The sequence below is a fragment of the Gossypium raimondii genome, chromosome 7 (genome assembly GCF_025698545.1).
Source record: "Gossypium raimondii isolate GPD5lz chromosome 7, ASM2569854v1, whole genome shotgun sequence".
NCBI lineage: Eukaryota > Viridiplantae > Streptophyta > Magnoliopsida > Malvales > Malvaceae > Gossypium > Gossypium raimondii.
In genome coordinates, this window is record NC_068571.1 from 51,806,814 (window position 1) to 51,907,820 (window position 101,007).

General features: G+C 30.8%; 8 protein-coding genes and 2 non-coding genes across 17 annotated transcripts; 6 read left to right on the plus strand and 4 right to left on the minus strand.

Annotated features, from left to right (window-relative positions):
- Positions 1-9,924: 9,924 nt before the first annotated feature.
- LOC105798683 (pectinesterase) lies at positions 9,925-12,369 on the plus strand. Its single transcript, XM_012628879.2, has 3 exons — positions 9,925-10,305; positions 10,658-11,260; positions 11,500-12,369. The coding sequence occupies exons 1-3, from the start codon at positions 9,993-9,995 to the stop codon at positions 12,186-12,188; spliced, it is 1,605 nt and encodes a 534-aa protein (XP_012484333.1). The 5' UTR covers positions 9,925-9,992; the 3' UTR covers positions 12,189-12,369.
- Positions 12,370-18,279: 5,910 nt separating this feature from the next.
- On the minus strand, positions 18,280-29,443 carry LOC105798034 (1-phosphatidylinositol-3-phosphate 5-kinase FAB1A). 3 transcript variants are annotated; one of them, XM_012628023.2, is made up of 14 exons: positions 29,333-29,443; positions 29,153-29,216; positions 28,794-28,900; positions 27,908-28,611; positions 26,838-27,575; positions 26,031-26,184; positions 25,546-25,890; positions 23,315-24,232; positions 22,897-23,228; positions 21,831-21,954; positions 21,573-21,743; positions 19,862-21,394; positions 19,372-19,638; positions 18,280-18,894 (listed from the first exon to the last, which is right to left on the minus strand). In XM_012628023.2, exons 4-14 carry the CDS (start codon positions 28,519-28,521, stop codon positions 18,562-18,564), a joined length of 5,529 nt encoding a protein of 1,842 aa, XP_012483477.1. In that variant the 5' UTR covers positions 28,522-28,611; positions 28,794-28,900; positions 29,153-29,216; positions 29,333-29,443; the 3' UTR covers positions 18,280-18,561. The 3 variants fall into 3 exon arrangements, with proteins under 3 accessions (XP_012483477.1, XP_012483401.1, XP_012483549.1); XM_012627947.2 differs by having other exon boundaries at positions 29,153-29,248; positions 29,333-29,425; XM_012628095.2 differs by lacking the exon at positions 29,153-29,216 and having other exon boundaries at positions 29,333-29,390.
- A 6,937-nt stretch (positions 29,444-36,380) lies between these two features.
- On the plus strand, positions 36,381-42,153 carry LOC105798294 (AT-rich interactive domain-containing protein 4). Of its 2 annotated transcripts, none has more exons than XM_052633372.1 (15): positions 36,381-37,241; positions 37,353-37,544; positions 37,800-37,853; positions 37,952-38,040; positions 38,231-38,504; positions 38,605-38,661; positions 38,968-38,999; positions 39,239-39,374; positions 39,464-39,637; positions 39,942-40,481; positions 40,713-40,850; positions 40,923-41,021; positions 41,251-41,351; positions 41,432-41,522; positions 41,643-42,153. In XM_052633372.1, exons 1-15 carry the CDS (start codon positions 37,086-37,088, stop codon positions 41,736-41,738), a joined length of 2,229 nt encoding a protein of 742 aa, XP_052489332.1. In that variant the 5' UTR covers positions 36,381-37,085; the 3' UTR covers positions 41,739-42,153. The 2 variants fall into 2 exon arrangements, with proteins under 2 accessions (XP_052489332.1, XP_012483805.1); XM_012628351.2 differs by having other exon boundaries at positions 36,384-37,241; positions 39,942-40,493.
- Positions 42,154-42,450: 297 nt separating this feature from the next.
- LOC105798371 (transcription factor bHLH130) lies at positions 42,451-50,789 on the minus strand. Of its 5 annotated transcripts, XM_012628444.2 has the most exons (9): positions 50,514-50,789; positions 50,215-50,358; positions 44,224-44,856; positions 44,065-44,157; positions 43,888-43,989; positions 43,724-43,789; positions 43,401-43,466; positions 43,199-43,267; positions 42,451-43,108 (listed from the first exon to the last, which is right to left on the minus strand). In XM_012628444.2, exons 3-9 carry the CDS (start codon positions 44,800-44,802, stop codon positions 42,620-42,622), a joined length of 1,464 nt encoding a protein of 487 aa, XP_012483898.1. In that variant the 5' UTR covers positions 44,803-44,856; positions 50,215-50,358; positions 50,514-50,789; the 3' UTR covers positions 42,451-42,619. The 5 variants fall into 5 exon arrangements, with proteins under 5 accessions (XP_012483898.1, XP_012483967.1, XP_012484157.1 ...); XM_012628513.2 differs by lacking the exons at positions 50,215-50,358; positions 50,514-50,789 and adding an exon at positions 45,586-45,768; XM_012628703.2 differs by lacking the exons at positions 50,215-50,358; positions 50,514-50,789 and adding an exon at positions 45,375-45,518.
- Positions 50,790-58,431: 7,642 nt separating this feature from the next.
- Positions 58,432-65,654, plus strand: LOC105797807 (phosphoinositide phosphatase SAC3). Its single transcript, XM_012627744.2, has 16 exons — positions 58,432-59,053; positions 59,267-59,471; positions 59,562-59,727; positions 59,950-60,172; positions 60,287-60,363; positions 60,494-60,681; positions 60,781-60,878; positions 61,118-61,251; positions 61,380-61,508; positions 61,817-62,177; positions 62,799-62,920; positions 63,131-63,241; positions 63,674-63,841; positions 64,145-64,321; positions 64,746-64,857; positions 65,097-65,654. Exons 1-16 carry the CDS (start codon positions 58,940-58,942, stop codon positions 65,214-65,216), a joined length of 2,505 nt encoding a protein of 834 aa, XP_012483198.1. The 5' UTR covers positions 58,432-58,939; the 3' UTR covers positions 65,217-65,654.
- Positions 65,655-66,463: 809 nt separating this feature from the next.
- TRNAP-UGG (transfer RNA proline (anticodon UGG)) lies at positions 66,464-66,535 on the minus strand. The gene has a single exon. It is a non-coding gene; the product is annotated as a tRNA-Pro (tRNA).
- Positions 66,536-68,046: 1,511 nt separating this feature from the next.
- Positions 68,047-73,068, plus strand: LOC105797719 (sucrose synthase). The gene is made up of 11 exons (XM_012627669.2): positions 68,047-68,144; positions 68,230-68,344; positions 69,048-69,199; positions 69,269-69,914; positions 69,977-70,150; positions 70,234-70,350; positions 70,433-70,599; positions 70,741-70,965; positions 71,047-71,610; positions 71,714-71,852; positions 72,796-73,068. Exons 1-11 carry the CDS (start codon positions 68,080-68,082, stop codon positions 72,826-72,828), a joined length of 2,397 nt encoding a protein of 798 aa, XP_012483123.2. The 5' UTR covers positions 68,047-68,079; the 3' UTR covers positions 72,829-73,068.
- A 3,038-nt stretch (positions 73,069-76,106) lies between these two features.
- LOC105797649 (hypothetical protein) lies at positions 76,107-76,821 on the plus strand. Its single transcript, XM_012627616.2, has one exon. The coding sequence runs from the start codon at positions 76,171-76,173 to the stop codon at positions 76,543-76,545; it is 375 nt and encodes a 124-aa protein (XP_012483070.1). The 5' UTR covers positions 76,107-76,170; the 3' UTR covers positions 76,546-76,821.
- Positions 76,822-89,320: 12,499 nt separating this feature from the next.
- Positions 89,321-90,884, minus strand: LOC105797581 (protein SMALL AUXIN UP-REGULATED RNA 10). The gene is made up of 3 exons (XM_012627546.2): positions 90,605-90,884; positions 89,670-90,200; positions 89,321-89,593 (listed from the first exon to the last, which is right to left on the minus strand). The coding sequence occupies exons 2-3, from the start codon at positions 90,126-90,128 to the stop codon at positions 89,579-89,581; spliced, it is 474 nt and encodes a 157-aa protein (XP_012483000.1). The 5' UTR covers positions 90,129-90,200; positions 90,605-90,884; the 3' UTR covers positions 89,321-89,578.
- Positions 90,885-92,963: 2,079 nt separating this feature from the next.
- TRNAA-UGC (transfer RNA alanine (anticodon UGC)) lies at positions 92,964-93,036 on the plus strand. The gene has a single exon. It is a non-coding gene; the product is annotated as a tRNA-Ala (tRNA).
- The last annotated feature ends 7,971 nt before the right edge of the window (positions 93,037-101,007 follow it).

Sequence of the window (101,007 nt, forward strand, 5' to 3'; positions counted from 1 at the left end):
CCCATAATGCTTTACCCATGAATATTTCATTTGTAGTTGTTTGTATCATATGAGAAATGTTAGGCACTTCATTGCAATTATGCTTGGAATGTTATAGAAACCAAATGCCGAACTTCACTGCCAAGGATCACTTTATTTAGTGTAAAAAAATTAAATTAAATTGTTAGATTTTTAATTTTATACATGACATAAATTTTGTTTTAACGTGTAATATTATATATAAATTTTAATATTATGTAATTTTATATATTAAATTTTGATATAATTCAATTTTCGTAATTATCCTTATAGCCATAAACTTAAAATTTAAAAAATCCTGCCATGTGCCATCTAAATTCTACAGCCCAATGTCCACTGCTCACTACCCACCATGGCCATGAGAATCAAACGGGCACCATAACCCAAAGTAAAAAAATTCAGCAGCCATCATTTTCGGTTCTTGCCAAAAATTTCAAAAAATACTTTTTCCCATGTTATAAAAATTTGTAATAAGTAAAAATATTAAGTATCAAATTGTATTTTGTTCCTTCTACTTAATAAATGAATAAATTAATCCCTGTAGTTTATGTAAAATAATAAACTGGTCATTTTATTAAAAATTCCATTTATTTCTACAGTTAAAAATTAAAATACTAACATTTAACTATCTAACTAAAATTAAAAACACATCCAATTAGAAACATTTTCCTATAAAATTCACCTACGATAAATTTTAATATATTTTTATACGATTATTTTATTAAATAAATAAAGAGCACTATTCAGTGGATATACAAAATCAGCAGGCAAAGCAAAATGCTGCAAAAACAATTCTACTGGATTAAATAACAATGGTTCAATTAACATCTATTTATCTTTTAATATTCTCAATATTTTATTAATAAAATTATTGACGTAAATTAATCACCAATTAATAAAATTGAAATAATCGAAATTCCTTTTGAAAATTATCAAATCGGACTCTGGTCGAAAAAATTTAAATGATCAACAAGTTTTATAAATGAATCATGTTATTAAGTTATGTGTTGGTATCATATTCAGTATATTTATATAATCTTTGGCATATTCAGTGGCGGAGTCAGAAAATTTTGTTGGGAGACCGGAATTAAATTATATATTTTTATGATAGTAAAAATGTAATTTCACTATTTTAATAGTCTATATCTTTATAACTTTTAAAAGATTAAATCAAATATTTATATTTTGAGGGGACAAAGTGCAATTTTATTATTACCAATTTAAAATTTTATAAATTATAAATGGTTTAAATAGAAAAATTTTTATTTTAAGGGCCGGGCCTAGGCCCCTTGACTCTGCCACCGAGCATATTAATCATTTATAGTATATTGATTTCCACGTATTATTTCATTAATTTTTATTATACTTTTTTTTTTTGTATTACGCGGTATTTCATTTTTTAAATTTAGGTTGCATTTGGTTTTAAGAAATAAGGTTGTTTTCATTTTAAAAAATAAAAAATAGTGTAGAAGACATGTTTGGTTAAAATTTTTAAATTAATTTTTGGAAAATGAAAAAAAGTGAAAATTAGAGAATAGAAAAACATATTTTATTGTTTTTAATAATATTATTTTGGAAAAATTGAAAAAATTGAAAATAAAGAATTATTTTAAGTTTCATTTTACGCATTAAATTTACCTAGCCAAATCATTTCAGAAGCAACTTTATTTTTAAAACCTTTAAATATTTTTTATTTAATTACATTTTATTTTAATATTATAATACATTTTAATAAATTATACTTTAGTTTAGTTTTTAATTATTTTTCCATTTCTATTTTGAAAATATATAAACACATTTTACTATTTTTTATTGAAAATAATTTTTATTTTCATTTACCAAAAATATTTTTCAATTTCAAGAAAAATAAAAATATTTTTGAAAATGAAATGAAAAATAAAAATAGAGAATGTTGTACACCCTTATGCATTCAATATTATCAAATAATGATGCTAAAATTTCATAAATTGGCCCGGTGTTAAGCCCAATATCAGTAATGAATGAAGATTTATTCAAGGAAGCCTATGGCTGCTAAAATGATGCCTGAACCAAGATTAGATTGAGAAAGATAAAAACAATGTCTAAAACGAGACCAAGTTGAGCTTGAATTGAAGGGATGCATATATGCATGTAGTATGTATATATGTATTTATAAAATAACATTGCTAAGAATTTTATTTAATCTAATCCGAGCTAATAAACTCATGTCGTTTTACTTTTTTCGATAAATTTATGTTCGCTTGAACCAAAAAAAACACACACACACACACGTAAAAGTTTTCCTTTGAGCTAATTGAGTTTTAGTTCAATTTACATTATTGCTATTGCAACAACTAGGACGTGAGTTTTACGCCACTAACTTCTCATTTCAATATTACTCACCAAGAGCAAGAAGTCTCATTATTGATATCATATAATATTGCATAAAATTGTGATATAGTTCCATTTTTAGCCATTTTAATAGTTTTGAACTTAGTAGTTAGCATATGTAGTTTTGACATGTTCACTCTGTGTCATTTCTTAAGTTGTATCAAGTATTATCTTAGCGTTTCGAACTAAAAATAGCATGAATGTCAAGTTTGCAATCTTATCTTCTTTAGTGATACATTGTGCTTTTGGTTTTACAATATGTGACCCATATAAGTTTGTTGTTTTAGGAGGATCTCATCCTGTTAAATAGATGGTTTTCAAGCTACCAAACATCATAATTTTATTCTAAAATGTTACATTACGATGTAAGATACAACCTACCAAACATCTACTCCGTAATATTAAAATCGAATCTTTATAGGTGTAAGTAATAAATGAGATTATATAAATAAGTGTTAAGGCTGAAGGAATTCAGATTTTAGTTTAGTTAATAAATACAATTATCTTAAATAGATAATTATGAAATAATGGAAAATTATGTTAGTTTTATATTGGTTAAATTTTGTTATTAGTCTCTATATTTTATAAAAGTTGTGAATTTAGTCTTTGTATTTTTATTTGATCAATTTTAGTATTTATATTTTTAAAATTGGTAATTTTAGTTTCGTACTTTTCCAATTTTGAAAAGTTAGTCCCAACCTAGATAATAGCAGTTAAATTCGTTTGGTTAAATTCAATTACTAATCTTATACTATGCATATTGTTATAGATTTAGTCTATTTTCTCCAATTGGATCATTCCAAGTCCCTATATTTTTAAAATTTTGAAACTTCAGCCTTACTGCAAATGACATTAAAAAATTCAATGGATTTTTAGTGAGTAATATGTGAAAATAATAAGTTGGCATGACATTACACATATGATAATACATTTGGCGCATACAGAGGCTAAAAATGACCAAATAAAAATATAGAGATTAATTCACAACTTTAGCTAAGTACAGGGACTAATAGCAAAATTTAACCTTTTACATTATATTGGATTTCTTCTCATATATAATTATCAATATTTAATATGCTGACACAGTATAAGAATTACAAACTATCACTTAAGAACAAAAATGTTATGTAAATACGAATAATTTTGTTTAGAGTTAAAAGAGGAAATTTAAAAATTAACATTACATAGCCATCATGTTATGATTAACTTATGATATACATTGTGAAAATATTAAAATAATCTAATATATATATATATATATATATATGATTATATTTGATGCATTGTCATGTATAAATTATATTATTAACGTATCACAATTCATCCATCGTTAATAAGTAAATAAGAAAAATTTAAAAAATTAATTAAACTTAATTATAATTTTTCTATTTATAATTTTTTCATCTCCTTTTGTGTATCAACTCAAAACTCGTAAAGTATATGGGTAAATTATATTAGTAAACATTCAACTATATATATATATATATTGGTCATTCAACTATTAAAAGTTATAAATGATCACTTAACTATTCAATTTTGTCTTTTTGTCACTCAATTATATTGAATTTGTTGGTGAAAAGAAAAGAGACAAAATCGAATAGTTTAATGAGCATTTTGTAATTTTCATAATTAAATGATAAAAAAATATAGTTGAATGATCTCGACAATAGATTACCTTTTGTATAAATATATTTCAAGTTTCTAATTCAATATTTGTTAATTATATACACATATGAGCAAAAATTTGAAATCTAGTTCAAAATATCATTTCCTAAAGAAACTTTTAAAATAGTCCAAATGTTGCATTTTCAGTTTCATGAAATTTCAAGTCGAAAGCTAAAAAAACATACACTACTTCGGCTAAAAAACAAGGCAGCTAAGCCAGGCGTGCAGTCTACATAAATTTAGAAACCCAAAAGTGTGTTAAAATTTCCTAGTCCCACTCAAAACAAAACAATGAAATGGCAAATTCTAATGGTTGTTTTAGCCATATCATCCCCTTGGTCGCTCACTTGTCTCTTATCAAATACATGTGCTATTGTCTCCCTTAAGAAACATAAGTTCCCATTACATGGTGTGGTGGTGCCATTTTCAGCCTCATTCTTTGCTTTGCTCACCAACAACCGCAGCAAGCTCTACAAACATCTTATCCGGCTGTTGGGGAATGCCTTTCTTTTTTTTTGGGGGGGGGGTCATTAAACCGAAATTAAAATACTATTCAATAATGATATATTTCTGCATGTCCAGAGGCAAATTCAGGGGGTTGGCAGGCCCGCCCCCTTAAAATAGAAAATTGTTGTTTTGGCCATTTAGAAAATTTTAGAACTTTAAATTAATAAAGGTAAAATTGTACTTTGACCACTCCTAAAATTATAAAAATTTAATTTAATCCTTCAAAAGTTATAAAGATATAAACTATTAAAAATTAAATTTTATTTCGGCCCTTAAAACGGAAATTTTAAATAGGTAAGAGTCCTACGTAATTAAAATAAATTCTGAATGATGAATTCATACATGGGTTGGTACGTTTTGTCTAATTAAAAGTACTTTTTGTTGGCCAAAAATTTGCTAAACAATGTGTTTTTGCCATCCAAAGTGCTTTTATAAAGTGATTTTTGAACAAAAATTTGGAAAAAGCACTTTTGAGTATATAATTACGTTTATATCCAATAAATAATCACATATTTATAGTTTATATAATATGTATAATTATATTTTATGTTTTATTTAAAATATCTTTCTTGTTATTTAGGTAAATTGCACTATTAATCACTAAATTATGGGTAAAGTTATGTTTTGGTCATTTAACTAAAAAAATTGCGATTTGATCACTTAACTATTTAAAAGTTTTCATTTAAGTTATTGGATTGTTAAAGCCGATGCTATATGGCTTTCTCTGTTTATTCCAATTGAAAGCTCTCTTTCCCTTTCTCTTATACAATTCAATTTTTTTTTCTTCAAACAACTTTGGACATCACGAATCTACGAATCAAAATTCAAACAATTTTTTTTTTCAATCTCCAACACTAACCATCAGATTGACTTATCTAAGGTATGTTCTTTTACATGTCGATGGGTATTGATCCACTATATCAATTGTCGAATTGTCACTTGGAACTCGTTGGCAAAACCTTTGTTTTTTAAAAGAAAAAACCTTAACAGCCCAGTGACTTAAATAAAAACTTTTGAATAGTTCAGTAACTTAAATGAAAACTTTCTAACAGACCATATTGTAACTTTTTTAAGTTAAGTGGCCAAAACGAAAACTTACCTATAGTTTAGTGACTAATAGTATAGCTTACCCTATTATTTAAAGTTTTGACTGAGTTGATATTATTCTCAATCAGGCCCCAACTCAATTATGAAACTACCAAGAGCTTAATATTTTTATAAAGCAACAAATATAATTTTGAGAGCATTTTTATCTTTTTTTTTTTTTTTACATACAATTTACAAAAGTACATGTGCACGATGGGATTTACACCTAATACCTTAAAATACTTTTCTCCTCAACTTTACCATTTTACCAAAAACCTCAGCTTTGACATATAATTTTTTTTACTTATATCGTAAGTGTATTATAAGTTAGTTTAACTATTATTCACTTATAATATTGTTTACGCATGTTTGGTTGAACTTGAAAATGGACCTATAGAAAAGTAAAACAAGCTTAAATACTCTCAGATTTCAATAAACAATGCCAAATTCGAAGGGATGCTCTTCGCTGCTTAAATCAATACAGGTCCTTGTAATGGAAATAACATATGTGATTAAGGAGACAAACTCGCATGAGAGGATAATGGTTAGTGAAAGGTTGCCCCTTCTTTATTCTTAGTCTGCAATAGGTTGATATAGTGGTTTCATTTTGTGTTATGTTTGGTTGCTATCATTAATGTTTGAGGATTAGCATTATCTCCTCTTGATATAATAGATATATTCATAAATTCTAAAATTATTAAAAGAAAATATTATTAAGATGAAATAATATTTAAATAACATATTTATGTATTTTATACTATTAATTTATTTAGTTATCATTATAAATAATTTAATAATCTATATATCTTTATGTTAAAAAAGTTCCACATATGATTTCTTTTCCTTACATGAAAATGTTTTACTGTTTAAATTTGATTTTTAATTTTAACCTAATTTAGTTCTTATATTTTTATAATATTATTAGTTAATTCACAATTAATATCATTAATTTTTCGATTAAAATGTTACGTGATTATATATAATTTGGATGCTTTAAAGGTCTTAGAGACCGGTTTTTTTATTTGCCTTAGCATTATAAGACAATAGTTAAATTTCATTTTGGCCCCTATACTATGCTAAAACTTAGTTTTAATCATTATATTTTAATTTTAGCATAATTTAGTCCCTTTATTTTATAATATCATTAGTTAATCTAAATAATTAATATTGCTAACTATTTTAACTACAATGTTGATGACATTTTTTAAGAGCACTATTCCAACAAAAAAATATTTTATCATGACGAGTTTGAATGAGTGCTTTTAAGTCCATATTAGTATTTTCAACGTTTTTTTATTACATCACTATCAAGGGATATTTTTTAATTTTAAAATGTCACACTAGTAAACTTAATAAAAGAATTTTAACAATGATAACAACTGAACCTGAATTTTAAATTTAAAAGTAAAGGGATTAAATTATTAAAAATAAAAATAAAAGACTAAATTTCAAATACACGAGATATATAGAAACATAGAGCATATTTTAACCTTCAAAATTTTTGTTTTATAAATTAATACAAACAAATAATTAATCTAATATAAGAAAAAATACTAGTATAATTTTAAAGATAATATATTTCTAAATATTTCATTGTCTCACCACAATTTTTTCATCACAAACCATTTTAAAGGCACTTTTTTTCATTTTCAAAATGATGTTTGTCATCAACATCAATGCATGTGAGGTCATTTACACATAATAGAAGTTGTAAGAAATTTCCCTAGACAACTTGAGTGGGAAAAAAGGGCCCATCTTACATTAATTTTTGTGCTCTAAATTGATGTGATTATTATTGGATTAGCAGATGGCAAATATGCTTTCTAAAAGCTTCCAAATCCAAATACTAGACTTCACAATTTTATGCACAAAATACCCAACAATTCATTTAAAGATGTATTAGGTACCATGGTTTTCCATTTCCTTCGGCAACGTGTGACTTTATTTTTGTTTGCGAGAGATTTGACCATGGAAGTTGCCCTTGGTTCACACTGTGATGCTATTCTTTTTCATACTAATCACAATAAATTTAAGAGAAAAATTTATATATTTACATAAAGGGTTGAATGCTTAAATTAGGTTGAATTTTTTTAGAGTTGCTCGCATAAGAGTTAAATATTTCAAAATGATCCTATAAGGGTCTAATATTTATAAAAGTACTTAAATAAAGATTTTTCACGCGTTTTAACCCAATTTGTTAAAAAAAGTAGCTGAATGTTAACATGTTTAGCATAAAAGACATAATAGTTGAATCAAATATTTTTTAAAAGAAAAGAAAATAATAAAAACATAATTTAAAACTTGATATACGATGCTTGAGAAGCCCTTATTTGAGCACATTTAAAAAATTTGGCTTTTATTTGAGCATTTTCGAAAAGGCTTAGCCCTTATTTGACTATTTTGAAAGGTTAGCTGTCCAAGCCTTAAGACCCAATCAATTTTTGGGAGGGTTTAGACAAAAATATTAGACTCAAAAAATGGACTTAGGCAAAAAAATTAGGCCCATTTAAAATATAGACTAGGCTTGGGCTCAAACATTCAAGGCCTGAACTCAGCCCAAATTATTTTCTATGTTTATAATATATTATATTATGTTATTTATATATATATATAATAATTTATAAAACATAAAAATTAAATCTATAGTAATATATAATATTATAATGTAAACACTAAAAAATGTTAAAATGCCTATTTATATAATTTTAATAAATGCCAACAAGTGTTAGGTGCAATGTTAAGGCACATTGCACTTCCAAGGAAAAAACAATGTTCGAACCTTGGAGACAACATTGTTGGGAGGGGTAACCATGAACCCCAAACATGAACCGTAAAACGGATATGAAAAGTACCAAAAGAATAAAATTTTAATAAATGAAGAAATATATAAGATTATTAAATATTAAATTTAAAATAATATAAATATTGTTAAAAATATAAAAAAAGTGGACGAGTCTAAAAATAAGCTTGAGTTAGCCATTTACAAATATAGGTGGGTTTGGGCAAAATTTTAAACCCATATTTTGGGCGGAGCCAGGTTTGAGTAAATATAAAGTATGTTAATATCATACTTAAACTCAGCTCGACCCATAAACACCTCTAGTTATAACCATATGTTTCTCACTGGCATTATTTAGAGTCAAGGTAAATATAGGGTATTAATATATGGTTTAATATATAACTTCTATATATTTAAAACATTATATTTTTATGTTATATTAAAATAATATTATATATATGTAATACATATCATATATATGGGTTAGTATTTGGTACATTGGTAGTGTATTCTTTTTATTCCACAAACAGCATTAAAAATTGTCATGTATCTTTTTAAAGAAAATATTAATTTTTTAATATTTCACTATGCTCTTGTAGGGTACTTATCAATCCTTAACCATACTTGCAAACTCTAAAAGCTCCACTAGTATCAAATACTTCCTGCATATAGATATTCTAAAAAAAGAAAAAAAATCAAAACATGATGTTTCTGTTGCTAAAAGAGATATAGATACACAATTTCTAAGGGTGAGTTTGGATGGGCGGTGTGTTTGTCTGCGGTTATTGTAAAAACAGCGGTGGCAGTGAGATTAAATACTGTAGCGATACTGTAGCGTGAGACAAAAAGTAAGCTAAACGCACCGCACCGCACCTAATCACCTATCCAAACCTACCCTAAGTTTACTACTTTCCCTTGCATATAAATTGTTGAATTACTATAGCAATGCTTAACAATATTACCCAATCAAATTAACTTCACAAAAAAAAAATTTTAAGCAATTTTATTATAGATTTTGATCATATTTATTTTTTTTACACAATGTCTAGAACTACTAATAGCCCCTATCCAACCCATAAATATATAAGAGGATAACGTGCTTCAGCTCACTCGAATCTACATTCTCTTGCATTGACAATAATATTCATGCTAATTGTGTTAAGATTCAATTAACTTCTCAATTTTCGTAAAATACAAATATCGAATTTCAACAAATTAAAGTAAAATTACTATATCACAATTTTAATAAAGTAGAGTGATGAAATACATCATTAAAACTATTAAATATATACCATGTACATATTGTTATTATATATGACTTAAGAGTGAAATTTTACGAAGTAGATAGAGACATGGACATCGATCTTAGCAACATTGCCATGTCATGTACGGTTGTAGAAAAAATAGACACTTAAACTAACACTAACATGTTGTATGCCACGAATCATTTAGGTCCAAAACCAGGCATCCCTCCCTATAAATATCGACACCCCATACCTTCTTACAACTCACAACACATTCATACAAGCTACATTACTTGTCTAAATTCGGCATAGCTGCTGCTTCTATGATAAATTTCTCGGACACGACAATGCTGGAGTTCATCACTATGTTTAGGGTAATGGGTCTTGTCCTAATGGTGACCCAAGGTTGTTTAGCCGCCAACCAAAAACATGTTGATGAGCAATGCAGGTTTACTAGATACTCTACCCTTTGTGTTGACACAATGACAGGGTTGGGGTCTGAAAATCAAAAGCCTGACATTTTGTCAGCTCTTATAAACAAAACCATCTTAGAGACCCAGCTTCCTACTTCCTACTTCACCAAATTCACCACTGCTCTCCATGTCGATGAAGCCCAACATGTCAATTCCATCACAGGTTTGCCGACAAAACTCAACACTTTTTTGGCTAATGTGTATGATGTGGTAATTTAGTATTTATATAATTTGATTGTATTATATTATATTATGTGGTAATTTAGTTTTTACTATTACAAAATTTTTAGTGTGACTTAATCAGTGACATTAATTATATTAATTTAACTAGATTGTGATACATTAGGTAAAAATTATTATATAACAAATATAAATTCATAAATTCGAGTCGATAAATACAAAGAACTTTATATCACATGTTCAATTGACATTAATTAATTAGGATTCAATCCTTGAAGAATCCTTTCTGTTTTTCCTTTCTTTTCTAGCTAAAAAGCACAACGTTTCTCATGCAGGATATTGTGAAGAGCTATTGAGCATGTCTTTAAAGCGGCTCGATCAGTCATTATTAGCTCTTAAGAATTCTCCTAACAAAAACAAACACGATATCCAGACATGGATAAGTGCTGCCTTGACATACCAACAAGCTTGTAAAGACTCTGCGGACAGTCATAATTTCTCCAATGGTGACTTGATGGGACAAATATCTCAAAAAATGGATTACTTGTCTCAATTGGGCAGCAACACTTTAGCCCTTGCCAATAGGATACCTGGTGAGTTAACCCATTTCACCAAGTCCCGCCGGCTAGCCGAGGCTGATCGGGTTTTCCCCGAATGGTTATCCGCGAAAGATCGGAAACTACTTCAAGTGCTGACAGTAAAAGCCAATGCTGTAGTGGCAAAAGATGGATCGGGAAATTATAAAACAATCTCGGAAGCTATTAATGCTGCTTCTGGGGGACGATTTGTGATTTACGTGAAAACTGGAGTTTATAAAGAAAAAATTCGTACTAATAAAGATGGTATTACTATGGTTGGAGATGGTAAATATAGTACTATCATCGTCGGTAGTGACAGTGTAAATGGTGGCTCTTCCATGCCCGGTTCCGCCACATTTAGTAAGTGTTTTTTTTATCTCTTATAATCCTGTTCTATATTTTAAGGTCTAATTGTGAATTTAGTCCCTTTATTATGTTGAAATTTGATATTTAATCTTTATAATTTAATTTAACAAAATATGATTGCTCTATTTTTATAATGTTATTAATTAGCCCAAATCAATAACATATTTAATTGTAGTCATTAAAGAATGTCATCAATTCTAATTGTTTCCTTCAACTTTTCTTGTGATTCTTAGCTGTTACCGGTGATGGATTTATGGCTCGAGATATCGGATTTCAAAATACAGCCGGTCCTCAAGGAGAACAAGCCTTAGCTCTTTACGTTGCCTCCGATCATTCGGTTTTCTATAGGTGCAGCATTGCAGGGTACCAGGACACACTGTACGCACTTTCCCTGCGTCAATTCTATAGAGAATGCGATATTTACGGCACGGTCGATTTCATATTCGGTAACGCGGCCGCAGTTTTCCAAAGTTGCACATTGGCACTTCGTCGCCCTTCCGGCTACAATGTGATCCTTGCGAGTGGACGGTCGGATCCCGGACAAAACACCGGCTTCTCGGTTCAGAATTGTCGGATCGTGCCAAGCTCGGATTTTTCTCCCGTTAAACATAGCTTTGAATCATATCTTGGTAGGCCCTGGAAGCAATATTCGCGAGCAGTAGTGATGGAATCAACAATAGACAATGCCATCGCTTCAAGAGGTTGGGTCGAATGGCCCGGAGAAGGGGGTTACTCGAAATCGTTGTATTTTGCCGAGTATGCAAATGTCGGACCCGGAGCTGGTACTGCCGGGAGGGTAACCTGGCCAGGATTCCATGTTATCGGACGTGACGAAGCTGCCAAATTTACAGTTGATAGGTTCATTGCCGGAAATTTTTGGCTGCCTTCAACTGGAGTAACTTTCATCTCAGGCCTCCAGTAATTTATGTAGAAAAATAAATATAAGGGCATGGATTAATTAATATCCCCTACATACACAAATTACATAGTTATTATTGTACAAGGTGTAAATATAAGATAAAGATATATATATACATATAAAGTGTGAATTATTATTCGGTCAATCATTATTGAAATAAATAAAAAAATTGACTCATTTTAGACTCGTTTGTATTTGTTTTTATTTTAATGAACAAAATAATTCTTCATTAAATATTATGTTATTCCATATTATAATTAAAATTTTGAGTTATTTGATATTTATAAAATTATTGAAAAGATATTAATTTATAATTTCATTAATAAAATAATATGTACAATATTTTTATTATTTATGTAAAGGTCATTTGCTTATTTAAATAATACTATAATTTTTATTTTTACATATTTATTAAATTATTAAGGAAAATTATTTTATAATAAATCCCATTACTTGAATAATAATCCAAAAGAGTTATAAAATAAAAAAAACAACCCAAAAGGGTTATACTTATCAAAAAGAAAAACCCAAATGGGGTTACAAATGTTAGTTGTATATTTATTATATGATAAATTTAATTCTTTAACTAAATAATAATTCATTGTATATTTGGTATTATAATAAAAATTAAAATATATAGTTAATTTAAATGATATTAAATAATTTTAAATTATGATATACGAAATATAAATTTTAAATAATTAATTATACATAAAATATTACAAAAAATAAATATAATGTTAACTATATTTAAATAATTCAATATAATTATATTTTTAAATAATTTAATATAATAATACATTAAATAATTAATATATTAAATAATATTTTTATAATTTAAGTAAAAATCTTTTTGACTGATTTTGACTTAAAATAATGGTTTTGGATGGATGAAGAAAGAAAGGCCATATACAGTGCTTAATTAATGTGGTAACAGTTCCATCTTGATGGACTCAACTCACATGTGCCCAATACAAGCTGTCCACCTCTATTTATTACAATTCTTTTGGGTTATATATTCATTTCAATTTTGATGTTACTGTCGGATCGGATTAGGTGATCAGATTGATTAAATTAAAAATCGATTAACATATTGATTTGAATAAATAAATTAAATCAGTCTCGAAATGAATCGTTTAGAATTGGAATTCAGAATAAAAAGCGATAGTTAAATCGATTTTAATTACTTATTTAACTATTATTGAAATAGTGATCGAATTAGTTGAATCAAGGTTATATCTCATGCTTATATTCAAATATATTTTCTACATTTGAAACACAAATATTTCAATGTATTTATGGTGTATAAATTTACACATAATGATGAATTATGTGATGTCATTGTTATTAATTTTAATTCATTATTGAAATAATAAAATTTAATTATTTATATTTTTCGAAAAATTTAACAAGATTTCCACATATAATTTATTGTGGATCTTATGTTGTGATAATGTAAAAAAGTTAAATTAAATTGTGGGTGAAAACATTTTATATAAAAATTATAAAAGTAATTGATATAAAAAATAAAATTTAATTTGATTTTGATTGAAATGATAAAATTGAGATAATTAAGATTTTGATGTTTTGAATTCAAATTTTATAATTTATAATTATATGCATATTTTTAAATTTATCAAAATATAAAAAGCATAAATACCTAGGCTATGGAGGGCTTGGTTTGCAAGTTTGAACGGGTCATTGAGAAAGCTCCTATGGAGGATGATACATCATCTATTGAGGAGGTTATGGTCGTTGAAGATGCATGCAATGATGAGGTGAATGTTTAATTTTGTGTGTTCACTTACAGCTAAACATGCTGCAATAGGAAATCTCATGCTCCAGTTGTTTGAAGCTCCGTTGGATTCGATAAAAGTTGTGTTGATTGTTGATTGTGATGGTTCTAGTTCAGTTTAATATGAACGGATTGATATAATCGCTTTATGTTGTGTTTTTATCTATAAAAAGAAAAGCATAAATACCTCCAAATTGATATTTATTATTTTATAAAATAAAAGGATATTTAATAATTTTTGAACTGAACTGAGATTCGGTTGATGAATGACACTAATTTAATCAATTTTATTGTTTTTAAAATCAAACCAACCGATTGAATCTAAAACCAATAAAATTAATAAGAAGCTAGTCCAATTAAATTAAAAATTAAAAATTCAATCGATTTGACTACGAATCCGATTTCGATAACCTTAACAAAACCTATAAGTTAAACGAAGAAGTGGATTATGATGATGAGTTTTGTTATGATAAAAGGTTGCACCTTTTGCTTTTGTGGAATACCTTTTTGTGAGAATGGGGTCATGTATGCATTCAAAATGATTGTAGCTTTTAAACAAATTCCACCCTCTTATTAGACATTAATAAATGCATGTATATATCTTGGGTGGTTAGGGATATAGATCATAATTTGGGTTTTAAATAATATTTTATTTCACATATTATGTGTGGTGTCATTTCCACTGCTATATATCTATACTATTATTCAATTCTTTTATTGAGATAGTATTACGAGTCAATCGAATATCAATTTGATTGAGAAATTATTAAACTACCCTTAAATAGCTGAAATAAGTTGTACTTTTATAAGGATATTTTTTCGTTTTACATTTAGAAAAAGGGTATAAAATTTGCATAATTTGAGTTTAGAACGCATGGCACCAGCATTTATAAAAAAAATTAACAGTAACACTTTAACCAAATCTTAATTTGGTCAATTTTAGTTCCTGTATTTTTCAAATTTTGAAAATTTAATCTTGACCCAATGATAACAGTTAAATTTGTTGCGTTAAATTAAAATACAAGTACTAAATCCACAGCTTACACAGAGGATAGGATCTAATAACGAAATTTGACATTTTTTTATTTCTATAAGAGTCTTAATAAAAGTTTGTGCGAATAAAAATTATTTCGAAATAAGATGAAGTTGATTCAAATTATACAACCTTTTATCATCAAATCAAATTAAATTTAATTTGAATTTTTAATTTCGGATTAGACTTGAAAAATATCCATTGACCATTAGAGTCTTAATGCTTGAAATCCCGTAGGCCCTAAAGTGATTAACTAGTGCCCCCAAAAATAAAAGCTAAAAAGCAAGCTCTCCTTTGCCACACAAATCATCGAAAAGGTTTTGGAGGAAAATAAATGGTTGCATCTAATGTGGTTGGAACTGAATTAATTAGACTAGGAATTTATCGGTATATAAATTCAAAAGAAAATATTGAATCGTCAATTGAGTCTTAACTCGATTGATATAGATATTATGAATAATGTAAGAAGACGTGGGTTCGAGTGCACTGAAACATGCATTACTCTCCTATTTATAAATTGGAGAAAGGTTATAGGTAGGTCTAGGCATTGTGGTAAAAAGAGAAGATATGGTCAATATCTAACACCAATGTGATATCTAAATATATGCAATACACACCACAAATTTTTATACCAATACTAAATGAGCATAAACCAAAGAAGATGGGTGGTGATTTTATTCCTGCCTCAATAAAAGTATAAATCAATTATATTGGAAAAAAATAAATAAAAAAAAATTTTGGTCGACCTTATGCACTTCCGATAAATTTTGTGAATTTCTTTGGGCTCTCATCAGAATTGGGAGACAAAAATCCTTAGCTAAAATCGAGCATAGACATCTCGGGAACAATAGTTCCACTGTTAAGGGTGAGACCGACCTCCTCTCAAAAATACCATTTTCTTTTAAAAACTACCATTACCTTTTTAAAAAAATTATCATTAATTGAAAAAAAAATTACTTTTTACAATATTATTTGAATTTTGAAATTTTATCTTTTGGCATAATTTAATCTCTACCTTTATAATATTATTAGCAAGTCCAAATTGATAACACTATCAATTGCTATCATTAAAATAATGACATGAATTTCTTTAACTTTATCTCGGTCGCATCGATCAATATCGTGAAAATCCAATCAATCATGTTCAACCAATAATAAATATTTATATACTTGTCAACCGATACTTAAGATCGTTTAAAAAAAAATCCATTTCATCAATTTAACAGTAATAACTTGTAGTGTTATTATTTTGGTCCTATTAATAACATTACAAAAATAAAGAGATCATATTATGTCATGTTAAAAGAGATGGGATCAATTCTAACTTTCATCATAGTATTGGGACAAAACCACAGTTAGACCAAAATAAAAATAATGGGAATCAAATAATATGAAACAATATATATGGGTTAAAATATTTGGGAGATCCCTGTATTGTAGGGATTGTATTAAATTAGTCTCTATATTATTAATAGATCAATTTAGCCCCTATACTATTAAAAAGAATCAAGCTGTATAAAAATATCTTGAATTTTTTTTTCAATTCTACACAAAAGACTTCATTTACAAAACCATAAAAACTTTAAAAATATGAACTTTATTAAACAGTAAATGTTGGCTCTGTCAACTTGGCCCTATTTAATGTTTTTTAATAGTACAGGGATTAAATTGATCAATTTAATAATAAAGGGACTAATTTGATACGACTTGATCTCATAGGTAGTCTCACCATATGATACAGGGATCTCATAGGTACTCTCACTCTATAAATGTTTGGTTGTTTTTGTGGTTGGAAGTCACCTCCTTTTTTTCTTCTCAAAATTTCAATTTTGCTTTTTGCTTTTTGCTTTTTGCTTTTTGGTCCACCATGGAAACATAATTTTCCATCAAATGTACAATTGTAGACCTTTTTTCGAAGGCAATTAAGTTAAATTGGAATTTAGCAATAATGGTGAGATATGGATTGCTAAGAATTGAAGGAGATTAGTCTATTTCCGACTTGGAAAAAGTGTTTCTTGAGAGGAATGCTTACCCACATTTGTTTTAATTATTTCAAGTTATTTTAAAAACGAAACATATAATTAATTTTGATTTGATCTTAGCTTATTCAACAACTAAATCCTACTTTTCACTATCTAATCACACGAGAAAGCTCTCAAATGGGATAAGGACGGCGAGATTAGTCTTTAATATCATACCAAACGTTCCAAAATAATGACAGTGGACCACCATTAGGTTAGTCTCAAAGAGGTCGATTTTCTCTTTAAAATTTTCGAAACCAATTGCTTTCTGAAATTATGACTCATATTATAAAATTTACCTTTAAATTTTAAAACATTCTAATTACATCTCAAATTTTGGAGATTATATTAATCAAGTTTTTTTATTTTTAAAACTATTTTAAAAGAGATGTGGAAGGTTTTGTCATTTTGCCTTTTTCTTTTAATTTTTTTTGTTAAGGTTTAATTTTTAATTTTAAATTATCCACATAGGATCTTACGTGTCAACGATGAAATTAACGATCTAGTTCGAAAAGACTTGATTAATATGATCAGTAAAATTTAAGGATATAATTAGAATATTTTAAAATTTAAGGACCAATTTAAAATATGAAACATAGTTGAAAACGTTTGATATAATTTACTAGAATTTAAGGGTTAGCTTTATATACAGTTAGTGAAAACTCTAATCCCACAAGTAAATTCAAATACAAACAACTATCCCATTTCTAGTAAAGAACTTATTTTCCTTTATTTTATTTCATCCAAACTGTAAGGACTAAATTAGTAAATAGAAAACCTTATAACAATGCAAAAATAATTTATGTTACAAATAACCATTCCGCCTATCTTCTATAAATATTTTAACCATGCCAACAGAACTGTGTTTTTTAAGAATAATATCACAATACCTGTACTTTGAAAATCTCCGAAAATGTCCAATACCTAAACTATCAATGCTTGTTCTATTATAATACTTGCACTTTCATAAATTGTCAAATATGGTACTCGTACATTTAAAAAAAAAAAGTGGTACTACTTTAAAAAGTCCAATATGGTACCTGAATTGTAAAAGTATATATTGATAGTTCAAATACCTCATCGAAAATTTCCAAAATATAAACACCGCATTAGACATTTTAGAAAATAAAAGTACCAAATGTAATATTATCCAAAAGGAAAACCTTATTTTATAATATATATATATACACACATACATATAATCTGTAAAACTGTAAAACTTGTTAAACACGATTATAACAAGTGTTTATGGTAAACACGAGCGTAACATGAATATTTGGATTAACTTATTTGACTGGATATGTCTCACTTGAATTAAACATCCTGCTTATAACTAAAAAATAACAGATGCATACATTGATGATGATGATACAAAGTGGCAGCCATTTAGAAATTACAATTGGATGGAAGGAAAAAAAAAAAAGAAGAGGCAAAAAATATATTTTCTTTTAAAAAATAAAAGAAGGTGAAAAGAAAGGTATTGAACTTACATATCGAGTCTTGACACACAGGCAGAAGGATTGCACATCATTGTTGAAGGAGACCACTTTGTGTACTGTTATTATTTTCTTCACAAAGGTCTGTCTGTGATCCGCTTGGAACAATCGTTGGAGGAGACCACTGATCTGGCACCATGAGAAAATAAGCTGTCATGGCTTTTCTGAATCGTTTCTTGTATTGTTGGGGTGATATCACTGTCGGTGAGGTGTTTTGCCCTCCGAGGATGCCTGAGGTCTTCACCCATGTTTCAAGGTGTTTGTCCCATGTGTATTGCCTCATGAAATCGATAATTCCAAGAATAAGCTCGTGTTTTTCCTCATCCACACCAACAAGTAATGAGTAGTCCATTACGTCGATTAACTGTGAAATGTGAATATAATCGTTAGAAAAATAAGCATGCAACTCTAAATAGCAAATGTGACCATTGGATCAATTTAATTAGCTTGTATGCCACTGGCAATGCATTGAAACCCATAATGTGTAACATCCTATGCATGGAACGCAACTACAACTTGAACTCAAGCCCTAGCACTGAACCTCCAAAAAGGGAACTGGATGAATGGAAATGGCTATCCAAAGTAGGAGGGTCTCCTACCATCATACCTGCTATGCCTAACAATGAGAGCGAGTTCCAGAAATAGAAAAAATGTGAAGAGTTTCATCGATGTTTAATTGTAAATAAAAACAGCACAAGCGAGAAAACTCAAACCTACACTTTCAGACAGCCCGCTAAAATATATGCTACACCACCGGAACAAAAATTTTCCTTACCAGGAGCTTGAAAGAACTAAAATTTTAAAATAAAAGGAAATTCTTCAAAAAGGGATTGAAACTTACTGCAAGAAAGGAAGTGTCATTCCAGACAGCCCTCTCCAACAACCGTTTTGCCTTGCTTCCAACAAAAATTGGAGAAGTCGGCATTGCTTCAATCAAATTCTGATCCAGAAGAACTTTGTTGCTGCCACTTGTATCAGGATTATACCTAGACCGAGATGATCCTTTAAGGTCATAAAGCCTTGTAACATTACGCCTGAAGAGAAGATTTTCCATCACCAACATGTCCATTTTGGACTCCCTCCCTCCTTTAAGGTGCTTTGATGAAACCTTAAAAACAATGACCACAGAAGAAAATTTAAACTCAAAAATCAAGGTATCACAAAATAAGAAAAGTGTAATATTCAGTAAAAACTAAAACAGAACAAAGCATGCAAAATTGAAAATCTTCTCGTCCTGATGCACTCAAGCTACTCCTTTCCAAGATTTCAAGTGATAACATAGCATATTTTGACACAAAAAATTACAGCAGTAATACTAAAAAAAATAATACCTGGTATATGCCCAATATCTTGGCCAGGCAAGTTGGGCTTCTTGTATTGATTGACTCAGACAAATATTTGAAATAAGCTGGTCCAAACTTAACAAATGATTCTAATTCTGTCTTTGTAACTTGTTTGATGATAAACCGATCATCTAAAGTTTTTGCAAAGAAGACATTGCTCTTGCCACCTTGGGCACCCCACTTCTTACAACGACTGAGAGACCGTACAAAATCTAGCTCAGAAGGGCAGCAAGTCCTCCTCAAGCTCTCAAACCGCTTTGCATAATAACAAGTTACGGAATACTTCACCTTCCCAAGGGGACCATCATCTGTAAAAGAAACCCTAGCATGCAGATCTTTTGTATACAAGAGAGGGTCAGAAACCAGGGAGCCTGACCCAGACAAAGACAAGATACTATCATCAAAAGATCCAAAACTTCTGTAAGCCTCAGATGATACGTCACTAAAAGAATTAAGTGAGAGTAGATTTACTGAATCAAAAAGCGACGGTGAAACTGCAGAATCTGCAGCATCTTTTGGTCTCTCCACCTCAGACATCTGTGAATGATAATCTGATGAGACAAGTGCATACGCTATAATACTAGTGGGCTCATCATCATAAACAGGCACTACTGTATCATTAACACCAAGAGGAAGCAACAACCTGGCACCACTTTGCCTTTCCAACTCCATAAATGAAGATACATAAACTGGACTATGCTCGTTGATACTGAGCTTTCGAGGATTGAATGAAGAGTTCTTGTTAAATGAGCTGTAGAAATTTGGAAATGGCATGCTTGCCCAGCTCATTGACTTCTCCAGGCTTTCAAGTTTCTTAGCAGGCAAAGCAGGCTGAGGAGAACGAGTCACCTCCCCTTCACCACGATCACTAGCAAGAACTCCCAGATCCAAATTTACTGCACCTGACACATCCACTGCAACTGAATCAGGAGCAGAGTAACCATTCTCCTTAGCATTCATGCTAGCTGGGTGACTTTTACCAGTCCATGCTGCCTCAAGGGTGTCAGATAAATTTGCCATAATTGGCAATTCTCCTTCTGACTGGGCCCTTTGTACTACTCCTCCAGATTCAGGAGAATAAGATTTCTCACTGGTATTTATACTAGAAGAAACAGAAGGTTCAGCCTCCTTCCTGTTATTAAAATCCTTGCCGCCCTTTTCTGGGTGATCTCCACCTGATTTGTCAATTACACCAGCATTGCCTCCTTGATTCATTTTTATGTTAGGCTTGGTCTCAACTAGGGCAGATTCGCAACTATTGAAGGATTTACTTGGTTTGGGACTGACATTCATCTCAAGAAGCTTTTCCATAGAATTTACAGGCTTCAACCCAAGTTTAGGGATGGGGCTGCTCATAACTTCCTGGATATTATTGTTAATTGAACCGCATACATGTATCAGTCGTTGGTCCCAAACATAAGACAGAAAGAGTATTTGCCTCCGTAACTTATTTATCTCAAGAATGTCAATAACAGGTTGGCCAGCTTTAAGCTCCTTACAAACTGCTTCCTGTAAAGATTCCTAAGGGAACAGTAAACAGATTAAAAACCAGACAGCATGTCAGACCGATTTATGCATAAAAGAAAGAGGAAATAACACAGGATTAAACTTCTGAACAGGTAACTGGTAAAATCTGACAGCAACTGCTGCTCATAAGGGAAGGGGAGAGTGGGCAAATGGTGCATATAAAAGCAACTACCTGAAGTTCTTCTCCATCCTTTTGGAGCATTGCTTCCAATTCCTCGATACAGATGCTTCTTTCAGGTGCCTTAATGCCACAATCTTGGGACCCTGGGCCTGATAGTTTCTCTGAGATCTTTCGAAGAGCCTTGTACATTTCAGTAAATAGAAATTCTGCCCTGTTACTCACCTGCAAACCAAAATTAATGGTATTGTAGGTATTATCTTATTCAAAAAAAAATTTAAGAACTTGAACAGGGATTTATGATATTCAAACCTCATTTGCTTCACATTGTATCCACTCCTGATTATCATAATTAAATTCCAGTTTTGAAGGTGGAAGATATACGGAATGAACATCAATGGAGGCATATCGAAAACAAGCAACCATTCTCCCGAAACTGCACATGGTAAAACAGTACAATAAGAGGACACTTCACTTGATCATATCAAAACATCTTTTCCATTTTTTAATTTATATTCCATACCACTAATGAAACTACCCTTTGCATCCCCTTAATGGCCAAAAACTCTCCTTATCCAGAAGGTACTAGCTGATGCAGGGAGTTTACCTTAGGACATCAAACCATTAGGCTTATCTTGAGGCAAAAACCACTAGGCCAAGTTCAGGTCACACGTGTACAAAGGTACATGCCCTTACCAGTGCTCAAACTACATAATGAACTTGTTTTCCTGATCACTTTCTGACCAATAAACTATACTGTGTAAGAACAGCATTATAGCAACAAGGAGACTCAAGAACTAATACGGGCATAAGAATGTAGCCAGACTACCTGGATGAATCCACTGATGAGTAACAAATTTCAGAAACCAACTTATGCCAACAATCTATATTCCAAACTCCCAAACAGAGCACAATCATGCAATTCAGAGTATATATTTTTTGGGGAAATAAGTCAATGCATTTTCTGTTTTGCAAAAATAAAATACATGTAGATGAACACACATCTGGAGTTGGGTGACTTGTGTTGCACTATCCCTAGGACTTTTATACTAAACATAAACCACAAGAGAATCAAATAAATCAGCCACCTTCCCCTCTGATTAAAGCATAGCTCATGCTTTTTGACCATGTGCTTCAAAAATACATAGTTAACCCGGAACCACCAAAATGACACAAATAAATAACAGTCAATCAATGGTTCACAGAGAAAGCAAATTGATTGCTTATAGATTAGATAGAAATCATATGAACAGACTAAACAGAAGAAAAAGACCACTCTTCCAGAAGCACCATCTTTGCTAGTGATCACTCTATTCAAATCAGTAATATTTACTCTTTAATATACGCAATACTTCTTATTTCTTAAGTAAAAACTTACCCATAGAATCGAAGACAATCTCTGTGAAGGGAATGACCACAGCTTGCAACTCTGCTAGCAGCTGCATGGTTAGAAAAGCTCAGCTCCAAAAATTTCCCAAAGGATAAACCCCAAGCAGCATCAGACATTACAACTCTTCGAGTGGCTGGAGGGAACCCATTGGTCCGAGGGCATTTTAAGCACCTATGCCACATCCAAATCTTGCCTTCCCGCTCTCCGGGTAAGGGAGGCTCTGACAGCTTCTTAACAGATATTGTCAGGCTACCTTGCCGATGAGTATAACAATGAACATGTGCCTCAGACGGCATCTCACAAGAACGACAATGGAAGCTCTGATAAGAAGAATAATAAAGTTGTAGTAATGAAAAGAAAAGAGTAGGATAAGTTCTATACATGAAATAACAGCGATAACAATTACCTGATCAAACAGATTATCTCGTAAAAATCGCCCCAAAGGCTTATCAAAGCTCCCATAGTACTTGATTCGAAAGAGAAGGGATCGTTCACACACAGATCCCTTCCACACACAACGTGTTGATAAAGACACCAAAATGCTCTGGTGGTCTGAAGGTGAAAGAGGAAACTCTTCCTTTGAGGACCCCACCTCTTCAGATTTGTTGCTAATCTCTTGCTTTGAGGATTGCAACTCTGTGCTGCCCAGATGATTGGCAGCCATCACGCTGCTGCCATCAGCATGATTACTGCCACCAGGATCATCACATTGCTCTGCTGCTTCTGATAATCTTTGACAAAGAGAAATAAATGGGTCACTCATTATAGCTTCTCCATTGTTAGTTGTTTTAGTTCGAAGAGATTCTTTAGGATCCACTCCATTGTCCTTACAAAATGCATGACTTATGGAGGAAACACTGTTATAAGAGATAGCATCCCTCAAAGCAGAGAGTGAATTCAAGGAAGCAATAGCCTCATCAGAGTCCGAGGCAGATTCCTTGGACGTAGTGCGAGGACCTTTTGACAAGCTAGATGAACTGACCCCTACAGATTGGCAAGAGGGGTCAATGTTGGCAGATGATGAGCTATCTGAGATGACAACTTCGTTGGATTTCTGAAAATTATTTATAGGTTGAGAAGCCACAGGCTTCCCAGAGGATGGGACGGCAAAACCAGGTATGGTGGAAATAGACCTGTCAATACTTGATGGTTTATTGGGTAAGGCAACATTTATAGGAGACTTTAAAGGGAGCTCCGGAAGTGTAGCACCTTCATCAGCAAGAAATGATGTTTCGAGAGCCAAGTGATAAGCTGCAAAAACTCCATATTGGACCACATGTTTTACCTTTTTCAGTTCATCTCCATTGGCGCCCTTGAGCAAAATCTGAAACAAAAGTGAGAATTGGACCGACCTTAGCACCAAACATCTTTACCTTGGAAAATATATTACAAAGATCAAGAAATGTACTTGCCATATAAGCGGCATGACGTGACCCACTATAGCTTTATGCAGTCACACTATATGTATCTAAGCATCCTAAGTTGCAAACCAACCTGATTGTGAACAACAATAAATTTAATCCTGAAATTGTGCATCACAAAGAGCACCTAAGTGGGCTATTACATGGTGCTCTAATTGAGAGTTGCAAAAAATGGTCTGGAGGATGTGAATATTAAAAGGCATGTTGAGGTGGCAGAATTATGGAGAAATAGCAGATGGGTTCTCCCACCTGAAAGCTATAGGACAGACAAAAATGATTCCAGATGGCCAGAGCATCCCTTTTTCTTATTAACAGAGGAAGGTAATTAGTCATCTATGATAAAGGGAATTGCTCTATTGGAAGAGCTTGAGGGTGGTTAAAATAAGTAGTGAAGCCGTTTCTTGGTACAAAACTTTTAGATGAAAAGCAGGTTGTCCCCCAAGAAGTGTTGCTTGCTTTGAAGTGTGGAGTGCAAACTAAGATAATATAAAATAAACGCATCATAGGGAGAAGAAATGTAAGTTATCGATCAGATGAAGCTAACTGCATCAGCTCTTTCTCAGATTGCAGTTACTCCAGGTAGATTTGGCCAAGTATTCTACGAAAAAGACACAGTAGTAGGCAAGTCTAAAGCTAGAAAATGGTAGTTAATTAGAAGATTGAAATTCATAATATGATTGTAAAGCTCCATATACAGTAAGAACTACTTCGGCTACAGCTGTGTACAACATGGATGGAAAGGAACACCAGTGTTCATCAAAGTGCAAAATGAGTGCTCTGAAATGTTAACTAAAAGAATTGCAGGTATTCACATGCACTTAAAAGACGATAAAATAGTGGACTTGGGGGTTAGGTGGCAAATGAATGTCGAGTATATTTCCATGATTGCTCACTATTTTTACAAAACCTGGCCTCTTTACCCCTTTCTTAAGTTTAGCCTGAAGATTGTTTTAGAATTTTTTGAGTTTCGATTAAGGTGTTTGCGTTGCAGAGCATGTTGTGTCTTTAATGCATCTTCAATTACCAAGAACATCATAAATAAAATATAGCCTAGGTAAAATATATAAACAATAGCCCTACTTTCATGCAAAAGTCTAGATGACTAAAATGTTAGTATAATCACAAGTTATACAGGAAAGATTTTCCAAAACACAAACAGATTTCATATCTCAGCACTAGGGCAGATATTTGTGCCAGGTAAACTGAAAGGACTTACAGTATAACCTAGAGGCTTTGGGCAACCCTCAAAAAACATTAGAGTCTTTGTCAATTTCTTCCCACCTTGACCAGCACTTCCATGCTCCTCAAGAAGTTTCTCCACATGGAACACATCGCAGTACCCCAGCTTCGGTGATGTTAGATGATCAATGGATGGAACTATCTGAGCACCAGTGCAGCGGGCTATACGCTCTAAGAGTGGCCTCTTAATATTGAGAACAAGTGATATGTCGTTGGAAAGAAGGTACTCTTGAGCATACCGTGACACAGACTTTTCCACCAAGAGAACATTAGGATGATGTGCATCGATTTTAGCAACTGCCATCTTCAAATGGTCCATTTCCTGAAAAAGAGGGTAAGCTCGTAAACTGCTTCATGTTCTAGCAGGTGGGACCAAAGGAATATTTCCTGGCTTTGACCCTTATTAGGAACCTAGGGTTAATAAACAAACCAAAATTGAAGGAAAGAGCCAAAAATACAAACCTGCTGCAGCAATGTATCAAAACTTGACAAGTGGTTAGAAATACGCTGATATTCCAGAGCACCTCCAAGGATTAGAAAACGAGGTTTATCTTTTTTTGATGACATTCGACGATGGGCCACATTTTTCTTACAGACAACTCCTTTAACCACAGCACTAAAACAGTTGTTTAAAAAAATCAGAAACTCATCTGCATAACTAAATGGTAGATAGAAAGAAGAAAAGAAGAGCCACAGAACCTAGAAAAGCCTTCTTTTGGCAACATTTGCATTAATAATTAACTGTACTTTCTTTTCTATTAAGGCCAATATATATAACTACCACGCGAAAGAAATACACAACCACTCTAAGATCATTATCAATCAGTTGCCTCAGATAAACATTAAGAATAATTGCAAAAGCGTTCTGAATACTCGGCTACAGATGAGAGAAATTCACAAATGATGTCTGATCAGCTATGTGATGGATATGATTGCCAAAGAACTCTAGACTTGTGTGCCACAATAAAGTCAAAGAACTAGGATCAGTGCTCATCACAGGAGGAAAACCATATGAACCATGTAATATTTTGGAAAATAATCAAACTTTAACACATATATTATATAGATACTGGAAGTATATTCAAACAATATAATAAATATCTTCATGACCTAATGAGTCAGCTCATGCCATGAAGCACAGTTAACTCTCTGAAATCAATTTTGAATCTATTACTAACAAAAAACTTTCTAAAGGTGCTCAAACAGGTGAAGTTGCATCGTTTTCACAGAACAATTAACAAATTTTCAAATTGAGTTCAGTGATATTACCTTTCACAGCGACGCCCAGAAGCTATGCATTTAACTTTCACATATCCTCCTGGATCCATTCCTCCTCCCTTACTTGTATCTGGCTTCAGAAGTGTTGCGGCTTCCCATGACAAAGATGTGATTATATCCAACCAACTCTCTCCACCATCCTCGTCACCCACATGGACGTTTTCAACCTGCAAAAGCTGAGATACCAAAGCCCTAAAATGCCCTTCCACCACATTTTTCATGGCTTGTCTATGCTCCTCACCAGACTTAACCCTACTACGGTACTCCCCACTTCCAAAGCTATTTGAAGGGCGTAAATATCCCCACTCCCCTGTAGCACCCTCATCATCGTCTTCATCATCAAATAGAGCAGCTTCTCTCTCGTCCTCTTCATCTTCAGGTTCTGGAAGGAGCCACAGTAGCCCATTGTTCTCAAAATCAACAGGCTCAGCATCTGTACCATCCACATAATAAGCAAGAACTTCATCCTGATCAGTGTTTTCTTGCTCATTTACTTCTTCAAATTTCTTGATTCCGTCCACAATTTGTGTATCGAAATTCTCAGCTAATGGTGAACCACTCAAATGTTTTGAGTCAATGTCCTCGCCATCAGGATGCACTTTATCTGATTCATAAACACAGCCAATTTTGTCGATATTGATAGCACTAGAATACTCCTCAGCATGAGCATAACGCCTACATTCTGAATTTGAACGATATGCACCATAACCACCATCTTCGTCATCACTCCTGAAACCAGCAGTTAAGAAAGTAATAAGTATTGAGCAATAGCTCAAAATCATCATGAAATAAAAGCAAAAGAACTCAAGATTATGTATTCCAGTCAAGGCAGGCTGTGTTATTCGAACATGAATTGAAAAGGTAACACAAAAGCATGGAGCAAATAAGCAATGGTTCGTGTAGGCACAATCTAAATCGTGAAGAATGCATTGCTCAAACCCTCACCCCTCTCAACAAGCATTGGGTAAAAACATATGCAAAGGCATGTCAAATTAAAGGGTGAGATAGATAAAAAAACACTTTATGGTGACTCAAAAATATGTTAGCAGGGGGGAAGGTACCTGTAACTACAAAGACCAAAATGGTCTGAAGAATCCACCATGGCTGAACTTGGATTTGTGCTCATCCCAGATGTCTCATTGTTTTGTTCAGTGGGCGCATTCATCTGGGCAGATTCACAAGGACTAAGACCAGAATTATAGTTCACACGGTGGTATGGCCCAGTTGAATACAGAGTAGAACCAACAGTGCTGCTACCACTATTACAGGTGCAGCTGGACTTGGTACTGACCAAACTTGTTGCAGATGGTGATGGACTGAGACCAGGACTAGGTGCCTTGGTCTCGTTATCAACAGCTGCTATGCCCTGCTCCCATTGCTTGAAGCAATAATTGCATACTCTAATCCTTTCCCAATCTTCCCGACCAGTCCTTGGCTCAACAGATGGGGCAGGAACTGAGTTTGCTGTACACTTGGCACAAAAAACTCGGCCACAAATTCGACAATGATGCCTACGATTAAATACTGTAAATTGGGAATCACACTCGTAGCATACCCTACAACTATGATCAGGCATCCAAAAATCCTTTGACACATTCGGTGGCTCAGTCCTCCAAGGTATCCACGACTTAACTATATCAACCAGGTCAGATAGTTTGTTGTCAGGGGAGCCCATCGACAACTATTCCATCTGATCCCAGTCATCATACTCCATTCATTTTCCACACTCACAACCACAACCACAGGAGTTGACTACCCCCAATACCTGGCCATATTAAAACCTCAAACAAATTAGAAAGATTAAACAAGTTCTAAAGTTATAACCGTAACCACAACTCTGAAACTTATAAATCTAAACAAAAATGGGGGAACCACTTGATCAACTAATTTGCAATTACATCAAAAGCGTTACACTAATTATACGTTTTCAAAAGAAAATCAAATTACCTGAAATACTAGCACTTCAAAGTTCAAATTCCAACATCCGAAAGCCCTAACACAACCTCTTGCTCCTTTTTTCCCCCTTCGTCAGTTATACCGACAACTTCTCTTCACTGCTCGATCCAATAAACAAAGAAATCCAACAATCAATGAACTGGCACTTATAAACCCTAAAATACAAATTAATCAGCTACCTCTCAGTGAGACCGATTTAAAAAAGGGGAAAAAAAAGAACCATATAATCGGATTAAAACTCCAATTGGATCTTCTAGCACCGAAAAATCCCATCAATAAAACTAAATTGCTCGTTTAATTGTTCAAAGCTCAATTAACACGTCAAGTACTTGTATAACAAGGGAACTTACATTGGAACTGCAGAAAGAGAAGAATCGAAATAAAAAAATGGTTCGCCGCCAGACTTAAATTTCGCTGAAAAATATGACGGCGCTGATGAAATTAAACTGAAATATACACGATTTAATTTTCCAAAAATAAACAAAATAATATGAATTTTAAACAAAAAGATTCATAATATTTGAATATACCTTCTTATTTTCTTCTTCGATTAACGTTTTTTTTTCTTTTCTCCGAAAGTCTGCTTTTTGTTGTGTCCATCTCCTCGTTTATTTGATGTTTTTAAGTATTTTAGATTTTAACTTTTTCTTGATCAATTTTCATAAATACAAACTGTCCTTTTCTTTTTAGTTGAATGGTATTACATTTTATTATAATTTTTTTCTTACAAGATGTTTTAGATTTTTGTTCTTTTCTTATTATAATTCGTGTAATAAATTTTCGTCAAATTATTATAAATTAATTTAAATAATATTACCACGAAATCTGGAAAATGTAGAAAATGTTTTCAAATAATATTATATTAAATTTTATACTATTGTTTTATTATTAAAAATTATTTAATTTAGGTAAAAAAGCCCTTAAACTTTTTAAAAAGAACAACTAAGTCCCACTTTTTTTCACTTAGTTGAGTATTTTTGTCGAAATAAATCAAAAATATCCTTTAGCCGTTAACTTTAACAGTGAACTGTTAAAGTCACATTGTGTCACAACCACGGCGTGACATGTGATAAAAAATTATAAAAAATAGAAATTATAAAAATTATTATATTTTAATAAAAAAATATTTAAAAATTATAAAAATCGTAAAAATATAGAAAAAATGGTAATTTTTTATAAAAATTATAAAAAATATAAAATGTATCAAAAATGCCCTTTAACTATTAACTTTAACATCGTTGACTGTTAAAGTTAATAACCTCTTTTTTTTTAGTTAAAGCCATCACATATCACAACGCAGTGTGACATGTGGCGAAAAATGATAAAAATAAAAATCAATAAAAGTTTTAGAAAAATTATAAAATATTTTTTTGGTACGATAATTTTTTTACGAATTTATATTTTTTTACATTTTTTATAATTTTCTTACGACTTTATGAAATTTTATATTTTTTCTATGTTTCTATATATTTTGTTTGATTTTTATAAAATTTTACCATTTTTATATTTTTTACGATTTTTATAAAAAATAGTTTTTAATAAATTTTAAGTATTTTTATTTTTTAATAAATTTATTTTTTATTTTTTTTGCCACATGTGAAGCAGTAGTTGGGACAAGTGGTGGCTTTAATTAAAAAAATTATGGGTGGTTAACTTTAACGGTCAATTTTGTTAAAGTTAACGGTCGAAAGGCTTTTTTGATTTATTTTGGTAGTTCAAGTATCAGGGTTAATTGTTTTTTTTTTAAGTTTGAAAGTTTTTTTTAATGCATTTTAAAGGTTCAAGTACCAATTAAGTAAAAAAAATCAAAACTTGATTATTTTTTTAAAAATTTTAAAACTTTTTACACCCTAAAGCCTTTAATTTAATAATAAATGTGGCCTATTATTTTTAGCCGAGGGTGGTCTCTTTTTTTATATAACATGAATATAATTATGCTCTATGTTCTAATTTAATTTTAATTGTAATTATTTTAAAATGTATTATTGATTTTATATTTGTAATTATAATTGTGTATTTATTTAAATATTTAATTTAATGTAAATCCTTTCGCTGAATTAATTTTTAAAAAGATCTTCCGTGTTTAACCTGAATATATTTTAGTTTTGTTCACGTTGTAATCCACATATGTAGACTTCATTTTGAATTTTTAATTTTTATGAACTTTTATAATTTTTTACTTTTTATTTTTGAATATTTTTATATTTTTAAATTATTTGTTGATATAACATATAAATCAAATAGTATCATGTCAGTGTGAAATATAGGTGATTTGATTATTTTAAAAGATTAGCAGTTAAATTTAACTAAAAAAGAATAAAAGTCAAATTTAAAAAGTATAAACATTAAGGACTAAATTTGACATATACCTATATTTTATACTGGTTTAATTCCATTAATAATTATTCGCTTTTATTATTTTCGTACTTAAATTGTAATTGACATTTCTTTAATTCATTTTAAAATCTTTCACTATATCAAATCACATGTTTAGGTATAAATATATTACGATGTTTTGTGTTGGTTTAATTATCATTATAATTATTTAAATATATATTATTCGAGCTTGTACATATAAATACAATTGCACAATATAAAAAATTAAACTAATTTAATTTAAAATCTTTCACTAAATTAACATCTTTCACTGGGTATATTTGTGTGATGAAGAATAAAACTAATTTTTTATTATAATATAAATGAATTCATTCTGTAAAAATAAAATATATAGATTTTATATTTTTAGGAACTTTAATTTTAAATTAAAATAATATATTTGAATAATTCAACATTTAAAAAATTACAGTTTAATTGTAAAATATAAAATTATGTTTTTATTGTGGTGAGAGATGTTTGACGAAGGACGATAAGTAGGAGCTCATTATGAGACTTGTATTCGTGACGATTGCCTTTTTTAGGATATTTTTTGATATATTTTAAAATTTTTCTTTAATTCGTATTTCATTGAGCTTAATTTCTAATGTATTGGAATTGTGTTAAAATTTTATATATTCCAAAAAATATATATTTTCACTCTTACTTTAACTTTGAATATATATATATATATATATATATATATATTTTGAACTTGTTAAATTCTAATGGTCGTATTGAGGTTTTGAGATGAATACATAGTTCATTTGAATCGTAAATATAGTAAAATTATTTAGACAAAATTTTAATTTTGTTATTATTATGTTTTTATAATTAAATTTAATTAATATTATGAAATTATTTTTATGTTTTAATAAATTAAATATTAATTTGTTTTTATGAATTTTTTATTTGGGCGAAGACCAATCAATTTGAGCCCAATATAATCTTATTTTTGGCAAGTCAAATGAATATATCAAAAGATACTTAGTAAGGGTCGATTTATGGTGGGCATCTAAAATAACTCGCTTTAAAATTATTCTAGATTTGCTTGCCACATTAGTTAGGTAAAAAACACATAATTTTCATTTTCCATGGAAAAAAAACTGCTAGAAATCTAGAAGATGTACCTTTAATAATTAACCTTACAATCAATAGACTTAATAACTAAAAAGAGTTCGATTGACCTATTCAAGTTATGTTATTCCACATTTTGTGCTATATTATTGTCGATGTAACTGGCGAATAGCTAGATTGATATATTAAAGCTCGTATGTTACACTTGATAGGAGGAATACTATTTTCAGACAAAATTGGCAAAATTGATTTTGTTGATACATTCAACTAGGAGCAACGACTCCAACATTCATTTACACGACATTTTGCAAGGCATCTCGACGTAATATTAATGAAATAAACATTTATTGTCAGCTTTTGCAAGTATATGCATGGATACAAATGTCACAATTATGGTTCGTCCCTTCTAAATCATACAAGTTCTCACTTATTCGAAGGTAAAAAAAAATGTTTAATATCTCATTAGGTATTAAATTATGAATATTTACCATGTCTCTTGCATTTAATATTTGAACAGATTCAAAAGTCACTTAAATCATACTAGTTATCTAATAAACCTTACTTTGATCAGATGAAAATTAGTCGATAAACTAGTGAAGGTGGTATGTTGTTGACATGGTTGTGTGTAATTAATATAATTGTATTTACTTTTAAAATATTTGTAATTTGTGCGGAAGCCCTGTCTACATAACATTGTTGTTGTTGTTTCATCGATGAAAACATACCAACATGATTATGTGTAGAGGGCGTAGGTGCCTTCCACATCGTTTAGTGGCAACACTTTAACCAGGTGAACAAAAGTTCAAACTGGTGCAAGCTATTTCAATTGACTTGGAGAACATTGATAAACTTTGTAATGGTGATTTAAGATATCACAATAATAAGTATTGGCCCCAAGTGCATGAAGATTATATAGATATTTGGGAGCACCATGCTTAGTATGGCATTCGAGGGGATTAGATCCTACATAATGATTTTTTAGCGTCAGACGAGTATATATAGTGGTTTAGGCAAATGGGTCAAGTGTATTTACATGCGAAAAGGGATATCCTCGTATTAAAGCTTGGGCCGTCGAACTTGTGGAGCTTCTAGACTGCAGCCGCCTATCCAGCATGTGTTGGAGCCACCTATCCAAGCCATCATCTTGATTAGATTCATCTTGCATGCCTTTGCAGTGTACCATCCGAGCATGTCCTCATATCATTTTGCCGAGGGATTAAGTCAATTGAATGTCACTCATTCACCACTTAGGACATTGATGATGAATATTGCAAGTATCGAGCCAATTTTACCCAGCTCGTTCCTCTGACAAGCCTGCACACACCTTAACCCTTATATCTATTGCAACACTTTTACCGATATGCCACCTAAGGCTGTATTTGATTTTTTTTTTCCACTGACAACTAGAGGGAATGCAGCCCAAAATAAGGATAAAGCTTTGATCCAGGCTCTATTGCGAAATAATATTCTCATTATAAAATTATTAAGAAATGATTAAAATGCCTTTATATGGCAAATTTATCATTTTACTTCTTATTTCAATTCCTTTACAACAATAAGCTATTTATCAAATTCAAATTTAACTCTTAATAATAATAGTCACTGTATGGTAAAAACCTCTAGATTAAAATGAGAAAATTACAATTTAGTTTTTATACTTTCAAATCTTTCTCAATTTAGTCCAGGAGTGATTTTCATCGCACCAATACATATTCCAATTTATTCTCATGTCAATTAATTACTAATATCTCGTGTTTCTCTTTCTTTAGTCAATTTACATTTTAGACCTCCAACTTTTAAATTTTACAATTTGATCCTTTTTTTCTAAATTCTCACATCCACAATTCTACTCGTTAATTTTTCATCTACAATATCCATTTACTTCCATAAATATCTCTTTCTAACTCATTTTGTAATTTTTTTGGAATTCCATAGTATGTGGCATTATGCATAATTCTTTAGATGTACATTTTAAAGCGATGAAGTGTATGGATATTGCACTATCTTAAGTAGACCATTGATCATGGTATTCATTTAAAGCCAACTTCAAGGTTATTTATCATGGGAATTGTCTATGCAAACTGTGGTTTAGATTTGGATGGTCGAAGATCAATAATCGATTATTGTATTTTCTTGGGTGGTAATCCTATTTCCTGACACTCAAAGAAACAAAAAGTGGTTTCTCAATCCACTCCTAAAGTCGAGTATTAAAGTGTTGTATATGCAGTCGTTGATATTTTCTATATCGATTTTGTGGTGCAATAACTCGAATGATGTAGCTATTTATTCATTTTATCGGCTTATTTATGCCATTTAATAAGAAGAAACTTCACATTTATTATTAAAACTTAAAAATAGTTTTGCTTACTTATGAGGTATTGGTTCAATAGCAAAGTTGAGACTTAGAAAATTTTGAGATTCTATGTCCAAGTCTCACGTTGTGTAAATATTTAGATGCTCCTCAAATTAATTTTCGTAAGGTAGTTAATTTGAATTGAATTAGTTGTTTAATTATTTGTTCAATTTAGTGTTCTTAATGATTGATTCTATTATAATTATTACAAATTTAGTAAAATTTTTTTTTAAATCAAGTTAAAATTTTCACGAATAAAATGATCCGTTAAACCTTAAATACAAAAAAAATATAGTATTAAAAAACAAATACAAAAGAAATTATCCAATCAAACTCTCTTTCAATCTAACCATTTGCTTGAACATTTAATGCAACTCGAATTTAACTAAGAATAGTGACAAGGGGCTAGAGTAAAAGGTGTTCAATAAAAGGACTTTTTTCTTAAGTCCAACTTGGGATGGACTTGTGTTAATTTTATGGCCCATTTCACAAGAACAATAACACCACATGGTGTATGGAAGAAATTTCTCATTATAATAAAATCTTAAATCATGTATAAAGTATGAGTTGCTAATGTTGGTAACAAATGATGTATGCCACATCAACCAATCATTGATTAGCTAATAGGAACAGTAATTGTAGTTCTAAGTTCGGAGTTTTAGTTTAAGGTTTGAGGTAAAAAAATGATCTAAATTATGTGTTGATGATATGAAAAATTTATTAAAATATTATTAAATAATTGAAAATGGTCTATAAAATAATTTTTCAGATGATTAGAAGACTTGATTAATATGATATTAATACTATGATGATTTAATTATATTATTTAGTAATTTGGGGACTAAATTAAAATTTAAACCATGATTTTGAGACCTTTACGATATGTTAGTGAATTACTTAAATTAGACAGTGTTCATGACTTTCCTATTTCCATACTTTTTAAGTTATATGTTTTCTGGGAGGCAAGAAGGTCAAATCACCAGAATGAAGAAGATGATAAAAAAAAATCCTAAGGTTTGTTATGAAACAAAAAAGAATCAAAAGCGATTTTTAACCGGCAAAAACATAACACATGAACTAGGAAGACAAAGACCAATTGTTTTTAGCAGAAATTAAGATAAAGTGTGGAAGAAAAGAAAAGCAGCACTAGTCAAATCCTGGCAAATGGGTCCCAGTTCTTTATAAAGTGAGCAGCAGTGTTCTTCCATGAAACCAAACAAGAACATTTACTTAAAAACCCAACATCTATTAATGATCTTCTTTCTTTTTTCCTGTTTGGGTTTTTAAATTCTGTTAATAAGTTAATTAAATGATAAAACTTTTTAAAAAAATGGTCATTTAATAAAAAAAAACCCAACGCCCAAAATTGATGATGAGTTCATGAGCATGATCATATGGAAAAAGAAGAAGTAAAATACACTTTCTTATGGGAATCTTTTGTAGAACTAGTAAAATGGGATTTTTTAATATTATTAATTTTCTTTTTTAACGAAGAACACAGAAAAAGAAATGCAGAGAGCAGAGATGATAAAAGAAATTTCTTTTTATTTTTGGGGATTCTCAAAGTTTGTGAACAAGTAATAATGTAGTTGAAAAATAATATCTTTTCAATTACGGTAACATGATGTTAATTGTTAGGCTTTTACTATCAAACAAACGTGAAAGAAACAGATTAAAATATAAAAAGTCAATTAAGAAATTTAATTTAACAAATTGGTTTTCTTTTTCCCATTTTTGTGGGTGTTTTGGATTTGATTTTAGATATACAAGAATGTGATTGGGGAAAAAGGAAACTGTAGTTATTAAAATACATACTGACAACAAAGAGAAAAAAAAGGGGATTTTGAGGCTGTTTGATTTTTAATTAAACAATCCAAAATAAAAAGGTTTTAATTTTAGTTGCAATTATTTATTGCGTGACTTTGATTTTTATCGGATTTTGATTTTGGGTTTTTTTTTTTATTCCTTTTTTTTTATCAAAGGGGTGTGTGTGTGAGGGGGAATTTTTATTAGGTGAAAGCATAGATGTGTCCTTTCGGGGTTTTTTATTAGAGTTTTCTTTATTATTAGAGTGAGTCTTCATAAACTTAGGGTTCCTTTTTTTCTTCTTTACTTTTTCGATTGTTGTTTGCTTCCTTCTGTTTATAAGGAATTTTGCTCATTTGGGTCTTCGATTCTCTTACTAATCTCATTTGGGTGGGTGAGTTTTCTTCAATTTTTGAACTCTCTCAACTTTGGGTGTTTTAGGGATTTTGATTTCAAGTCCCTGCAAATACAAATGGAACTTCCTTTTAGTATCTTATTACCTCTCTGGTGGAATTTTGAAAAAATTCCGGAGGTTTTTGAGTTTTCAGATTCACTGTAGGCTTTTTAGGGTTTTGATTTGATTTCACAGTTAGTATTCTTTTTAAGTTTTTGGGAAGAAGAGGCATTGGTAACTTAGTGGCAAGCTTGAGTTTTGTTGGGTCTGGCATGTTTGCATGATGTTTAGTGCTCAAGGGTCTTCAAGGAACCATTGCAGTCTCCTTGCAGTTCTTTGTGGCGGTAAAGTTTCTGATAATAAGCAAAAGCAGCCTGTTTCTGATTATAAGCCCAGATACCCATTTCCAGAGCTTTCTTCTTCAGGGCGCCTTGAGGTATGTATATATATAAATATATAATGCCAATAGTTCTACATTTATTTTTAAGTATCATTTTAGTACAAGTTTTGTTATAATGTGATGACATTTTTATGCGTGTGAGTACAGGTTCAGCTTCTGAATAATCCTAGTATTGATGAGTTCCGGCGGGTTCTTGAATCATTTGAGCCTAATATTGTTTACTTACAAGGAGAGCAGATTGTTGATGGTGAAGAAATTGGCTCCCTGGTTTTGGGAGATGTTGACTTGTCTACTCCAGAAGCTTTATGTGGAGTCTTTGGTTCTACATTTCCTACCACTGTGAGTGATGATGCTCGACTCGGTTACGATTTAGATAGTTGTGATTTTTGGAATTATACGATAAAGGGATAAGGTGCTAGAGATATAGGATAGGATTGTTTTTTTTTTTTTTTCTTATTATTACTTTTTAAATCTTTCTCCTTTTAAGTTCCTTTTACATATGTTGTTTTGTTTTGTTCTATGATTTCCTTTTACAAGTTTTGCTAGGTTCATTGCTTATTTGAAATTGATTGTAAATGTCGAATGTTTATGTAGGTTTACTTAGAGATCCCCAATGGTGTCAAATTGGCAGAGGGACTTCACTCCAAGGTAAATTATTGATCATGATCATGAACAAACGATTCTAATTTTTTTTTATTTTATATTATGTTTAAATAGAAGTTGTTGACATTCATTTGTCATTACAGGGAGTACCTTATGTTATATATTGGAAAAATACATTCTCTCGTTATGCTGCTTGCCATTTTCGTCAAGCACTGTTATCAGTGATTCAAAGGTACAAATCTTCTGCTTGTGCTTGTTTTCAAGAGCAGTTGCTGATAGTGCTGTTAACTCTGATAACACAAATTTTTGTACTTCGCTTTAGATGACTTAACCTATTTTAAGACTTATTGAGATATTGTCTATAAACTGTAATAAATTTTACTGGGAGACCATTCTAAAGTTTTAGTTTTGGTCTATTGCAGTTCATGTAGCCATACATGGGATGCATTCCAATTTGCCCGTGCTTCTTTTAGACTGTACTGTGTGCGGAACAACAATATTTTCTCTTCTAATAGTCAAAAGCAAAGTATTAAGCCAGGACCGCATCTACTTGGGGAGCCTCCCAAGATTGATGTTTCTCAGCCAGAGGTAGATATGCAAGAGGAAGAAGGCTCTCCTGAAAATCTTCCTGCTGTTAAGATATATGATGATGATGTGACTATGAGGTTTCTTGTTTGTGGATCTCCATGTACATTGGTAGGTTTGAGTTTTAATTGTTCTGTTCTTGAAACAATAATCATGTACTAATACTTTTTTCATCCTGGTTTATATTGGTTACTAACTATATGTCTTGCAGGATGCTGTCCTTTTGGGATCTTTGGAGGATGGCCTTAATGCCCTCTTAAGCATTGAAGTAAGTTCGTATAAGGTTTTTTTTTTTTTTGAATTTCTATTAAATATTAGTTTGTTTTACCATCTTTTGAACACCATTATCTAAGAGATTATTTGTCATGTCTGTGTCTAATATAGTTACATGATCCGTGCATACATTCAATTGGCTTGATGTTCATACTTGGGAGAAGAGCATCATGTATTATTCCCATGATTATATATTTGTAGTGTGCCATTGTTGTGTGCATGTGTGAGAGCATAATCTGTTCTAGTACTTTGATTCTCTTTTATCCACTTATTAACTATATTCCATTGTCATTTGTTTCAGATACGAGGGAGCAAACTCCATAACCGAGCAAGGTACTTGACAAATTTGAGCTTAGTTATAGTTTCTTTTGGGATGGGGATTTTTGGCTTTGTATTGGTCTTGGATTTTTTTATTTTTGGGGGGGGGGAAAGAAAGAGCTTTCGGGTTTTGAGTTGAATGTTTGTGACTTTGATATTTTGTTGTATGGAGTTTCCGTTCCCCATACTAATGCATCCTCGAAGTTAATTTTGTGCATTATCATCAATATACTTATGGGGTTCCATTCTTATAGTGCTCCACCACCACCTCTTCAGGCGGGGACATTTTCTCGTGGTGTAGTCACCATGCGTTGCGACTTTTCAACTTGCAGTTCGGCTCACATATCACTTTTAGTGTCTGGTAGCGCACAAACTTGTTTTAATGATCAGGCAAGTAATTGTGATTGGGTTAATTGCAAGTGCTGTTTACTTTAAGTTCATGCCTGAAACTCTTTTGTTCTTTTGTGTTGTTTCCTCAGCTTTTGGAAAATCATATAAAAAATGAGCTTATTGAGAAGAGTCAACTAGTCCATGCACAATCAAGTTCTGAGGAGAGCAAATTGCCTTCATTCGAGCCTCGTAGATCAACCTCAATTGCCTGTGGAGCAAGTGTGTTTGAAGTGTGCATGAAGGTTCCCACATGGGCTTCGCAGGTCTGATTTACTCTTTAACCATATTTCTCTTTCCATGGGCTTCTCGAGAGCTTTTCCATCTCTCTGTGGATTAATTGTGTGTTCCATTCGTGAATTTTGCATGTGCGATGATTGGTCCTTGTCAACTTTTTATTTTTTTAACCATGAACTTCATTAGAGGTTAAAACATTTGAACCAAAAACTTTGAATTATGCTTTGAGGTATACTTATGAAGCCTTTTCCATAATGGTAATTTAATCATTTTCGAGTTAGCTTGATTTTTATTTTGAAATCATGATGTGTTTGTTGGGATGACTTTTGACAGGTTCTGCGGCAACTTGCACCAGATGTGTCATACCGCAGCCTAGTTATGCTGGGGATTGCTAGCATTCAAGGTTTGTCGGTTGCATCTTTTGAAAAAGATGATGCTGAACGTCTTCTTTTCTTTTGCAAAAAGCTGAGCAAAGATCCCCTCTTGGGTAGTTCTCTAATTGCCAGAACTCCCAGCTGGTTGGTGCCGCCGGCACCTAGTCGTAAAAGACCAGAGCCATATAAAGACACTAAATCTCTAAACTGTACCATCATGGAAGGTGTAAATGGTTTGACAAGACCAAAAATCAATGTTGCTGCTATGAGGCCAATTCCTCACACCCATCGTCATAAGATGCTTCCCTTTTCTGGATTTTCCGAGGCTGAGAGATATGATGGTGACCAAGGAAAGGTTAACTTGCCAGTAGCTCCTGTGAAGCAACCTGCTCCTGTTACACATCGGAAAGCATTGTCGAGTTCTTTTCAAGCCCAGCAGATTATTTCTTTAAATCCATTACCTCTTAAGAAACATGGTTGTGGTAGAGCCCCAATACAGGTTTGCTCAGAGGTTGGTCATCTTCTTTGAATTTCGAGTTAAGAATTTGAAAATATTATCCACATGTATTATGTGTTCTAGTTGTTGCAGAAGATTTAGGAAAATCATGCATTTCTTTGCATTATATTTAAACTTTTCCTTTATATTAGAGTAGTATATCTGTAATTTTCTCCTAATACATATACTCCTAATACATATACTTTTTTCTCCTGTTGGTTTATTTTCTGGCAGGAAGAATTTTTGAGAGATGTAATGCAGTTTCTGATTTTTCGAGGACATACTCGGCTTGTTCCTCAAGGTGGGTTAGCTGAGTTTCCTGATGCCATTCTGAATGCGAAGCGTCTTGACCTTTTTAACTTGTATAGAGAGGTAAGTTACTGCTTGTGCTAAATATGATTGAAGTCTGGCAAAAAAATCGTACTGAAAGATTGGACCTAACAGGTGGTGTCAAGAGGAGGCTTTAATGTCGGGAATGGCATAAATTGGAAAGGACAAGTATTTTCGAAGATGCGCAATCACACATTGACGAATAGAATGACTGTATGTTTTGAAATTGTTCGCCTTATTAGTTTTACTTTGTCATAGTACTTCCGTTCCATGTGAAACGCATAACAGTCGTTTCAAATTTTGTTTCTTTTTTATCCATAAGTTCTTCGAATTCTCGTACTTTTGTTGTATGGTTCATTCTATCAAGTTTTAACTTGTCGGCTTTATAGGCTTTCAAATTTTGGGACAATAACCGTTGCCTTTTCCTCTAATTTTACCTTAGGGAGTGGGCAACACTCTGAAAAGACATTACGAGACTTACCTTTTAGAGTATGAATTGGCTCACGACGATGTGGACGGAGAATGCTGCTTGTTATGTCACAGGTCTCTCTCTCTCTTGTTCGCTCACACATAAGCCAAATTGTTTGCAGTACTGACAGTGGTTAGTTTGTGTGTTAAAACAGTAGCGCAGCAGGTGACTGGGTAAACTGTGGAGTTTGTGACGAATGGGCTCACTTCGGCTGTGATAGGCGGCAGGGGCTTGGAGCCTTTAAGGTATATCATTCACCATCTTCAGGATCGAATACAATAACAGTTTCATTGTTTGCAATGTCAGGTTGATTTTGTTTCCCGACCTTAAACGACTGTGATTAACTTGACACTTGTGAACTACAGGATTATGCGAAAACAGACGGGCTGGAGTACGTTTGTCCGCACTGCAGCATCTCGAGTTTTAAGAAGAAAGCAGCGAAAACTATGAATGGTTATTGACAAAACTTTGACACACACTTTAGATCCCCCAACTTAGAAATTTGTCTCATTTTGTCCCCTTTTGTTTTGTCATTTTCATTTTTCTTTACTCACTATAACGCATGAGATAAGGCACGATATTAGGAAATGTAATTATTGTCTTGTAATCCCCCATTGTTGTTCTCATATATAGATCACGCCATTAACGAAGTTCCCCCTCAACCCTCAATTCCACCAATATTTTGTAATCTGGTAAACAGAGATGAGTAATTGTAGAAAAAATAACATTTCCCTATTTTACTCGATTAGATTTAATGAGGTAGCTTTTTGTTAAACAATTATTACACGTTTTTTTCATCAATTTAGTCATTAGTTTGGACTGCTTATTGTACGGATATATATTTTAAATTTTAATGATATTGTTCTTTTCTTTCAATATATTAGATCGGCTAAAATTTACAAATTTTAGTCTTTACTTGTTAATTTTGTTTAATGATAAATAATTTATGATGATGTATGTGGCATTCAATTGTTTTCGATTTTATCTTTTGTGTGTTGTGTTTAAATTTTGTAATTTGATTCGTTTTAGTCATTAAATCGTGCCATTCCATTTATTTTCAACATCAGTAAGCTTTTTAATTTGATATAATACCACATAAGTCATGCCATGGGGGATTAAAATGTCCTTTTAAGTAGAGGGATTAAAATGAACTCCATAATATGATCCAGGGACTTATATGGTAAACTTTAACCATAGTCTATATAACATGATTATATGTACATATATTAGCATACACTTTCCTGGAAGGAAAAAGCAAAACATAGAGAACAAAGAAGACAATGGAAGTCCAATAACTACTTTGTTAAATGTAAGTCCAGCATCCATGGTTTGGGATTTTCAGTCATTTGGCAGTACACAAAGTGTTGACTTCTTGTTTAAAGGTACCATTGCAACCATTGATCTTTTCAATCATGAAATTACCATCAGAGGTTGATTGATGAATCCCAACACCAGACAAGTTGCCAGTGCCACTGCTGTTACTACTGTTGGAATTCCGAACACCACTGTCACTGCTGCTGCTGCAGGTGGTGGTGTTGTGAACTCTATCATCATTGCTTATAACACTGTTGGTGAAACCGAATTTCTTCCTTTCCTCGGAAACAGGACCTGATGATGACGAGGACGATGCCTTCCCGTTGGATATGGCAGCGGCAAGCGCGATCGGCATAATGCATAGACCTTTACTTTGCAGATATTGCATGGCTATTGTCACATTGGATTCCATGAGTTTCACCACTTCTTGTTCAAAAACAACTTGTTCGGGAGACGGTGAACAATCAACTCCATCACTTCCCATTGCCAAGGGTGTTAGTGTCAAGCCATTAGATCCCTGACAGAACAGACATAAGAAAATTTGTAGTTTAGCACTAAAATCTTAACGAAATCCTGGGAATTTCGATGTTAGATGAGAATTTGACACCTCAGCTTGGCCATCAGTTATGAGAGGAACTACTGCCCCTGCTGCTCCTAGCCTACTCATGCTTAGTACCTGCAAATAGTTTTCATAATCACCATGTTTACTTATGGTAACTAAAACGCCATTAAACATTTTTAACGGTTTCAGGTTATTTCTTTTGAAGCTTGGCTTGTATGCTGTGATATTAACAAGAGTTTAGTCTTACCTTGACTTGGAGTTGAAGGAACTTGACGTACTCGATGATTGAGTCAAGCATAGAGGCCTTGTCAGTCTGCAAAGTTCATCAACATTAATTCTTAAGTGAACAATTCAGTGTAATTTTTCTTTAAGTACTCATGTCCAATGAATATTTGGACATGAGTATGGGGGTATGACCCTTCTAGGACCCTCAAAAACATATAGAAATTTTGCATATATTCGTCAGATATATACCTGTATCTAACACACCCACCCAAGTCTAAGTAAAACAACAAATGTGCTCGAATTAGGCTTTAATGACCAAAGAAAAATACATAAAGAAGATGATACCTTATTGGAGTTCGGTACAAGTTCTTGCAGATTCTTCATCCTTTCAGCAATCTTCTCCCTTCGAAGCTGCAATTGATCGAATAATAGAACAAAGGCTGATCTCAAAAAACCAACTCAAGAGTATTAACTTTGATGACAGGAAGTATTACAATCGAGTGACTGACCCTCTCTGCGATGCTGTGTGGATCAGTAGCCTGACCTCGACGTGCTCTAACTTGAGGCTTCCCAGTTCCATTGCAGCCTTTGTTCGGTGCAGGTGATGAACTCTATATTAAAAGTACAAAACTAGTAAGCTTAGCCGAAATGCTAGACAAAACAATGAGAATTACTATTAGAAATACCTGCAGCAGAGATGGTAAGTCTATCATCATATCTGTCATCGGACGGTCGGCAGGAAAAGACGAGTAACAAGAATTTTGCATATCTTGTTTTTCCTGATACACATTATATAAGCAACAACCAAACTAAAACAATGCTGGTTGAGCAAGAGACAGTAATACCTTTGCATTGATCGATGCGGATAAGTTCTCGAGTTGCAGAAATTTATCGATTTCAACAAATCTGTTAATATTGCCATCATCAACATTTCCATTATCTCCTTGAAGACTAGAGCTTTGCATTTGGGTTTGTCCCATAGGAAGGGAAGAAATTAGACCATCATAGGGTTGTGGATGCCACAATTGCGGTATCGAACAAAGGGTTTCTAAGCCTGTAAGTGATCTCTGAAATTCAGAAGATTCACCTCCATTGCATAGTACATTCCCTCCCTCGTTAAATGATTGAGACAGGGTGGTCATATCACCGACAACTTGAAGACCCTTTAATGAACCAGAGGAATGAACACCTGCATTAAACTGCAGTCCCAAACTTTCGCCATTTGTTTGCGGTCCAACACCTAGAGGAGTACTCTGTGTAGCTAAGCACTCCATCCCGTGGTTCGAACCGATCATGCTTATAGGTGAACTAGGCAGCAGTGCATTTGGCTGATCAGGTTCACTAAGAACCCAAGGTGATCTTTCCTTAAAATTCACATCCGACCAAGACAAAGAAGCGAAATACTGATCGAGATAATCATCCATTGTTTTATATACAAAGCTCACAGTTCACAATCTCCAAATACTTCAGGATTTGACCTGCAGTAGACCATAATAAGAAACACCATTAATCCATGATGAAAGATCTATAGCATGAATTGCTGTTTAAGGAACCAGTAGAAAAATATAGACATGTACACATACATAGCACATGCCATAGAAATATATAAAATTATAGAAAGAATTCTCTGTTACAACCAAAGAATCATGACCTGACCATGTGATTAATTGACAATAAGCTATATATATATATATAACATGAAGCAAATCAAGTGGTGGGAATGGGATATATGTACCTTCTTAAAGAAGAAAGTTTAAGATGCTAAATCTGTGTTTTTCTTTATGGTGAATATATATAAAAATATTAAAAGTATAATAAAAAGTACTAAAGTTAAAAACTTTCCATCAATAAACATGAAAAAAAATGTCATTTTAAAACAAAAATACTGCAACAGTTTCATTATTATACCCTTTTTACAGCAAAAACACTCAAAACCATACCCAAAAACCCTTATACAAGATCAAAACAATTTTGCATCAGTTAATAATTTATATACCATATTGAGCACATTTTTTCAGACACCCAGTACAGCAACATGCAAACTGGGTTTCTAACAAAAACCCCCAAACCTGCAGGTAACAACCTTAAAACAGACAGAACATAAAAAAAGAAAAGAAAAGAAAAAAAAAAGACACAAAACATATGACCAAATACTAAGTTTTTATACTCAGAAGAAAAAATGAAGATTAAATTATAAAACTACTTACAAAGAGAGTGAATGAGTGTCAGCAGTAGGAAACTGTAGAAGACGATATTATTAATTTCTAATTTATTTTGTTAGAATCCAGAAAGAGAGAGTGTAGCAGCTGTACTACAACAAGTGAAAGAAAAAAAGATGTTTAGCTTTTGACGTAGAAAAAAACCGCTCCTTTTTTTATTAGCTCTAACTTTGCCCCACGCTCCTTTGACACAGCCCGGTCTGCTTTTATTTTACAACATATTTAAAAAATAATATAATTTTTGTTCCCTCAATTTTGCAATTAGGTCTACTTTTATATCTGTATTTTATTTATTCACAATGGTACTTTAATTTGTCAACTAAATTCATTTTGATTCTTAAATTTGGATTTTGTGATATGATTAATGTTCTTAAAACAGAAATAGATTGATAAGGCAGGCTGGTTGGATCGAGAACTGATCAGTATATTGGTCTAAATAAAATGGTTGAATCGATTGAATCGAAAATTGTTAAAATTTAATAAAAATCTAAAATTAAGACAAAAAGTAGTTGAACCAGTTTAAATTTTAAAATTATAAAATATTTATTTAATTATTGTTAATTTAATAATTGAACCGATCAAATCGATCAAGTCACACCCACTGAACTATTTTACTGTTTAAATATTGAAATAGTGTTAAAAATAAATTTTATATGAATATTTATATTTTATAATTAAGTTTAAAATTTTAAGAAATTTGTTTTTCTTTAAGTTATTTAAATCAAATTTAAGTCAAAACAAACTGGGACATGAAAATGCTTGTCCAATAAAATGGTAAATTTGCCTTATAACCCTTCAAAATTTAAAAAGAAAATATAAATTAGTATAATGGTAAGCCCCAAAGATTTATGATTCATCTTTGGTCTCCTGATCAATTTTCTGGTTTCGTTTCGCTTAGTAAGTCTAAAATTTTATTAACAATGTATCGAGATAATTATATATATATATATATATAGGATAACTCCTACTTATAGAGTTAAAAACTCTACCGACAATATATCAAATAATTATATATATGATAAGTATCGGATACATTGGTTGAGGACAAGGTTAAGATATTGCCATGTGTCCCTTACATTATATTTAAGAAATATAAAACTAAATAAATTGAACACATTGCGATTTCTTAATTCCGCATATGAAATTAAAAACTTCAACATCATCGATATATATATATATATATATATATAAACAATATTAAGAATCGTTAAAATAATAATAAACAACAAAAGTTATTGACAAGTGTACCAAATAATAATTTATATAAATAATTTTAAATTAATTTCTTTTGAAAGGTTCTATAAAATTAATTAAGTTTATCATTATAAGATAATATTACCATACGACTATATATTTATATTAAAGTTTATATAATACAAATTATTAATTTATTACATTTTATGTAAAATATAGAAAATAAGAATGAATGGTCATACTAAGGCATAAATGGAGGAACAACCAAAATGAATTTGCTGAATTTGGGATTTTAATTTTGTGTGTAATTCGGAATAATTTACATAAGTGAATTATAGCAAATCTTTATTTGAAATATTAAAACCTAAGGTATGATATCCATCATGACTTCATTTCAATCAAGTCCTTTGCTATTACAAATAGGGCGAATTCAAGGGTCAGGTAAGGGCTCTTCTCAAAATAAATTTTCTTTTCTTTTAATCCCTTCAAAAATTTTAAGGTTAGAAGTTAATATATGATAATTTTACACTTTGCTCCTCAAAATGAAAAAAAATTTAGTCCCTTAAAAAGAATGATGAAATCATAAATATATATATATATATATATGATGAAGTTACACTTTTTCCTTCTAAAAATTATAATTTTAAATCCGACCCCTAAAAGATTTTCTAGCTTTGCCCCTAATTATAAACAAGGACATGGTTGAGTAAATTTTTAAATCGAAAAAGCAAAAAAATAATTTCTAAAAATTTTAAATATTTAAGCTATTCTTTTATCAGAAAAAGAAAGCTTTGGGATTTTAAATTTTTAATAATCCAATGCTTAAAGAACAATAAATATTTGAGAATTGAGTCTTTAACTCGATTGGCATCGACATTGCTGCCAGTACAGGAGGATGTGGGTTCGAGTGTGCTGAAGCGTATTCTCCTCCTTTTTAAAGGTTGTGGAGGGGATATGGGTAGTTTTAGACTTTATATCAAAAAGAGTATAGATATAATAAGAACTTGAGATTAATGTTAAAAAAAAAAAAAAACCTAGATATTTTACATTTGAAGTTCTGGGGTTTGAGGGTAGAGGTGTTCATGAGCTGGGTCGAGGTCCGATTCCAAAATACTTTTCAAGTCTAGATTCATTTTTGGGCCAAGCTCAAAAAGATCGTTTTACTGTTCAAAAATTAATAAAATATTATAAATATGTTTTTAGTTGTTATTTTATATATTTTTATAATTAAATTTTAATTTTAAAATACTTTTTTTATTCTTTAAATTGAATTTGGACCAAACCGATTCAAAGTGTAAAAATCTTTATCCAAATCGGCTCAAATTGGGTCAAGTTTATCAAGCCAAGCAGACTACCCGACTCTTACGCAAGTCTAATAGAGGGTATCATGAACAGTTTTTTAAAGCATCTAAGTGATGGAATTGCATACTAATCCAACAATTTGTATAAAGCTAATTTTATTGAAAATGATATAATTTCAAAAGGGCGTAAGTTTCTTCATCAAAATTGACAATTTGTGTATTTATATCGTATCTTTTAGTCAGATAAAAAATGAAGTATTTTCTTCCCGAGAAAAGTAAGTTTTGTTAAGAAAATAAAGTCCTTAAAATATGACCATGTTAGAAAGCTAAATGTTTTTTTAAGTAAAGTCTCGAATTTTAAACAGGACATAAGTACGGAAACATGTCCTAAGATAAAACTGTGTAAGAATTCACAAGAATTTTACAATCTCAATCCCATCGTATCAAATTGGGTGTAGTAGATTCTACCATTCTTTTTCTCTTTGAAACTTGAAAAAAAGCTGACCCTCTTTTTTGATCTGTGCATAGAGAGAGTCTCAATCATCCTCACTTGATAAACACAGCTGAAAAGCATACTAAACATTATGCTTGACTAAATGGCCATTTCATTGACATATTCATTCTCTTATTCAACAACTTTCTGTCAAAAATTTGATGATATGTTAAAGTACACTATATTTTAATCGTGTTGATACAAAGAAGTGGTTTGAATGGTTGAAAACAATTCACACAATGAATGTGCGGAGAGTTGTAAGATTGATTGAGAAATTCTTTTAACATAAAAACAATATGGTATTTTGTGAGTGTTTGATGGAGGGTACTTGTAGGTTTTTCATGTGGGTCCCATGAAGCTAACAATCCCACTAAAATAAGAGATTTATTGAGTTATAGCGAGCTTTTGATGCGTGTGTTTGAAAGTTATGGAGAGTTTTGTCTTCACAGATTATCTTGAGTAGATTTTGATGTGACTGGATAAGATCCATAAGCATAAAAGAGACGGTTGTTGATAACATATAAAAAGAGATATTTTTAATAGATGAGTTTCTCTGGTCAAAATGATTGACTTGACGAGATCTTAAAGGCAAAGTGTATGTATAAAACAAATTGCCTATGCATTTTATGTCAAGAGTCAATGTACTTTTGTTTTTCATTTGCATGATTAATAACTAAGAGAATGCTATAACAAGGATACATGGATGCATGCAAATGCATCTACGGAAGGTTAACGTTTACAAGTACGGCAAAAATGGTGACCATCCACTCGGGTTGCTCCATGACTGACGAGATCCATCATAAGATGTATTGTGTTGAAAGACTAACAAGCTTAGGCAGATAGAAATGAGACAACTATATTCATAAACTATTCGGATGCAACTAAAAAAATTTCGAAATTAATTCCATCATTATGTTCAAGCTTAATTAATAAACATGTCAATTTAAGCTCAAGCACAAATAACCACTTAAAAACAAGTAATTGAGCTTGAGCTATGCCTTACACTGAAGTACTCTGCTTTTGAAATTCTATGTTAAATTGCCTTTATTAGTTGGTATAGACTCCTAGTCTATGTTCATGGCTTTAGCTCTCGAAAAATTTAGTATCGTCTTTAGTTAGAATTTGACCTCTTAATTTTGTCGAGAGTTTCAAAAGATTCAAAATATAAAAACGTATTGAAATGCATAAATGAGTGAAACCATGGCAAAGTGAAGAGTTTACACATGATTTAACTCTACCCCATGACCTATGGCATATGTTATCACTTGAACTAGCTTTATTGAGAGTCCTACAAGTTCATAGATGGAGAGGTCATACTAAGCTAGTCAAGAAATTCTTCATTGCTCAACAAGTCAAGTCATAGTTAACAAAAAAAAAAAAAAAAACAAGGAATGATGTTGAACAATCATGCATAGTGGGATTCAAGAGGCACCAAAGAACAGATTCTTTAGTTGAAAAATGGCAAAGCAATGCAGAATCACAAACAAAAAACGTATGAAACTCAAAATCAAACACATACATAACATATGCCAGCCAGCAGCAAAGTAAACCAAATATATACCACAAAAAATTCATAGATTAATCCATTTGGAAAAAAAAAAAAAAACTGAAAAAGTAAACCCAACTCACATTTCTTTGGTACTTCTTGTCCTTAGCAACCTTTCATCAAACATCATATCTTCCCTTTCATCTTTAAATTCCCCACATTGAAAAAAAAAAAAAATCCCAGTAAACAGTTTCCTACAAGTTGGACATTCCGATTCTTTTTACAACCTGTTCTCCATCACCAATCAAAAAAAGCAATGGAACAATCTTTAAAAACGACAATAAAATCATTGCCTCACATAAAAGCATCTTCCCCCCCCCCCCCACCTATCAAAACCTTCGATTTGAAGTATGTTGCGAGAGTGCAGTGGTCGTAAATATACCTTACTCAGTGTTCCTTGAAGTTTAGAAAGCTACATATTTGACCATGGGAATGCAGTGAGTACAGTGACCGTGAGAGCAACCTTTGATGTTGAACGACCTGTTTTTGTTGCTTCGGTTCGACGCAGATTCTGGAGATAAAATGATGGGTCTTTGTTGGTTTTGGTGTTTGATGATTCTCTAAGCTCAGTTATGGAGTTATCAGTGAAGGGTTTCTTTGCTTTTTCCATAAAAAAGTCTTTGAGGGCTTGAAATTAAGCTAACGCGAATAATGGTAAGGTTTGTGAACTGGAGTATGATATTTTATTGAAGGTTAATAAACATTTATCATTTAATAATATTTTAAAATTAATCCGTTAAATTTATTAATTTAATATTTCAAATAAAAAAATTCATTTTACAAGTATGTAATATAAAAAAGAAAATTGTAATAGATTTAACTTTAAAATAAAATTTAAATAGCGTTAACAAATATACTAAATCCAAACATATGCTCCGGATAATTATGATTTTATAATTAAATTAGATGTTAAATCGATTAAATTATTGATTTTAGTTTAAATGATTCACACATTTGATCGGTTTAGTATAAAATAAACTAAAATTTTGAAAAGAAAAGAAAATAAAATAAATCAGAAAAAATATTTTAAAACATTATCAACATAATTAAATAACAATAATGTTTCTATTAAATTTTTTGAGTTTGAGTTGGATTTGAGCTAATTGATTAATGGGCTTGGGGTTGAGTTTTTATTCATTTAGCCCTTTTTATTTTATTTTTAATTATTTTTAGACTTGGGCTAGGTTGGGGTTTTTTCTTTAATTTAGGTAAAAAAATTTGACTCCAAAACATTTTTTATCAACTTAGTTTAAAACAGTTTACAATTTAACTGATCTAATCTTTCTTCTCGAATCGATATCTTGATCAATTTTTAACTTCAACGACGGATTTGATCTGATTTAAACAAGAGAACAACATCAAAGATAGCTAAGGACTTCAACACTTGGTTGAAGACATATGGTCCAACCAATCGCATGCTGATCCCCACATGTCCTCGTGGACAACAACCTTAAAAGATAACTAAGGACTCAAGCATAAAACTCCGATATACTCATTTTAGAGAATATACTCACTCATATTATCATTACTCTACTAAAAGATTTCTCAAGTTCCCAACACAGATAAGCATCGAAGAGCACAAACTCTAAAATTCTCGTCTTCTCATAGTTTTCCCACTTTCTTGCAGGCCCAAAAAACTCATCAACCCAACTACCAGACAGACATAAACAAATTTACTTTTACAAAAAAAAAAAAAAATGGGACAGGAAATCAAAGGGAAATTTGAGAAATAACTAGCTTAAGGTTGCCTTGAATTAGAGCTTGAATATTTGGGATTTTGCTTTTCTTTGAGAAATATGGTTCAAAATGGAGTTGTAACAAAAATTTAGAAAACTTGTTTCATAATCTCTCATATCGTAAAATAAGGTTCAAATTAACAAATTTGGATAAAATAAAGTTGCAATAAGAAACATGTAAAAACGTAGATATATATATTGACATATCAACTCAAAATAGAAATAGAATGCGATAAAAGTATCATAGAGGCCCTTGTGTTAGGGGTCGAAAAATGAACAAATTAAACTCCGTACATTAGGTCAAAGAGCAAATTGGTTCTTTTACTAAATATTTCACCCGCTTCTATTGTTAAAATTTGGTTCCTGTATGTCAATGTGTGGTACACACAACACACCATGTATCTCTGTTTAATTATTTTGTCAAACACGTAAGTTTTTTTAAAATATTTTTCATGATTATCGAACATAAAAATATTTATTTAAAAAAAAAAAGCTTTTACCTCTTTTTCTATTCTTTTCTCTCAAGTGAAAGTATTTTTTTTCAGGCTATCTTCAACGTGAGAAAATTGTAGTAAAGTTCGTTGACAATAATGCTCTATAGGAAACATTTAGGAACCCTAATTCCAAACTTTTAGGAACAACATTTTGGGACACAAATCAAAACTGTATTCATTTTAATCCCCCTTTTTTAGGTCCCTTAAACTACGTTGCCGACACTCAAATCCTTGGCGTTTAGCCCTTTGTTTGATTTGAGTTTCAATGAGGCCACTACGTCAATAATTGAGCACATGGCACCATATTATGATATTACCAAGTTTTCAAGCAGCAGTTGAAAAGTATTTATAATAGAAATGTCAAATTTTGGTTTTGGTCCCTATACAATATTTAAAATTCAAATTTTAGTCTATGTACTTTAATTTAGTATAGCTTGATTCTCTAATTTTATAATGTAATTTGTTAGTTTAAATAGCTTGGTTAAAATAATTATGTGGAAATTTTTTTAAAAGCCCTGTTTTAGTTCATCATGTTGATATGAAATTTTTTCTTTGTTAGAGGATTTTAAAAAATCACATATTTGGACTGATCCATGATACTATATAAATAAAGAGGTAAAATAATATTACATTAAAATATAATGACTAAATTCTAAATTTAAAAATAACATAAGGACCAAAACAGGAATTTGGCCTACCAGAAACTGAGTACATTCATGATTCAACAGCGACAGTTCGCATTGCTTTGAACCCAAGCATGTCCTTATGCGACGATATAACATTGATAGAAAAAGGTTTTAGCCTTTTAGCCTTATAAGATAAAGGGTTTCTTTCGACTAATAAAATTATGTTACATATAAAATATTTTATAATTAATTTTATGCGCTATTATAATACATTATCGTTAAATAAATATTAAAATCTAAACTCTAATCCTAAACTTTAAACTTGAGAATTATGAATATTTATTTATAATAGTTATAATTAATTAATGTTTAAATAAAGTTATTAACATTTATTTATAATATATTTTGTATTTTTTATTTAATGATGAGGTATTATGTTATTATTCACTGATAATGTAATGGCGCATCAAATATTATTCCTATATATAAAACAAAAACTTGACCCATGTATCACACTGAAATTTTGTGGAAATAATTATTTTATTCACGACCAATAAATTAAAATAATTTCACATATGAACCTACGATATTGACATTTTTTTATTAATTTAGTATACTCTAAAATATATGATACCATCTCTATAAAAGCCTAATTATGTTACTAAGAGGAAAGGTTATTATTAATACCAGCCAAAAGACATCATTGTTTTATGTGACAAATGAACCTAATTCTTTGTACGACACTGAATTTCATGTCTAATCTAAGATTGTTTGTAGGTTTACTATTACATTATGAAGCAAAATTTAACAATAATTTTGACACATTGCTTGGATTTCACAAACTGCAAAAATAATTAGACACATCTACTAATTCATGGGAAAACACCATTTAAAGAAGCTAATGTCACCCTCAACTTGATTTTGTTCATTGTTTTAGGTTAATCTCGATGATGTTAGGATATTGGGTTAATTTCACCAAATGCCCATAAATCTGAGCTAAATTTTAAATTAGATTGAAATAAAACGTTGAATCAAATCTTCAAATTAAAGTATCGGCTTGAATTGTGTTAATTGAAAAAAAGTAAGCATTTTCTTTAAGAATTTCTAATTATATCCGTCGTATCTTTTGCTCATGTCTAATTTCAGACCTCCAAAAATGTCCTTTCAAAAATGACATTGTCTTGTAATTGTCTCTTTCTAATGAAGACGTTCTAAAAAAGAGAAATTAGATCTTTCAAGATTGATTAACTTGTTTACTAAGATTTGAGTAAAAATCTTATACATGGTAGAGCAAAGACTAATAGATGTAAAATCATTAGACATTTCCGAATAATCTTTCTTTGGTATGAGGATAATAAAGGAACTGTTCACATCCTTAACCATTTTCTCTCTATCAAAGAACTCCCGTGTAACATTATCAACATTTGTTTTAATTAGATCCCAAACATTCCTAAAAAAAAAAAATGGAAATACATCTGGTCCTGGGGACTTTAAGGCCTAAGCGTGATTATGAGTTGGGCTGGGGTTGAGCCGAACTTAAGTATAATATTAATGCATTTTATGTTTGTCCAAATTCAGTCCGCCTTAATATATGAGCTTAAACTTTTGCGTGAACTCACCCATATTTGTAAATGACTAATTCAAGTCCACATGTATTATTTTTTAAAAAATATTTATATTATTTTTAATTTAATATTTTTATTTATCAAAATATTATATATAAGCAACTTACATTTTTTAAAAAATATGTTTACACATTAGTATTATATATCACTATATATTTATTTTTTGTGTGTTATAAATTACATAATATAATATACTACAAACTTAGAAAATAGGTTGAACCAAGTTGGTTCTGACATTGAATGCTTGAGCCTGAGTCTAACTCATATTTTAAACGAGCCTTATTTTTATTGCCTAAACCCATTTTTTAAGTCTAATACTTTTTCCAAACCCTCTTAAACATTGAGTAGGCCTTTTGAGCTTGGGAGCATAACCTGTCCCTTTAGGGGCAAAGCTAAAATTCTTTTAGAGGGACCGAATTTGAATTATATATTTTCGAGAGAACAAAAAATGTAAATTTGTCATTGTATTAATGTAAGATTTTACAATTTTCAAAGGATTAAACAATAAACTTTTTGTTTTTGGAGAGAGCATAATTAAATTTTAAATTTTAATAGGGGCTGTAATACAATTTTACTATTAAATTAACTTTAAACTTTGGAAATACTCAAGGAACTAAAAAATCAATTTTTCAATTTTGGGTGCCAGGGCTCTAGCTTACCACCCCTCGTCCCTTAAATAGCTCTATAATGGCACCCCAATGATAGCAATTCATAGCCTAACAGAATGACTTGATTCATTCTGTATAATAAAAATGATATTTAATGCCAAACCTAACGACTAGCCTAACAGAATGACTTGATTGCAATAATATTTTAATCAGTTTAAGAATTTAATTAAACTGTTTTAAAATTTAAGGATGAATTTTCAATTTGATCATACTTCAAGGATGTTTGATGAAATTAACCCTAAGATATGTAAGAAAAAAAAAAGTTATATATATATACGTATGGTATATATTGTTGCTTTAATCATCAAAGCTAAGGCTACATTTTCGATCTCGTGCTGTGTAGGCTACATGGTCCTCTGAATCTCGTGCGGTAACTTAATCAAGTGATGCTGAAACGTGGGCTACGTGCAATTTGCACAACTCTCTCCTCCCACTATATTAAATTCACAGTTATATGAGACTAAAGAACCTCTTGGATATTATTAAATCATTCTTGACCATACATATCAACATTAAAATAAAATGTTATAAGTGACAATCACATCATGTTATTGTTGGTTAAAATCGAGATTTCCAGTTTTTGAATATCTAAGTCCGGGTTTTATTATGTACAATTGTAATGGGTGGGTCACCAATCAATCGTGTATGTGTTTTGTTTAGATTTTCTATGATTCTTCATTGTTTGTGCTTTGTATCGGTATAATTTTATGTTGTAATTGCTTGAAACATATAATTTTAACTGTTGTGATCCGGTTGTCCTATCTATTTGATATAAATGTGGTGAAATTTTTTTACTCCACAAACGAGGTTGAGATTTTGCCATATGTTCTATTTATTTATTTTTGAAAAATTTTAAATATAACTTAAGGACATATAACAAAATCTCAACTCTGTTTATAAAATTAAAAAGTGTACTAAATAATTATCCTATAACTAACTACTTTAGTTAACAAAACATAATTAATATACAAAAAATAAAGGCATAATGATTTATTTAGCTTTTTCAACTTTATAAAAAAAGTCATTTTAGTCTTTGTATTTTTTTAAACAATCTCATTATAGATTCTGATCATATCTGCTCTTTTTAACATAATATCTAAAACTACCCATTGCCCTCCCCAACCCATAAATAGGAGGATAATGCGCTTTAGCGCGCTCGAACTTACGTCTTCTTGCATTGGCAACAATACCAATGTCAAATGGATGAAAAAATTACCCAAAATAAATGAAAAGATTAATAAACATTAATTTTGCAAACATTGAGTTGTGCATATTTATTAACAATTATATACAATTTATTCTTATAGAGGTTTTTAGAATCGGATTGGTGGTTAAATAAGTCAAATCATTAATTTTTTATTCGATTGATTTAAAGTAAATAAATTATTAAAAAATTTAAAACTAATAATTATTTAAAAAATATAAATTTTTTTTACCTGCTAGTTCAATCAATTTTTTAATATGGTTCAATTGATCCATACTGGTTTGTAAGTAAACTGATTTTTACCTCCCACTGGACCAATACCTTGACCGATTTCCGATCCAACTGGTTCGGTTCAAACAACATTGTTGTTAACCTATTTTCCGTTGTTATGTAAATAGAAAGGTTTAACGCATAAATTGGTTCTTGAATTTGATTTTTTTTCTAACGTGGTACTTGTGTTATTTTTTGGTCTGATATAGTACATATATTTGACAAAAGTTATACATTATGGTACCCGGAGATAACGATGTTAACTTTTTAGTGTTTAATTCGGGTTTTAGATTTGATGAAATTCATTTTTAGCTAATAATATTAGCAATTAACTTACATCAAATTAACCCAAATTATATCACATCCATCGATTGTATTTGACAAATTAAACATAAAATTAAACAAATTCACAATTGACACTAAAATTATTATATTTACAAAATCATGAAAAATTAAAATATAATAATATTAACAATTAACTTTCATCAAATCAATAAACACGAATTAAATACTAAAATTTATTATAATTACCTTTGGGTACTAAAATATATAAAATTTATTAAATATAAATATCAGATTAGATAAAAAAACTGACATAAGTACCACATTAAAAAGAAATGTCGAACTTGGGTACTAACTTATATATTAAGCCAAATAAAAATCTTAATGAATTAATTAAGGTCAACGGAGAAAAATCAACTCAAATCTCAATCTTATGATTTTCCAACATATAATAATCATAATTTAAGAAATAATAATAATCGTAAAACATAAGTTAATTAAGTTTAATAAATTTAATGTTATTACGTGGATGTACGGTCAACTAGGGCAAAGTTGTGGTTTTCATTTTGTAATACTTTTGGATCTGAAGAAAGAAAAGGTTAATTAATTACTCTAGGTCAAAATCTATTTGTTAGTCCCTCTATTTTAGTAAAATTTTGAGATTTAGTATTTATATTTGAAAAATTCAAAATTAAATCCTTCTATACTTTTTTATTAAATGTTTTCCATCAATTTTGTCAGTTTGGTATGGTTATTAATATCTCACTAAATTTCAAAGGTTTAATTTTGGTTTTAGTCCTTCTAAAATTCTAAAATTTAGGGCTTAATTGCATTCGGTTGGAATGTAAATTTATTATTTTAATAATAGTTTATAAAATTTTCACGCGATCCTAACTATATGACTTATTAATAAATAAAAAGAAGCAACTATTGATATTATCAATTTGGGCCTACTAATAACACCATAAAATAAAAGTACAAGAATCAAATTATACTAAATTAATGGGATTAAATATCTAAATTTCAACATAACAAAGTGAGTTAAACCATAATTGAACCAAATCTAAAAATTTCTAAGTTGAAATATATACGAAGAGTTTGAACCATTGGACTAAGATTTTAAATAAACAAAATAAGAGGATTTAATCTTCAATTTTTCAACTAAAGGGATTAAATCACAAAATTTTTGAAGTATAGGGACTAAAGACATATTTTATCCGTTACTATATAAAATATTAATTTTAAGTTTGTTTTCATATCTTGAATACACATCATCATCATCAATCAAAACATTTCACATTTCACCAACGACAGCAACAAAAACAAACAAAAATAGGCTAAAAACAACAATAACAGTAATATTATCATCACTAATATTAGCCTAGCAGCTTACTTTTTTATTTATTTATTTTTTGAAAATTTCTCGAATCTGCGAAAAATCTATTTTATTATTATTATTACTATTATAAAATATTTTTTTCTCTTCCCAGCTCGATATTATCTTCCATTTTTGCGAAGATTTACTTACCGTGATTGAAGTATTATCATAAAATTTTTGACGAATTTTGAGAGATTTTTCCGGTAAGTTGTTAACGGAGAAAGAGAGAGTTGGCGGAGCCGGAATACGGTGTTTTGAGTTTTCATTTCATTGCTCTGTTTTTTTTTTTAGAAGATGATGTATTTGAAGCAGCCGAGTTCAATTATATGCAAAGGTGGATCAATGTTTAGGCAAGAATAAGGTGTCTTGTGTCATTTGAAGCTAAAAAAATAGAAATTAAGAAACGTATTTCTGCTTTAGTGCATGGTTTTTTGTTGAATTCCCTGAGCCTGAGGCTCGGGGGGAAGATCTGAAAGCTGGAAATTTGAAATACGGAGGAAAAAAGAAAAGAAAAGGAAGCTTATCATGGAATCTTCCGTAGCAGAATATTATAATAATGTTAACAATAATGGAAGCTCGTCTTCGCAATCTCAAACTTCTACCTGTATGCAGAAATTCAGACTCTACGAAACTCAATCGGTAATTTTTTTCTTTGATTTATATGTCTTTTCATTTTTATTAAATTTGTTTTTGGTTCGCTTTGATCCCTTTTTATGATCTGTTTAATTTTATTTGTTAATAACTTGATATTTAATTTTAGTTAAAATAGCATTGATTTAAGTTTGAAACGTTAAATCAAGTGGTTGAATTTTATTTTTGATTAATTTGCATTGTTAATGTTTTGTGTCTCAGAATTTTTATATGATTGGAAGGAATAAGAATAGAATTTATTGGAGAGTATTAAAGATTGATCGGCTTGATCCTTTTGAGCTAAATATTCGTGAAGATTCTACCACGTATACAGAGTTTGAATGCTCTGAGTTGTTGAGGCGAATACATGAAGGAAATAAATCCACCGGTGGATTGAAATTTGTTACTGCTTGTTATGGCATTGTTGGTATGGATGTTGAAATTTGTAATCTGACTTTAGGGACTGTTAATGTTATGCAAATTATTATCCAATACTTTTTTTTGGGTAATGTTTTAGGGTTTATTAAATTCCTGGGGCCTTACTATATGCTGCTTATTACAAAACGAAGACGGATTGGAGCAATTTTCGGACACAATGTATATGCAATTTCGAAAAGTGAGATGATTCCCCTCCCAAATTCATCTGTTAACCCAAGCATTGCGGACTTTAGGAAAGAGAACAGGTCTTCTTCTATTCTGTTAAAGAACTTTGTCTACTGCTAGAGAGTCATTGTTTTGCAGAAAGATGTTCTATTCTATTATGTTCTGTTGTGTGAAAAGTAGAAAATTGTCTGTATGTGATAGAGTCTCGTTTGTGTTTGTTTTTAACCCAAGTGCTTTTATTCTGCTATGCATTTTACAGATATGGTTTGTAATTTGATATTTGTTGTTTCATTTTTGTTTAGGTACAAGAAGCTCCTAAGCTCAGTGGATCTTACAAAGGACTTCTTCTTCAGCTATTCATACAATGTCATGTGTAGTCTTCAAAAGAACTTGTATAATAATGAACCAGGTGAGGTTCTTTATGAGACCATGTTTGTTTGGAATGAGTTCCTGACCCGAGGAATCCGCAATCACCTCAAGAATACTCTATGGACAGTTGCCTTGGTGTATGGCTTCTTTAAGCAGGTTAAGGATGGATACTTGGCTAATTTTTTTATTCATTTTTGCTGTGCTCAATGGATGGATGGTTATAATTTCTTTCTAAGCTTAATAGTTTGACATTAGGGTCTGTGAATGTAGGCATCCTTTTCTGTATCTGGAAGGAGTTTCAAACTTATGCTCATTGCAAGACGATCCCGTCACTATGCAGGTACCAGGTAAGAAAGTTGTCCAACATTGGCGGTAAAAAGCTTAGTTTATTGTTCTTGAACTTCCTGTGAAATGGAATCAAGCTTACGTTAAGGGCTTAAACTCTTTGTCATCATGTGCATCTGATTTTGCGTTTAGGTATTTGAAACGAGGAGTAAATGAAAAAGGCAGTGTAGCTAATGATGTTGAGACAGAGCAAATTGTCTTTGAGGATGTATCTGACGGGTTTCCCACACAAATAACTTCCATAGTCCAGAACCGAGGCTCAATCCCACTCTTTTGGTCTCAAGAAACCTCGCGATTGAATCTAAAACCAGATATCATACGTATGTGCTTGTAATGTATGAGAGTACTCTAGGTGTTGCTGCAACCGTTTTTTTATGTTCAGAAAAAAGGAAAGCCTTATCCTTTTTCATTTTTTCCAGTGTCTAAGAAGGACCAAAGTTATGAAGCAACCAGACTTCATTTTGAAAATCTTGTCGAGAGATATGGCAACCCTATAATTATTTTGAATTTGATTAAGGTAAGAAGATTATTCTGCTTATGCTTTCATCATTCTCTTTATAATTATTCGATCTTTTTATTACTTATGAACCTGCTATATCCCATAAAGATATTACATGTGGTAGAAAATTTTCATATAGTACCATTTCTATGGGGTCAAAGAGGGTAGCGGACTTGGGGAGTTTATATATGTAGCTTAAGTATATGACTTATTTGATAATCGGATTCTGAGCACAATTGCTTTTGTGTGATGAGCAGACGCAAGAGAAGAAGCCTCGAGAATCAATTCTCCGTCAAGAGTTTGCAAATGCTATTGATTTTATTAATAAAGATTTGTCAGAAGAGAACCGTTTGAGATTCCTTCACTGGGATCTACACAAACATTCTCGGAGGTATACTTTCTAAGCTTGTTATTTTTTCTCCTAACTGACACTTGTTTTCCTTTCTCCCCATTCTATCCTTCCTCTTTGCTAGAGTTTGATTCCTAACCAACAGAAAAACTCCATTTTTTCCCTTCCAGCAAATCGACAAATGTTTTGCTACTTTTGGGTAAAGTGGCCAATTATGCATTAACGCTAACAGGTTTCTTTTATTGTCGGGTGACATCAGCCTTGAGACCTGAGGAGTGTATGACATGGCCTTCTTCTGAGTAAGTTTATCATATTTCATTAACTTTAAGTTTCATGTGTGAAATGTTTGCAAAGATGTTTGCAGTTAGCTTTTCTAGAGTGAGCCCCCTTTCTCCCTCAGTTCTCTTTTGTAACCCTTTCATAAATTAGGTTTTCAAATTTGCAGTGTGCTAGATTCTTGCATTAGATAAATACTTTACTTTTTATTTAATTATGGTGGGATACTGGGAATTTATAATGCCATAAAAAATATTGAACAATGATCATTTCTGCTGTGCTATCTACTATGAGTTGAAAATGGCATTTTGGTTCTGAAATTTTGGTGCAGGAATATTGATGATGGTGACATGTTGCCCCTGAAATATTCCAATGATACTGAGGATATTTACAGATCAGAGAGAAATTATTCTGGAGAAAATAATGTTGCTAATGGAAATCATTCTGTCAAGCCTCCCACATTCCAAAGAGGTGTGCTTAGGACCAATTGTATAGATTGCTTGGATCGTACGAATGTTGCACAGTATGCATATGGATTGGCTGCTCTTGGAAGCCAGCTTCATGCTTTAGGGATTAAAGATTCCCCAAAAATAGACCTCGATGATCCTTTGGCAGATGAATTAATGAGTCTCTATGAGAGAATGGGCGACACACTTGCGCATCAATATGGTGGCTCTGCAGCTCACAATAAGGTAATCCAACTTTTCTGATCTTACTTGTAACCATATTTGATTTGCAAAGCTTGAATAGAATTTGCTTCTCTAAATTCTCTCTCTTTTAGTTGTTGTTTTTTTCCTTGAAGCTGCCAATGCCAAATATATGGTTAATATTAAGTAGCAGTGAATTTGGAAATTTATGTTATTTATGTCTACAGTTGGGTTTTTCTCTAAAGTTTGGTCAAAAACCATATTGTTGACAAATTTTGATAGAAATATGTTGTCCCTTTTTGAAAAGGTTAATGCTCCCGATCTTTTGGAAAGTTAATCTATCTTAAATGCATTCTATGCTTCATGATTTTTCTCTTTTTGATTTGAGAGTGAGAATTTTGCTTGTCAGTAGTCATTATCTGAGTTAACATAATTTAAACAAGAAATAAAAAGAATCAAATAACCTTTTTGTGTATTTTTATGTGATTGTAATATTTGTAGTTTGAGAAGCAATGGTCAATGGATTAGAAGGGCAACACAGTAACTGAATTGTTACTTAAGACACACATTCTTATACTAGTGTTGTGTTGCCTGTCAAAATTTAGTCCTAAATGCAATCTGCAGCTGTTAACTTTCTGTTCCTTCATATCTTTTATATCTATGCAGATATTTTCTCAGAGAAGGGGTCAATGGAGAGCAGCGACCCAGTCCCAAGAATTTTTTAGGACTCTTCAACGTTATTATAGCAATGCATACATAGATGCGGAGAAACAAAATGCAATTAATATGTAGGTTTCAGTCTTTTATTTGTATTACTCTTTAGGGTGAAAATTGATGGCTGCCTCTCTACCAGTTTGAAGTATATATAAATTTGGTCTTTTGGGGGGTAATAAAAGGCTGGCCTTATCTCCTTAGGAGTTAGTTTTACCTTTCTTTTGTAAGCTTCTTGATTTCATTTATTAAATATTGTTGATTCTTTTTAATATTTCTCTATGCAGATTCCTCGGGCATTTCCAGCCTCAGCCTGGTAAACCTGCACTTTGGGAGTTGGGTTCCTACCAGCATTATAGGGGAAGAAATGGGGAAACAATAATGGACGAAGATGGAAGGTAGCTTTTTCTTGATCAAATCTTATCAGAATTGATTTGTTAGACGTACTGTTGTGTTTAATTGGTTTTACATGGCTACTAATCTATGTCATTGAAGTTTTAATTTATCAAAACAATAGTCTTGGTAGCACTGGGATGGGTTGATGCTGCTGCGTCCACTGTATGCAATCTGTCACTTGTGTTTTCAATTCAAAAAATAAGTCTGTGACTGGTGTTCACAGTTGACTTTCACTCTCTTATTATGACATAATGGGATAATAGGTTGTAACTTGTATGTGGATATGATGCTTTTCATTAGCATTTTATTTTCGTCCGCTGGCTTTTGATTTAATTGTTAGTCATCTGATTATTTTGCTTACAATTTTATCTTGTCGATTGAGAGGAAAATCTCACAGCTGCTTGTCTCTTTACTTTGTAACGCTTGATTTTCAGGTCACTTTTCAAAAGATCCTTTTCTGATGGAAACATTCTTTGGCAAAGTGAGTCACCTGTGATGGCCAAAAACGGCAAGCAAGAGAAATCATTGAATTCAACTTTGCCTGGCCTTTCAGAGTCATCACCTGAGATATCAACTTGTGAAAGTGATATAACATATTCAAGGTTCTTTGCTTTCCATTCTCATTATTGCTTGTCCTAAGCTAGGGCTATCGTGTTGGCCAATGAGATGGAATTTGCATCTTCATTTGCATGGATCATATAATGTCTATAATCTACATGTTTGGCCAAACCATTGTTTTGTATCAACGGTATCATATTTAATTTTTGTTTATACATTGCTTCGTGAATCAGCCGTTGGAATCACATGTTTCATAGTTTACCAAATTAATGGATTTTGCGCAGCATATTATAGTAGTCTCATTAAGTCTTATAATTGATAAGGCTATTTTCCATTTTTTTGTGTAGGTATACTCCCTCAATGCCTCGAAGACAGCTCTTCGGGGACATGCAAAGAGACCGCTGTCTTGAAACCGGTCAAATTTTCTTCTTTGAACGTGGGGATGGCTTCAATTACTCTAACTTTGTCGACCTGGACTGTATTTCATCGTCCGGAAATTCTTGCGAGGATGAACCATTTGATAGGTACTTCCTTTTCTGTAGTTCATGGATGTTTTTAAAGCTCAAACTTTAAACTGCATGACACATAATATAATATATTTTTAATTTCTATTGTTTGTATACATTTTATATACATGGTACCTCTGTAAGAAATGCTTGTTGCCTGTACTGTCGTTTAAACTTTAAAGGAGCCGCTAACCCAAAAATGGATGTTATTTATGTTATTCTTTAGAATGGATTCAATCAAACTTTTTCTTCCCAATACCTCAGCATAGTAGTTATTATCAAAACGAGTTACAATGTAATAGTCCATAATTAGCATGCATGCAATTTTAGGCTCAGTCTTCTCGATTTCTTATAATTACTATAAAATAAAATCTTGGAATAAATGCTGCGTACGAATTGTGTGAGCAAAATATGGTTCAGTCATTTTCTTGAATATCTGCAGGTCATTAGTTCTTACAAGCTCTTCGATCGCTGGTCTTTCATTGGAGAATGTTGTTAACGGTGTAATCGGGGAAGCAACTCCATCCAGTAGCGAATGTGGATCGAGTATGAAGGTCTGTATTCATACTGTTGGTAGAAAGTTCTCGATTTCTGTTTACTATTTGTAACATAGATGATTACTAACTAGAAATCACTCGATGGTCAAAAATAAACGAAAAACACGTCAAGACATTGAATTTTATTGGAAAATAGTTTACTCCAGATATGTAACTCTTTGAAAACTAGAAAGTCGAGCTCTGAGTTTATTTTATGCAAAATATAAATAGCTAACCCTTTGTTACATATCATGCAGGGAAGGCAGCAAACCGGAACTGAGCTATCTTTTGGTAATTCACAACAGTCCAACGTTCTCGAGGAATTCTCAGATAGTTTTGTGCAGTGGGTGAACTCCGGAGAGATGCTTTGCTATTAAACTTTTGGTCTCATTCTCCTCAAGTCAGTCGTCAACGACCCCACGGATTCAAGCTGCGGCACCGTTACAAACTATCCAAGGAAACCAATAACAAAAACCGAGAAGCGGAAGCAGTTCTACCGGTACTCTCTTTTATGTAAAGATTATCCCGAACGAGTAAATAGTCAACAGTTTAAAAAAGAAAAAAAAAATTCTTTTCGGAGTTCATTTAGTTATTTGTAATTCCTTTGGTTAAAAATGAACGTAATAGGGCATCAGTGTTTGTAAATATATATATTTTTATGAACCATCTGTGTTTGGAATGAGCTCCAACTTTCTAGGATTTCATGTCATTGATTATTTATTGGTTTCAAGTTTTATCCATAGGCAGACATGAAACTGACATTGTAAGTTAAATGAAACTAATTTATTTGGATGAAAGATCATTTATAAGACCAATATTTGCTTTTTGCCTTTAGGCTTCAGTCAAAGTTATAGAGACTCAATTTGGGTTATTTTAGGTCATTACGACTTGCTTGTTCAAGTTGTTTCGGCTTGGAAGTTGAATTGGTTATTTTCAATTTTTTTATGATAAAATTGGAACCGATTGGATTTTTGACAGGTATAAAAACAATTAATATATTTGACAGTTCTCGGAAAGAAAATAGGAAAATATTTGATGCACTGTCGGTACATAAGTTTCATGTATCATCAGTAAATAATAACATCACTCTAGAATAACGGAGTTAGGGGTGAGATACTTTTTAGTGACAACTTTGGCTTGCTAGTTCGATGTAGTATTGTGAGCTGAAAAAGGTATTACGAGTGGTATCATGTTTCATATATTTATATATATATATATATGAACAACATATTTTTATCACACACATATGCACATACTATATTTAAATAAAACTGCTCAAATAAAGTTTGTTATTTACTTTCTTGAACTCAAATTTAAATAAATTTTATAGATAAACAACCTTTAATCTCCGGATCAAATATGAGAATCCATTGTGAGGGGGTTTTAGCACTCAAAAACATCTTACTATATATATAAGCAGACAGTCCAGTGATTCAATTTTTATGACTACTTTTTTATTTTGTCCATTTGTCTGCTCATAATAAATAATTATACTAATAATAATATGAAGACAAAAAGAAAATGAGGACGAGCAAAACAAATAGGACAAGCAAAAGTCTCATAACTTTCAGTCTTTCAACTCTATTTGCTAAAAACAAACAAGAATTCGGAAGTGACTGAAAAAGGGGCGTTCCGAGAATCGAACTCGGGACCTCTCGCACCCAAAGCGAGAATCATACCACTAGACCAAACGCCCACTTTGAATAATTTGTAATTATAAAATTTAAGACCATATCATAGTTTGAGAGCTACCAGCTGATACCCAACTATTTTTTTTATTTGGCAAGACAATTTAATAATTTTAAAATGTTTTGGTAAAAACAAAATTACAAAGGCACCCTGTTTTAGCCAGATTCACAAGTCTAGTTAATATTTAAGATGAACTGTCTTCATTTAATTTATTGATAATACATACAATTATACATAACATCAATGTATCAACTATAAATTTATTATATATGTAGTTGGAAAATCCGAATCCAACTATTATCATAATCTAAGACCAAAAACAAAGATATGGTAGTAAGTATGCCAGCGTCATTAAAACATAGGTAGATACCTTCAAAAATGGTCCTAATCCTATATGAATGAGGAAAATTCGGGTGATATGCGCTAACGGAATACTACGAGCAGCAGTTTTTTTCAGCCTGGGTTAATCAAATAAGACGAAGACGGCAGTAGGGATGCACGGTTTATATTGTTTACTACAAAGTGAAGAGCTGTGGATCAAGGAGTTGGAAGAGGGGAGATAATGGGAGAGGATATGAGAGAGAGGGAGAAAGAGGCTCCAAGCTTTGGGTCTCATATACCCTTAGCTTCAGTCTTGAGGTGTCACATGAGTTTTCATAGGAAGGTCAGAGATAAGTGGTTAAATAATCTGTCATTATAGATCTAAGTAAGGTGGCGATAAAAGGTACTTTTGGTTAGGGATATAGTGGTTGGAGCTAATAAGTGAGGCCTATTGAGTGCTGAGTTGAAAGATATCTTCGAAGGACTTGTTTGGATTACTTGTAAGTTCATTATCGATCCCAACGACTAAGATGTAATAAACATAAGCTTTGAACCTTAAAACTTATATCTTAAACTTGCAATGTCTTCCTTACATGATGGTTTATGTTATTCCAAGGTTGCTGTTCTTATTTTGACCTTCTGGTAGCCTGTTATTTTGGAATTCTTTGTTTTCAAATTTTCAATCTTGGAGAAACAAATCTTTCCAGTCAAAAACCCTGTTTTCATGGGGTTTTCCTGCTCAAATTTCTGTAGGAAAACAGTGCCACATATGATGTATATTATATATACACATGCATACACACATCATTAAACGTTTTTAGGTACAAACATGGATTGGTTCAGCTGATAGAGTACTTACAAGTACTTTGATAAACACCAACAATTTCATTTAACAAATGATGATCACTTTTAAAAGAAGGTTGGTTTTATTTTCATTAATGGGGATTAAATTAAATATTTAATTTGAATATAAAGGACCTGATGCCGCCAAAGCTTGGTTGAACAAGAAAATAGACTTTGCTTAACGTTGAAAAGTTTTCAATTGAATTGGAGACTTTAAGGTGGTAGGATAGGAAAATTCTTTTAGCCTTCTAGAAGAGTATGAATGATGTATGTCTGTTTGAACAGTTTGGTTCGTATCCATCTCCTATATATATGATAGTTTTGGATAATGTCTCCTTCCCCTCTACATCTTATTACACTTCAAACATCTGTTTTGAGTTGGAAGAAATGGCTGAGCGTTTCGATGAGACCCTCACTCCCCACAGGAACGAGATTTTGCCCTTTCTTTTAAGGTAATTTGAATTACATCTTTCAAACCCAAAAGATTGCTCTTAAAATTCGCATTAAAAGTTGTAATGCCTTTGGTTTTTATTGTAGGATTGAGGGCAAAGGAAAAGGAATACTGCAACACCATCAAATTGCCCTCCTCATTGAAGATTATAGAAAGAAGCTTGCTGATGGGGCATTTTATGAAATTTTGAGGGCTATTCAGGTAATAATAATAATAATAAGGTCAAATTCTGCTTTTGGTCTCTCAAGTTTCAAATATGCTCAAATTTGGTATTTACCCTCTAACTGTATAAAATTATTAGTTAGTAATAGTAATAGTAAAATTGTACTTTGTTCCCGAAAAATAATAAGTTTTTATTTACTCCTCAAAATTGTAAAGATATTAGCTAATACAATGGTAAAATTGCATTTTAAATCATATTAAAAATATAACTTAAATCCGCCCTAAAAATTTTACTCAATATTAAAGGCAACGTAAGAATTTTTTTTTTTTTGGAGATGCGAAATTGAATTAGAAATTCTTGTAAGAGTCTAAGTACAATTTTACCTTGTATTAGCTTATTATAACTTTAAATTTTTAAAAGAACTCAATCATAATGTTATCATTTTAGGGAGCCAAACTACAATTTTACCACTGTAATAGCTTATAACTTTACAATTAGAAGGACTAGATCATAATTTATCATTTTGGGAGAGCAAAAATGCAATTTTATCATGTATTAACTTCTAAATTTACAAATTTTAAAAGGACAAAAGCACAATTTTTTTTCATTTTTAAGGGGCAGAGTCAGTGCGTCCCCCTTGGCAAAATTAAAGCATAAGGACTAAATCCTAAATTTTAGTATGGTAAAGGGACCAAAACCGTAATTTTCATTTTGTTGATTTTGGTCATATTTGTGTTGTAGGAAGCAATAGTGTTACCTCCATGGGTTGCATTAGCTATTAGGCCAAGGCCTGGGGTTTGGCAATACAGTAAAGTGAATGTCCACACTTTTGTTGTTGAGGACCTCACTGTTTCTAAATATCTTCATTTCAAAGAACAGCTTGTTGATGGAAGGTAACTTGTTTTATTTTAATCTTGCTTTCTTTACCGTTAATCTTTGTCTTAATTTCTTTTTCTTTGCAGTGCAAATGGTAACTTTGTTTTGGAATTGGATTTTGAGCCCTTCAATGCCTCTTTCCCTCGCCCGACTCTTTCCAACTCAATCGGTAACGGCGCCGAGTTCCTCAACCGTCACTTTTCAGCAACATTGTTCCATGACGACAACGAGAACATGCACCCTTTGCTCGAATTCCTCAAACTCCATTGCCTACCGAGACACCGAATGCCGAATCTGAACATGATGATGTTGAATGATAAAATCCAAAACTTGAATGCACTCCGACATGCTTTGAGAAAGGCCGAGGAGTATCTTGACACGTTGCCTTCCGAGACACTATATGCCGAATTCGAACATGAGTTTCGGGAAATCGGTTTGGAGCCAGGTTGGGGTGATACAGCCGAGCATGTGCTTGAGATGATCCGAATCCTTTCGGACCTTCTCGAGGCACCTAACGCTTACAACCTAGAGAAGTTCCTTGGGAGAGTGCCTATGGTATTCAATGTTGTCATACTTTCCCCACATGGATACTTTGCTCAAGACAATGTTTTGGGGTACCCCGACACAGGTGGCCAAGTCGTTTACATCTTGGATCAAGTTCGAGCCTTGGAGAACGAGATGATCCAGCGTATCAAACAACAAGGACTTGACATTACACCTCGTATCCTAATCGTACGTGTTATTGATTACTAGTGTTGTTTATGAACTTTTTTAACCATGCTTTGTTTTATCAGATCACTAGGCTTCTCCCAGATGCTGTCGGAACAACGTGCAGTGAACGAGTTGAGAAAGTACACGGAACAGAGTATTCGGATATTCTTCGAGTACCCTTTAGAACAGAAAACGGAATCGTACGTCAATGGATCTCTAGATTCGAAGTTTGGCCCTACTTAGAAACCTACACTGAGGTGAACCATATACGTAACGTTGATTTCACTTTGTCTCCTTCGGATATTTTTCTTACATGTCATTACATTATGTTTGTTTTAAGGATGTTGCTAATGAAATCACGAAAGAGATGCGATGCAAACCTGATTTAATCATCGGAAACTATAGTGACGGCAACATCGTTGCCTCATTGCTGGCGCATAAGTTGGGAGTTACACAGGTTCGTGATAAACGATCTTTTGTCGGCTCATCTTCGGTCGTATTTCAGATTGATTGACTCATTTTTCTAATCTCCTATATAGTGTACGATCGCCCACGCTTTGGAGAAGACGAAGTATCCGAATTCGGATTTATACTGGAAGGAGCTTGAGGATAAATACCATTTCTCTTGCCAATTTACAGCTGATCTCATTGCAATGAACCATACTGATTTCATCATCACAAGTACTTTCCAAGAAATTGCAGGAAGGTATACATACATACATACATACATACATACATACATACATACATGTATATATATGATGTATTTATGTACGTATATATATATACGATGTGCTTCGTAAGTACACGATTTGATATGTTTTTCAATATATGTGTATGATTTCAGCAAGGACAGTGTTGGACAATATGAGAGTCACGCGGCTTTCACTCTTCCTGGTCTTTACCGTGTCGTACACGGCATCAATGTTTTCGATCCCAAATTCAATATCGTCTCCCCCGGGGCTGACATGAGCACATTCTTCCCTTACACCGACGAGAAACGGCGGTTGAAACATTTCCATCCTGAAATCGAAGACCTTCTTTATGGCAAAGTCGAGAATGAAGAATACATGTAAGTGTTCGTCATATCTTAGCAAAAACCCTAATTCAAAAATGACTTTACTTACATATCTAGCTATCATTTTTCCAACAGATGTGTGCTAAACGATCGTAATAAACCGGTCCTGTTCACGATGGCAAGGCTGGACCGTGTCAAGAACTTAACTGGCCTTGTTGAGTGGTATGGGAAGAACCCGAAGTTACGCGAGCTGGTTAACCTTGTCGTTGTAGCCGGCGACCGGAGAAAAGAATCAAAGGATTTGGAAGAGAAAGCTGAAATGAAGAAGATGTTTGAACTCATAGAAAAATACAAATTAAACGGTCAATTTCGATGGATATCGTCCCAAATGAACCGTATTCGGAATGGTGAACTTTACCGTTACGTTTGCGACACAAAAGGAGCCTTCGTACAACCAGCATTATACGAAGCCTTTGGATTGACAGTCATTGAGGCAATGACTTGTGGTTTGCCTACATTCGCCACCTGCAACGGCGGACCTGCCGAGATTATCGTCCATGGGAAATCCGGGTTCAACATTGATCCATACCAGGGCGACAAAGCCGCCAAGATCATCGTCAGTTTCTTCGAGAAATGTAAGAAAGACCCGTCTCATTGGAATGAAATCTCCGATGGTGGATTGAAACGTATCCAAGAGAAGTAAGCTCTTTTTTGTTGTTACTTGTTACCTACGTTAACTATATAGTCTTTGTGGTAATTCTTTTTCCTTCTTTTTTTTTTATTTACATTTTTTAAAATTTAGATACACATGGAAGATTTACTCCGAGAGATTATTGACCCTGACCGGAGTTTATCGCTTTTGGAAGCACCTTTCCAAGCTTGACCGCCACAAGAGCCGTCGTTATCTGGAGATGTTTTACGCACTAGAGTACCGGAAGCTGGTATTTCTCACGTCCATTTCCTTTTTTTTTTTTTTTCAAGAGTCAAATTCTAGTTTAAGTCCTTCTACTATACTCAATTTCAAAATTTAATCCTTATACTTTTAATTTCACATAATTTAATATTATTATTTAGTCTTAAATCACTAACACTTGGAAAAGATTTTGTTAGTAAGCTGATGTGGCTTTTTCTAAAGAGAATATTTAAATTTGAAAATAGATTTTTATGCCATTTAAAAGGCTAAAATTATGGTTATAAAAATACTTATTTATTAAAAAAATTTAGCCGACTGAAGGAATTCTTTTAATAGTTTTAGTGATTTCAACAAGATATAATATTAATAGGGTAAACTACGTTAATAGTAGTGGGCATTTTCTTTTCAATCACTCAATTATGAAAAGTTATAAAATAGTCACTAAATTATTTAATTTTATCTTTTTAAGTCACCCAACTACCTTGGATTTTGGGGAGTGGTAAAAAAGACAAAATTAAATAGTTGGATGATCATTTTATAACTTTTATGGTTGAATGGCCAAAAAGAAAAAATCCTAATTGTGTGACCTTTATTGTAGTTTACCCAGATTAATAATAGGAGAAGAATCAAATTATGTCAAATAAAATTGACTTGGAATTAAAAAATTCAAAATCTGAATTTTTTATATAATTTAAGAGTTGAAATTATGGTTTTAAAATACTTATTGTCTATTAATTTGTCATTAGAGAAATCACATTAGCTGACTAACAAAATTTCTTCTTGATGTTAGTGATTTGGACTAAATCATAACAACAATAATAATGGTAGGATCAAATTGTGCTAATTTAAATTATATAAAAACTAAATCTCCAAATTAAATATAGTATAAGGACGAAAATTATAATTTGTCATTTTATATGGTTTCTATATGAAAAGCTATTGTTAATGGGTGTTTTTGTAATTTATTTCAGGTTGAATCAGTTCCTCTAACAGGTGAGGAGTGAAATATTAAATGAGAAGTCATTGTCTGAGAATAATAATAAAATATTGCTGTTTTCTGGAATTTCCATTTGGCTTTTAATATTATTTAAATACACATAGCAATTCCTTTGCCTCCAATCAAATAATTTTTATCTATGATTTTATATTCTATATTAAAAATGTATAATTTTATAGATCATTTGTGAATTAATGATGTCATATTTTATAAAATAATGTAACCATAATATTAATGTAATTTTATGGGTAAACTCCCTAGTTGATCATTTAACTTTTACAACGCTTTCATTTTGGTCACTCAAAATGAAATCCTTGCAATTTCATCACTCAACTCTAAGGGGTGCTTTTATTTTAGTCACTCAACCGTTAAATCTCTAACGCAGTTGATTGCACACGTCATATCATGTTTACACTTTCATTTTGGTCATTAAAAAAACTTTTTTAAGTACTGGTTGGGGGTAAAAAAACATTTATGATTAAAGTGAAAAAGTGGTAGAAACTAGAATAATGCTTTAAAAAATTACCAAATTGTACTTGTTTATACCCTTGCTAAAAGTTCAATTTTTTTAACATTAAAATCAATTAAATAAATTATTGAAAGTATTTTATCCCTTGATAATGTTGATCAATCTGCTACTATAATATTGAAATTAATTAATTTAATCTTCTTTTAAATTTTAAAATTTTACTTTATGTTACCAAATTAAAATCAACTAAAATAACTCATATTTAATAATTGTCTATGAAAGGTATTTAGACTAATTTTCTAAGCCCGGGCTCGGCTCAGCCCAAAAAATGAGCTTACTTTTTTTCCTAAGCCTGACCCAATTTAAGAAAGTTAAATCCAAGTCCGCCCATATATAATTTTTTAGATTAATTTTTATTTAAAAATATATCTTTTAAAAGCCATAATACAATAAATGTGCTAAAAAAAAGGCTAAAATAAAAAGTTTTCTAACACATTAAAAAATATTTATATTAAAAATACCATAAATAAAATAAATGCTTTATTATATTAAAAACAAATAAATATAATAAATGTTTTATTGTATTAAATATAATTTTATATTTTATATTTTGGGTTGGGTTATTTAGTTGGGTAAGTTTTTTTTTAATTATGGGTAATGAGTTTAATTGTTATTGGGTTAGTGATTTAATATAAATATATATAACTATTATTTAACATATATAATTAATATAATTATTTTTTATTACATAATATATTCAATTCGGGCTTGGGCCAAGAAATATTGCCCAAGGCCCATAGAAAGCAGATCTTAATTTTTACCCAAATCTATTTTTTGAATCTCATATTTTTTTTTCTAAACTTTCTCATTTTTCAAATGGACCTTCAAGTTTGAACAAGTGACCCGACTCATGAGCAGATCTAACAATAAGATAATATAATATATATTTTATTTCATAAACTTTTTTCTCCAAAATTACAATGTACTTTACCACTTACCCAGCACTTATACAATAAAATTGTGACTTATAAAATTAAAATAGTACGATGTAGCAAATAGTAACTTTTAAAGTTGTTACTAATAGATAGAGTAATTGAATCCACATGGGAGGGTAATTTAATATGTTGATGGTTCACATTTTTGGGACATTAATTTGATACCATGTGTTGTTCACATGCCATTGCTCATTGACCGCCGAAATTGTTACATTCACCACATAAATATTGTTCCCATATGATATCATCTGACATCGACTTACATGACTAAGGTATAAACTTTAAAGTCTTTCATTAATTGACACCTATATAAGTTTAATAATAATAAAACAAAATTTCCTACATTGAATTTTAGTTTACCTAACATCCTTATTACGGTAACAATTAAGAGTATGTAGAGTATTTAAATATGTTTTTTTTAATTAAAAGTTGAAGAAGAGTTGAATCTCGTGTGTTGGTCTGATAGTCAGGGTTTTATCGTCTCAGGTGTAATTTGGGTTCGAGTCATACTAGTTACGTTGTTGTTAAAACTTTGCCCTTTTCTTGTAATTCATTAAGAAAATTGAAGAAGAATTACGAATAGAAATAAAATAAATTATATGAACAAAGACAGAATGTGATGGTCTGAAGATTAAAAATTTTTTAGTTTAAAAGTTAAAAAAATTATATTAAAACCACTTAAATTGAATTTAAGAGAGGTCAAAAATAAAATATTTTATTAAAAAAACTAAAAAATCAAATTGAATTATTAATATTTGAGAGTAATTAAATTGGAATTGTTAAAAAAGAAGGGCAAACTACATTAGTAGTCACTTAACTCTTTTTTCTTTTTGGTCACACAATTGTGAAAAATTACAAAATGATCATCCAATTATTAGTAAATTTCATTTTTGGTCACCCAACTATGAAAAATTACAAAATAATAACTCAACTGCTCAATTATGTCCATTTTGTCACTCAACTCTATTAGATTTTTGGGTGTTTCTATTTTTACGTTCGACCGCTGGTGACCAAAAAAGACAAAATTAATAGTTTGGTGACCATTTTGTAACTTACATTAAATATAAATTTTATTCCTAATTGTATTTATTTAGTTGTTAAGCAAATATTTTAGGGCCAATACATACAAAACACCCTCACTAATCAATAGCTTCTCTTTAAGCAATTTGTCCTTCTATTAAACTTTGGTTAAAATATGCTAATGGTGCCAATATAAGTGATTGAAGTATATGTATATATATAATCAAAAGTTGACCCTTTATGTGTGTGTGTTTTTTTTTGGGTACATGACCTTTTATGTTGTATGCATGGATTTCATTATTTAAAGAGTTGAATTTGAATCTTCCACTTAATTTTTTTATATCACTACTTACATTAATAATATATTGTATTAAAATTTGCTTTGCCAACTTCTATGTTGAAAAATATTGTTCACGAAGATAATATTATTAAAAGGGACAGTCATGAATTCGAAATATGAATCGTAAAACGGATATAGAGAATAAGAGATTCAGATATCTAAATCCTAATCTGTTGTGTACAAAAATAAAGCATATTCAATTGTCTCAAACCCATTATGAATAGTAATTAGAATATTTGCAAATATCTAAATCCGCACTGTCCATTGTGGTACTTACACTAAACAAGAGACAAAGGGCATTATATGTCAAAATTACAAAAGTCTAAATTCATAGTCCACAGCCCGACCCGGAAATCACAGGTCCATCGTTTCACAATACCCGAATCCATTGCGTAACTATTTGAACCGAAATTTCAATTTCACCCTTTCCTAACTCCTTTATAAACGAACCTTCCTGCCCATTTCATAAATCAAAATCACTCTCTTTAGTCATTTACTTTTCAAGAATTCCTTCAAACCTCAACAATGGCTAAAGGCGGCAATAAGCTGACGAAGCTGAAGTCCGTTTTGAAGAAGCTAAACTCATTCAACAACAACAAGCATCAAAGCCGGCCGACAACGTCGAGCTCCGCCGTGGCGGCTTCCGACATGGACGAATTCTCATCGGCCAATCTCCATACCGTCTACGTCGGAAAATCACGTCGGAGGTACCTTATCAGCTCAGACATTGTCGAGAACCCGTTGTTTCGTGAACTGGCGGAACGATCCGGAGATCAAAACGACGCCGTCATCAACGTGCCGTGCGAGGTTGTGTTGTTCGAACACTTGCTTTGGATGCTCGAAAACGCCGATCCTCAACCTGAGTCATTGGAGGAGCTCGTCGAGTTTTACGCTTGTTGATTTTTTTTTCTTTTTTTATTTTTGAAAATCAGAAGAAATGCTCCCGTGTGGTCGTTCGCATGGTACCAAAGTTGTACATTATGTGATAATGTTGAGAACGGCGATGAAAATTTGGAGGATGATCAGATAGTTAACGAGAGAAAGTCGATTTCAATGGCGAGGATTTAACCGAGTTCATGCCCCGGTGAAGAGATTTATATTTGTGTATGTCGTTGTTCTTTGTCATTTTTCTTAAAAAAATTTAAGAGATTAATGAATGTTCATTAATTTTTCAAATGTGCTGGATTCCACTGATAGAAAAACTTTCAAAGTAAAATCTCGATCTTAAATTTTATGAATTACGTACCATTTAATGCAGGGGAGGTTTTATTTTGATCGATTCGAGATAAAATTATAAAATTTTAAGTATTTTTAAAGATTTTAAAATAGTAATTATATTATTTGGTTGAGGGGATACCCGATTTTAAATTTGATCGAAATTTAATATAATTATCGAAAACTAGAGGATAAGAAACGGAGAAGATATGGGTGTGATGTTGAAATCATGGACATCATTCAATCTTTATCTCGAACATGACCAAAAAGAAGAGAGGAAAATCTTTATCTCAAACATTCATAATGCTTGAAGAAAAGTACAGTACAGCAAGTTTTTGGGCTCCAACTTTTATGTTTTGTCTTCCTTTTACATAGGCAATATTATTTTTATTTTTATTTATTAATTAAAATATGTTTTAAGTTTTTTTTATATATATTTAGAATTTAATTTCTTATTTTATTTTTAAAATTTTAATTTATGTATAATATTTGAAAATTAAAACATTCATTCGAAAGTCATGTAATAAAAAATAGCATTATAATAAACCTAAATTTAATAAAATAATATTAACGATGCTACACATAAATCAAATTATGAGAGCATATGAATTTACTGCATTGACAACTTAGATTGACTGTTTCTTTTTCTTAACCGTTGTATATACACGTATGCTTACAGATTGATCTGTATGTTTTCAATATGTTCAAAATCAAATTTCTCTAATGCTTCCGGTATTAAGAGATAGGTTGCATTTTACCTCTCTACTAAAAAATGAACAAATTAATTCATGTACGTTAGATTAAAGAGCTATATAATGATAGTATTTAAAGAAACTTAATTAAAACATTCTGAAATCTAGAGTCCTTATGATGCAATTAATCATTTATTAAATTTAGTGTGTTAGTGAAGTAAACTTGCTGGCACATGCCCCTCTGCCTTGCTGGAAAATTGCCCCAAATAAGCAAATCAAATCCCTAAAATGTCACCTTTTCCCATTACATGAAAAAAAATATGCACCACCAAATTTATTATTTAAGCAGCTAAAAACAGAGTGTATTTAACTCCTTTTTTTTTTTTTTTTAAATTACCAAACAACAAGCCGGCGGCTCAGGGCAAGCAAGTACGACAATTTTGTGGATTAAGAACATCAACACCAAACAAAACTCTTTGGTAAAATTACCATGAAGGTCCTTTCATTAAAAATTAGATTATATTTTACTTTTTTCTCATAAAATAAATTAATTAATATTTGCACGTTAGATCAAAAAGCAAACAGGTTAGTTCAGTTAACTTTTCATTCATTTCCAATACCAAAAAACCAATAGTTATAATGACTAATTCGACTCCTAGTAAAAGGATCTCTACAGAAATATTACCATTTGCTTTTGCTTAATGTCTTAAACTATAAATAATATAAAGAAAAAATAATTTAATTTAATAATATTCTCAATCTGTATTAAGAAATGTATGCTAATGATTGGGTTGTTGTTATTTATTTGTTTGAGATGCTTTATTTGTTTATTTATTTATTTTAGATATACCCACACGCTCTGCTAGCTTTGTTGCCTTTTGTTGGTTACACCCCCCCCTTTTTTAATTGACACCATACTAAAAATGTCTAATTATGTGCCTAGTCCTTGGATTCTTCAAGCTTGTTTATTTCTAACAATTGAATCCTTTTATATGCTTGATCTAAAAAGACTTTTGTTAAATTAAAATGTCACATGTTTAAATATTCATCGAGCCACATGATGTCGTTTGGTATAAGTACCAAATTGGGATAAAATTAAATTAAGTACGAAATTAAATATTGAACCCAAACTCAGGCACCAAATGATATATTAAACTATTAAAAACAATTTTTTATGTGAAAAAAAAATGAAGGAGACACGTTGATGCATTAAAGTCTATGAAGTTAGGAGATTGGATAGTTTAAAATAATGTTTAAATAAATTGGCGGTGGTGACTTTAGATTGATTAAACTTTGAGATTATTTTATTAAAAGTTAGAAATTAAATAATGATTCTTAAAAATAATCTCAAAGTTTAATTATTTTTAAAATATAATAAAGAGAATAATTGAAGCATAAAAAAATGAACAAAAGTCAAACTGAAAGCATAAAAATTTTGAAAATTAAAATTAGAGTCATGACAGCTAATTAAAGTGATCATTGTTTTGACATTCTTTTTTCTTTTTCGTGGACGAGATAATAAACAATTTTAATTACTTATATAAAATAATATTTCAACTAGACGGTAGCAATTTATATTATTTATTATATTTTTATATTGGCTTTAAAATAATATTTTAGTTTTATTCTTGAATTTTGAATATTAAAACTATTTTATTAAATTTGAAAATTATACCTTCTATTTTATTATATTGCAATTTTGTTATAATTTAAATTATTTAGTTTCTGAGTTACGCTTTTATTAGTATTTTATTAATATAAAACTAAGACACTGTACGGATAAATTATTTTATGGACTCGTCTCACCAAATTATTTATGGTCATTTTTTAATTATTTTATGGCATTTCAACATTTTTTTTTTACCTTGAACCCCGAACTCAAACTCGAACGCGAGTTTAGGTTTCAAGGTTTAGGGGTTAGGTTCAAGTTCATAGTTCAAGGTAGAAAAATTACCAAAATTACGTGTCAATGATAAGGATGTCATTAAATAATTGGAAAGGGGACCATAAATGATGTGGTGAGAAGAGTTCACAAAATAATTTATCCATTATACGTATTAATATTCAACATTTAGTTTTTCTTTTCAATAAAACATAAAAAAAAGTTTGAATTTCCTTTTTATTTTCTTTCTAACTTACAATATTTTACTAATCAAAACAACTAATATATTTTAATAGTTTAATCATTTTCAATAATTTGAATAATATTTTATATTAATTAAATAAATACATAAAATCACATATTCTAAACTATATTTTTACGACAAAATTCTTTTTATATCTTTTGCTGTAAGTTGGAAAAATATTTTTAAAAATAATTTAATAAGCTATCACATCTTTTATTTATTAATTTATATTTTAAATATATTTATTTTGATTTCTAATTTCATTTGTAAAAAACACCAAAACAATAAATGATAATAATAAATTTAATTTGTTGGTGAATGTATAATGGTAAATTGGTAATTAAAATTTAGGAATTGAAAAAAAAAAAGAAACTGAAATTAAGGGATGGAGTGACAGCAAATAGATGAAGACAAAGCTAGGGGAGCTACCTTCCATAAATAAAATGTAATTAAAATGATTAAAAAAAAAAAAGACAAGCGGCATTTGCGGCTTTTTAGGGCAAGATGCTGTCCATCTCTCTGCTTGTCCTTTTCTGTAAATAACAGCTGCTATGTCTATGTGAGGAATATTTGTCTTTTCATTCTCAGCCACTCCCTCCCTCACTCACTCCTCTCCTAATCTTTCCAACTCTTTTTTTTCTTTTTAAAATTAGGGTATCCATTATCGGCAATGGTCTCTCTATATGATTAGTCATAAAAGTGCTCTATTTAAAATTGTATGAGCAGATATCAAATACTCGAGTACATAATTAAGAGTCTCGATGCTTAAGTATAGTAAAATATTAAAAATTATGAGAAATTATTTAGTGCATTACGAGTGAAGTTTCTAAATTCTACAAACGGAATTAAGAGTTTGTGGATTAATAAAAAAAGTACACTAGCAGTGTATTATATGCTCACCCTTATACTTATAAGATTTTTAACGAAAACCGCAATATAAAGTTTTAGAGCCCAATGTAGTATAATTAATTAGTAAAAAGTAATTTTAAGTAATCTTATTTTTCGTTAACTAAATGAATCCAACATAGTATTATAACATAGTAAAAATTATACATGAATTTCGATTCGATACGTAATTTGATGCAAGAATTTTAATTTGGTGCAATTATACAAATGAATCTTTTATTGTAGTTCAAATATGTACATGAAATTTTGATTTTAGTTCAATTATATATATTTAAAGAAATAAATACATCGGTTTGTTTTATATCGAATAAATATAATTATTTGTATATGTGTCATGTTAGTGATTTGTAAAATTTGAATCAAATCAACATTTACCACTATTCCCAACACTTGTTAATAATATCACATGTTTTTAAGTAATATTATGTTATACAATATCTGCGATGATATCATATCAAATTAGCAAACATCTATGTTATAATTTAAGCCTAACCCGGTTGCCCAAAGCCGATATTATTGTTTAAAAATAATAAATATTAAAAATATATTATTTTATATTAATATTTACATATTTATAATTAACTTCAAATACAAATTATTTACACATATATATTAAAAAATATGTGAGTGAAAATAAAATTATATAATACATATATTTATAAAAAGTTCACTAAAAATGAGGTCATATTTTATAGATTTTATATAAAAATAAAATGACAAAAATACCCTCAAAACATATTTATTATTTTGTAAAACATTTAGATATTTGGTATTTTTTTAATTGAAATGGGACTTGGTTGATGAGTGAAATCAATTCAACCGACCATTTAATATATACTAGATTTTGACACACATTCTTGTTAGATGCTCGTTTAGCACAAATTCAAACAGTATTACCTCCATCTCCACCTCCAATATTGTATAGAAAAATTAACGAAAATTACAATAATGCAGGTTCAAATATTATTATTTTCATTATATGCATTTATTTTTTAAAACTTATAAAAATACATAAAGACATAAATAACTTTTTTTTTTTTACTTTGTAAATTTTTTTAATAATTTATTAATTGAATTGAAGTTGTACAAACTGGAAAATTACTTAATATAAGTATAATAAAGGAGATAAGAACAAAGATGCATTCATGATATTAATTTAAATCTTATATATAAATGGAAAAGAATGAGAGAGCCCACGTGGGATTGTGTGGTGGAAATGGGATTTTGGGGTGAAGCATGAGGAACTTTTTTTTATTAATTTTACATAATTATTGTTATTAAATTTTTTAAAAATATAGTAACATGATTTTTAAGAAATTACTATAATTATGATTAACTTTCCGCCATAAGATTCTTTTTGTATTTTTCATGTTCACTTTATAGTTTATGTTTTAAGTTTGTAGCTGTTCTTTCTAACAATGTTCGGGGTTTATAGAATAGATGATGTAATTTTCTACCATTGAACTTGGCAATTAAGTCCACTTTAGTACTTGTGGTTTTTCTTGGTTCACTTTGGTATATGGGCTTGAAAAGTAGATCCATTTTGGTCACTGAACTTAATTCGGTCAAGATTTAATTATGTGATTAGTGTTCTTGGAATATGATTGGATTGGTCAGTCAGACTGAATATTGGACTAAGAATTGACTAGTACGTTGGTCTAGTAGCTGAACCGATAATTGAATCGAGAACCAGTAGTCTGATTGGTTCAACCACCAGTTCAGTTATTAGAACACTATACATGACACTCTAAAATTATATCACAGACATCACTTAAAAGTTTATATAATTTTTTTTAATTTTCAAGTGATAATATAACACAATCTCAGAACTCGAGAATCAAAATAAAAATCTTTACCCTCACACATACAGCAAAGATTTGGATGAAAATATTTGGGTAAATTCTCAACAATGATTTACATGAAAAGATAGGATTGTTTGATAAATTAGGTATTTGTGGGAACCCTTAAAATCTCATTTTCACAAACATTATATTATGTACAATGCACCTTATTATGATTCCTACACATCCTCTTTGATATTGATATCATCTAATAAGATTTTTCACTTTAAGAAGATATGACATGACTTGATCTGCTCAACACCAAACCTACAAATCCATGTTACAGATCATTTCCAAAATCATGCTCCATGCCTCACATGATTTACTTTTAAAGTTTCAACTAATTATTACTATTAATAATTAACTAAATTTATGAATATGATTTGGGTTTAAAATATTTTTTTTATATATTTAAGTTTGAATTCGATTCGATTTGAGCTGAACGAGAATGCGATGTGAGAGTAATAAAAATAGTATATATTATGATTGGAATATAAGATTTATTAAATGTCGATTTTAAAGATATTTTAAATATTAACTCATATGGTTAAACCATGGGTCATGAACCAAGTTCAACTTTTAATTATTATATTAGAATTGTGTAAATATAATATATTTTTAAGTTTAGAAATACAAATAAATAATATCAAAATCAATTATAATCAAAATCAAGTATAGTGAAGTACAGTCAAATTAATATCCGAAACGAAATTAGAATAGTTTTGGAGACAACCCATGCACGGTGAAATTTAAGTATAGTGAGAGTCGAACTTAAGGCATTACCATCTCAATATCTCAACCTTTGCTGACATGGACAAAACTTGAACAACAAACACGACTTGAACCCAGATTACACCTGAGACGATGAACACATTTAACCATCAATCCATCACTTGAGATTCTTAGTAATAGATTATTAATATAATGATGTAATTAATATGTCCAACGTATATATATTATAGATATAGACATGCGTAGGAGAGCATGAGGGCCCAAGAAGCTGCCATTGATGAGTCTCCTTCAAGCCTCTTTTTGCAATAAAAAACTCGAATATATATATTTATATAAACTTTATTCACGATCCTTAAACTATGGTTGTTTTTTTTTTTATTTTGGTATTTTTTTTCTTCTCATTTTAATACTTAAGTTATCTTTTGGTTATAGATTTTAGTTCAAAATTGTAACGTGTTAAAGAAAAACTTTGTCCAATAAAATCATACCATCTGTCTTAATTTTCCCATGTGGTTTCCATGAAAAGAAAGAGCTTTTCTTTATAATTAAATGACATGGAAAAATTCTGACAATAGCATAGTTTTATTGGACTAAAGTTTTTTCAACGAAAATAAAATTTAAATATCAAAATGCAATAAAAGAAAAGTTTAAGTACTAAAGTAATAAAATAGGCATTTCTTAAGGGTCAAATAGTGAATAAAGCCTAAAAGGAGAAATCGTGAAAACATGAAATCTATGGTATAGAGGGGGTGGGGGCCATTCAATTCAACGCAAACTCATGAGTTGTATACCAATTTGCATGTTAAAGGCATGCATATATATATATATATATCCTAATCACACACCTGAGAATTTTGATCCTAATTACAAATTTTCAATACATGAAGATAGCTCATAAAATTATTAATAAAAAAAGTTAGAATAGTACAATCCCTCTCTCACCCCAGAATAAAAAGGGTGCTCCATTTTTATATTTCACATTGAGGCCAAAATTATAGAGGCCTCTCAAATACCACGAGTGAATAAAAAGTTATGAATCACCTCATTTACTTTTTTAAAGAGAAATTTAATTTCAAACCCTGGTTCGAAGAAAAGAAGTATTCCTTGCTAATATGCCTCAAATGATCCATATTTTACGGTTAAACATCGATGAACACATTAAACTATCCATGTGGTCAAAGCCCTCATAGCCTAGGCACAACAACTAATTATTAGGAGTGCACTCTACCATTGAGTTAATAGCTTGTTGTCTAGGGTTTTGCTATGCCAAAAGCGAAAGAGGTCTCATCCTTCCCTTTCCTTTTCACATCCCTAAGTTGCGACAGGGAAGGACTTAGGGCATACATATGGAGATTTTATCAACTTATTTTGACATATAGATATTTATGATTTTTTTTGTATTTTTTAAGGGTTAAATCATTTTTTGGGGCCTTAAACTTTTCCTAAAATAGGGCTTGAACTTTATTTGGTCTAAGTTACGCCCTAAGCTTGGAATTATTCTTACATTGGGGGCTTAAACTTTTTTTTGTTCAAGTTAGAACTTGAACTTGATAATTGTTCTCATATTGAGGCTTAAACTTTTTTTTTGTCCAAATTAGTCCTTAAAAACCCTAAAGTTCAAGTCCCAATATAGGAACAATTGCCTAAACTTTTTTTATCCAAGTTAATCCTGATAATTTGAATATATCTATAGACCTAGTTAGAAACAAATTTGAACCAACCCAAACATGAGTGGACTTACAAGATTAAAATCTAAAGAAAACCCACACATATTTTATACAGGGCAAAATTAAAACTTAAAATATCGAAATTTTTAAGACTTCAATCCTATCCATAAACCTAAGCTTGGTTGACATAACTTTTTTTGTACTCTTCTTGCATTTGAGTAATAAAATACACCATGTTCAATGGAAACATTGTCGCTTTTTTCATATATATATATATATATATATATATATTGCTATCATTTTCATGCGTGGCTCAAGAAATAAATTTGTTTGGAAGGGGGGGAGGGGCTAAAGCATTGCATTCAACTATTACAAGCATAGGTATCTTTCAGACATTACTGTATTTTTACTCTCAATAGTATCGTTGTTATCACTACAATCCAAATATTCAAAACCATATTTAAACGACATCACATGTGATGTTCTCAAAGTCTAAAGTCCCACGTTCCCACCAAGCTATAACTATGGGTTCTACTCATCCTCTCAAAAAAAACAAAAAACCATATCTAGACTTGAGTAAAGGGACTAAAATGCAATTTGTGATAAAGTATAAGGACTTTTTTACTGTACTGTTGCCTTATATTTTTGCTCCTTTTTATAATGCATTTTTGCTCATTTTTTTGTTTCAATTAAAAGGACTGAAATGAAATTCGAAGTATAATACAGGGGCTTCTATGGTGAACAAAATTTCAGGTCAAAAAGAAAAGAACAGCACGCAAGTAGCCATGCATGTGCAACAAGGAAAAAGAGGACCACCTCAACGTGGATAATGATAATGAACATATTGAATGCTCATGTTCTACATGTGTAGGACTAGAATAGAAGAAAATCAAAATATGGCCAAAAAGATCTCTGTCAAAAGCAAGGGCGGAACCTTGTTGGAGTTAGAGGGGACCTTGACTCTTCAAATATTTGGAAAATATTCATTATGATGTTTAAAATTTTTAAAAATTTTAATTAAATCTCATGAAATTTTTAAAAAATTTAAGTAGGTCCTCCCAAACTTAGCATCTTTCATGGGTAGTCAAAAGCTTAACATGAAATTTTGAAAATGTGCATGAGGGGGGAAAAAAGAGGAATAATGAGATTATTTTCCTTTTGATTCAATAATGAGTTAGTAGGATCCCAAGTTCAATTTATTTTAATTTAGTTTATTTATGCAATTATTTTTAAAGATAATCCATCAAATAAGTTTGAAATTTGAATCCTTCTTTTTTCAATCTTAGAGAAGTAATGATAATTTATTTTTTTTTACAATTTTAAGAGACAGGAAGGTCTAATTGCGGTTTTAACCCTTTGACTATACTACAACTTGAGATTCTATCTTTCTATTTTAATTGACATAATTTGGTGTAGTTATTTTTGGAAAGTTATTCATAGACCTAAATTGATAATGGTGTTAATTTCAACTTGGGTGTGGTTTGTGAATTTTTCTTCTTTTCTGAAAGCAAGCTTAAGCATTCAATTGACATTTAAATGTATTATTGGTTAAAAATGCTTGATTGAATTTTTATATGATACTGATTGTGTAGTCAAATAACAATAAAATAAATTTCACATCATATCAGTTTAGACCTAAAAAGATAAACTTATGTTATTTGTCAAATCACTCCAAAATAGATGGAAAAGTTAACATGTATTCATTCTACTGACATAGCATGCACGTGGATGCTACATTAGTAATTAATTAATTTTTTTAAATATAAAAAATTAAAAAAAAACATAAAATATTTTTAATTTTTTAAAAATTAATTGCTGAGGTGGCATACACATGGACTTTCACGTGGATGCCATATCAACAAAATTAACAAATATTAACTTCTCTATCTGTTTTGGGGTGATTTGATAATCAATATAAATTCAAAAGCTGAAAGAGGTGAAATTTTAAATGAAGGGCTAAAATGAATTTTTTTTATGAAATTAAAGGATTAAAAAAGTCATTTTCCTTTTATTGTTTCGTATGAATTTTGGTATAATCATTGGTTTGAAACAGATTGAATTATTGGAGCCCAAAAGAGTTGGAAATTTAGTCTTGGGGGATTAATGAAGCCTCCCATTAAATTGCTAATTTTTGAAAATTTCAAAAGAAAATGATTGCTTCAAGTTTTGAAAATGCTTTCAATTGCGTGGAGGATTAAATTGCTAATTTTTTATGGTAAATGAATTAATTTAGTTTTTCTTTTTAAGTTACAAGTATGAATTACGAAGTTACACATTATTTATATAAGATAAAACTCGAATCACATAATGAAAAGTTCTCAAAACCTTCTCTTGTCACTAAGTTAAAAATCATTGGCTAAACTAATTTACTCTTCAACTTATAATATAGTTTAATGAAAAAATGGTATAACTTAGGGTTTATTAGCAAATTAACCTCTAAATTATACCCAATTTCCAGTTTGACACTTAAATTCTTTTGGGTTAAATTTGATACTTAAACTATCAATTTTGTCTTAATTTACCCAAAAACAATGCTAAGCGATACTAAGATAATATGTGTCACGATTTTATTGGACACCATACGCTCATACTAAAATGATAGTTTTGTGAATTTTCAAGTAAAAAACTTGAAATTTAATTAAAGTTCATCTTAGCAAAAGAAATAAAGAAAAAAAGCCCATCACACCCTTCAATACCAAATATAGCCCATGGACAAGGATTTAACAAATCTACATATCATTGGCCCAAGCCCATGGTTCCAAAGAGCCTAGTCACTGCTATTTGCCAACCATGGCAAGTTGTCATATGAACAGACCACAAACTTCGGCCTAATTATGATTTTCTTCATTGTATTATACTCAATTTAAAAATTTTGTTGGATTGAGTTTTAGTTTGGTTGGCATGGGTATTGTTGTCAATGCAAGACGACATGGGTTCGAGTGCATTATTCTCTTATTATGGGTTGTGGAGGGGCTATAGATAGTTCTAAGTATAAAAAAGAACAAATATGATCAGAACCTATAATGAGATTATTCAAAAATAAAAAAAAATTGTTTTATACTTTAATTCAGTATAATTTAGTTAGTCCACATATATAAATTTTTAAAAAACATAAAACCGAAATCCCAGATTTTCATATTTCAATTATAATTATTAAAATAGATATATGAGTTGAAAAGAAATTCCAAACTCAATTTTATAATATAGGATGAAAACCATAACTTAATAATAAATTCATTCTTCATTTAGTGATTAGAACTAAAGAATAAGTATTAATAATAGTAGGAGAAGAAGACGTATGCCAATTAAAGTATAAAGATTAAATTTCTAATAAGTATAGTATATGGACAAAGATTTTGACCATTAATTCGTACCTTTTAATGATGTTAGTAATTTAGCCTAAGACATAACTTTAATTGTAATAAAAATACCCATGTCAAATTAAAGTATAGGGACTAAATGCCCGAATTTATTATAATACAAGTGCATACCATAATTTGACCATGAACTCATTTTGGACTATGACATAGCACTAATAATAATAGGACCTATGCCAAATTAAAGTACATGAAATAAATCTCAAATTTGCGTGGAGTACAGAGACAATGACCATAAACTCGTACCTATCAACGGGGTTAATGATTTGGATCAAGGCATAACATTAATAATAGTAAAGAGAACTTGTACTAAGTTATAGGGACTATATCCCCAAATTATGTATAGTAGGGGGGCAAAAACCTGAATTTTGACCATAAATTGTTACCTAATATCATTGCTCTCACCGACATGTTGGTGAATAAACAAATTGAGAAGTGTGGGTGTTGTTCTAGTACCAAATTGTTTTAGGGTTTAATGATTAGGCAGAAATGGGACAACTCATTCATAAGATTTGGTTGGAGCATACTTTCCAAAAGCACATGACAGTACAAATAATATATAATCACTTGCATTGCACCTCCCAACCAAAATAAAAATTGAGGGTTAAAATATGCTTTTAGTCCCTGTACTTTAAACGTTGAAGTCCTCCTACGTTATTTGATTGAAAAATCTTAGTCCAATCATTAAAATCACAAGTATTTTCTGTCATTTTTGCTAACTTGGAATTTTGATTAGACTGTACAGAAACTACCAATGATGATACTTTTAACTTTTAAAAGTACAAAGGACTGAACCTCAAATTCTATACAAGTACAGGAACTAACAGCATATTTTAACCAAAACTGAGTATTTTTCATCCAACTACACTATAATACCATGTGCTAAAGGTTCCTAATATTCAATTCAACTGAACAGCAAACCAACAAAACGACGATCGGAATGTGGTTTATCTCATTCGAGACAAGACTCGAAACTGATGAACGAAGGGAGGTGATCTAACAGGGTAATTGACTCGACTATGCGAATTACAAGCCTAAAACCGGGTACTAAATCCGTAAAAGCTTAACCATCTTGCGATTCGACATTGGATTTCCTACTCGGGGACTGATTCGTTATGGTTTTATGAACAATAAAAGTGTTCCATTACCAATCAAACATTATATGGCAATCACATTCGAGTAAAGGACACAAAGGTTTCACCATTTGCCCCCCTCTCATTACATTCATTCCATAAAACCTGAATTTTTCTGTCTAAAAAGCTTCCTACTGATTGCAAATTAACAAGAACAGAAGAAGAAAAGGAAAAGTTTTGCATACAAAAGAGATCTTGCTTTAACCTCGAAGTTCTTGGCACGATTACTCGTTCGGCCTGATGTTCAATGAATCTCCACCTGCAAATGAAAACATATAGGAACTTCATATTGGGGCACAGTTTATGAACAATAAATCATTTGAGGCAGGCATTACCTCTTCGGAAATTGAGTTATCAACTATAGGGTAACCTTTAGGATGGTTCTCTATACACTGCAAGAGATACTTGAAGATCTCGATCTCACACGGGAGAGTAAGGCCGCCATTATGATCGTACCCGAATTCATCCTTCGCTTTTTCCAACAAAACCTTAAAGACGGGATGAGTCAGGTACGTCGTGGGGATGATAAACCTCCGAAGCTCTGGCCCAACATAAACTGCCAAGTACCCTTTTGGAACATCAGGAGGCGGTTCAGGACTAGGGCAGCTTTCCTCATCGGAATCGCATGCCATAACATTCGTTAACCTTCGGTTAATCACTAGCCGGTTTTCTTCCGGATGCAGGGCGTTTGGCCTCGAGCCTAATGTCACAGTTTGCCACTTATGAAGGATTTCTTTTAGTTTAACAATTTGCCGGATTTTGGTCAACTTGCTACCACCATGATCATTCATCATTAAAACTTGACACCACAGCAGTGAAAAATGAAATCCAGGATTGGAATTTTGTAGCGTTTTTTGGGTATTGCACTACATCATGTTCATACATTAATAAACATCCGAATTAGTACATTACAAAACATAAACCGAACCAATCTAAACCAGAATAACAAAACAGACGTTAGATCTGCAGAAGAACTAAGGCTAGCCTAATTTTCAATAACCTAATCATGATCATCCTCCAACAATGAAAAATCAATGTAAATTGAACCCTTTTTAAAAAGTGTAATCCAAATTCTGATATTTCTGACCAACAATTCAATTGAAACCTTAAACCATGCTAAGAAAAAAAAACCATTATCGACAAAACAACAAGACAAAACTGTCCCTTTCAATAAATTCTTCTTCTTTTTCCTTGTCATATCAACCTGACCCAGATTTTATTACTCAAAAAAAGTCAAATAGGAAGCAAAAAATACAAACTTTATTAATACCTGAATACGGGGGAGGAATTAGCAAAGAACCCAATGAAGAAAAGCCATTGCAGAGGAGGAAAAGAAGAGGCTTTATGAGAATGGTTAAGCAAAAACTCTCCAATTAGAGAAATTGAAAGAATAAAAAGGAAAATTTAAAAAAAGATTAGAACATAAATATTGGGTTTTTTAAAATTGAAAATAAATAATGGTTAGGAAAATCAAAGTTGGGGTTGTTTTAAATTTGGAGGATTATTAATAAAAGTTGATGACTCAATGGCTAAAGCGAGTGTATCGGAGATTGGAGTTATCCGGCTTTTGTGCTTACTTTTTCGGTTCTTATACAGATTTGTGCTAACAAAGGCTAAGATGGATACTCAATTTGAGTTAGATCAAAATTCTATTTTTAAGTTTGAGCTCGGTTAGAGACATGATTGAGTTGTTCAAGTTCGAGCTTAAGTTCAATTAAGTTTACTTATCAATTTTCATACTCAAACTCAAGAGTGAATCCAAATTTTTTTTAGTAGAAGTTGAATTTTAATTATAATTTTGTCATGGAGCAAAATATAAATTTGTTATGTATTAATTTATAATTTTATCATTTTTGAAGAGATTAAATAGATTTTTTTTTCCATTTTTAGAGGGCTAAAGTGTAATTTTTATTATATATTAATTTATAATTTACATATAAGAGGATTGAATTGAATATTTTTCATTTTGGAGCTAAAGTGCAATGTCCCTATATATTAAATTATAGTTTCGGGATTGAATTGAAATTTTTTTATTTTTTTGGGGGGTGGGGCAAGGCCCTGCCCGCCTCCCTTAGATTAACCTCTGCTCAAGCTTGCATTTGAGCTCAATTAAGCTCATACGTATTCAAGTTCAAACCCGACTCGATAATTAAGCTTAAGGTTTATAACATATATTAAAGGAAATAATGTAATGTAATAATATAAAACTATTTAAAATAAAAAATTTGATAAGGCTCGCAAGCCGATAAAACGAGTATTACTAAGTTTGAATTCGGCTTGACTGATAGCACAAACTTTAACTATATTCAATAGTTACCAAATTAAATTTGAGTTATTTTTAGTTGAACTCGAACAACTTATCAATACCAATATCGTATTTGCACCCCTAATCTTTTAGGTTTGATTCCCACTTTAGCATCATGATTGATTTACTCTCAAGTTTATCGCCGCTTAAATCACATTATGTGATACTTCATATATATATATATATTATGTTATTAGTTTATATTATATTTAATTCTCATATATATATATATATATATATAGGGTTTGAAAAGGATCGGATTCGTTAATCATATATTTAATTATGGACTTCATCTTTTTATTTTACGAAAAATTAAAATATTAATTTATTTATTATAATTTATCATCTAAATAAATATAAAATATTTTAGTTATTATGAAATTAAATTATAAATTTCAATATAATGTAATTTTCAATTAATATATACAATTCTTTTTGAAGTTTTAAGTATAAATACATTGCAAATATAAAAAACAATACATACAAATAACTATAAACAGTTATATCAGGTGCGATAAGGTCTATAGCCAGAACATATTTAGACCTAGACCAGAATAAAACTACTCAGGACTTAAATATGGTGGGACATAAATCACAATAAATATGGGATAACTCATACATGGTTATCAATAATGGTAATATTATATTATTTGATGATATATTATTATTAGAGAAATTTAGTTCTCTCAATTTCAAAAGTGAACAACAAAAAACAATGGTAATAGTTTTCGTCAATGGTAAAGTAACAAATTTAGCCCTTAAAGTTTACATATTCTGTCAATCAACATTTATACATTCTGTCAAATTGATCTTGATTTAACAAATTTAGGTCACAACATTTATACATTCTGTCGATATTTACACGTAATATATAAATATCAAGATCTAAACTTGTTATTATACGAATCAAAATTATGTACAATTGAAAGAGAACAGTCGTTGTGATTGATTACGGTTAGTTGCTCACTTTTGAAATTGCCGTAGATTAAATTGCTCCACTTTTTAAAGAGAACAATTTACCCGACATCAAAATTAAAAAAGACTGGAGATGTGTTTTTACCGTAAATACAAACCTTATAAATTTTATTTTGATTAATGTAACAAAAGGGGACCACCTTAATAACTCTTGCTTTGTTGTAGTTTTTTCTCTTTATATACCAACCGATACTAATTAGGACTTATGATGGTTCGGTTCATAATATACTTATAATGATAAAAATAAAAATAATAAATTTATTCAAAATATTCAATGAATAATACATTCGAGATTTAGCTAGCTACTTTCATTAGTAACATGTTTTGTCTGTAGACAGATGACCATAAAGGGGATGTAGCTCAAATGGTAGAGCGCTCGCTTTGCATGCGAGAGGCACGGGGTTCGATCCCCCGCATCTCCATGTCATCTTATATTTTGATTCTACTTTAAATTTTGGTCAAATTTTTTTATTAGACCCTATACTTTGCCCAAATTATGGATTTGGCACCTATACTTTAATTTGACCAATTTTAATCATTTTACTTTTTTGAATTGGTCAATTTTAGTCCTGACTAAACGGTAGTAGCTAAATCCATGATTTTAGTAGCGTTTTCAAATTTTGAATTTTTATCTTAATAAAAGCGATAGTTGTTAAATCTATTAACTAGATTTTTGTAGTAATATGTAAAAATAGTAAGTTAATATATGTCATTACACATTTGATAATATGGTCAAGACTAAAATTTTAAAATTCTGAAAGCACATGGACTGAAAATCACCAAATTTAAAATATAAGGATTAATCCACAATTTTACATAGTGCATGTACTAAAAATAGAATTTAACCATAAATTTTGGTTGTTACTTTTTTTGGGCTTTCTAGTGGGATTTTGGATTGCCAAAGAACTACCAAGAGGTCTGCTTCTTATTTGCAATATGGGTTCATTTCCTATGCTTTGATTCTATGGAAATTGTTATTTATTAAGAAAAATGACATCTTTTTAATTCATCACACTTCACCATTATTTTTAATTTCATCAGAACCAATTTCACTATCCATCTAAACGAACCTTCAAGAAAATATCAATAAATGAATATCTTTGCACACACCTTACCGTTATAGTAATTAATATTTCTTCATATTCCTACTTTTATTTTTAATTTCTTATGAATCAATCTTACTATTCATCCAAATAAACCCTTAGAAGAAACCAATTTTTCATCTATAACATCACTACAGATTTAATACCACCTTACAGTTATTTTTAATTTCAAGGTGGATTCAAATAAATTGCTAGAATATATTTTTCATCTACTACAATGTATTGACCACAAAGGGCTTGTGGGCAATTTATGTAAGTACTCTCTTAGCCATATCCCAATAAAAGAAAGGTTTAGTTATTTTGACATGCATTATCTGTGTCTGTCTACATGAAGTCATTGAAAGAAAGCAGCCTAGGACATGACCCATGGTTAACCCTAAGAATTAGTGGTTGTTGTTGTTGACAACTTTCCAAGTTAAATCTATCACTTATGACATGCATGACCCTCTAAGGAATTATTGAATTAATGGTGGTGAAAATAATTATATATAGTAGGTTGGAAATTTATGAAATTATAAGTTAATATCAGCGATAGAGATGAGTATTTAAAAATGGTAAATTTGTTATAGACTCCTTTAAAGTAATATTTTAACTTCGCTTTTGAGTAAGGAGCTAATTGTTTTTTAAGTAAAAGTTCGGGTTTAAATATTGTAGATGAAAAAAACAATGTTTGAAGAATTTTTGCCTTTTGTTTAAGAATTTGATCTGATTGGGTTTTAAATTTAATTAAGATCTAATTTGATTACCGATTATCGAAGGCATAACAACATGGAATCTATTTAATCTCTTGCCCCAAATTGATGTTTAGGTTGGTAGAGATTTAGGGGATTAGGCCTCTAGAAGGTTTAAGCTTGTGGTGATGAATAAATGGTAGCTAATTATATATTGCTTAATTCTATGGTAAGTTTGAGAACGAAACATAGAAGCAAATGAAGCACACTGTGAGTCAAATGCATGAACCACTCAGCCAAATTAACTTCATAGTGAAGAATTTGTGAATCGGAGGTGTGAGACAAAAGCATAGTCTCCAAATGCTGGACAGATTCTGTGTTGCTGTCAATGTGATTGCCTGCTTTGGATCCTTTGTTGGGCCCCATTTGTGAATGGGTTAATTCAACCAAACATCTTAAACTATCGTTTAGTTTTTAAATTAGTCTCTAAACTTTAAAATATTTTAATAGAATCCTCGAGGTATCAAGATTGTATCAATCAAGTCCTAGCAGTCAATTTAGGCATTAATTCTAGTTTGAATTGAGTTGAAGCATATTTTTTTAAAAAATGGGTCAAATTTTAAACAGAGTGTACATGAGCGCATCTAGGGGTAGGTATTGGCCTTGCCCCAAAGCTAAGAGGTATAATATCAATTTCAGCTCCTTTCTAAACAAGTTTTTTTTTTAACTTTTAGCCCCTCAAACTTCTAAAATTTTATTCCGCCGTCCTCTCTCAATAACAAAATTGTTAGCTGCACCCCTGATTGTGTACCTAATATAAAGAAGTGTTGATCCTTTTTTTTGGAGAGTAAAGTAGGCACCAAAAGCCTAGAAATTACAATGTTTCAAATTCTAATGCTCATGACATCATTCATATGCAAATTCCATGCACCAAGGATTGGCTCCTTGAGCAGCTCTAATTCATTTCAATAAAACCCAAGCTGGCCATACGGCAAATACACGTATACGTGTTTTACATATGTTCTAAATTAAATTTGAGTTGGCATTTAATATTTAAGCTAGTGATTAGATTAATGGAAATATCTGATTAACACGATACCGATAATTTAAAGACTCGAGAACGTTATAAAATTTAAAACCACGATACTAATACTTGAATTCAAAGGATCACAACTCCGTACTCATATCATATGAATTACTGATGGACTGAGAGGGTGATAGACATATTGATTGATAGGTTCCACCTAAATGAGGTCTGATTGCACCTAAAGAAATCCTATATAGCTTTTGTTATTTAGTAGCAGCTGGTACGAAACAGTACAAAAACAAAAGGGACGTAATTGTAAATACTTGTTTCCCCTCGTTACCTAAACAAAATCTTTTACTCTTCTCACTGTTGATTACATCTCAGATTAGCCTGCATATTTAAGACCAAAAAGGGTTTTAAGAACACGGTTTATTAGCATTTTAAGGCGAATTTAGGGACACGGGCAAGAGTTTTTTTGATCCCTCAAAATAGAAGAATTGTAATTCAATCTTCTTTTAAATGATTAAATTAAAAATTAATAAATGATAAAATTACACTTTAATCCTTAATAAAAAAGATGTTCTAGCTCGTGGAGAAGCTAGAATTATCTCTAGACAACTACTTAGTTTTATTTACTTTCTTAATATATATATATATAGAGAGAGAGAGAGAGGATGGTGAACAAAGTCAATGGGAGTTGGTTGAGTTTTACCTTTCAGTATGGAACTTGCTAGGCTCTTTCTCCCCCATATTAAACGACAAAGTACATGTGTGCTATGCATGGTAGTTGGTATTGGTACCGATGTCGTTTCGATTCTAAATTCTTTCTAAGCAAATTAAATTTAGTTCCTATTAAAATTTTAGCACCTCTTAAGTGTGTTTTAGCTCATTTAAACCAGTATTGACTTTTCTCGGACTGTATTGATTAATACAAGATTTTGATATTTTAAGCCACCTTTTAATTTTTTGTATCTTAATCATTCTCTTTTTCCTTAAACCTATTTTTATCTATAATTACATTTAAAATTAAAATATAGTTTTTAAATTTATATTTACATAAAAATATATTTATCTGGATGTATATTTAATATACAATTTATTAAGAAACTAAACGTGAGAAAAATATTTATAAATATCGATTTAATCTACATGGAAGGGATTAAGGTTACTGACTAAGTGGCTATAATATAATAAATCAATAATGTTAATGAAAATATAATAATTTTTAAAATTCGATGATCAATTTACGTTTTTTAATTATTAGTAACCGTATCAATTAAATTAAAACTAAAATTGAAGCGATAATCTATTGGGGATTTATTCATATAATGTATATCACCTTTACGTAATAAAGGGAATGCTATAATGATAAGATAATCAACTTGTTGCTTATATTGACTTGGCTGTAATTTTCAATTCAAAACAGGGATGTGACAAGCAATTATTCCTTATAACGATGAGGAGCAATATTAACATTTAAGTTAAAATGCTTAAAACATATCTCCAATTATTCTTTTAACTAAGTTCTTGTATTTTCTATCTTTGATTTGTAACTAAATAAATTTGGGTAAATTATATTGCTAAACTATTAGTAAGTTTTTGTTTTGGTTACTGAACTTCAGAAAATTATGAAATGATTGTCGGATTATTCAAAAATTTTCATTTAAGTCGTTGTGTTGTTAAAATTGATATATATTGTATAACCTTCTCTTTCACAACGCCAGCATCAATCGAAAACTCTCTTTCCACTTCTCTTCTACAGTTCATTTTTTTCACGAAACAACTTTGAACGTCATGAATTTACGAACTAAAATACAAACAACTTTTTTTTATCTCTAACACTGATGATCAAATCGACTTGGGTCTAAGGTATTTTCTTTTACTCGTTGATAGGTATTGATCCACCGTACCAATTGCCAAATCGCATTTTAGAGCTTGCTAGCCGGGCAATTAAAAGAAAAGCTTAATAGCCCAGTGACATAAATAAAAACTTTCGAATCATTCACATTTTGTAATGTTTTGAAATTGAGTGACCAAACCATAAACTTAATAGTAGTTTAGTGACCTTAAGTATAGTTTACCCATAAACTTTTACTCTAAGTTTCTGATTGAATTTGATGTCACCCACACTTCCTTTACAATTTTCTCCACCAACCCATTGTGCATAATTTTTATCATGTATATTTTATCAATAACTTTCTAATTTTTTATTACTTTATTATTAATTTCTTATTGTTTTTCAAAAATATATTAGTTAAAATTTTATTTTTAATATTATTCTTACTTTTTTTTGCCGACTAATATAAAGGGCAAACTTAACCCAAGTCACTAAACTGTTAGTAGATTTATGTTCTAGTCATTCAACTTTAAAAGGTTACAAAATGGTCACTAAGTTATTCTAAAATTCTCATTTAAGTCACTAAATTATTCGAAAGTTTTTATTTAAGTTATTAGATTGTTAAGTTTTTTTTTTTTAAGTTTGGCTAGTAAGCTCCAAGCGACGATTGGACTATCGGTACAATGAATCAGTATTCATTGATAAATAGAAGAACATACCTTAGATCCAAGTTGATCTGACGGTCAGTGTCAGAGATTGGAGAAGAAAGCTATTTAGAATTTGGTTCGCAGATTTGTGGCATTCAAAGTTGTTGCACGAAAAAATTGAACTATAGAAGAGAACAAGAATGAGAGCTTTCAAATGCAGGTTATATAAACAGAGAATGTCACACACAACGATTTTAACAGTCCAGTGAGTTAAATGAAAAATTTTAAATACTTCAGTGATTATTTTATAACTTTTAAAGTTAAATAACCAAAACATAAACTTACTAATAATTTAATGACCTTAAATGTAATTTGAGTTTAAAACTTAACATCCATATATGTCCCACCCTCAAATCATTAAATGTACAAAGAAAATAAATAAGTAAACAAAAGCTATGTTAATTAAAGTTTAAATGCTCATTTCATCGTCTCAAGTGTGGCTTGAGTTCGAATTGCGCTAGTCACGTTTGTTGTTTGGGTTTTTCCCTATTATTGTAATTTTTAAAAAAAAATGTTGATCCATGCAAATACTGCAATAATGTAAATGATTGCTCCTCTTAAACCAACACAAATTATCAATACTTAGGCTAGTATATTTGCATAATATTAATTACTAATTAATGCATTAAAATTCACAATTAATGCATGTTGTGTCTCTGTCACACCCCCAAAAATATAGGGACTTCCCCCCTTCAAATAGTAGCAGTATTTTTGTATTTAATTTATAAAGTTTTCTTAGGGTTTGGAGGAGAGAAAACATGAATTTTACATCTCAACTAATGTATGATAAAAGCAAATTAAATTGCATGAAAACCCTTTTGTACTAGATTGAAATTAAACTTAACTTACATTTTAAGTTTTTGGACCTTTTTTTTTCCTTAAATTTAACTATACATAAATTGGAACGTGGACAACATCTAATTTCCCTTTCACTTAACTCCTTTAGAACAAAAAAAAAAAAATCCACTTAACTCCCTATTTATTTATTCTATATATGGGAGTTATAGATGCTAAAAAAACCTTGTTTTTGTGTGTTTGTGTATCAAAGAGGTTGATTTTTCTATTTATCTGATACGGTCCCTTCGACGTGACGTTCTAGGTAGGCCCCTATGCATACCAACACGCACTCTATTCTAAGATTAACACGTATTTCTAGAAATGAGTTCGTTTGCATGATGATGCGAACAACCCATGTGCGAACCCTCCACACGTAGACCCACGTAAGTGAACTATACAGACTGTCACTGTTTGAGTAAAGAGGATCGAGTCGGTCTTAGTCGGGTAGTTGGATAACGGTCTGTAAAAGTGAACACCATAACAATTCTAAATGAAATATAAAAAAAGTGAATAAATAAATATTTTAATTGAGTCTTTGAAGTATTAATATTATATCAATTAGATCCTTTTGTGAATTTAATCATCAGTTTGGGTGTTAAATGTTGGCTTAGATATGTTGTTGAGCATATTTAAAAATATGTAGACCAAACTTTAAATATATATATTGTATGTATTACATGGACAACTTGAATCTAACGTGTGAAATAAAATAGAACATCTTTAACATGTCGGATCCGAGTTATACGTGTTTAAAATTCTATCCATGTGTTTTAGATATACAAAATGTTAAATCTAATGACTGATACAATACTTATACTTTAAAGAATCAATTAAAACGTCTTGAAGCTTAAGACCAGATTAAAATTTAACCATGATCTAAGAATGCATGCTACAATTAACCCTATTTTTATATTATTCAATTACTATGTCTTATACTTACAACAACAGATCATTTAAATGAATGTGTATATATATTTTTATATTCACGTAAATGTCACGTCGAGAAAATTATTTTAGGGAATCATAAATAAATAATAAAATTTTGAGAGATTAAATTACAATTTTATCATTATACGAGACTTGCGATTTCATAAACATAGATAATTTCTCATTTCGAAAGGCCAAGACCACATCCAACTCCTAAATCCGTGTATAATATATGTTCAAATCCGATACTATCAAGTTCCAATATATATATATATATATATATATATGCAACAACTACATGTTAGAAGGTTGATTGAATGCTCATAATACAACAACCCATTAATTCAAGAAAAAAGATTACAAATTTGAAAAAGAAAGAATGATGCTTTAGTGAAAGCAAAGTTGGTGTAATATATGAATTGTGGGTGCAGCAAGCAAATTGTGTTGTAGCCATTAAAAAGTACACGAATCATACATGCCTATACTTTCAATATGTACTACAAAATGTTTGCATGATCCCTGCCTTCTAGAAATGGCTTACAAAAGTTGACAGCTCTTTGCCAACTTCCAATCCAATAATTTTTATTTTAAAGAAGGAAAAACCATATTATTACATCATCTTCATCCAAACTTTTTAAATCTATATAGTTAGTAGAATGATGGCTGCCATCGTTTTTAATGAGGATGAAATTAACAATTTCTTAATAAATAAAAATGGATAAATTAGCATTTAGTCCCTGAATTTGATAACTTTTTTCATTTTGGTCATTGAACTTTTTTGGGTCTACATTAGTTTCGGGATTTGTCAAATTTTTTTTTATCAATTTGGTCCTTGAATTTGGGTTCTGTTAATAAATGATGACTTGGCACTCTAAGATTATGCTACGTCATCAACTAAAATATTGTTTTTAAAAAATTATAATTTTTATGTGCTTTTTAAATTTTCAAGTGATGATACGGCACAATCTCAGTGTGCCAAGTCATCACGCCATCAAGAAAATGTTGTCAAATATCAGGATTAATATGGACAAAAAATTAGGGACAAAATTGAAAAAAATTAGCAATTTCATAGATTAATTGTTGTTTTATCCCTTAAAAATAGGATAATTGAAAAATTGAAATGAAAAAAATTAGACCATTTGAAAATAAATATATTTTTAAAAAAGTTACCAATATAATTTTGAAATGCATATTATTCATTATATATTTTTATTTTTATTTTTATTTGTTACACCAAATTTAGACAAAGACATCAATATGGTATATATAGATGTATAAATCTAA

Excerpts from the sequence above, each read along its gene's own strand:
- LOC105798683 (XM_012628879.2), top strand. The coding sequence starts at position 9,993 with ATGATAAATTTCTCGGACACGACAATGCTGGAGTTCATCACTATGTTT. Across the intron at positions 10,306-10,657 it reads ACATGTCAATTCCATCACAG|GATATTGTGAAGAGCTATTG; the intron begins GTTTGCCGACAA and ends TTTCTCATGCAG. Across the intron at positions 11,261-11,499 it reads GCCCGGTTCCGCCACATTTA|CTGTTACCGGTGATGGATTT; the intron begins GTAAGTGTTTTT and ends TGTGATTCTTAG.
- LOC105798034 (XM_012628023.2), bottom strand. The coding sequence starts at position 28,521 with ATGGGCTCCCCTGACAACAAACTATCTGACCTGGTTGATATAGTTAAG. Across the intron at positions 24,233-25,545 it reads CAAAGCCTCTAGGTTATACT|ATTTTGCTCAAGGGCGCCAA; the intron begins GTAAGTCCTTTC and ends CTTTTGTTTCAG. Across the intron at positions 19,639-19,861 it reads AGATATTGGGCATATACCAG|GTTTCATCAAAGCACCTTAA; the intron begins GTATTATTTTTT and ends ATTGTTTTTAAG.
- LOC105798294 (XM_012628351.2), top strand. The coding sequence starts at position 37,086 with ATGATGTTTAGTGCTCAAGGGTCTTCAAGGAACCATTGCAGTCTCCTT. Across the intron at positions 37,545-37,799 it reads GTTCTACATTTCCTACCACT|GTTTACTTAGAGATCCCCAA; the intron begins GTGAGTGATGAT and ends ATGTTTATGTAG. Across the intron at positions 41,352-41,431 it reads TGCTGCTTGTTATGTCACAG|TAGCGCAGCAGGTGACTGGG; the intron begins GTCTCTCTCTCT and ends GTGTTAAAACAG.
- LOC105798371 (XM_012628444.2), bottom strand. The coding sequence starts at position 44,802 with ATGGATGATTATCTCGATCAGTATTTCGCTTCTTTGTCTTGGTCGGAT. Across the intron at positions 44,158-44,223 it reads CCGCATCGATCAATGCAAAG|GAAAAACAAGATATGCAAAA; the intron begins GTATTACTGTCT and ends AATGTGTATCAG. Across the intron at positions 43,467-43,723 it reads TTGTACCGAACTCCAATAAG|ACTGACAAGGCCTCTATGCT; the intron begins GTATCATCTTCT and ends TGAACTTTGCAG.
- LOC105797807 (XM_012627744.2), top strand. The coding sequence starts at position 58,940 with ATGGAATCTTCCGTAGCAGAATATTATAATAATGTTAACAATAATGGA. Across the intron at positions 61,509-61,816 it reads ATGACATGGCCTTCTTCTGA|GAATATTGATGATGGTGACA; the intron begins GTAAGTTTATCA and ends ATTTTGGTGCAG. Across the intron at positions 63,242-63,673 it reads ATAATGGACGAAGATGGAAG|GTCACTTTTCAAAAGATCCT; the intron begins GTAGCTTTTTCT and ends CTTGATTTTCAG.
- LOC105797719 (XM_012627669.2), top strand. The coding sequence starts at position 68,080 with ATGGCTGAGCGTTTCGATGAGACCCTCACTCCCCACAGGAACGAGATT. Across the intron at positions 68,345-69,047 it reads AAATTTTGAGGGCTATTCAG|GAAGCAATAGTGTTACCTCC; the intron begins GTAATAATAATA and ends TTTGTGTTGTAG. Across the intron at positions 71,611-71,713 it reads TTGAAACGTATCCAAGAGAA|ATACACATGGAAGATTTACT; the intron begins GTAAGCTCTTTT and ends TTTAAAATTTAG.
- LOC105797649 (XM_012627616.2), top strand. The coding sequence starts at position 76,171 with ATGGCTAAAGGCGGCAATAAGCTGACGAAGCTGAAGTCCGTTTTGAAG.
- LOC105797581 (XM_012627546.2), bottom strand. The coding sequence starts at position 90,128 with ATGATGAATGATCATGGTGGTAGCAAGTTGACCAAAATCCGGCAAATT.